Source organism: Anoplopoma fimbria, chromosome 15 (genome assembly GCF_027596085.1).
Source record: "Anoplopoma fimbria isolate UVic2021 breed Golden Eagle Sablefish chromosome 15, Afim_UVic_2022, whole genome shotgun sequence".
NCBI classification, from domain to species: Eukaryota; Metazoa; Chordata; class Actinopteri; order Perciformes; family Anoplopomatidae; genus Anoplopoma; species Anoplopoma fimbria.
The window spans coordinates 5,603,585-5,747,763 of record NC_072463.1 but is presented as its reverse complement, the minus strand read 5'-3'; the positions used below and the strand labels follow the sequence as shown (position 1 = coordinate 5,747,763).

The 144,179-nt window shown below is 41.0% G+C and overlaps 3 protein-coding genes across 12 annotated transcripts in view; all 3 read left to right on the top strand.

Moving 5' to 3' along the window:
- actn1 (actinin, alpha 1) overlaps nucleotides 1-17,096 on the top strand; it is a 58,216-nt gene extending 41,120 nt beyond the window's left edge. The window contains exons 9-22 of one of the 3 annotated variants that reach the window (XM_054613478.1): nucleotides 3,235-3,327; nucleotides 4,541-4,771; nucleotides 5,867-6,014; nucleotides 6,271-6,421; nucleotides 6,856-6,964; nucleotides 7,371-7,511; nucleotides 8,383-8,565; nucleotides 9,442-9,576; nucleotides 9,993-10,172; nucleotides 11,591-11,737; nucleotides 14,300-14,380; nucleotides 14,709-14,774; nucleotides 15,144-15,302; nucleotides 16,435-17,096. In XM_054613478.1, coding sequence (XP_054469453.1) covers nucleotides 3,235-3,327; nucleotides 4,541-4,771; nucleotides 5,867-6,014; nucleotides 6,271-6,421; nucleotides 6,856-6,964; nucleotides 7,371-7,511; nucleotides 8,383-8,565; nucleotides 9,442-9,576; nucleotides 9,993-10,172; nucleotides 11,591-11,737; nucleotides 14,300-14,380; nucleotides 14,709-14,774; nucleotides 15,144-15,302; nucleotides 16,435-16,593 — 1,983 coding nt within the window. In that variant the 3' untranslated portion in view covers nucleotides 16,594-17,096. The remainder of the gene's footprint in view (nucleotides 1-3,234; nucleotides 3,328-4,540; nucleotides 4,772-5,866; nucleotides 6,015-6,270; nucleotides 6,422-6,855; nucleotides 6,965-7,370; nucleotides 7,512-8,382; nucleotides 8,566-9,441; nucleotides 9,577-9,992; nucleotides 10,173-11,590; nucleotides 11,738-14,299; nucleotides 14,381-14,708; nucleotides 14,775-15,143; nucleotides 15,303-16,434) is intronic. The other 2 variants (XM_054613475.1, XM_054613477.1) reach the window with 2 other exon arrangements.
- Nucleotides 17,097-17,762: 666 nt separating this feature from the next.
- Nucleotides 17,763-22,676, top strand: LOC129103193 (cytochrome c oxidase assembly protein COX16 homolog, mitochondrial). 2 transcript variants are annotated; one of them, XM_054613522.1, is made up of 4 exons: nucleotides 17,763-17,863; nucleotides 19,753-19,830; nucleotides 21,558-21,626; nucleotides 22,107-22,676. In XM_054613522.1, exons 1-4 carry the CDS (start codon nucleotides 17,819-17,821, stop codon nucleotides 22,212-22,214), a joined length of 300 nt encoding a protein of 99 aa, XP_054469497.1. In that variant the 5' UTR covers nucleotides 17,763-17,818; the 3' UTR covers nucleotides 22,215-22,676. The 2 variants fall into 2 exon arrangements, with proteins under 2 accessions (XP_054469497.1, XP_054469496.1); XM_054613521.1 differs by lacking the exon at nucleotides 17,763-17,863 and adding an exon at nucleotides 18,209-18,340.
- A 17,043-nt stretch (nucleotides 22,677-39,719) lies between these two features.
- Nucleotides 39,720-137,717, top strand: slc8a3 (solute carrier family 8 member 3). Of its 7 annotated transcripts, XM_054613488.1 has the most exons (8): nucleotides 39,720-41,357; nucleotides 102,481-102,592; nucleotides 111,998-112,018; nucleotides 130,571-130,577; nucleotides 133,021-133,136; nucleotides 133,461-133,575; nucleotides 136,106-136,378; nucleotides 137,332-137,717. In XM_054613488.1, the coding sequence occupies exons 1-8, from the start codon at nucleotides 39,778-39,780 to the stop codon at nucleotides 137,706-137,708; spliced, it is 2,601 nt and encodes an 866-aa protein (XP_054469463.1). In that variant the 5' UTR covers nucleotides 39,720-39,777; the 3' UTR covers nucleotides 137,709-137,717. The 7 variants fall into 7 exon arrangements, with proteins under 7 accessions (XP_054469463.1, XP_054469466.1, XP_054469465.1 ...); XM_054613491.1 differs by lacking the exons at nucleotides 111,998-112,018; nucleotides 130,571-130,577 and adding an exon at nucleotides 123,046-123,072 and having other exon boundaries at nucleotides 102,481-102,565; nucleotides 133,029-133,136; nucleotides 133,461-133,560; XM_054613490.1 differs by lacking the exons at nucleotides 111,998-112,018; nucleotides 130,571-130,577 and adding an exon at nucleotides 121,550-121,586 and having other exon boundaries at nucleotides 102,481-102,565; nucleotides 133,461-133,560.
- The last annotated feature ends 6,462 nt before the right edge of the window (nucleotides 137,718-144,179 follow it).

Sequence of the window (144,179 nt, the reverse complement as noted above, 5' to 3'; positions counted from 1 at the left end):
GGTTACAGTTTTCAACATCTGGATCAAAAAACACAATATTACTTATAATATTATACAGATATTTAACATGTTTTCCAAGGTTTAGTTCCCTAGTTTAAAAAATAATCTCATTTGTTTTGTACGATGCAAGAAAAACATCACTGAAAATAAAAACAAATGGAATATAAAATATAGTTGAATGCAGGGTTTTATATTCCAGTGAGGTCACTGATGTCATGTCCTTGGTGATATTTCTGGGACTATGGGGCAGTTTAATGAGCTGTGGAGAGTTTATATTCTACAATTACAAACATAATCCACATGTTGGGTGTTTTTAAAGCCTATTGTGGTTATTTAACACTAAATTGCTTGATTTTTTTAGGCCAAAATAATACAAATTAATTCAAATGAAACAAAGAGATTTAATGTTTTCCACCAGATGTTTTTTTATCAGTGCTCAGTGATCTATACAATAAGTGATCTAAGAACAAACGACCTTGACAAGATTATGTGTAGGTAAAACAAATAGAAACACTGAAACACAATGAAATGAGTAACTTCACTGTAACTCAATTAGTTGTTTTAGTTGCATTACATTTTAAGCTTAAAGCTGCTCTTAAAATATCATCATGTGTCCATGTTGTCTTCACAGTTTGTTTAATCTGCCTTCGTGTGGCAAAAATTATTACCTGTTATTGCAGGTTTTTAGTGCTTAAATAAAATGTAAGATAAATTATTTTAATACTCATGACCTCAGGATTTTTAAGTCCTGGATAATTGTATCTGTTAGTATAACTTAAATTTTGTCCATCTTTGTTTGGATTAAAGAGATACAACTTGGGAAAGGAGTAAAATATCTTGATACTTTACAGTTTACAGAATTTAATGATGCTAGAAGTAATTTGAAAAGTAATGATAATACATGAGAGAATCAGACAAGAGCTACTCACGGTCCACTTCGTCTTCACAGATCAACTGTAATAGTTCTCTACTTTGATCAATCCTTCCACTCCCTCTCCTCTACGTCCGATGTCAGGACAGAGTCTTTCCTTAAAGAGGTCTCTGGCTGTCAGTAAACAGAACCGGGGTGCAAACATTTGCTCACAGAAGCACGACCTGCACATCCTGGCCTTCCTTTTAAGGCAGCTCTGCCCGTTGGTCCCGGTGGATCCCCCCCCGAAGCATGACTCCCACCGAGCCAAGTTTCCCCTGTGATCTTTTGACAACAAAAGCAGACTGGAGGCAGTCCTCTGCGGGGGGAAGCCAGTCTCTGAGCTCTGAGGACGGGGGTGGAAGGGAGACTCAAGTTGGTCTTGTGTGTCTGTTCTCTTTAGAAGGACACTGACAAGAGGTTATACCGGCTTTAAAACCAATTAATCTCCTTTGTCAAGCTTTTTTTTTTTTTCCGGGAAATCAATAATGATGCAGAAAGAAAGTTTAACATCGAGCTTAAAATCTGCCTCCAGACTTTATGCATGTTTTGCTTAAATTTCTCTCTCTATTTTTTGCCTCTGCTGCTGTTTTCAACCAGCTTTCCTGACCACGTTTACTCGTCTTGAACCCAACGGGTTAACCGACTACATGTTGTCATGGAAACTCTGCTCTCGCTCATGCATTGCCAGTCCAGTGATGCAGACTGACAGGACAATGTTAAGAAAGTGTTGTCCATGAGGATGAGTCCGTCTTTATTCCCCACGAGGAACGTTTCTTTATTCTCACGGGAGCTTTGCTCTCCTGCTCTATTCCCCCGGCTCTCTGTATGTAGGCTGAGAGGCTGAAATAACCCACTGCACTCTATAAAAAGACTCTGGTGCAGAGAGAAAAAGGTGCCCTTACACCTGACGTACAATATGAGACAGTAAGTCCTCGTCAAGACATTAGATTAAACTTAAGACATTTAGGCGACATTCACACAACCTCAGACGGTGTGACAGAAATAACATCAGAGAGTTTTTACTTGCTTGTAGCGTTGTTGCTGATCCATTGCTTCATTTCCAAAAATGACTCCTGTGGGAAATCTCTTGTGCTTGTGTAGGCAGTGTAGATGGATGGATGCAGTTATAATGGAGGAAATGAATGTAAATGTAAAAATAATGTCCTCCGTGTTCTACTTCAGTGGAAGTACAGAAGTACTAGCAGCAAAATGTACGTAAAGTATCAAAAGTTAAAGTCCTGTTACTGATATATTTTTTATATATGGCATTATTAAAATGGGTTAATTCTGATGCGTAAATAGCATTTCATTGTTGTAGCAGGTCAAAGGAGCTTCTTCTTTATATACAGTTGGTTAGTTCAATCCAGGGTCGAGTCCCTCAAAGGGTCACAAGAAAAATCAAACGAGTTGTCAGATGATCGATTCGGTAGGAAAGAAGTTTGTCATCCTTTGGAAATGTAAGCTTAAACTTACCATTAGCCATATAAATTAAATTAAATAGAAATATCTAAGAAGTTTGGAGGTGAAAACAACTCGTAGACTTCAGAAACATGACAATGGGCCCAAACTAGACACTCATTTATTAATTTTTTTGTCTTCACAAGCTAAAAAGCAGTATCATAAACCCACCCTGACAACAAGGAAGGAGACAAAGACATCTAATAGTATTGATGTGCTTTTAATGCTCAGAGCATGTTACACCAGACAAGGGTTAGTTTCTAATATGTTCACCAATGAGAAGCCGTTCTCTCTCTTCATACTGTGGCTTGGTCCTCTCCCTCTGATCAACGTTGCTTCTTTCATTTACTATCTTTCATGCCTGTTATTCCAAAGACAAAGTGCTCGTGAGCAAAAGGTCAGGATCTTCTGGTGAGATTCAATCAGTCAAAGGTTAAATAGTACAGTATATGTTGAACACAAGTAAGGAAGTTAATTACATGATATAACATAATTTCCCTATATATATATATATATATATATATATATATATATATATATTTATATAATATTTATATAACAAATTTGTTATATATTATTATATCATCAATTGTTTTTAATATAAGATATATGAAAACTAAATACAGCTGTCATTAACAACTAAAAACTACAATATTTCCATTTGAAATGTAGTGAAGTAGAAATATAAAGGAGCATAAAATGGAAATACTTACATAAAGTCCACATACAGTACCTCAACATTTTATTTAAGCTCAGCGCTTTACATTCCACCTGCTATAAATCTTTCACTTTAACTTTATAGCCCAGAACACAGAGTGCCTTCTCTCAGCTCTGCGTCTCACACCCTTTCCCTCGTCTTCCAGGCAGAGACAGCCGCCAACAGGATCTGCAAGGTGCTGGCTGTCAACCAAGAGAATGAGCAGCTGATGGAGGACTATGAGAAGCTGGCCAGTGATGTGAGCACCCCCCCGATTGTTCCTATAATTGTCCTGCACCTCCTCTGCCCCTCTATCTCCCGGTTCTCCTTTTTAAGCCGTTCCCTCTCCTCCCAGCCCTCGGGGAGAGAGTGCTCCGTACAGGTTCAGGGTTTAGGGCCGCAGACAGGGTGGATGGAGATTAAAAGGCAGCCAGGGAAATATGTTGGTTTGAGGCTAAAGCATAAACGAGAATCCTGCTAGTAATCTTCATTAGACTGTGTTTTTGCCTGTTTTATCTCACTTACTGCAAATGCTTTTTTTTTTTTTCAAATTATTTCCCAAAGCCTTTATTTTTAGATTGATTGAGGATATTATTATTTTTTACCAAAAACTGTTTGCAGAAGCAGAAACGCCAAATAGTTTATGGTATCAGCTGGATTTGCTGTTTTATGTGATTATGTACTGAATATTTGGGGGGTTTAACTCTTAGTAGAACAAAACAAGACATTTTAACACATCAGGTTATGTTTTAAGAATTTCTTATTGTGAGACATGATGGTTGTTTTTTTTACCAGTACTTCTTTACTTTTTTTTATTGACCAAACAAACCATTAACTAAGAAAATAACCTTCAATTGTATTGATTGTGAAAATAATTAATTAAATTGATCAATAACAAGAAATTCCTTTGGAGTAATGCAAAAGTTCTTAAACAGTGTTACTATTTTTAAACTGTAAAATGTCCCACTCAGGACAATTTTTTTTCATAACCAAACAAGGAATCTTCGTTAAAAATGTTTGTGTTATATGTATTAGCCGATATATTTTTATCGGAATTTTTTTTAAATACCTCAAGAGCTTCAAAAATGGGATAAAATGTGCAAAAACACAGGTATGGTCCTTTTATTCAGACATAATATGTTCTTAGAGTTACATTTGGTTGCTAGAAATGAACAACAAACCAATTAGCGAACCAATTATCTAAACCTGTATTCTATTCCCATCCTTTCACACACTAATGACATCCACTACACATCATTTATTTCCCCTTTTCCTTTTATCTGCACGGTTCTCCTTTGCATCTCCATCTTCTTTCCCTTGAATGGTACTTTTTTTCTACTCCATCCCCTCTCTCTTATTCCCATCCTTCAACATACACACACACACATACACACACACACACACACACACACACATCACACACACACACACACACACACACACACACACACACACCACCATCAACACTCCAGCTGTTGGAGTGGATCCGTCGCACCATCCCCTGGCTGGAGAACCGCTTGCCCGAGAACACCATGCAGGCCATGCAGCAGAAGCTGGAGGACTTCAGAGATTACCGCCGCCTCCACAAGCCGCCCAAAGTGCAGGAGAAGTGCCAGCTGGAGATCAACTTCAACACCCTGCAGACCAAGCTGAGGCTCAGCAACAGGCCCGCCTTCATGCCCTCGGAGGGGAAGATGGTCTCGGTAGGTCACAGAAAACACAAACACAAAAGTTTGAGATCCAAAACTCCTCCGTGCTCGACTGAGATGGGCTTCAGTGGCCAAAAAATAACTTCGGCTTACATAAAGTTTTGGAGGGACATGATGCCACCAAACATTGGATCCCATTTTAAACGGGTCTCACTTGGTTGCTGGTTAGCTTCAAAATGTCCATGTTCAATATAACTTAAATATAACCTAGAGTATCATTAAGTTAATTGGTCAATCTTGAGAAGATGTGGACATCAAAACTCTGTGAATGACTTTAATTTCCATAGTTTCTAATCAAAGATCTAATGTTTTAATTTCCATATATATAATGTGGATAATTGCAAACAAAACGTACGATTTGCAGACATTTTGGGGAATTCAATCCAATTTCAAGCTGCGCCAATCAATATTTTTATATTAACGATGGATCAAATGACTCAGCATATTGTGAAAGGGGTCACTTGTAGAGATAATCTGGCAGCAAATGATCACCTGACTCTGCAGTTCTATGTTGTGACTATATGTAGTGTTTCATTGTCTTTCACGGCCGAAAAACTTTTTCTTCAATCAGACAGCTTTCATCAGCGTTGTTTCAAGACACAACAGGCAACAGTTTTCAGTGGAAAAAAAATAAAATAAAATGTACGCTAACGACTGACAGACAAAGTTAGCGACTATCTGGTGAACATTGTGGAACATTTAGCAGTTAAAGAGGCAGATATTTATTTCAGGAGTAGTTGGAGAACTAAATCAGCTAAAACATCTTAAATTGGGGATAATATTGGACTTACATTTATCAAACTACTCTCCAAATGAATGATAATGTTGCTCCATAACAGTTTTCATGCGTAAACAAGCAATTATTTGCTGTTTCAACTTTCACATCTTGTTTTTGCTGCCCCCAAGTGGCCAACAAATCTGTTAAAGCAGGTTTAACTTCAGCTTAACTTTAGTGATCATATGACGTATTAAATGGACAGAATAAACGTGTACATAAAAAGTGAAGGAACATAAAAAAACACCAACAGGAAGGTTGTTTTTTTGGTTTCCGGTCTTGATTAATGATTGTTTCTCCTTTGCCTCGTGCAGGACATTAACAATGGGTGGGGAAATCTAGAGGGAGCAGAGAAAGGCTACGAAGAGTGGCTCCTCAATGAGATCCGCAGGCTGGAAAGACTCGACCACCTGGCGGAGAAATTCCGCCAGAAAGCAGCCATCCATGAAGCTTGGACTGAAGGTACGGAAAGGGGAAATACTTAATGTCTGGATATATAAAGATCCAGCTCCTGTGTTTTAGCCTCAAGTACATCAAGCTGGCGGCTAAAAGCTACAACAAAGTAAAATGGAAATAACAGCCTTTATGTTATCGTCCTTTTGTTTTAGTATAACTTAACATGCATTATAAACGGGCACATTTCATTGTTGATAGGAATAAGATACATCTTTTTTTTTTTTATTATCTTAGCTTCATTTTTTGATGTCTCCCCCTGCAGGTAAGGAGGAAATGCTGCAGAAGCGTGACTACGAGACGGCCTCTCTGTCGGAGATCAAGGCCCTGCTGAAGAAACACGAGGCCTTCGAGAGCGATCTGGCTGCACATCAGGACCGAGTGGAGCAGATCGCTGCCATCGCTCAGGAGTTAAAGTAAGATGTCTACCTTCTGTTGATGAATGTAAGATGCCATAGAGTAGGTCATGTTAAGGTCTGTTCTTCCATGGCTGATGGATTGTTAATTGTGGAAATGGTTTTCAGTCATTCATTATCTTCAGAATTTTCCTCGTAAACATCAAAAGTCCCTCTCTTAAGCTCTGGTTCACTTGATTTTGCAGATGTAAATGATGAAACACTAAAAAAGTGAAACACAAACCTGACAAGTGACCCAAATACATCCTTTAGGGGACTATAGAAATGTTTAACACCATAAAACAAAGACACAGCAGGATCATAAAGGCATTCAAGTGCATCTAAGACATCTGCAGAAAACAACCAAAGCTTAAGTAAATAGATGCAAATGGGAAACTGCAGCGATGCAGGTAATGATAATGAACCTCTTGTTCCCTCGTCTGTTTGTGCTCCAGTGAGCTGGACTACTACGACTCCCCCAATGTAAACGGTCGCTGCCAGCGGATTTGCGACCAGTGGGACGCCCTGGGAGCTATGACCCAGAAACGCAGCGAGGCTTTGCAGGTGAGATTAGAGAGAATTAAAAGTAAACGAGTCACTGAGTTTCTAACATCTAAAATCACTTTGTTATCCCTGTTTTTAAGTCCCTTCTTTCTCTTCTTGGTGCTGGGTAGAGCAGAAATAATTACACATTTAGAGATGAAAGTGTTCTCCTTCACAGTGAGAGGATGCAAGGAGATTTGATTTTCAGGATTTCCATTTTCGCCTTGAAAATTCTTTTTAAGTTTGGAGATTTGAGATTTTTTTATTTGTCGAAATACTCTGTGACGCTAAATCCGTCTGTTTATACTCCCCAGCTCTCTGGAAGATCATGAATGAAATTAATTTTACCCATCAACACTTTGAAGGTTCTTTTTTAAAGCCTGTGAATTTGTGTGGTAACTTTGTGTGTTTTTTTTATGCTCAACAGAGAACGGAGAAGCTGCTTGAAACCATTGACCAACTGTACCTTGAGTTTGCCAAAAGAGCGGCTCCGTTCAACAACTGGATGGAGGGCGCCATGGAGGACCTGCAGGATACCTTCATCGTCCACACCATCGAGGAAATCCAGGTAAGAACAGAGAGGACTCAAAGGGACACATAGCTATTTATTTGCTTTATCCCGCTTTGGACAGAGCCAGGCTAGCTGTTTCTCCCTGTTTCAAGTTTATGCTAAACCAAGCTAACCGTTGAAACCTTACATTTATCTGACAGATATGGAGTGATATCGATCTTTTCATTAAACTCTCGACAAAAAAAGCAAATAAATGTAATTCCCAAAATGTCAAACTTTGCTTTAAGTCAAATGTAAAGCTGGGAAACATGGGAAAGACATAGATTACTATTCTTTATTTAGTTATTACCTTGAAACCAGGTAAATTGCTTCAGGTTTAAAATATTAAATACAGTGTATATAAGTGAATAACATTAAGTAAATATAAACTATTAATACAAATGTTTAAATACATGATGTTTAAGACGTTAAATAACAGAAAAACAAAGAAAAGGTTCAGTAAATGTATGAATAGCTACATCAAATACTACATGAGCTTTGACTTACTCTCTTTCCAAAAGTTCCAGCAAATAGCTATAATTATTATCTGGGCACAATATCCAAACTGTACCGTATAATCTTTTTTTTTTTTTTTTTTTGGTGTATGTTATTATACCGAGATTTGACCATTGTGGGAAACCATACAGCTGTCCTTGTGTTTTTTAAATAAACAAACTAGTCCACTCTTTGACACCGGATGTTACAATAAGAGCAGAAACCAGACTCTCCCTGCCTCATGTTCTAGTTAATGTTTTTAAAAAGCAGTTATACGTTTAAGTTAGGAAGACAGAGGAAGCAAATTGCCCCTTTTTAGAGAAAAAAAAAGCCTTTATTGTAGTTTTTGTGGTTTCGATTTTCATTCCCTGTGTTTGTGTGCGTTGTGGTTCAGGGGTTAAGCACAGCCCACGAGCAGTTCAAAGCCACGCTGCCAGAGGCCGACAAAGAGCGCCAGGCCATCCTGGGCATCCACAACGAGATCGCCAAGATTGTGCAAACCTATCACGTGAATATGGCCGGCACCAACCCCTACACCACCATCAACCCACAGGATATTAACGCCAAATGGGAGAAGGTAATTAAAATGTCATGAGCAAGGAAATACACATGTTTTTTAATCTTCATTTATCCAAGGAAGATCTAATCCAGCAGTTTAAAGTCTGCACATTGCAGACAGCTGTTTGTTTTTTTGGTTACAGACATGACTGGTATTAATTGTCACATCTAACTCACGACAAGAAAACTAATAAGCGTATTTAGTGACTAAAGCATATTTAACTAATATGCCATAACCTCTTTAAGATGTTGCAGCCCTAAAGGAGAAATATCATGAAAAACTGAATAACATCTGAGTATCTACACTCATTGATTGAGATCCACTTTTGCAAAGTATTTTAGGCTGGGCTTTTTCTTTTTAAGGCGGGGGTCTTAAAGAGACAGGCGCTAAAACCAAGTGTTTTAGACAGAAGGTGAATACAGGTATATTCAGACAGACAGTATGAGAAAAATAATGTGTTTTTTGAATATCAAAGCATATAAACATGTTCTAATAGAAACCCAAAACACAAGTGGGAACATAAAATTTACTTAGATATGTCCCCTTTAATGTTTGTCTGAAAATTTGATATTTTTCGCCCAGCTATTGTATTGATAAAGGAGGCTTTCTCTGTCATGAGTTAAAGCCACGCTGGTCTATGTTGCTTCTTAACATAAAATGAAGCTGGCTGCTACTATCAAATCTGTTACTGCCAGCCCAGACTTTGCTTTATTAACAGCACAATAGTTTTGTTTTTTTATTTAAAACTGGAGCAAGATCCTGTATTACAAAAATCTGAAATACTGTGGAGAACATTTCAGCTAATGCATTTTCCTATTTTCAGTCTGCCTTCTTCAATATAATCACATTAATAACACATCTGGTTTTTTTCCGTGACTCTCCTGCCTGCTGTAGGTCCGGCAGCTGGTGCCTCAGCGCGACCAGGCTCTGATCGAGGAACACGCCCGGCAGCAGAACAACGAGCGTCTGCGCCGACAGTTTGCCAACCAGGCCAACGTCATCGGGCCCTGGATCCAGACCAAGATGGAGGTCAGTGTGAGCGAGTCGACAGTAAAAATGACCAGGTTAAGAGTTCACAGTGCAGCCTGTGTGTAATTTAGTTAGTGTTTGTTTCACTGCATTTTGTGCTGAATGTAGACTTAAACTTACCAGTCTAAGTTTAAAATTTAAAAGAGGGGTAAAACTTTCTGACTTTCTAGTGTTTATCTCATGTGGTCACTGATGAAAATATTATATTCATGTTAATGAAATTATTTTAAACAAATGGTAAAACAAAGCTGTTTTTTAACACTGACTGCAGCTACATGTAACATATAGCATACATGTAAAATACTTTAATTAGATATGATAAGAATGTCTGTATGACAGGTAAAGAGTTCAATCTTATCATGTCCTCCACTTTGCAATGACTCGTTTGACTAAATAATTGGTATTTGTCTGTGCAGGAAATTGGCCGCATCTCAATCGAGATGCACGGCACCCTGGAGGACCAGCTGACCCACCTACGCCAGTACGAGAAGAGCATCGTCAACTACAAGCCAAAGATCGACCAGCTGGAGGGAGACCACCAGCTCATTCAGGAAGCCCTCATCTTTGACAACAAGCACACCAACTACACCATGGAGGTAAAAAACCTGGAGCCAGGCTTTAAATAAATCACCAAACACTGGAGATTGTTGTTGGTCTGTTTGACATTCTCATCTGACCCGACTGGTTTCATGTTGTGTTGGTGTCAAATGGACGTGGTTTGCCTCAAAGAACAAAACAAAACATTGGCGGGATGTTCAGACGACCACAGAAAGTCTTTGAGAATTTAATACTGAACTTTTCCTGACGTTGCACTTTTCTATCCAGTCTCCAGTGCACAATATTAACTTCTTGGCTCAACAGCCAACTGCTGGTGAACTATAAACCCCTGCCTGTCTGCCAAGAATTATTTTTACTGGCCAATAATTCGTATGAATCTTGTTATTGAAATTCTGCACATCAACTGACCCATTTGCAGAGCTGTTATGTAGGTGTGTGTCTAGAATCAGCTTCTGTGCAAAGCATTCGGTAACAAGAGCAGATTTAAAGTGCAAATGCCAGATTTGTTAATGCATTTATGCAAAAAAAAAATTTTTGTCTGCAACCTGCCATGTGCACCCTTTCTGTTGTGATTTAACCAGTGTGACTTAATTTATACAGTTGTTTTTTTCTCTATCAAATCATAATTACATTCTTTTCCAAATTATCTGACATGCTGAGCACAATGTTTCCAGGTACATCCTTATATTTATTTTAGTACCAGGATTATTATAGTGAAAAAAAAAACAGAAAATAAGCAGTGAAAAATATTGTTAGTAAACTGCAACTAAAATAAAAACTAAACTACAAAAACCAAAACTAAATTAGATAACATTGCCCAGCATGAATTTCTGTTAACTCTCGTGACATTGAACCACACAAATTGAACGGACTTGACCTTCCAGGAGATGCCACTATATGTTTGCTGCAATACTTCATATTGGACAATAAAGTAAACGATTCAACATTAAACATTAGGTTCATTCCTACACAGTTCTCTAAAAATGATGTTGTATGTATACGTAGCGACATTCTACTGAGACATGATACCCGGCCCTAAAATAAACTAAAACTTACTCTAAACTGAAACTAGCAAACGCTAGAAAATGAAAATGAAAGGTCAAAACTGTTCAAAGCGAATTGAAAATTCAAAACTATTAAATGATAAGAACCCACGAAAAAACAAGCAGCCCCGTTTGGGAATCAATGGTTTGGATGATACTTGTTCACACAGTTCATGCTATGAAAGATCAAAGTCATTAAAGTGCACAGTGGCTTAAAATGGCTTCTGTATTTTTCTGATGCAGTAGAATCCCAGTCATCTGATCCTCCATGCAGGTTAAAACAAACATTTTATTCCCAACCTCTGTTTGACCCGATGCTGAATCCCAGACAAAACCCACCGCCTCTGAGACTCTTTCACCATGCGTCTCTTCCTTAAACTTCTTGTTCCTCTCTCTCTCTCTCTCCTCTCCAGCACATCCGCGTGGGCTGGGAGCAGCTACTCACCACCATCGCCCGCACCATCAACGAAATCGAGAACCAGATCTTGACGCGAGACGCCAAGGGCATCAGCCAGGAACAGCTGAACGAGTACCGGGCTTCCTTCAACCACTTCGACAGGGTCAGTACTCATCCTGAGTCACGGTGCAGACACAAAGCAGCAGGTGGAGGAGAGGTGATGCAGGTCCTACGCTGCTCATTGACAGCCAGCTGTGAACACAAAACATACACATGTTGTCAAGGGAGAAATAGGAAAATGTTTAGTGTTGTAAAAAGAATAGTTGGACATTTGGGAAATATGTTTATTTGCGTTCTTGCTGGGAGTTGGATCAGCAGATTGATACCATTCTCATATCTGTCAATTACATATAAGGCTAAAGCCAGCAGGTGGTTAGCTTAACTTATCTTATCTTTAAAAAAAACTCAGTAATAAACACGTTGTATCTTATTTGTTTAGTCATGCAAAAACAGAAATTTTTCATGTAACAGGTTTTTTTTGCGGACTATTTCCTGGTCGGGAGCAGTGACTTCCTGGAGTTTTATTAGTGATCTTTGTGAGTGCTTAGTGCTAAGCTAACGGTCCCCTAGGCTCTAACTTCCTATTCAGAGTACAGACATGAGAGTGGCGTTAATCTTCTCATCAAAACTCTCACAAAGTAACTGTATTTCCCAAAAGGTTGAACTTGAACAGGTTTGTCTTCTATATATTTAGACTGCGACAACAAAGCAAAGACGTAAAGGTGAGAATAAATCATTTCTGGGTTTGTCGTGTCATGCTGCCCGGCAATCCTTTTAACGACCCTTCAACCAGAAAAATCGAGTGTACAGTGTGTGCGTGCGTGTGATGCATCAGGCTGTGTATTGACCTTACTGCTTGGTTGAAAAGGGACTTTCAGTTCGGTGACACAACATTCATCTTTGAAAAGCTCGGGGGCTTTCAGGCAGATCAGGGGAAGTGGCAGCCAGAGTCAGCCTCCTGCACCAGCGCAAATCTTTTTTTATTGTGTTATACAAGAAGGCTAGCATTAAATAAATAAAATAAGATCAGAGCAGTTTAAAATAGAAATGGAGAATCTGTCCATTGAAGGCTGTTTCTATACAAAGTGCTTCCTTCGCCCCCCCCCTCCTGCCTCCAGAACACAGTGTTTACACTGAGGCTCACCGTGTCAGAAACAGCACCAATTATGGATGAGATTTTATTTAGCTCCCTCCTCCTCCTCACCCCGGCTCTCCTGCCGACTCCTTACACATATTACATCATGCATTTTTTCCAGAGCTGGCCTATTGTTAATCAATACCTGAGGTTGAGGATCGGAGCCCACAGGAACCTGAACTTGTTCTTTTGTTTCATAGTTCATTAGGATTAATGCTCGCCTCTCCAAGGCTTTCAGCTTGACATTTGATGGTTGGTTGGTGTGAGGGGAAGGTGTGTCGAGCTGCAGCACCAGATTAATCTAATGAATTGATTAGAAAAGGAATGATTTTAGACTTAAGTTTGATGGGGAAACATTTAGTTTATAGTTTGTGCCAGTATTGAAATCAAGGTATCAATTTATCAGTTAGTCCATCACTAGAAAATAAATCAATTTTGAGTTTATCAAGCAAATGTGTCAAACATTTGCTTATCTTAGCTTCTCAATTTTTAGCATTGGCTGTTTTTCACCTTAATGGAACTTGAATATTTCTGGTTTTTGCACAGACACATCGGCTTAAAGGGAACTGGGACTATTTTCTCACATTTTATTGATTAAACAATTAGTAGAATAATCAGGAAGATAATCAACAGATTCGTCCACAGTGAGAATAAGCATTAGTAGAGCTGAAAGGATTAGTATCTCAATCAATAGCTAAATTAGAAGAAGTGTTTCTCAGTGGGACCTTCTTGGCTTAATAAAGGATACATTAAAGATTATTGTTATTTTAAAAATCCAATATTCGTTTATGTAAGTTTTTAAGGAAAGATGGCAAAAATGTACTGGTTCCAGCTTCTCAAAAGTAAGTATTTTCTAGCTTTCTTAGTCTACTTGGGCATTAAACTGAGTAAGTTTTGGTTTTGGACTGCTGGTCGAACAGAATTAGACCTTTTTAACGCTTTAACTTTTACTATATGCTGACATCTTATACGCCGAACAATAAAAAATTAAACAATCTGTAGATCAATTGTTAAGGAAGATAATAGTAAGTCACAGCCAAAGTTTGTGTATTAACATTTATGTGGTGATAGGAATGACACTGTACATGTTTAATGAGGCATTTTTGCATTGATGCCGTACATGAGAAGGTAAAGAGATGTGATGTTCAGTCCCCGTGCCGTCGGCGGTATGATAACCTCACCACGGGGCCGTAGTCTGCCTGCCACGCTGCACATTAACTCCTCTGAATGCCCTTCTGCTGCCACCGTGTGTTAACCTGCCACGTCCTAACGAATATGCACTGTGTTCTCTGTTTTCTATCTCACGCATGGCCCCCTCTCCCTTCACCCCCCCTCCTCCCTCACCTCCTTTTACCCCAACGTGCATGGTGCACTCCCTCCACCCTCCTCTTCTTCCCCCAACACCACCTCACCTACCTACCCCCGCCCTACCCCCCCCCACTTCACCGTCACTGACACGGCTGTATGTGTTGCTGCATGGCCTGTGGCCCCCCCGACGCCTCGCCTGGCACTGGCCCCCCCACACACCAGGACCACTCGGGCACTCTGGGCGCGGAGGAGTTCAAGGCCTGCCTGATCAGCCTGGGCTTCGATATCGCCAACGATGCACAGGTACTTCATCGTAGCCGCGACCCCGTGAGAGGTTTAACTGGTTTCTTTCTCTCTTTTTTTCTTTTCTACTTCCCCCCCCCTTTGACTTCCTATTCTTCCTCTCTTTCCACCTTTACTCTTCATCCTTCCTGTCTAAATTTCTATTGTGATTTCCCAAACCTTGCAACGTCCCCGTTGTGGATTATTGCGGCTTTCCACCTTATTTCTTATCTTCTCTCTTCTACTTATTTGTTCATCCTACACTCTTCCAATCATTTCCCTCCACTATCCTGCCAATCTACATCTTTCTCTTCCTCCTGGTTTCCTTTGTCCATCGCTGACCTTGTAGAAGAGATCAGGAATCATGGACGCTGAAGACTTCAAAACCTGCCTTATCTCCGTTGGTTACAACCTGGTAAAGCCATGAGCGCTCTTCAAGTATGACAGTTTGTTTGTGTTTGATTAATGAGAGCTGTTAGAAATGGTAATATTTAAACATAACTGTTATTTTATTCAATTTTTTTTATTTCTCATTTAAGATTTTATAGGATGCATTTTTCCATAAAGCTCCATAATATATAGAAGAATATATTACAGAATATATTATGAATCATGAATAATTGAAATGTGTAATATGTATTTGTGTTATACACTGAAGTAGTTAAGATATCCCTAGTTATATTTCTGCATGTAGAATATGTGCCCCTTTGCTGTGTGTTTTTTGTTGCCGTGGGGACTGTCACCACGGAGACAGAGCTTGACAGTTCCTCTCTGTTGCCACCAGGGTGAGAACGAGTTCTCCCGCATCATGAGCATAGTGGATCCCAACCGGATGGGCACCGTCACCTTCCAGGCCTTCATCGACTTCATGTCCCGCGAGACGGCCGACACGGACACTGCCGACCAAGTCGTGGCCTCCTTCAAAGTCCTAGCAGGGGACAAGGTACGGCCGTGTGTGGTAGTAGAGTAACAGTGTGACAATGAAGCAGAGTGGACATATATTCAGCTCCATTTGGCCAAAATATGAACATTTAATACACTTTTAGGGTAGCAGAGAAGAGAAGAAAAAATGAAAATACAGAAAGCAGTGCATTTAAAGCCAATATAAATCAATATTTTTGTATTAGCAATGGATTGCACGACTACTTACATGTGAAACTATTGAGCTCTACAGAGCTTTTTCGCATTTTTCAACTCATTATTTGGTTTTCCACTGAACTTTCCTGTTTTATTTTACTCTCACTGCTCTCATCCGTGTCGTTTTGGAAGTAAAAAGCAGCTGTAGCAGCTAAAGACTCAGATATTCCCCTCAGGAGTTGTTGGAGAACCAAACAGAGCTAAAAGTAGAGTGAATATTAGACTTACATTCAACAAGGGTCCAGAAACACGACTCTAAATAAAAGCTAATGTTGCGCTGTGTCTGCTAGATTTGTAAAAAGGCCACTTTTTTGCTGTTTGGTGATAATATGTTCTGTTTTAGCATCTTGTTTCCACTGTCACTTGACAACCAAGGGATATAAAAGCCAGAAACCACCCAAAAAAAGGAGCTCATAAAGCCAGTAAACTCTTACATTATTCATTAAGTCACTAATATCCTACAGAAATGTATTTACGACCACTAGAGGACAGAAATAAGAACCCAATTCTACATTCTTGATGTTCCACATCCAACAGAAATGGTGCAGCATGGACGTCTTATTGGACTTTGGTTCCTTGTTACCTTGAAAAATTCTATTTATATCTCTTTGACTTGCTGGATGTTTGATTTTCTTTACATCCCACTCTTTTATTCCAGCACTCTACAATTGGCTTGACCTTAAAATGAGCTGAAAGTGTCTGAAAGCTGCATTCAACTGCAGACACATAACAGAGAGTCTTTTAAATTCAATGTCAACATATAAATATTCATATATCAAAAATACTTCTAAAATCAGACACTTGCTCTTTCTGTTAAGCTAATTTTATTTCCCCACATTCTCACCATCTACTACATCTGAATATAGAATGTATTGATAGCATACAGCTGCTATTCTAACATATAAATAATGAAATTCAATTCTTCTCATCCTTGACAGAACTACATTTTAGCCGACGAGCTGCTCCGGGAGCTGCCTCCGGACCAGGCGGAGTACTGCATGGCCCGCATGGCCCCCTACACCGGCCCCGACGGCGTGCCCGGAGCCCTCGACTACATGTCGTTCTCTACCGCTCTGTACGGAGAGAGCGACCTCTGAACACTCTGTCAGTCGTCCTGACTCGGGACCACCAGCCTACCTGCTCTGATCACCGCCACGTTCCTCCGACTGCTCCCCATCACCATAACTCCTGTCCTACTACGCTCATTTTTTGTATGTCTCTGGCCTTATCTTTTTGTCATTATCATCTGTCTCCTGCTCCTCCTGCTCCTGCTCCTCCTCCTCCTGCTCCTCCTCCTCCTCCTCCTCCCCCTCCCACCTCTCCTCCTCCTCCCACCTCTCCAGCCTCCTCGTTGCTCCTCACACTCTGTCTCCGTTGTATTTGCTTCCCACGCAATGCAGCAGCTCTCCAGGTTTACAAAGAGGGAGAGAGAAAAAAAAACATTTGTTTTCTGTTTTTATTTTTCTTGTTGTCATTGTTTTTCTTCATAAAATGAATAAAGTTAACATATTTTATTATACTGAACAAAAAAAAAAAGGTATTTTTCTTCACCTGATTGAAAATAAGAGACAAAAATTGTAATAAAGACAAAATTGCTATACTTTCTTTTCTTATTCTCTGTTTGCTACAGGGACCACTTATGATTTTAATGGATATACTTTGACAGTTTGTGCATTAAGCTGACTCTCTGAAAAGTAAATGCCTATATCATAAAACTGGAGGATGTATTTATATATCTCTTTGTCCCTGGAGAAGCAATAAAGAACAGAACCCACACTCATTAAAATGATAATGGGGGCCAAAATACTCCCACATAAAGTTAGTGATTACCTGCATAATGTGGACTTTATTATGCTGCAGGTGTGTGTGTTATGCTGAAGATGGAGGTGATGGTGTGCTGTGCCCAGGTTTATTCATTCTTCTGAGTTAAATCTGTGGGGGCATTTTCTTCGTTCATGACTTAATTCTGTTAAGGCGTTTATGATTATGGTGAGGAAGGATTATGTGTTAACCAACCAGAGTCTGTGCAAGATTTTTCATTTTCTGCAGGACAGACATGTAATATCACATTTTTTTAAACCATACCAAAGTTACTTTTTTTTTTTTAGTCTTTAGATAGTGGTTAAGAGTCTCATACACAAACTAGACTTTAGGTTTTGGCCTCTCAAAAAAAATTGTAATGATTTAAGTTACAAAAAACAATTGATTGCCACATAATGAGCCTGTGGTATGAGGCAGTTTCCTGCCTTGGTCCCACCATTAAAGGGAGCTCATGCACTCACTGCAAAGCTCTACTCGGGCCAATTAAGAGGAAACACCTGAATGGGTCAGCAGCAGTGTGGACTGAAACCAGCGGCTGCAGAGATGGTATGGAAATATTAAAAATGCTCTAATTAATCTAAAACGGCCATGAGGGGTGTGGAGGGTATTTGCTCGTTGTAACACATGCTAGGACGCCAAAGTATTAAGTTTAAGACAGTGCTAGTGTTAGAGAGACACAATTAAAGAACCGTGCGAAAATAAAATAGCACTAGGAGAAATCAGCAACAACAAGAGAAGTTTTTAAATGTATCTTTTATATTTTTTATATATTTTGCTGGTTCTTGATATATATATATAAAAAAAAACATTTCTCATCGCCATCACTGAGACACACACACAGGAACCTTTGTTCGCGTCTTCACAACTCTCCGGACATTTTAGTGCGTCGGACCGATACAGGAAGTGCATCCAGGATTTGACCTGCTCGTCTATAAAATGGATTTCTAGCTGGAGAGAAAAGTCATGTTTAACTTAAAGGCTTTGCAGAAAAACAAAACAATCAAATATGGAATCCCTATGCTCGTGAGTACCTTCTGTTTTACGTTTCAGCACATTAATATTTCATGTCACTTAATACTTTACACTCTTTACTAGCCTTTCATAAGCTGGTCAGCTAACACTTGTGCTAGCTAGTTAGCAGTTATACATAAGGCTGCTGTCAAACGTTACAGCCACTTATTCTGTCAATTTACTGTTCAAAATAATACAGTCTATAAAGGTTATTTCTCTTTTTACTGTCTGGATCCTTGTTTCAGAGTACAGTGCATCAGTAGTGCTGTTTCTGTTCCTCTCTTCATATCTAGCTTTGAGTTTTGCATATAAAGATGATCTTGTTTAATGGAAGTTTAGGAGTAAGTGCTTAAGGTTAAAGTAGAGGTTAACTATGGCACTGTAGAGACTTATGAAACTGCACTGATGAGCACCAGGATGTATTTGCTGTGGCAACCTGTGCATGTCTAATAGCTTCAAATCAATAGAACTTTATTCACACACTTAAGTTGCCAGTTTTTCTATAAACACATTCAACTAAAGCGGTTGCAGTCAAATGTTAATAACAGCCCTCCACCACGCTTAAGTTGACAATGTTGAGCAAACGATTCGAAGTCTTTTGCACAACTTTTTGTTAGGAAAGGTTTTAAGACATCCTGGGTAAAGACTTTACGTTGTTTAAAAACCACTTTCAGATTTGTGAAACCTTTTATTTATGAAAGCAATAAAATGACAAGTAGACTCCATTAAAATAATAAAGTACAGTATCTGCTTTTGTTTATGTTACTTGTGAAAACACAAAAAGGATGATATTACTATATCTTTGCATCAGAACAGATGGTTATCAAAAAACACTTCATCAGACCTTGACTAGATTAACCCAGAGACGGTAGAGATTTGAAATTGTATTTTTGTGTTTTTCAAAAACAGTAAAGTTTTCTCCAATCTGAAACTGTGTTAAAACAGTCTTTATCTTATCTGGATACATTTTCTCGACTCTGAAAGTGGTTTGTCAACAGCATTAAGGCTTTATGGAAGACGTCTAACTCCCCTTTATAACAACGTGGTGTGAAAAAAAGAATTGGTTGCTCAAACTATGTCATCCCTGCGATAAACCCTACCTTTTATGAAGGTAGAAATGTTCAGGTTTTGTTAAAAGTATTTTAGATGGGTGTTTTTTCTTCTTTAAGCTCATTTTGAAGGCTGTACAGTAAATTGAGGAGATGTTAAAATGTACTGCATCGTTTGGGCTAAAGAATCATGTTTTAGGATACTTAATGCTTTTAATTAATGCCATCTGTAACTGGGCACTAGTGTTACTGTGATGTCATGTGCACATTATTCAAAACAAACCCCTTACACACTTCATTCAGTTGCAATGCCCCAACATCACTTAACGAAATACTTTTAAATGAACTAACCATATGTACTTGATGTTTTCTCAGATGCTCGTAGTTGGAGGTTCCTTCGGCCTGCGAGAGTTTACACAAATTCGGTACGATTCCCAGAAGATCAGAAAAAGGGTTTGTAGTAAATTACCTCTTACATTACACCTTAACGATGGAGAGCAGCTTGTGACAAATGTGGCGGTAGGTTATGTTTCTCATGTTCCAACCAAGAATGCAGTGGACAATTACTTCACTGGTCAAAAGACACTGTCTCTGTCCAGGCAGTGTACAATGACTCCTCCTAGTGGTGAGACACATAATTGCACATGAGGATCAGGACTTTATCGAAGGAGGACAGTGTAAAAATAGCACTCACAGAGATGTTCGGGACTGTCAGTGAGGAATGCTGGGATTTCCAAGTGCTGTGTGGTTGATTTTTGGCTTATTTATCGTCGGACGCATTGTCTATCCATCACTGCACACACTGCAGGCACACAGCACTGACAGGCCTTTCTAATGCGTTTAACGAGTCAATACAAGAGCAATAAGTGAGAACAAGCTCTCATAATTCATTCAATGACACACGCACACAATTCATTACAATGACAGAAGACCAGCCCTTTTATTAGAAGGCATCACACTCTGATGAGCTGGCTGCAAATGTGCCATTTTTTTACTCTGACAAACGCCGATGCATGTCATGTGGCTGTGCGAGCCAGATGGCGGGGGGGCATCATCTTTTTCTTGTTACCGTCCATGTGAGGCGGCACTAGACTGCGGCTGGCGGCGGCGGAGGAGGGGGGCAGCGAGCCTGTGCAGCTGCCCCCACACACTCTCCTCTGACAGGGCGGCCCTGCGGCGGCCCCCTGTGGCCTCTCCGCTCTCAGACCCTGTGGAGCAACGATTGTGTGCGTGTGTGTGTGTGTGTGTGTGTGTGTGTGTGTGTGTGTGTGTGTGTGTGTGTGCGTGTGTGTGTGTGTGTGTGTAACTCAATGCTCTTCCTACTTGGAGCTTCGTATCAGACCATTCCATTAGTTTGTTCTCGAAGATATTCACCGGCTTAATGCATTACAAACCCCTGTGTGAGGGTTAAGTCGCTGTATGATCCAATTAGTATTTTCTCTTGAACACTCTCATTTGGCCTGGAGGAGGAGGAGATGAACCTCCAGGCCCTTTGTCCTCCCTGTCCAGGTTTTGATGCTCCCCACTTTGTTTGTTGAGGTTCAGTCTTGTGGCAGTTGAAAAAAAAAAAAAAATCTAATAACACCTCCATAGCAGGTATCAAACTAATTACCTGGGCTATTAATTCACCCCCCCGTCTGAAGGCTGCAAAATATTCTATATATATATTATTTATTTGCTGTAGTAATGTAGGTCTAATTAAAAATCAATCATGGAATTATGAAACTCATCAGTCACCCGAGTAACCGCGGCATTATTGCTGTGAAATATTAGAACTCATTAAAAGTAATGATTCAGAATGGGATTCATTTCAGTCCTATTCTCGGGCAAAATCAATTTGAATTGCAAAACCCAGATAGCTCCATCGGACTCTCTCTCCCAAAAACCCTCTGACACATCATTTTTGTCCTTTTACTAAACTAAATTCATACATTTAAAGAAATAACACACAAAGAAGAGGAGTGGTAGACGCTATACAAACCCCTCAAACTGTTTCCATTTTACTTAACTTCACACGATAACTTTGTTTGTATTTTGCTGCCATCCAAATCCATCTCTCAAACAAAGATGACTGTCTTCTCTTCATCTCTTTCCTTTTGTTTTCATTTTTTGTTGTGAATTCATGACTTTCTATCAGGGAGCTCTGTATCATGACATTTATTCTCCTTTCTCTCTCTCAGCTGGATCCTTCACTGGAGGCCAAAGTGAACGTGGAGAAGCAGTCAGTCATACTGGAGGAGGAGTACGAGGTAAGGAGTCAGAAGGCTGGGCACCCTGAGGGAGAGTAGGTGAAAGAGTCTGGTGTTTAAACAATATACGTTTAAAAAAAATAAAAATAAAGCTAGAAGTGTAAAGCCGTCCCTCATAGAGTCACCCTGGCAGTTTAAATAACTGAACACTCAGGTGGGTGTGAATGTTGGATTCTCCGATCAGAAGGTTGTGGTTCTACTAATCCAACTTCAGAAAGATTATTACATTCCCAAATCTGACAAACTCCCAACAAGCTGTTCTGAGGAAGCTTTCTGGCTGCTTAATTCTTGCCTCCTTTCACCTGTGTGTCCACGCAGATGGTATGAATTCTCTACATCTGGTGATTTCAAAGCACATCTTGTGTTCATGCAATGGAGCAAATGAGTTCAGAGTTTCATCTTATCAGGTCCAATATTGAATTATTTGCATCCTGAAGTTTTTATCCTCATCTTCTGTTTTTTTTTTTGTCCTTCCTGCAGAAGATGAAGCAGGTGAATATGGAGGAGTGGAAAAACATCCGTGGTCCTCGTCCCTGGGAGGACTCCAGGGAGTACCAGGAGCAGCAGCGCACCAGCCAGGATAAATAGGAAAAGGACTGAGGACCAGGAGAGGCCAGGTGGAGCGGACTGAACACTCACACACCTGCAGCAGGACGGAGCAGAACATAATGGACGGAGTCTTGTGGCGATGCCGCTGAGACCCAGCTTCACCCAGCTTCACCCAGCTTCACCCAGCGCTGCAGCTTCTGGGTGTGGACTGGACTTTGTGTGGTGTTGGTTTGTGTTGAACTTTGCTCATTCTTTGTAACAAGTCGGGTCTCTACTGGACACACAAGTGGATGCAATGATGATTTTGGAAGTAGTATAAAGTATAAAGTCACCTGTTGGTTATTCTCCACTCTGATCAGGAGTTTGTTATATAATCAACCAGCAGGTGGCACATCTGTGAGCTGCTGCACCTTACATTTCACACGGATACTAGGAAAGGAAATAATATGTCTGTGTATGATTTCCGTGTCTCAATAAATTATGTTCTATTGATCCAAATTGTTACTTTTATTTTATTTTTTTGAGAGAAGCTTGTCTATGTTTAAATCGCATTGATTTACCAGTTGAAAGTATAAAAGAATAAATAACACAACGGTCCAGCCTTTCCTCAGGCTTCATAGGTCTCGACAGTAATCTGTTTCTCTGACAGTTATTATTTTTGCAACGCGCTGGATTTATTACATTTAGAATGGAAATCGTATTACCTTTTTTTTTTTTCACATTTTTTGTTTTTTGTTTTTTGTTCTACAAAGCAAAATAACATGATTTTTGCTGCAAGACTTGTATGCAAGTTATGTTTGGGTGACTGACAGATAATGTATGTACTGCCTCACCCCGTTCAGATCGTGAAATAGGAGGTAATGAATATTCTTCAGGTGGAGAAGAAAATGTCCTGGGATACATTTTCTATAATCACATTTTTTATGTTCATGTTTTTTGAGTCTGTAATACCGAGTGTTTCTCTGGCTCGGGACTTTACGGGACACAAACAACAGCTCATATGTGAGGATTATGTTTAGTTTTTTTCATGCACAGGTGGTACTGATGGAAATATTCGTCGTCCTGGTTGTTAAGAGTTTCGGGCCGAGCTGTAAATGATGTAATTTGTCACAGAATCTGCAGATCAGATCTAACCTTTGTCGTTCTGTGTGTTGTTAAACCGTGCGGTGTAACCTTCTGTTTACGAGAGGCCACTCTAAATTTAGTGCGGTCACATGTTGGTCTATCTGTAATCTTAGATGTCAATCACACACTTATTCTGGAGGCTCCACAGGCCTGACCCCGGGCTGTTTCTGATTTCTGAAATATCAAAACTGCAGCGAGGATGCCGCTGTTTTTAACTGGGGAAGTAGAAATACTGAAGCTGAACTCCAAATTGCATAGTTTTTACTTTTTCCTTTTAGCAAGAACTGCAGCTGCCCTTACAAAGTACATACTGTAGCATGAAGAATGCATTCAACTGGGACATACTACTTCCTCATAACATGAACCTTGACCCTCTTACTCGTATATCTGCTGCATCCGTAGGAGAACATCCAGGTGTTTTTGCTATAATGCATTTGACGTGCTATTTATCGGTCAGACGAGTCCAACAAACTGCGAAGTCAGCGTTTGATTTATTTGTCACATACCTTGCATACTTCAGTAATGGTACTAACGTAGTTCTTTTAACCCAAACGATACATTTTCCTAAACATAACTGAATTGTTTCCTGTGAAGACAGAAGTTTATTTATGCGTATAACTGAAATTGACACGTTTTGCTGGCTTTTATAAGAAAATTCACCCCAAAAATGTGTAACTTTTTGTTAAGATGTCATACAAACTGAGAACACGTTGGTATTGGGGAAATACTAAATATTTTTCAATCATACTAAATAGTGTGGTAGTATGTGTATTGGGAACGCACAGTGAGTTTGATGTGTTGGACTTCTAGATAATACCAAAACACTCATCGGCTCTCATAGGGACTATTTCTTTGGAATAAAGTAGTTCCAAGGTATATGATGATTTGTTGGGAGGAATTAGTGCATAAATTTAGCTCACATGACTGCGCTTTAAACTACAAACCAACGTAACCCTCACTAGCTGTGCAAAGCCATACCGCCTAAACGACTTCTCCACAGAGCTCGCTTCTACTCAACCATGTGAAGGAGACTTTAGAGCGCTGGAGCAGATGATACGTTTCAGTGCACTGCGGCTCTTTTATGGAGATGGGTGTAGTCGTCGGAGGTCAAAGTGGGTCAGTCCGGTGGGCCTTGCTGTCGTAAGGGAGCTGTGGGGATGCACCATGAGCTGGAGTCCTAATTTGAGGAAGGTCTAACCCCCTTCACGCGCTGTTCAATTTTTAATTTGAAAATGGAAGAAAAAAACGTCATCAAATATTCATTGGACATGGCTAAGAAAAGAGGGGAAATCAAATTCAATATTTACTGCTGCGTTCTACGAGCGGGAAAACTAATGAGCTCTTAGAAACAGGAACCATGTAGCTGGTTCAAACATTGAATAACTATGAAAGTCTCTTGCATATCAAGGGGCCCCTTCCAGCTCCAGGGCCCCTGCATCAGTCAGATATTTTGCGGCCCTGCGAGTTGGCTTCACTGCTGCCAGATCTTCACAGATCTGATGTGGAAACACTCGGCAGAAGAACCAGTCATCTCTCAGTCTTTTTGGCCGTTGATGAATGAAATATTCTTCCTCCCAAACACACACTCTCACACACTCCAGATGAAGATTAATTACCACTGGTGCGATCTCACGGGAAGATTACAGACATGATTATTCAGTTCCATGAGGGAAACGCTCAATCTTGGATTCTGTGAATGGACTGAGGATCCCCCAGTGAATCCTCAAACCAGGTTGATAACCCAACGTTTAGGTATTTATTTCTTCTCTAATGTGATGATCTTCTTTTGTAAACCAACAAACTGTCAAAGAAAAGCAGTTTGATTTAAAAGCACAGGCAGAAAAGGTGAGATTGTCCGAAAATTAATGACTTTCAAGATGCACCCACTAATGCAGCACCGCTGAAGATGCACTCCTGTTATGGAATTGTTTTTTATCTGATCTTTAAAGTTCTAATCCCTAATATTATATACAGGAAATCAAACCCTGTTTAGACCATGTTTATGGTTTTATCAACACTCTGTTTAATGCATCTACATTGTGTAGTTTCCACTCTAGATACTACTCACTAGTACTCATTCACATCGTTGTTGGCGGAGTTGGATTCAGATAGCCATCACATGCATAGAATTTAAAGGAAACCTATGTAATCAAGAATTGTAGCATGAGTCCCCTTAAACTTGTTTTTGGCATCCCTGAACATTATATTACTTTTTAGCATCGTCGGTCAACAACAACCAATATGGTCATATCTGCCGTAAGCTGATATATCAGTCTATTTCTAAAACTCACCTCTCGGTCCAATAGTGGTGAAAACCTCCTGTTTTAGTGCTGTAGTTGGTTCTCAACTCCCACTATGAAACTGTTCACTGTTTGAAGCAGCTTTCTTGGTCCATAAACAGTGTGAGGCGCACCATGATGGAATAGTTTGTGTGTAGCAATAATGATTTCAAGAGTTTGTATGCTACAAATGTGTGTAGTCAGTTATTTAGCACTGTACACTAATCAGTTGATTCATTTAAACATCGAGTTGGATAATGGACCCAATCCGTCCAGTTTGATCATTTAAAATCATTTACTAAGTGGAATAATAATAATGATAATTTGCTGGGTCCAAATCCACAGATGTGGTGATCTGATGCTTTGTTCTGTTTTAATCATTGTAAATGGAATATCTTTGGTTTTTTTAAACTCTTAGTGAAACAAAACAAGAAAGTTGAAGACGTCACATTGGAATGTTGGGAGTTGTGATGTTCTTTTTCGACATTATCTGATGATTAATTGGTTAAACTAATTGAGATCAATAATACAGAAACAATCCTTTGGTGCAGCCCTAATGTACAGTAGCTGTGTATCTTTTTCTTTATCAATCTGCGGTCCCGGATGAAGCTGTGGTCAGTGGAGCTTTAACCTTCACTGCATCTACTGACTAACTGACTCAAACAACAAAAAATAGACTCCTTGTGCACGGAGGGAGGGAGGTGAGCGGGGAAATGGCCTCTGTGCTTTTTCTTGTCAGTCTCTCTCTCTCTCTCTCTCTCTCTCTTTCATTTCATTTCTATAAATAGACAGACGCTTGGCAGCTGAGGGGTAGTCCACGCAGAACAAATGCCCCCCCCGGCTGTTTCACTTCATTCCCCACATAATGAGCCAGACGGAAAGGCACACAGATCGCCGCCGTCACTTCCACTCTCTCCCCGGGACCCAGGCCGGGGCCACACGTTGCCATGGAGACGTGGCTCTCGGGCAGTCAGTGTGCCCCCCCCCCCCTCAGGAGCGTAGCTGACCCCTCCCCGCCTCGATCTCTGCCTCCTCCACGTCTTCCCCCTTACTTTTGATTCTCCTCCCCTCCTTCCTCTCTTTCATCTGGCAGCATAAGGCAGAGAGAGGATGAGTAGATGAGTAGATGAGTGTGGAGTCCAGTGGCCTACACTCGTCTTCTGCGTGTCTCTGATGTAATGGATGTAATGGAGTCCGTGCGGGTATCCCTCTCTCTCGCCCATCTTCCCCTCTGCAAATGTATTCCGGACCAGTGAACCTCTGAATGCTCAGCTCCAATGGCTGCAGCTGCAGAAGGGGCACTCTCCATAGACGAGCGCTGCTATATGTGTGCAAATACTGCTCTCTGTGGAGCATATTTGAGCTAAAAGTGCATGCAGGGTAAAAGCTTTGCACCTATCTGCATACCGCTCTGTATATCTGTGGCGTGTCGGGGTTTCTATTTGAGGGGAGGATTTATTAGTGCAGGGTTGTTATGGTAATGTGGCGTCACGTGAAGAGTAACCAGCTCTTCTTCTTTACATGATTATGTGTGCAGCTATCGGGCCTGTATGTCTGGATGATGAGGGATGACAGTGATGGTGATTGGCTGGATACTTAAAGTGTGCTATTGTTTTCACCTGGTGAGTGTTTTTAAATGTCTGCCTGTGGACAATGTCGTGCTATCAGGACACGTTACAGGTGTGTAGTTGGAATCAAAATTGAAGATGTGTGTGGTCGGAAGTAGCTTGGATTTGGCGTCGCTGCTGGTGTGATCCCATCTCCAGATGGCCTGTAGTTATTAATGCAGTGGCTCCTGGCCTTTTTGGCTTGTGGCCCTGTAAAGTGAAGCCACTGCTTGTGATTACAGGTTATAACCAAAGCCTGGTCTGTCTTGCTTGTTTTTAATGTTTTTATGGACTGATGAGATAAAAAGTATTCAATATTCAAGTTAGGAAAAACTAAACATTATTTTGTGTGAAATAACTTTTCTTTCCCTTAGTCATCTTGTGACCCTTCACATGATGGTGTGACGCCTCGCAAGATGGTCAGTTTGTTTTGATTTTATTTGTCCAGGTTCTGAGAGATCCGTCTTTAAGATTTGTTACCACCCCAACACTAGATATGAGTAATTTCCTCTGTAATCCATGGTTTTCAAGTACCGATGTCCTAGTTGGCACCAGTTTACATTAAAGAAATTGTCCCAAATGAAATCTGTTGGCGGCATGTCATGGGGATTACTCGGAGCATTGTTACTCCCAAACTCAAACAAGCTGTGACCAAGGGGTCTCAAATAGACATGGCTTTGTACACACAGGTTTTGAGAATTTTTTTTAATCATTTTTCAGCGTTCCCTTCACCTTCATCACAGTGTGGTGAAGGCAGATGTCTCCAAACTTGGCCAAGTAAAACCAAAACTCATCTGCATGATCAGATGGCACCAGAGCTAATTTAGTTTTTTTCGTAGATTTGGTGAACTGAACTTTTATTCAAGAACGCAGCATTTCATTTAACTTGCTGTGTCCCTACACACTCCATGCATCTTTTTAAAGTGAGTCCTCTAAGGCTGGTTGGTGCGTTGCTCCGTGTGTGACCCCCACCACCACCACCACCACCACCACACCACCTTCTAAACACACACATTCACCAGCGACAGGAAGTGGCCCTCCAGCCTGGAGGCCTTTAGATCCTGATGCGAGGTGACGCTTTACCTTTTTCTCATTTCACAGCTTCACTGTTCATTACTGACCGTCATAAGCGGACGTCTCCCCGTGTTGGTGTCAGCGTTAAGTCCCCCGATGACCCCTCCCTCCCCTCTTTCTCTCACCAGCCAGGGCCCACTGTGTCACCACCTCGCTGTTTTTTGTTTTTTTCTCCACCGAAGTTGTTGCAACTCCAGAACTACAAATTATCAGCATGTGCAGAGTGCCGAGCGCAGCACGGAGAGACAAAATACTAATCACAAAGTGCCAGAGCAGCATTATTCTCTCCCGCTGTACTGTGTCTATCTCTGCTCTAGATTCTCTGCTGCTGCTGCTGCTGCATGCCAGACGTTTTAATAAAACTGATCTAAAGAGACGCTGCCGCCGTCGAGAGAGCTGTGGCAAGAACAGGGGGAAAAAAAGAGGCAAATACAGGAAGGAGAGGTGACGTTGCTTTGCTCTCAGAGAATCGATGCAAGCAGTCGGTTTCAGGGCTTCGGCCATCAAGCAGCCGGCCTCTTTGTAAGTGCTGCTCCTCTCAGTGGGAAGCACGAGGAGGCCCGGTGTGTTGATTACGAGTATAATCCATTAATCATCACTGAACGCATGGAGGACTTTGATGAGAGAGGCAAGAGCCGGCATTGAATTCCAATCATGTGACGCACGCTGGCTGCAGGTACACTCGAAGAGCCTGCATGCATCAATTTGTCCTGTGTGTTTTCTGCCTCCACCCATTTTTGCTGCAGATAAGAAAACTTCATTAAAAACACACAACCGCATTCTCCATACTAATTACTATGGAGTGTGGAGGATGTTGGACGGGAGTTGTGGGAGGGGGGGGGTCGCCTGACCACATTGGCCCGTCTCGTTCCTCCCTCCCGTCCATTTTAGGGAAGCGTTTTGTTTTTGAACTTCATATTTTGAATTTAACAAGCATGGAAATCTGACCGAGCTAATAAGATTCTGTGCCACAGTGCCGGACTATTTAATTAAAATGGGATCCAATTGATTTATTTTTGTCCTGCTTTGCATACACGCTCCATCCCAAAAGAAAATGGAGTCCGTATGCTGCAATAAGATGACCGCTGCGAGTCTATCCATGTTGTTTCTGGGTGGATTAATGATGATTCATTATTGATTAATGCTGATTTAAATACTTGTATAAATTCTACATACAGTTTGGTTTGCCCTGTGACTTTTAGGACTTATTTCCACTATGCTTCAGGCTTTTATCATTCCGTTATCCGAGGTGGTGGCAGAGTCAACATCCTGCTTTGCTCCGGTCTCTGGGGATTGGTGTGTCTCGTCGGCAGCGGTTATGGGTGATGATGCTGCATCAAGGCCTGTGAGCCCAGTGAAGCTCATTATCTACAGGCTAGACCATTGGGTTGTGCAATGCATCTGCAAGAAGAGAGACAATAGCTGCGTACCAAATCGCATACTATTTCATTTTTACTCTTAGTATGTAATGCAGCTGCCCTTACAAAAGTCGCACTCTTCAGGCTGTCTGTGCTTTTACGGAAGCTCAGTCGAAGTGACGTGTTGTCCGCTGCGCACAGGATTGTGGGTCAGAATAGCCAGAAAAGCATGCTGGCTTGCATTCTTCAAACTGTAACCGGATGCAGTAGAACATCCTGGTATTTTTGGCATTTGACATACAATGTATTGGGAATACTTACTAATACATACTAAACAAACTAAATGGTATGGTGGAATGGGTTTTGGAACTCATCCAAAGAAAGACATGAAGTTAGTTTAGTGGGAACATAACCTGGACTCTGTTGTTGGATGTATTTAAAGGAATTTAACACTCATTAGCTTACAGTTAGCTTAGCTTAGCGCACAGACTGGAAGCAAGCCTGGCTTTGTCTGAAGCTTAAAATTCTATTTGTGTTAACTTACCAACTAATTATATAAACAAGCTGTTTAATCTGTTTCAAACGACAGACAAACGGTCGTGTTGCCAGGCAACCAGCCGCAACTTGTCAGAAACACAACACTAAAGGAATAACATGTAACTCAGTTTATTTAGAGGTGCTGGTGTGTTCTTTTTTAACACTTTGGACAGTTACCCCGTTTCCAGTCTTTGTGCTAAGCTAAGCTAACAGGCGCTTGCCACTAGCTATTTATTGGACGGACATGAGAGTGGCATCTTCTCGTAACTCTCTGCCTGAAAGTGAATAAGTATATGTCCAAACATTTTTTATTTTTAAAGGTGCAGTGTGTAGCATTAAGGGGAAACAATATTAATTTATTTAAGCGTATAATCACCCCTGTGGTTCCGAGCGGGTCGTCTTCATGGAGCAGCTCGCCATGTTTCTACTTTAGCTCAGAACAGATATAAACTGGCTCTATATGGGGACATTTGCGTTTTCTAGTCAGCCACCGTAGTTCTAACAAGCTCGGCACCGGGGAGAAGTTTCAGTTAGTTGCAACATGCAATCTCACCACTAGATGCCGCCAAATCCTACACACTGTCCCTTTTTAAAGGGCCTTTTTTTTACAGGATGAATTGCAACACTCAGCCCTTTGCCCTTTTGCACCACAGATTACCTGAAAAGAGAGCTAACCTGGTTAAAACTACCAATCAAGCTGTGCTCTATTACAGGAAAACAAACAAATGTGGATTGGCACTCCTGTTAGTATTACCTTGATGTTATACATAACAAATGTCTTAACATCTTATATGCATCACTCATATATTTGCTTTATTTTTGCAAGGGTGAGCTTGTGACCCTGCAGATGGTTACTGGTCCTGTGTGTGTGCAAACACATTTAATGCAAATTAAACTGCAAACATGTTTTATTTTTTTGTTGCTGCTGCAATTACAAAGCTGTTTTTCTCATCTATTGTGTGTGTGTGATATTTGTGGCTTGTGGCCAGAATGAATGTCAGCGACTCAGTGTTCCTCTTCCTGCTGTTACTAATTTCTGTGTCTTGTATTAGCATCATGTGACCCAACCAACTCTGCTCCCAGCAGACCACATGACAATAATAACATGACAATAAAAACCTGTGCAATACATTACACATTACACTGTGCAATAATAGTTAAAAAAGTTAAAATAGTTAAAATAGTTTTTTTTCTGTCTGTAAATATAATATTTCAGTTATTGTTGTTTTTCTACTGTTTTTTTTTTTATTGCTTATTTATAATACTTGTTTTTTTTATTATTATTTATTATCTTGTCTTCTACTATGTCTCTTGTGTGCACTTTACTCTATGCTGCTGTAAGCCTGCAAATGTCCCCACTGCGGGACTAATAAAGGATTATCTTATTTTATCTTATCTTATCTTATCTTATCTTATCTTATCTTATCTTATCTTATCTAACAGGACAGACCCACTCATTATTTTTCTTTTAGAGGTAAATAAGTGGCTGATACTTTAATAATAAGCTTTTCCTGCTCCCTCCTGCTCCCTCCTCCCTCCTGTAGTTACCCCTGGCCTCGGTGAGCTGTGGGCCTGGATGATGGTCCTGCTTTGTGGTGCAGGTTTCTCCTCTCAGCCGGTGGTGACGTAGTTGCGCGCCTGTCTGTGTGACTTTTAAAGATGGGCGGGGTGGTGGTGGAGGGTGGAGGTGGTGGTGGAGGAGGGGGCTGCTGTAGGGCGCAACCATTCCCCACCTCCACCGCGTGAGAACAGCCCCCCTATACTATTTATGAATAACCATCCGAGAGGGTGACAATGTATGGATGAAGCTCGTCTCCAGCCAGAGACGACTCAGCGGAGGAGGAGACGCTCATCCCCGCGACCAGTGCGTAAAGTGCGGATGACAGCCTGGGTAACTAAAGCGCACAGCCAGAGCGCCTTTTTCTTTCCTGTTTTGTCTCTAATGTAAGACATCAGTTGATATTAATTTGCAGCGTGCCGGTTTCTGTAGAGAAGACAGCCGAAGGAGAGAGACACCATCGCAGATTTATCCTGCGCTAGAGAGAGAGAGGAGGAGGAGGAGGAGGAGGAGGAGGAGGAGGAGAGCGCTGATTCACGGCTTGCAGGAGGAGGGAGAGCCGTGCGGACGGGCTCTGAAGATCCATCTCTGATCTTAAAATACCGACTCCCCCCCCCTCCTCCTCTCCTCCTCTCCTCCCTCCTCCTCCCTCCTCCTCTCCTCGTCATTGACAGCTCTGCGACCCGGTCAATCCGTCAGACAGGGGAGGATCTGCGGGAGGAGGGTGCCCAGTGCAGGGAGAGGACGAAAGGCGATCACCTCTGGCCGGTTTCATCCAAAACCAAAAAAAAACCCAACAACCCACCTCCCTCCTCCAATCCCTCCCAACACCGAGCGAGGCTGGCTGGGGAGACCTGGCTCTCCGTGCATGAGGACGACACAGTGGCTCCACCGGGGGAGGTTTTTTTTTTTTTTTTTTTTTTTTTTTTTTTTATTTGGTCCGAGAAGCACGTTTGACTCAAGAGATCCAAAACAGCGAGATTACACGGAGGCTGATCTGAACGGCACGGCACGGCACGCATAGAAGGGGGGTGCCTGGGGGGAGGAGGGAGGAGGGGAGGAGGAGGGCGCATAGGAGCTATTTCGCAGTTTTTCCACATTTAAAAAAACTCCCCGGAATACAAATCCAGGTATGTTATGATGAATAACGCATGATGCAAACTCAGTGATGTTTCAACCAGCAGTGTGGTAATGAGTGATGCCTCTAACCCCCCACCCACCCACCCACCCCCAAGATGGGCTCTCTAGTTTTACTATGATGACAGATTGTAGTGACCACATTAGATGCATCGCTGCAAAACCCCCCTGGATCAGTGATGTGATGTGGTCCGTCCATCCGGAGCGCCTCCTCCTGCACAGGTTCTAGCCCGCCTGCAGGCTCCCCATCCCCGCACAGAGAGGGTCCATTGCAACGGATTCGTGATACAGTCTGATGGGTGTGCCATCAAAAATAATTTGGCGTCTGTCAAAGCATGTGTTACATTTTTGGCTGAACACCTGGAGCTCCTGTGTTTTTTTTTTTTTTTTAAATATATGAATTGTGAGCTTGTGTTGTATTGTTGGATTCTCTGTTGTAATGAGCTGATTGTACCTGAGGTCAGCAAGGGGTTTTAGTCTCAGAGAGGAGGACATGTAGGCTCCTGTATTCTCTGTGCATCTTGCCACCTATACAGGCCCGTATGCACCCTTTAAGTGGCCTATGGGTGCTCCAGCAAGGGATTCCCCCCTCAGGTATACCGACATCGGTGTAGTGGGCGAGCCTGCCTTCTGATGATTAATCAGCAACAGCTGAGGCTCTCCGTGTGTCTGCTGAGTCCATGTTTACGCGCATCTCAAATAGCCTCCTTTTTTTAAAACAAGACCCTCTTCCCAAAATAGGGAAAGAGACCTGAGAGCAGAGCAGCCGCTCTCTCTCTCTCTCTCTCTCCTCCCAGCTCAGGTCTCAGCCATGCAATGCTGTCTGCATCAGTCAGGGGATTTAACAGGGTGATCACCTACAGATGCACCAAAATCAAACATTAATGTTGATTCTTCTCATTTAAAATACGTTATTGTTTAAGGTCAGGTTAGAGCTGCGACTCTCTTTCTGTGTTATTTGATCAATAGGTTCATCGTTTTATCCATAACATGTCATTAAAATCATGAGAAAAAGCACACAAAAAGAAAATAATCACTATATTCCAAAACCAGGGTTGATAAATTCAGATTGCTGGTTCTGTCTGTTCTGTCAGTCCAGTCCACAAAGATATTTAGTTTAACAAAACAACATTTTATTACTGAACATTTCATATTATAGAAAATTTAATTCATTTAGATAATAATACCCTTTAGTGTTTCCCTCTCATTGTGGTAAAAATGCCGTAAAGCTATGCTAAAGGAATTGAATCAGTGTATAATAATTTACTATTTTTACATGGCTGAAATAATGATAATATTAATAACAGCAAACTGCATGACATCTGCAATAGTCAGCACATACAATAACTTATTGTTATGCACTATAAATAATAAGATATTAAGTCAAATATTATGCGATGTTTGATTTGGAAAAATTTGCTTTCTTTATATTTTGTCAAGAAAAAAAGTGGTTATAAGTTGTGTAAATGGAGTTTAAGTGGGTTCACCCTGATATATTTGAGGTTGAAGAGGTCAGTGTTGGACTTAATTGCTATATGTCACAGTTTAACCTCATCCTTAATTTATATATTGTGTCAGCTACAATGTGCCTCTTAAGTTCATGTGCAGTTTGAACAACTTTGTCTTTTCAGTTGATTTTTAAAAATAGTTTTTGGTAGCAGCTGAGCAGTCTTGATTAAACTTCAGCGTCAGTCCTTCTCTACATTCACAATGCGAAATACAATCCTTAAAACGGTAATTAGTATGCAAATTGTTTTGTGTAGCTTCTAATTTAGGGGTCACGGCTCTAATGTTGGAACACTAAGAGAAATGGAATCGTTCCCTCTGCGTTCGCTGACAACACACTTTGTATTGTGATAGAAAATCAATATTTAAAATACAAATTCCTTGTGAGGTCCTTTACCTGAAACGTCTGAGAGCTCGAATGTAATCATTTTAATGAGTTCTCAAACTAACTAATCAAATCAAATCAATCAATCAATCAATCCATGTTGCCAGCATTTGATTTGTAATATTAAGATTTTGTTAAAGGGACACTTACAAAGTTCAGTTTACTCATCACAGAGACTGTTCATCCTGTGAAAACAGGTGATGTCTTCTGTGCTTCTGGAGATGTGTAGCAGACATTTACCAGTCAGAGAGAGTCCAATGCACCATATTATGGAGGTGCATTATGGGAATTGTAGGTACCAGCACTTTCAAAGCTTATAGGGATAAGACCCTGTTTACATTTGAAGTTAATGTTCAATCTGTATGTCCGCAGAAGGAAAAACACGTGGTAAAGCATGGTGTAAATGCACGTAGGACACATTGTGGTCAGAATTTGATCGATTGGTCACATCTGGACACCTCTGGTGTTTATGCAATTCGTACGACATGACCCCATTCTTAAGAGAAGATCCACCTAGTAGGTTAAATGTTCACCAAACTCTTGCTGCTAGCTTGAGCTACCTGGAAAAAACTACATGTAGTAGAAGTAGCTGGGAGAGGACGTTACTAAAGGAATACTTCACCCCCCAAAATGACCATATTTATATAAATTACTAATCCTGTGATACCTTCAGTTCTTGAAGAAAACTTAGTTTTTCTGGCATGCATCAACGTCAAACATAGAATCCAAAAACTAATAAAAATCTGCATTTAATAACAGGTAAACTATATAAAAACTGCTAACAACATCTCACACAATTAGCGCCGTTCAACCCAAGTCATTTATCCAGTCGGTCAGTACTACTTAAACACATTCATCTTGGCTTAAACCTTATTATTTCAAGCACTTCAGCATAAAGTTAGTAGTAGTAGTAGTAGTAGTAGTAGTAGTAGTAGTAGTGGTGGAGATGGTATTTGGTAGCAGTGTTGTAGTGTTGGTTCTCCCAGTGTAGTAATGCTTTTGGGAATACTATTAATAAAAGTAGCCGTACAGGAAGTAGTAGTAACACTAGTAGCAATATTAAGGCCTTACTGAGTTTAAAATTCAGGGATGAGGAATGAATTTCAAAATGCACAGAAACAAAAACAAAATACTACTTAGAATAGCGCAAATATCTTACAGGTCTTTTGGACGATTTGCAAAATTAGCACAACTATAGTTTACAATAATCTCTCTGCTCATGGCGTTGTTCAGCTGGTAAAGTGTGTATGTCTGATAGTACAAGGCAGGAGGTAGTTAGCAGAAGCTGTCCCCCGTCACTGTATGGTCTTTATATATCTTTAAAATTCTCTGTGTCACTCTGGTAGTTTGCTCTTGGATTTATGGGTATTTGGCTTGTTGGCCATTTTGTTGCACCTCTGTTTATCCAGAGTGGGCTGACTGAGCACATCCACTCTCCTTCATCACTTTCCTCCTTCCATATACTCCTATAACACACATTCACACATACAGCAGAGACACAGGAGTCTCCAGCCGTCTGCTCTGAAGCTAAAGTGAAGTGTTAAAAGGATTTAAAGCTGCTGCAATCAGTATTTCTATATTAACAATGGATCACGTGACTATACCTGTATGTGAAAGCGGCCATTGTTCATGATGAAACCGCAGACTATTATTATTTTAGATTTCTGGCCTGCACCTTTTGATTTTTTTTTTCTAGAAACTGACTGTACACTACAATACATTCCCAGCAACAACCCTATAGACAGACAAAGTTAGCGAGCTAGTTAGCTAGCTAGCTAGTGAACATAATGTAGCATTTAGCAGCTTAAGAGCCGAATATTTCCCTCAGGAGTTGGTCGAGAGAAGAAGTGTTAAAAATGGATTTACAGTCAATCATGTTGACAGAAAACGACTCCAAATGAATGCTTATGTTGCTTTCTGCTGGATGATTAAATATAGACAACTGTTTGCCAATACAGTATGTTTTCCATATCAATAATGGAGTAATCTTGAATCATGTTGCTTTTTTAAACGATTAGGTTTAAAATAGTGGGTTTGACCCAGGTTACAAATGATGATGTAATTGTAAGTGTAAAATATGTGAGTTGATTTTTACACGACACTCTGGATTTAGGATGCTCTTCCTCTTGTATATCACCTTAAAATTAATTTGCCAGTCGTTTAATCATTCCCGTCCCTGCGTTGTAACATACTGAGAGTCTCTCCAGCCTTTAAATTCAGGATGCTCCGTCGGTTTCTGCCTCATTGCAGTTTCTGCCCATCCAGCCCGGCGAGCCACCATGCAATAAAAAAGAGACAGCGAGAAGCTAGCAGGTCAGCAGTGCTGCTCTGATTCTAAAACAGCAAGAGGCACTTCCTTTAGCATCCTTTTTAAAAAACATCACTTTTCTAATGAAGGTAATTTATATTACAGTGGATAGAGGTTAACGGCTGTAATTTAAGCATTGCGCACATTCTCTCTACTTTTAAAAGTTCTGTCTTGTAGGTGAGTTTATGTGTTCAACTTTCAGACTGATTTCAAAACAGCTGCAAAATCCATAGTTTTCAGATTCAACTTTTCTCTCATTAAGTTATAACTTTGTCACTCAATTATTTCCCTGTTGCTTTTTTTTTGTGCTCAGCGCTGTCGGTTCTCGCAGGGATTGCATAGCTGGCTCCTGTCCATATAAATGGCTCTGCTGATTCAGTTAAATTTATAGTTCCTTGTCTCCCGCTTCTGCTGCCGTTTGCTGTCATCCCTTTTTCCATCCTCCAGATCACTGTGCTGCTCTGCAATCAACATCTTTTTTTTTTTTACATCTAGAAAATTAAATTTCAAGCTGAGATATTCTGCATTTTTAAGTTTTATCACCCCTAAAACAGCATTTCTGGAAAGCCATATCTTTCTGAATTTTATTGGGATATGATTCCTTAAAATAAATAATAATAATGATAATGAAGCACTTAATTCTATCTATGGATCATTCAATTTGAAATATTACAAATTATTTATTCCAGACTATATTCATTGTTCATGCTAAACCATGAGTTTGAAATCAAGATGTTGATCGAAACTGCCAGTTCTTTTTGCAGACATTGTGAGTTGTCACTGCTCAGGTTCCAGAGACAATATTTGGCTTTTTAAATTGGTGTGAGTGCCAGCTCCTGTTTTAGTATCCACACCTCCATTGAAAAAAAAATTGTCAGCTATCCAAACTGGCCAGTGATCCGTCTGAATGATGGATATCATTCCCAAAAGTATCACATGGGAGTTCAAGTTGGAGTTATTTTAAAAGTCTTCAGACCCAGGGTACTGCACAAGGCTTAAATCAAATAAGAAATCTGCATTTCACGGCATAATGTATGCCATTTAATGGAAGCTTTTATTCAAAGTGCCTTTAAGTGCCATGAGTTCAGACTGTACACATTTTAGTGTGGGCCGCCCCAGAGGTAATCAGCCCTTTAACCAGGAATCAGAACACAGAAATGCACTTTAAGGTAAAAACTGTAGAAACATTCAAACTACATTTAGCTCAACAAAATCAAAGGGAAACAAGTGTGACTGAAAAGCAAATTACAATTCAGACTTCACAGTCAGGGGCTTTCTCAGGGGCCCTAAAGGTGTGGTGAAGGCTGAAGAGGGGCCCCACCCAGTCTTTTCACCCACAGAATAATCACAGGTACCACTGAGAAAAGAGCCTCTATCATAAATCCCATGTGTAATCTCTTAAAGCAGCTGAAATATTCTAAGTCTGGGGTGCTCCCATTGCCTTTGGCCTCAGCCTTTAGCATCAAAATACTTGTCAAGTTCTATCTCATAAGAGCTGAGGAGGTGCATAAGATGCTTAGCCCGAGCTTTTATGAATTCGGACAATGTCTGCATTGTTATTGTAATGCTGCTCTCTCTTGCGGAAGTGTTAAGTGTGCTTTCGGAGCTCAGTATATAATGAATTTGGATGGGACATTTGTACCCTTTGTTTCAGTTTGCCTCTTGACGGTCTCCTGCCTCCCCTCTGCTGTTTTTTTTTGCCAATGCGACATTTCGGACAGTGCTTAGTTTGGCAACATTGCACGCCTGCTGAGCGAGCTGTTTGGTTCAGAGCTGTGTATTACCCCCGAGATCTCAGACAATCCCGCTCAAATCCACATTATTGGGCGCACGTATCCACATCAAAAACTGAAAATAAACTTTATGATTAGAAATGAGCCCACAGGCTATGATTTCATTAAACTAATGTTATCTACATTGTTCACATAGTGGTTTACAGACCTGAAAATCTCATGAATTTCTAAGCGTTTTTTACAGCCTGCCTCTCATAAATAAGATAAGGGTCTCATGACTGCTGTTTGTACAGAAGGGGGCAGAAACTCATTGAAGTTTTACAGAGGCATAGTGGGATCATTAGAATTCTTGCTTCAGACTGTTTCTCATTGGGAAATGCTAACACACACTCTTATAGACTTGTACTAATACTACTCCTCGAACAGGGGTTTTAAAACAATGGTAGAGTACCCTTACAGAGGTTTGATAAGCAATCCATTATGCAATAAAGTAAATACTGAATTATTATGTTTAATACGTAATGCAAAAAGAAGCTTTCATCTATCTAGTAAAAAGATGCAAACCAACATCAAGCAATTGTATTGCCACTGTTCTCCCTGTCTGAAAGCTGTGTCTATCATCTGAGAGCGAACTCTTTGTGTCTTTTAATAAGTATATATAAACAGTATTACATCCATAAGATCTGTTGTTTGTCTGTTGTGTTTTAGGTGGTGGTGGAGAAAAAGCACAGCCCAGTGCTGGATCCCAGGGGGACTGTCAGTGTGGTAAGGACCCTTGAGACGAAGGAGGGTGCATGGAGGGTTCAAGGCCTGTGAAGCCGGGGTCGTCAGCCTGCCTCTGGTTGGGGCTGGTCTCTGTGGCTGTAGCCTTCCTTTGTACAGAGGCCCGGACCACTCCGAGCCCTCTAGTAACTCCCAGCAATGCCACCTGCGGGGGAAACTCCAAGTGTCATCCGGGGATCATCCTGCCCATCTGGTATCCCGAGGATCCCTCCATGGGAGACAAGATCGCACGGGTCATTGTGTATTTTGTGGCCATGATCTACATGTTTCTCGGAGTGTCCATCATTGCCGACCGCTTCATGGCGGCCATTGAGGTCATCACCTCCCAAGAGAGGGAACTTGTCATCAAAAGGCCCAATGGGGAAACAACCACCACCACGATTCGGGTGTGGAATGAAACGGTCTCGAACCTCACCCTCATGGCCTTGGGCTCGTCCGCCCCTGAGATTCTGCTCACTTTAATTGAGGTTTGTGGACATGAATTCGAAGCTGGCAAGCTCGGGCCGGCCACAATTGTCGGCAGCGCAGCCTTCAATATGTTTGTCATCGTTGGCCTCTGTGTGTCGGTCATTCCCCAAGGAGAGGTACGCAAGATCAAACACCTCAGAGTCTTCTTTGTCACTGCCGGCTGGAGCGTCTTTGCTTACATCTGGCTCTACATGATTCTGGCTGTGTTTTCTCCCAATGTAGTCCAGGTCTGGGAGGGTCTACTCACACTGGCCTTCTTCCCCATATGCGTACTTCTTGCGTGGGTAGCGGACAGACGACTGCTCTTCTACAAGTTCATGCACAAGAGGTATCGCACCGACAAACACAGAGGTGTCATCATTGAGACGGAGGGAGAACGCTCCAAGGGAATCGAGATGGACGGCAAGATGGTCAACTCTCACTTCATGGACGGAGGAGCGACGAGCAATCTCATTGGTCTGATCGAGAGCAAAGAGGTGGACGAGTCCCGGCGCGACATGATCCGCATCTTGAAAGACCTGAAGCAGAAGCACCCGGAGAAGGAGTTGGATCAGCTGGTCGAGATGGCCAACTACTACGCTCTCTCGCACCAGCAGAAGAGCCGTGCCTTCTACCGCATCCAAGCTACACGCATGATGACGGGCGCTGGAAACATCCTGAAGAAACACGTCGCAGAGCAGGCGAAGAAGAGCGTCAGCGTGCAGGAGGTTCACGTGGAAGAGCCGGAAGAGTATGTGTCTCGAATTGCGTTTGAGCCTGCAATCTACCAGTGCCTCGAGAACTGCGGCGCCGCCATCCTGACCGTCACCAGAAAGGGCGGCGACATCAACAAGACGATCTACGTGGATTATAAGACGGAGGACGGCTCGGCTAACGCTGGGGCAGACTACGAGTTCTCAGAGGGTACGGTGGTCTTCAAACCAGGAGAGATGTTTAGGGAGATAAACATTGGCATCATAGACGACGACATCTTTGAAGAGGACGAGCACTTTTTTGTACGGCTCAGCAATCTGCGTGTCCTGGAGACGGAGGACGAGGTGCTGTCGCCCAACAGTCTCCCGTACCCGAAGGCCATGCTGGGCTTCCCCACTGTGGCCACCGTGACCATCCTGGACGACGATCATTCGGGCATCTTCACCTTCGAGAGCGGCTCACTGCACGTCAGCGAGAGCATGGGTATTATGGAAGTGAAAGTGCTGAGGACTTCTGGAGCAAGGGGGACAGTCGTTGTGCCTTATCGCAGCGTGGAAGGACTCGCCAAAGGAGGAGGTGAAGACTTTGAAGACACCTACGGAGAGCTTGAATTCAAAAACGACGAGACCTGGTAAGACAGCTACTCTTTATTTTCTCACGTTTATGTGGCAGCGGCTTTTCTATTATAGTGTTGTTGGCGATTTATTATTGCAGATTTTTTAACTAACCAAGATTATTGCAAAAGTAATAAGTGCAAGTTGTTTTCTTTGCATGCCGTTTATTTGCATCCCACTGATTTGATTGTGTTTTATTTTTGCACTTTGATGGTGATAAACCTGTCAAACAATAGCTCCAGTATATAAGACATGAACGCAAGCTTCAAAGCTATTCAGCAATCTGCCAGACTCGCGTATCATTCAGGGTTTTGCTTTTGATACAAAGAATGTCGTCTTCTTTGCCTCTTGACATCATTTAATTTGGAACATACTTTGGTAACCTATTCATGTGCTGCTTGCACTCATCACTGTGAAATTTAAACGCTTCTCTTCTTCACATGGTTAGACAGCGTACCCTCTCATCTGAGCGTGCACTCTACATCCCCTTGTTTTCCTGTCAAGAGATTTTGCTCTCATCAGAGCGCTTTGGTAGCAAATCTGTGTGCGTCGCATGCAATAGGGATTCAACTTTTGGGATTCGTCACACAACTGTGGAAACAGGAAGTCCTTAAGTAACACCTCCTCGCCTCTCTAATCCCTGCTGCTTTTGTTTTATGGAACTCTGGATTTTTGTTCTTTTTTTCTTGTTATTGTTTCTGTGTCATGTCTGCTTCAATTGAAAGAAAGCAGCATGGAAGAATAGGAACAGTTACAAAGAGAAAGAGAACATTACATCAACAGAGGTCAAAGGCCAGGCTCATTTCATAATCAGTACATGGCAGTTTTTGAGGTTAGTAGGCAGACCGTGTTTTAACAAAAGACAAGACTGGAGGTTTGATTCCTTCTGGGTGCAGTCGTGCTAACAAAGCTTTGGTAGTAAGCTTTTTTGAGAGTAATAGGGATGTTTTATGTGCATTGCGTATGTTATGTAGCCTTGTCAGCTTACCATCTGTGTACAAAAATACACTAAAAAACATAGTCTTACAACAGAGTGGGCATATTTGGCAATGTTGCAATACCAGCAATGACTGTACTGTAGCACAAAATAGTATCGGGGCCATGTATTGAATGATACTTCAGCTTTTTGTCCCGTGCATGTAAGGCAGTGCTCTGGGATACCGGCATGTGTGCCTGAGAAATATTGATTTGTTTATTTCACAGCTTGCATCCGCTTGCATCTCACACATTGGTCTGCAGGCACTGAATCAAAGTGACATGCCTCCGTGACATCCCCCTGTGACATCCCCCTTCCCCCACCAATCAGGACCCTCTCAGCCGTGCTGTGGCTCACTGGCAGGGTCCGTGCTCCGGGGTTCTGGTTCCTGAGGGCTGAGGCAGCCCAGGAGACCGGCAGCGGGGGGGAAGTAGTGTCGGGGTGATCAGCATGCTCTTGGGGCCCGCTGAGCTCTCAGGGTTTTTGCTTGATTTATGTGAGAGATGCTTTATGGGCCAGGCCTGAAGGCTGCCAGGGGAGTAGAGGGGGAGAGATGTGGAGAAAGACTATTATTATGAGACTGCGGTGGTGTTGTTGGCATTGTGAGGGAATGCTGCTCTATCGATCTGCTCATTGTGTTGCGCATCGCACTGCGAGTTAGATGTTCTTACAGTGCAGCACCGCTCACATGCTGAGAGCTGATACATGCCCGTGGTGATCCGGGAGAACCCTGACTTTATGGTCAAGTAATTATCGCCTCAGAAAGTCTCTATAAAACACCTAGAACTACTGTTAAAAGGAGCTGGGTGAAGAATCTGACTTTATGTAAGGACCAGTGTTATTCTTATTCAGTCATGTCAATTCCCTCATCATCCTCTTCATTAATTGAAAAATATTAACGATGAATTGATAACACCAGCGATCTGAAAGTAGAAACAGAATGCATGTTGAAATAATTAGTGCTTTAAAAGAAAAAACTAACAAAGTCATCAGTGGCGTCAATCTTCTCATCAAACTCTAAGCAAGAAAGCAAACGGGTGTATTTCCCAAAAAAGTGGAACAATTCCTTTAAACCAACTCAAACCAGCAGCAGACGTAGGCTAAGTATCGTCATGCAAAGAAGAGGCTGTGAGCTTACAAAAAAATAATAATATGATGACTGAATAGATTCACAGTTTGTAGAATAAATGGCAAGAAAATGGTCTTGTTGACGTACGGTATATGTGCACACTGACACACTAGCAAGATGTGGCTTTAACTGCAGAGGGACGGCACAAGACATACTGTGGATATTAAGCTAAACTCACACAGTCAGTGCTGATTAATGTACTAACTATAGAGTAATGATAGATATCTCTAAACATACAGGCCATTATTCAGCAGTAAGCAGTTAAAACAATGAAAATTGTTCATATGCATGAACACGCACGGGTATTAATATGAAAATCTTTCCATCCCCCCTCAGAGGCTTCTGGACCTTTTTTTTTTTATAGAAATGGCAGACTGCTGTTACAGAACTCCCAACAAATCTCCAGAAATTTCCATAATTACACTCTGATAGTGATGAATTTGATTCTGTGTGCATCCATAAAAAAGACAAAGAGGAGCAGTGGAAGTGACAGCTTCATCCAGAAGCATACTGGAAGATTCATGAGAACATTTCCATACACAAAACAAAGGGGCTGAATGTGTAGAATATTTGCTAAAAGGCATAATTACAATGATGTTTCCTCCGCTGCCTTCAAAGCTCTCCTCAGGGTCGTTTTCACGCTCGCGACACGAAAAAATACAGAATTTATTTGCCTCCATTGTTTTCACATTCATATTCAAACTGAATTTGACAATGGAAATGTTGTGTTTATTTCCATTTTGCATAAATGTTGAAATAACAGAAGGATTCCCTCACTGGCACACGGTTAAAGCAGTTCTCCCTACTGCTGCTAATTCAGCGATAATTGTGAGGACTAAATGAGATCAGAGGCTGCTCCCTGTCTAAAGGCCGAGGGGTTTTTCTCTGATGTCCTTTAGGACAATTAGACCCCATAATGCTCCAGCTCTCCTGCTCTTCCTTTCTCTCTCGCCATGTTTTACGAGGCATTGACTCTCAATCTCCTTTGACACACTTTGGGCCCATTGTTATCAACCAGAGTGGAAATTTATTACAGTCCTAATCTGGAGCTCTGGAATACATCACTCCAATTCTTAGCCAGACAATAGTTCTCAGCACGAAGCGTGAAGTTAAATAGTTTCTTGGTGGCAGTGCCTCTGCTCCGAGCTAACGGATATGAACCTCATCAAGCTTCTTAAATCTACACTTAGTGGTATTTAAACTATACAGGGAAAGAAGTTAAAGAGTACTTCCTTGTGTTGGTTTCAACCTGTATTTCCTGAAAAAAAAGGACAAACCATCGCGACCCAATTCACAAAAGGCCTCATCTGTAAATCTGTAAACAAAACGCTAATTTGTGCTTCCTGAGCGTCTCTACTGACATTTCCGCATCACGTTATCTTATCGTTAATAAACCAGACATGTTCGAAGTGACATACGTCTAATAAATCCCAACTTAGTTTTATGCATGCGTTATAGAAAACATAAACATGTTAAATACTCTATAACTGAGTCCAAATAAATGCACTCAGACACAGTTTACAGGCTATGTGGTTATTTTCATTTCCCCTCATCAGTAAAACAGCCTTTCATATTAGATTCAATAATCAGGCTACAATAATCAGAACAATACGACCACTCATGCTCTCTCATGTGGCTTAAAGGTGTACTTCAGATATAAATGTTAAATGAAGACTATGGAAGAAATTCTGTTCTCGGACCCATGTTTTGAATGACTGGTACAAACCATTACCCAGTTAAAACGTCCAAAATGTGTCCCAATTTTTCTTCTTGTTTCAGTGTTTGTAAAATGACATCAGCTGACAGGAAGTAAACTTTGACCCAAGCTGTTGCCTAGTAACGGAATTCTGTTGAAATGGTCTATAGAGAAGAGGTTCTTTTAAAATGAGCAATGTCTATTTGTGACCCCTTATCCCAGGTTTTACTGTAGCCTCAGAGTGGCATGGTAACAGAGCTGCAACTAACAATTATTTGATTTCTTGCTTAATGTGTTGATTATTCTTTTGAGTTATTTATTCATGGTTTTCGAACATCAAAATATCAGAAAACAGTATAAAATGCTTCTAATAATTTAGAAGCTTGTTTTGTCAGAACCCAAATATATTTAATTTACAATAAAACAGTCAAAAGCTGCAAATTCTTACATTTGAGAAAATTAATTAATTTAATATTAGATGATCAAAATTGTTGCTTTTTCTTTTTCTTTTAGGGCAACTTTTTGATTTATCGACTCTTGCTGTCAGCACAACACAAGGGATTGTGTTTATAGACAGAACGATTAATCTAGAAAATAACCGGCAGATTAATCAGGATTCAAACTTTTTTTTTTAGTCCCAGCCTGAAACATCCCTTATATATAAACATTTTTAATCCTCTTGTGACCACTTAGATTATTACAGAGACCCTTTTAAAGGGTCCCGACCCCCCACGTTGGTAACCACAGGTATGGAGCCAGTTTGCTTCTGAGAATATTAAATGGCTTGAGGTTGCCTGCTGCTGTTTCCTTTGACCCGGAGAAGATAACACAGCTGCTAGGTGGAGGAGCTCCGTCCCTGGAGACACGGGTGTTTAACTAGGCGCTGATGGATTCATAAACAAATGAGTGGTGTGCAGCGGACGGACTGGAATCAGCTAAAGTAATTGCCACTGTGATCACGCCTGTATGAACACGACTCTCCTGTGCTTGTAAACCTGCCTTGTGTTTTTATAAATAGCATCACACGGGAGGGGGGGGTTTGTTTTATGTTCATGATATGATGCACGGATTAATCCTTTACTCTGCTGTCTATACCACACCTAATAGGGCCAACCTTTTACCTTAAAGTGGCCCTATTATGCTTTTCCACTTTATCCCTCTTCTTTAGTGTGTTATATATATTTCTGTACATGTAAAAGGTCCGTAGAGTGTAAAACCTGAAGTCCACGCCTAAAAGGAGTTACCCTCCCCCTCAGAAGCTCCTGAGCTGCCTGAAACGGCTCCATTGAATTCTCTCCTTCACTTCCGTAACTTTATGAGGTCACAATGTTACAGAAGTTACGTAAAACTCCTTCCGGCTAGTTTGGCCCTCAAACAACAAAAGACAGAGACAGAGCTGAAGCACAGGAGGAAGAGTTTTTTGACCAATCACAACAGAGCGGGCTAGCTGACCAATCAGAGCAGACTTTGCTTTCTGGAGGGAGGAGCAAGCGTTACAACGGAGCGTTTCGGAGAGAGGGTGAGAAGAGGTGCTGCAGGACAGCCAGGATGAGAAAAACAAGGAGGATTATGAGCATTAACGCATGTAAACATGTTCTAACTGTAACTTGATAAAAATATGCACCCGGAAAATAGCATAATAGGGCCACTTTCATATCTCTTGAAATCATGATCATGATAGACAGGACACATGTCCACGCTGGTCCTCATCCTGCTGACTACTCAGCTTTTCCCCCCGCCAGCACTTTTACAGACCCTGCAAGGTTTCCCTGCAGTCGGCCCTCTCACACAACCGGGACCATCTCAAGCTCGGCTAATTGTATTCAACGCTGTACTTCTCTTGTTTTATTCATGCGAGCCTCATACTTTCTGTTCTCTCAATAATTGGAATGCGTCTGTGTATTTTTTAACCGTGCCTCAGGGTGCAATCATGGTTTGTTTTCTTTGTTTGTTTTGTAGTATTTTTGTATTTGCTCGATTACAGTTTAAAAGTAAACCAGGGCTTGTAAACAAAAAAGTAAAACTGACTCACACGTGGCTATTTCTTTTGGACGGTTTTGGTTTTGTGATGCAATCAGGTCTAAATACTAAATTATTTCAGTTGTTGCAACTTAAGAAAAGCACGATGTAATGATCTGGTAACTTGCCGAAGTTAAATCATGTGCAGACATCTTTGATAAAACGAGGTAAAATATGGTTTACGAGTGAACGTTTTGTAGACATCAATGTTACATATAACCACGGTACACGGGCATAGCAGTGCATTGAGCTAAATGCTAACATCAACATGCTAATATGCTCAATGACAATGCTAACATTTAGCAAGTGCAATATTTACAATGTTCACTGTCTTAGTTTGGCGTGTTAGCTAAACAAATTTGTGACATGGTGCACCATAAAGTCGGAAATGTGGAGATTGTGGAGAGTCTTTGGTGATTAAACCCCATAGTGAAGTAGTAATATTTCAGGTGGGAAATGATGGTTACCATGGTTACTACAGGAATATGAGTGGAAGGAAACTTGAGCACTGAATAGTAGTTATATAAAGTTTGACATCCACGAGATGATTGGCTTAGGAAGATTGTGGCAAAATCTGATTGGTTTAATTTAGTGAATGCATGTTTGATAGGAATTATTGGCTGTAAAATGGCATGAAATTGTTTTCTGTACTACTTACATATTTTCTTCTGCTATATAATATCAGATCAGTCTGTTATCTCACATAAAAACACAGGTCCTCACACATCCACAGACATACTGTACTGGAAGATTCATGAGGAGCAAACTCATTGTGGTTCCTCCTTACAAATATTGTACACACACACACACACACACACACACACACACACACACACACACACACACACACACACACACACACACACACACACACACACACACCTAGTCTGTGTAGCAATAAATATGCTGGCCTTGCATTTGTTCCTCCCAGTTGGGGGAATGCAATTAAGTTAAAGCTTATTTATAACACGATTCAGTGCAGGGCGTGTCGCCAGCTCTGAGCACCCCCCCCCCCCCCGAGTGTTTGTGTGTAAATCTGACTGAGGATCATATATTCAGGCTTCCCAAACTTTTGACAGTGTCTCCAGTGTAATAGAGTTAGGGTGGAGGTAAGTGCATCAGTTTGACCCACTGTCAAAGCGTTTAGCTACAAGGTTTTAACAAATAAACACTCCACTGTTTTATAATTCAGTTTTATTCTTAAAAAAAGAAGGACATGGCACCTGCTCTCATACAGTGAGTCATAGAGCAAGTTTGTAGATAGAGCAAGTTTGTAGAGGAGAGTTTATTTTAAGTTAGTAACTTAAAATGGTTATACTTTCACAGACTGGATCCTCCAGAGATTTAGGGATCTTTCCCCCAAATATATATGCACCAGCATTTAAAGCATTCAAAATAGCTACATTACATTGGACACAATACAATTAAAGAACCGGGTCAGAAAGTAAAGATAATATGATAAAGCTTAAAAATGAGTATGATTAAACCCTAAGATACGTAGTTCATTTTAGTAATATAGTAAAGTACGAGTGTTTCATTGGGCGTCAGTCTCTCGTTTACGCACATATTTTGGAAAAACAATATTGACCCAATTGTATTTGGATGTGAGCTGAAATCTTAGAAAAACATATCTTAAAATCTGCTAATTAAACCAAATCTATCTGTCTGTCTGGATATCACTGTTTGAGAAATATTTTTCTTTTTGTGAACTTACCCTTTAAACTGTATTCAGCTCCAGAGGATATATTTCTGTTAATTTTTAAAACGTTTAAACCTTATTTTCTTAATTTTGACACCCTACTTATGGATAATAACCCTTAAAACTGTTGTGCAAAACACTGAACCAGCTGCAGTGCAAAGGGAGCTGCTTACAGCCTGAAACCTGAGTGTTCTGTGGCATTCGATGTCTTTCTTTAATTAGTGTGAGCTAGTTTATGAGTAGACAGCTCAAGTACTCTGATTTCGCCTTCAGTCATATCAGAAGTGCTGTAAATAGGAACTGCCTGCTGGGAAAAACTTTTCATGTCGTCCTCCTGGTGGTGAAAAGTAGGATAATGTGGGAACTTTTTACTGGCTGCGATTTCGACTGCTTGACGTCACGGGTTGTGGAAGTGTGTCAACAAAAAGGGTAAACCAAGAAAAGGAAATCAGGGTTATGGCATTTCAAACAGGAAGCTTATATTGCAAACTGGAGGTGTAGTGTTTGAAGGACGTGGGTGTTTACCAGGCAGCATATGCTTTGAATTGCATTGTGGGAAATGTAGGATTTAGCATTGTGGGAGCTTTACCAATTCTAGGAACTAAAACTGAAAACACACCAGAGCAGCAGCAAAGTGTGGCCTGCTGGGAGCTGCTGCCATATTGATTCTGTTTTGACTCCTGTGACATGTTAGCTTATTTTACAAATAATTTCTTCCTGACTGAAACACTTGAATACACAGACACAATTATTATGGCAAGCAATGTGTTTTTGGTGCCCAAATAAGAATATCTCAACCTTTGCTGCTTCGATTTTGTCTTTAAAAAAAAGGAACTAAAAATACAGAACACTTCTTCTCTTCTCTTTTCTTCATCTTCAAGTAGCTTGTTTTATCCAAAACGTAAAGATTCGGTTTATTTTCATTTTGTTTCACTCAGTAAAGTAATTTTTTTTCAGTTTACTTTTTAAATATTGCAAAAAGTAGCAGATCATCTCATTTCAAAATATTGGAAGTTGTGATTTTTAGTTTTTTTTTCCTACTAGAAACCTTAACTATACATCGACTATCAAAATAGTTGCAGATCATTTTTCTGTCAATTGACCAACCAATTAATCGACTCATAGTCTCCGCTCTAATCACGACTATCTCTTCTTCTACCAGCGTCTCCACACAACGGCTCACTCCGTTTGTACGTAGTTTTGGTTGTAGATTTGTATTTGAAAGGGAGATGAAGAGTGGTGCGTTCAATACAGGTCGCTGCTCTCATTTCATTCCCGCCTGCCAGGGTGACGGTCTCGGGTGCCATTGAAGGTGCCCCTGCTGCCCCTGCCCCTCCATCCAGCATCTGCATACTTTGATAAAGGTCAGTGCCGCTCCACAGCACCTTCCACCGTGCACAGTGCAGCAGCATCGAGACTAGAAATCGATACGACTCACAGCAAGAGGAGCTAAGGTTGCACCAAAGTGCACAGCGAGTGGGGTTTTGCAGGAGATGAGAGAAGCTGTCTGCTTTGTCTTATTTTTCATACCTGAAACAATAATAGAAAAGCATATGAGAGTGTTTGCAAATGTTCAAATGTAGAATGTGATTAGAATGTGTGAACTCGGCTAACGGCACTTGATGTCTGACCGATATACAAAAGGCTTCACTGAGCAACCCTGAAGGCTGAGAGTCAGAAAAGCTGAATGAATGAATGAATTACAATGAGGATCTTTTTTTTATTTATTTTTATGGAAGTCTGCCTACTTTTCTATAAAATAATAATCTGCATCATTAATGTGGTGGCACTCAGCTCCTCTCTGCTGATCGCCTGTCACTCAAACAGAATGGATGTCACTGTGTCACTTCTCGGTATGATTACTGGTTGTGACACATTTCTCTTTTTCTTTGTTGACAGAAAAATTTATCTGCAACAGTTTTGATGAACGATTGTTCGTGAAGCTCATTTTATCAAGCGAGAATGGGAAATATTTGCTGGTTTCAGCTTCTCAAATGTGAGGATTTCCGGCCTTTCTTGACTATTTTATATCATTATGAATTGGATATTTTGGATTTTTGGGCTGTTGGTCAGACAAAACAAGAGTTTTGAAGTAAAGATGAGGAGCACAGGAGATTCAACGATTATTATCATTTTTTTGATAATCAATAAACCACTCAAGTCATTTTTTTTTATCAAAAATGTCCAGCAAATGTGAATATTTCCTGCTTTTCGTGAAAGAAAACACTACCTTTTAAATATATTGATTAATTAAATATATTAAATGAATTCAATTCAAAGTTATTCAAGACCATGAGAAGAAGTTAATCCTTTCATTTCAGAAGGTGGAACAATCGGCTAATTAGTTAATGAAGCTCATTCAGCTAATTTAGCTCCGGATTAATCAATAATGAACCGTTTAGTTAATATGACTGTTAGTCGAAGCCCTTACTTGTTAGCTTGACCTCTGAGAAATGTTTTATTTTTTTTATTTTTTTGGATGAACTGCAGATTCAGAAAACAATCAAGAAATTGATCAGTGAGGAAAGAATTATTAGCATGGGCTTTCATTTCAGATTACGTAATTGTATATTCCTTTATAAGACTAACACGCTTATAAAAGGAGGGATGGACGAGATGTTTTTAGAGGCAGGGGTCGACTCATAACCTTTATCTATCCTCTAGACAGAAAATACTTTGTTCTCTTTATTGTCAGTGCTGTCTTATCCATCACTGTTGACACACATTAGTGCTGTGAACTCTGAAAAGAGCTTCAGCTGACACCGTCCTCTATTTGCCCTTTGACCCCAGAAAAGTGCTGTCCTGTCATGAGTTGGTGCATCCGTGCCGGTTTTTCCAACATTTAAGGAAGCTCAACATTCACTCCTGGAAAGTGACACTGGATTTATTTTGTTGTTTAGGACTTCTGGATTTGACAAAACCGTGGGTTTCCAAATCCAGGAACAGGAGTCAGTGGCTCCTCGCTTTGTTCAGCTGTGAATCACAAGGGGGGTCTTGTGCCACTACTAAGTTTTTTTCTTTTGCTTTCTCCAGTCTTTGATTATCAGGCTTGTAGCAGCTTCCTCTCTCCATCTCTGCAGTGGGGGAGTTCTTTCTCTCCAAAAAGAGCCTGAACCGATTCTCGCTGTGATCTCACTCCAGTTTTACTCTGAAAAACTCTCCACAGTCCCAGGGCCTCTCCTCTCCTCTCCTCTCCTTCTCTCTCCTCTATTCTCCTCTATTCTCCTCTCATCTCCTCTATTCTCCTCTCCTCTCCTCTATTCTCCTCTCCTCTCCTCTCCTCTATTCTCCTCTCCTCTCCTCTCCTCTATTCTCCTGTCCTCTCCTCTCCTCTCTCTCCTCTCCTGTCCTCTCCTCTCCTCTCCTCTCCTCTCCTCCTCTCCTCTCCTTGTCTCTCCTCTCCTCTCCTCTCTCTCTCCTCTCCTCTCCTCTCCTCTCCTCTCCTCTCCTCTCCTCTCCTCTCCTCCCCGTGTCAGGCCGGACCAGCATGCTCTGCGGGCAGCTCATGGGACCTCCTTCCATGTTATTCCCAGGGTGCTGCAGCAGAAAATGCGCCAGAATGCATCAGTAGTTCCTCACTACGCTTCTCTATCCTCTTCCTGCACGTCACCCCCACCCTTCATCCCCTTTTCCCATGCCCTCCCTCCTCCTCCTCCTCCTTTGTTTCTCATCACTTTCCTGTTGGGGCAGCAGCTCTGTGGTGCAAGAGCAGGCATGGATCTTAACATTCATGTATCAGCTGTTTTTCAAAAATCGCTTGATTTGTGTTTCAGAGCTAAATGAACTGCCTCTCGCTTTGCAGGACTTTTACAGAGACAGCAGGATTTATAAGATGATCTTACTTTTATTTGCAATGTGCTATTCTATATTTAGATGGGATGTCTGGTCCCATATCATGGATTCTTTGTATTTGCTGAGCAGCATCTCTCGTCCTAGAAGCCGGTTGCTGATTAGTGGCCTTTCATGGCGCTTTTGGTGAGGTTGTGTAATTGTGTGTCCTACAGAGATAGAAGATGAATCACAGAGCAGAAAGACTTGTAATCAGTCTAGGGGCGTCTTTATTTTGCATCCCTCGACTTCGTCTTTTTTCTCAGTCCGTCTCGACTTTGCTTCCCCCGCGGAAATTTTCGATCCCCGAGGCACAAGCTAGCCAAAGTCTCGAGGACAGAGTTGAAGACAGACTGCATGCTCAACACATATTGAATGCTTATGAGTGTGTGTGTGTGTGTGTGTGTGTGTGTGTGTGTGTGTGTGTGTGTGTGTGTGTGTGTGTGTGTGTGTGTGTGTGTGTGTGTGTGTGTGTGTGTGTGTGTGTGTTATTTCTCCCTGATGCATATGTGCCGGTGGGAGAAAAGGGGTTCACCCAGGAGAGGAAATTTGTCTGATAACTTCGAGCCCGAGGATTTTGGCAGACAGCACAACACAAATAGTGGCAGGAGACATCGCGCACAGGATGACGTTCGTGGCGTATTGACAGGAAGGTGTAGGCAGAGGCCGCAGGGCGCTGTAAACAAGCTGAGGTCAAAGGTCAGGCGATTGTCTGCAGAGCAGCAGCAGGAGGAGGAGGATGCCCGAATCCAGGAAACTATTCTGGTCTTAGCCTTAACTTTTCTCAATATATTTAGTTGGATTTCTATTCTTGTCCTTGTCGAGTTTAGATGTCTCCTTTTCCTCTTGGGATGTGAGAGACTGTTTGAAATTCCCTCTGGGGTTCTTGTCTCACCTGTGGAGTTTATATTTATGCACCTCTCTTGTTTTGTGTTTTTAGCCTTTGTTCCCAAAATCTCAACCCAGAAGTTTTTATCTGCTTCACCTGCCCCAGGTATAAGACATCTCCGTTTTTATGTGTTAGGGTTTGAAGGTTTTTTTTTTCTCTCTCAATGCAGGGATCAGGTCCACAGTCAACAGCGCTTCAGTCTTCAATGTATATCTCTGGAGATAAGATTTCTCTTTGTTCCCCCGTCTGTTGTGCTTCTTGTTGACGTCTTATGGTTTTGTCGTTTTGTTTGCCATCACATCTATTCTCTTTTTTTCTTTTCTCTTTTTTCTTTTGGTTTATTTTATCACAGTATTTAAGTCTCAAGATCCGTATTTCCTTTGAACAAATGAATAGATATAAGAATGTAAGAGTTTATCAGCCTGTTTCCAATTGAACATTTTCTATAATTTTTTATATTTCTATAGAAAGAAAAAAGGCTACAGCAAAATGTATTGACTTATCTAAAGGAAATAAGGTTTTAAAGCTGCACTAATCAATATATATGGGTCAATGCAAAGTGAAAAGTGTGCAGTCATAGTTATAAACACAGTTAATTATCACCCAAATCTGCAGTTTTCATCAGCATCAAGCTACTTGGGGACAGGTATTTTTCTCAGAAGTTGGTGGAGACCAAAACAGAGATGAAAGGAGAGAGAGAAATAGGACTCATGTGTCCAGAAACACAACACCAAATGTATGATTATGTTGCTCTGTAACTGCTGGATGTGCAGCTGTTTGCCATCATGCTCACCACTTTATAAGTTGATAATAAGTCAAAGTTGTGTTTACAACTTATTTATCTGCATCTAAGTGGATGCAGACAAAATAATTTACTGCACAAACAATAATGTAATGCAGCAAAGGACTCAATAAGCCGTTAGTGCTTAAATGTCAAATTGCTAAATGAGGGTTGGTTTGTCCTCGTTTGTGACTTTAGCTGTTAACAAAATATGAAATGACAGATTCTGGTACATTTGTTGCTCATGGTCAATGCAGTGGTTTAGATCCAGACCCATGCTAGCTGTTGGCCAACCTTGGGCCCACATGGATGTGGGAAGGCCAGATATGCCAGAGGCCTGGTGATGGAGGTGGAGGGTGAGTAGTGGGGGGGCATGTAGGGTCAGTTTGGCAAACAAATGTGCCCATGCTGCCCCTCTGGGGTCCTAGAGATGGGTAGAGCTGTCATGTCGAGGGAGCTGGCGAGAGATGAAGAGGTTACGCTGCTTGGATCACAGCTCTGCCAAGGCCTCCGGGAGCTCTTTCTCTTTACAACACTCAACCTAATCTCCTCCACTATCGGCCCTTTCATTTCCCTCTCCTTTTCTTCTTTTCATGTTCTTCTGTCTCTTATCGTGTCGGGGGCCCTTGTTCCTGGCTCGCTTTTCGCTCTTTTTCCCCCTCCTTCCCTGCATTTTTTTCCTCTTGGTTTTATCTCTCCCAGCTGATTTTAAAGCAACCTTTCTTGGATTTTTAACACTCTTTCTCTTTTCTCTCCATCCTCCTCGCCTTAATCTCAGTCTAAGTGTCTTTTCATTTGAATGCTTCTAATTTCATTTCATTTCTTTTCACTCCTCCCATGTTCATATTTATTATTTAAACCCTCAGCAGTGCCTCCGTATGTGCCTTCCCCTCTTTATAGATGTTGGCCTACTTCTGTCTCAACCTGTAATTGTGATTTGGATTGAGAACTCTGAACCGACATCCCTCAGAGTGTCACAGCGGCGGCGGCTGAGGCGTCAAACCTGTTCTAACTGGTTATGTTCACATAACAGAGTGCATCATGATCAAACTAACATGCATATCCTGCTGTTTATTGTATGAATGACATGATGAATCTCAAGTATTTTGCAGTTGCAGCTGTATGGATTCTTATTCATTACTAAATAATCTGTGTTTATATTTTATTTTACAACTAATCAAGTAATTGTTTGTCTTTGAAATATCAGAAGAAAACACACAATTTCCCATAGCCAAGGTGACACCTTAAAATGAGTTTGTCAATGATATTTAACAGAGCAAGCAGCACATTTAAAATAGAATTGCTTAAATGGTTAATCAATGGTTTGACCAATTTAAGAATATTGAATTGCATTATTTCTGAAGTAAAAACAAGTCTGTGCTTGTAGTCTAGTATTAAACAAAATAAGATTCAACCAAACCTCAGTCAGAGAAAAGTTAACTTTAAAGTAAACCTGGCTAGTTTTCTGTTGATTTTTAAACTGAAAATGTAATCTGACATTTATTAGGATAACATACGTAACCTGACTCATTTTTTTATTAGAATAATTACTTTTTAAATGTCATATTTTCTGATGATGGCAGCATGGTTAGCCCATGGATGCACAAAGATAACTGAATAGAGCGCCTCGCTCATTCCTTTGAAAGATGCTCAATAATGCATGAAGCAAAAAAGTCTGACTTCAGAGTAATTGATTGATTGAATTACCTGGACCTTTTGCATTATGGGGCCCGTAGAGCAAGTTCACTAGCATTTCCTTAAGCCCCGCCTCCCAGCCCTCAGTCCAGTCTCGGGCTTGGGCTCATTATCACGAATGGAGGAAGGAAAATGACTGGATTTGGCTGCTAATACATTTTTATAACTTTTAGGATTTAAAGAAGGGCTATTCAAGTGTTTGTTCAGAGAATTTGATTTACCAAATCTCAGGAACGCCTGAAGGGAAATTTCTCTCAAAATTTGGCATACATGATTATATTTTGGTTCTCAAAGGTCAAGGTCACTGTGACCTCACAAAAACACCCTTATTTGGCTTTAAGTCATATGCTAATTATGACAATTCCACACAATTGTCTCATAGGATAGGAAGTAAAGCATGTTAGATGGACATTGTTGTAAACTTAAATTTGACAGGTTGGCGGAGACACACAACTGCGTGGCGGTAAATCTGTTTTTGTCTTGTCACGTAATTTCTTTCTGCTCATAAAACTGGGAAAAAAAGGATATAAAGCTGTTGTGTCCTGGCACATCACAACCCAAGAAGTGCAGGCTGTTCCCAACATGCATTACTTTTTAAACTGCAGTATTTATATAGAATAAAACCTCTCTACCCTTCAGACCAATGTCAAAGAAAATGAGAGGGTGTCCTCAAGATGTAAACTCCAAAAAATACATTTGCCTCCCTGCCGCAGTTGTGGAACCTGTCATGTTAGATTTCATCCAACTCCGTGTAGCAGCGCTCTTCAGCATGCCACCAACTGAGGCTGCAACAGGACGACGGGGAGGAGGAGGAGGAGGAGGAGGTGGCGAAATGAAACATGCGAGGAGCGAGAGGAGATGGAGACGGATAAAGAGGGAGGGAGGGAGGGAGACAGCTGAAGAGGGAGAGGGGGAGGGAGGGAGGGAGAGAGGGAGAGACGGCATCGGAGGGAAGAAGAAGGTGCAAAAATATAATGATGGAGACACAAATTTAGAGAAAAACAGACGGAGAGAAGAAAAAAAAATGTTGAGTGTTAAAAGAGAGGAAAAACGGCGCCTGTGACAGACGGGAGAAAATGAGAGGAAAAGAGCAAGTGAGACGGATAAAGAAAAGTAGAAACAAGTGGAAGTGAAAAGGTGAATAAAGAATGAGAGAGAAAATGAGAAGATTTCTGTGCAGCAAGTTGGCAGATTTGATGAGGCTTGAACATGTGTGGAGAAGAGGAGGAGGGAGGAAGGAAAGAAGGAAAGGGGTTTGGCTGGATGGGATTGAATTTCCTCACGACAAGCATTGATTAGAGGAGCCAATGCTGTGAAAACCTCCAGCCAGAGAGATAAGAGAAGGAAGTCAATGCCGGATCGGTGTGAGATCAGCAAGATAACGTGTTGGATTGTTTGAAACACACGGAAAAAAAAATAAAAAACAATAAACTGAACACCAGACTGATGCATATTTATTCTCTAACTTCTGTCAGCCTGTCAAACACAAAGGGAACTTTCATTCTATAAATATAATATATCCTTTCTTCATCTACTATATTATGACCATTAAAACAAATTCTAGCACTTTACACGACATCAGTATCTTAATAAAAAGCCTTTGGTAACATCAAAACACATATGTATGATGGCCCTGAGACACAAAACACAAACAAAGCAACATTAACACGTCCACAGCATTTTAAAAAAAAACCCAACTGCAAATAGAGAAAACACAACCGAATACAGAAACGCTGCAAGTAGCGGCAACAACAACGATAATTAAAAAGTAATGAATATACATCCATCCACCACCCAAACTCCACGGCTTCATTTTTCCATCACCCTAAACATGCTATCCGTGTCTCCTTCTTCTAAATATATCCTTGCTGATCACATGCGCAAACAAACAAACAAACAGCTCTTTATAAGGTTGACACCTTTCATCCACAACACATCGCTGTGCGGTGAGTGCGTTCATTTGCATCACGAGTAGCTCCGCTGTGAAATGAAAGCCGTTCTCTTCCACCATTGAACTAGGACCGTAACTAAGTGGGTGTCAGGAAGGAGCCAGGTCTTTGAAAGCAGCAACAGACAAGGCGGCATGTGTCTCCTTCTCATTGTCAGAGGAGGCAGCGAGGCTTTAGACAGGCCTAATTAAAACTTCCAATGCTATGAATTCTCTTTGATCTCTCTATACAGTCCCAGTGGAAGGGCCTCAGTGTCCCATTTCCCTTCTGTACTTCTATCCTATAACCCACTACTTCCTTTTGTTCCAGTCTCTTTTCTTTCCTTTTATTGTCATTATCGTCAGAACAATATTCATTTTATTTCACGGGTGCGTGTGAAGTCTGCTTTCTGGGGAAGAGTTTTTATAGGAATCATTTTTACATGCGTCAAAACTATTTCTATTAAGCTTTTACAGAGAACTGTTTCTACATTTTTCTAAGCCCCTCGGGAGACTTGCAACATCAAAGGGCCATTCACACTGTAGATCTGTTAACATTAGCTTATACTTTTCTTTTTTTTAATAAACTTTGTAAGATTGAGCGACTGTGACTTAAGGCATTTTTGAAAAATTGCTGATTCGCTTTCTGGCAGTCAGTTGGATGAGAACATCGGTACCACTCTCATATTTGTCTGTTTAATTATAAGGCAAAAGAAAAAGCAGACGTTAGCTTAGCTTAACTTAGCATAAAGACTGGAAACATGGTAAGGTGACATAATGCACCATGTATGGATTAAACAAACATAACAGATATAACATGTTAATAACTGAGTTTTTTGGTGCTGGTAGCTGGATTGTGTCACCTTTTGGATGGAGCCAGGCTATTTGCATCCCCTTGTTTCCAGTCTTTATGCTAAGCTAAGCTAACCAGCTGCTGGCTCTAGCTTCATATTCAATAGACAGATGTGAAAGTGTTACCCAAACATCTAATCTAACTCTGCACCAGAAAGCAAAGCAGAGTATTACCAAAAATGATGTATTGCTTTTAAAGTGAAAATCTATTTTGAAGGTATCAATGCTTTCATTCTCAGTAATGTCTTTATAGATTAACTATAATAATTACAACTTTAAGAGTTTATGAGTTGATGATCATTTACTTCCTTAACTGCAAAGTGAACTGACTCCAATCCTGCTTTTTAGTAATGATGCTAATTTTCTACTGTGCAAAATGGACATTTTAAACTCATTATGTAATAAGACTTCAAACTCTTTATACAATAAGTCTGAATACAAACATATTTTGAGATCAATCTGTGAGATATTTTGTTGGCTATTATTCAGGGATCCATTTTTTTAAAGGTTTATGCGGCATTTCTGTTTTATTTGATGAGAGAGACAGACAGGGAAGGGAGTGGGGGTGACGTGTAGCAAACGGTCGCTGGCCGGACTCAAACCTGTGACGCTGCGATGAGGACTTACTTTTTGTGATACGAGCTCTAGTGAGCCACCACGGCTCCCTGTCAGGGATCATATTTTAGAAAAACAAATTGTTATTTCACTTCGAGATCAAAACTGCAATTTCTGCTCTGACTTATAGATGTTGAAGATCAAAGCATGCAGGCATCTCTCGCTTCCAACATGTTGCCCCCCCCTCCTTCATCCTTCATCCTTCATGTTCCCTCCCGCTCTGCTTTGCGAGTGTCAATCCTCGGAGATATTTAAAACAGCTCGATTTTGAAGCCTGCGTTGTTTTTCCATCTATCCTCTTGTGAAAATCCATCCTTTGATGTTTCCACATCCGCAAAATTGCTCTAATTCCCTTTGCCACTCTTTATGAAACTGTTAATTTAGCAATTACTGCAGTGTCGATCTGTCAAAATTAGCAGTTGTAATGTTATACTGGGTTTTTTTTTTTCTACCCTAAGTTTAAAAGGGATATGGAACCTCATTTGAGCGAACAACCAAGCGGACGCTGACGAGGTAATTTGGCGTTGAGATAAAGGCAGAAGCAGACACTTTTAATCTTATAATGTTTGAAGTTTGGCCTGTTTCTGAGTCAGCCCAGATTAAAGATGGAGTGCAACTCTGTGTGTGAGTGTGCGAGTGTGAGTGTGAGTGTGTGTGTGTGTGTGTGTGTTTGTGAGAGGAGACAGCTGAAGGTGGAGGTGCTCCTCCGTTGATGGGTCCTGGTTAAACATGGTATATCTTGTCTTGTGGAAGCATTGCACTGCATGGCAGCCTCTGCTAATGGGAATCTGCTGCCTGTCATCTATGGCTGGGGCTATTTCATCAGAATGTCAATAAGGGAGGGGGGGAGTGAAAAAAAGTAGTATAGAATTTCTGTTGCCTACTGATGAATGCAGCAAAAAAAAAAAGGAGAACAGAACAAATGTGGTGCCCGAAGGCGGAGGAGGAAGGCCGGCTCCGACTTGGGGGAGATATAGATTGATGAGGGATTGTTCGCCGGGAATGAGATTTCATAAGGAGCTGTAGATTTTCTCCCTCCAGCTGCAGATATGAAACAGAGTTGTGTCACAAGAGCAGTAATACAACCCCACCACCCACACACACACACACACACACACACACACACACACACACACACACACACACACACACACACACACACACACACACACACACACACCTGATGTTTACCATGCAGCCACACACCGACAGAGCTCGGCCAAGGAGGACACTCTGTTTACTGTGTGTGTGTGTGTGTGTGTGTGTGTGTGTGTGTGTGTGTGTGTGTGTGTGTGTGTGTGTGTGTGTGTGTGTGTGTGTGTGTGTGAGAGCCGATATGGCTCTTTTGCCTATGACTAATAGATGAAAGCCTGAAAGAACTGCAGCTGAATAATTGAGGTCTTATGTAATGATAATTGCGGCCCATAAATAGGGATTCACCTTTGGCAGAGCACAAACTGCGTTTCCACGCCGCGTCCTCCCGTTTGTGAAGCCGAACAAACTGTTTCCGTCTGAGATCTTTTTGGCTAGACTCTCCGGCTCTCCTTCATCTCCTCTTTATGTCTCTCTCTGCCCGTCTTCATGTCTTTCAGAGTTTTTTTTTTCTTTTTCTTTTGGTCTGTCTCGGTCTTTGTCAGTTACAGACAGACAGACACACACACACACACACACACACACACACACACACACACACACACACACACACACACACACACACACACACACACACACACACACACACACAGTGACAGTTTCAAAGCAGCGCCTTGTGGAGGAGCCGGTATTGAACAGGAGCCTCGGTGAGATTGGTCGCTTTAATTGCTGTCAGAGGAAGGATGGGAGTGGCAGCCAGCTGGAACAGCTGAAAGGTTTAATTCCAAAAAACGCCGTTTTGTGGAGAAAGAAAAAGTCTTGCCAACCTGAAAGTCACCTGCGACGCCTAGAAGCACAGAAGGAACGGCTCCAACCTTTAGTATTAAATGGTTTATTCACCTTGGATTATAAATTACCAAATATATTATCTCACCTTATAGAGAAATCTTATATAGAGAAATCTAAAAGGCCTTTACAAACTGAGTTTTGAACTGTTGTTTGCGTCATGAACACTTTACACAATAAGTGTCATCATTTTCTTTTTGTGGTGGATTTTTCTGAGCTTTCAAACCGCAAATAAAGGCATCAACCCATCGTTGTGTGGAACAAGTGGAGTTGCTCCTATATTTATAAAACAATAACATGGACCAAACCAAAACGGCAAACTTCATCACTACTTTCAACCTTGATAAAGGCAAAGCAGAACAGATCCAACCCTTTAGTTATTACCTTTCACAATAAAAGCCCTAGAAATGTAACATGTAATGTACCTAAGACTGTCAAACTTTCCATCTCTCACACTCATATCTAGTGTCATTGATTTCATACAGAGATGGAACAAAGCAGGCATCCCATTTCTAGCTAGATTGTTTTTGTTGGCTTTTGGCTGCAGGTTTCTAATGAAGCCAGGAAGCTAGTTAGTTGTATATGCTAACACTTGCAGTTTGCATTAGAGCAGATAAACACATTGTTAAAGCCATTTATTTCTGTTGTACTTGAAAAATAATCCTTCAAATTTTTAAATGCACATTAATGGTGACAATGTTTCTATTTTTAATGTTGCATATTGATTATGCACTTTGCATATTTCACTCTATTGTATAGAAAATGTTTTTCTTACTGACAAAATGCTTTCTGTAATCATTTTGTAGCAGAAGATTTCCTTTTTGTACACTTCTCGTTTTTTGGCCTCTCTTCTGCAACAGCAGGGCCGTCCTGTGTGTGACCGGATGCCTGACGGGTCACTGGGTCTTTACCCATCATGCCCTACTTTCCGGAGCTTCTTGGCTGTGTGGCAGGGATGTTTCCTCCACATCCTCAGCGTCCCAGCACTTACTTTCTCGCCCAAAAAAAAAAAAAAAAAAAAAAAAAAAAAAAAAAAGGCTGAGACGGTTCCTTGATGAATGTCTGGTTCATAACATTGATGTGACTGAGGGACGGGGGGTGGGAGGGTAATGATTTAATCATCGTATAATGGATGGACGACATCATTCAGGTCTGGATTAGTGCAGGTGTTTTCCACCCCAAGAATACTCCGGCTGATGAATCTCATTGTCAGCGCTGAAAGTGATGCTGTGGTTTAATCTTCACTGTGAACTGCAAACACAAGCGATTTTATTTTAAGTGTCAACGATTCATTTCCAGCAGCAGATGCATGAGAATAAGCTCAAGTGTTCATTTGTGGACGCGTTTCGCTTTAGATTTTTTGGCTCGTACACTTGACTCGTGATTTTTATTTATTTGTTTCTATGGCTGCTGCAAGTAGTGATTATTTTAATTATCGATTCATCTGCCCAGTATTTTCTCATTTAGTTGATTGATTGTTTCGGAAATGTCAAGTGATAGTGGAAAAAATGCCCATCACAGTTTCAGCAAGCATAATGTGAAGTTTACAAAGGTTTTGTTTGGTCTGATCAACGGTCTAAAACCCAAATATGTTCAATGATATACAACAGAGAAAATTCAATTTTTGAGATTCTGAAACCTGAAAATACTTGACTAATTTGCTTGAAAAATGATAAACAAATCGATTATTGACACAGTTGCTGATTCATTTGCTTTTGGTTGACTTATCCAATTAATGGACACATCATTTTAGTTTTTAACTGTTTCAGTTGTGGGATGGAGTTGGTTAAATGTCAAAAGAATTGGTCCGACAAAGCAGGCAATCTAAGAATTTGGTTGGACTAACAAGCAGACTTACGGTTGTATTTGGTTATTTAACTAAAGTTCTTTTAATTGTCAGAGTTAAAAAAGAAGGCAAAGAAAGCATCCACATTAAAACAAAGATTATGGGGAATTTCAATTAATTTATTCAAGATTAAAATTAGAGATTGTATTTTTTTCCAGTAGTCCACCTGCCACCAAAACACATTAAGTAATTAGTTAATTATAAGGCCAAATATGCAAAAAGAGGAGGCTAAAACCACCATATCCCCCTTAACCGAGGACGTGACCTCATTGTCTTTAAAACAAACAACTGATAGATAATCCAGTAATGAAAATAACCGTTAGTTGCAGCCCTATTAAACACAGTAATTCAAGTGCCACTACTGTCAAATTAATGAATGCAATCTGCATTTATTTATTTGCGAGCAGGAATAATATAAACAACATAAACTCATCATTATTTTTGACATTCACACTCTTCAAAGATATTATACCATTCGCAAATTGGGATGATTTTCCTTCTCATTTGAGGCATCTGTTATAAACGCCCCTGCAAAAAAACAAAAAAAACAAAAACAGTACAGTATAACATACGCTCTTTTCTTTTCTCTGAACACCCACTCGCTCTCCATCTCACAAAAGAAATAGGAGAAAAAAAAAAAACATATGAGACTCCCAGTCAATTCTCTCGTTTTGGATAAAAACGAATGGAAAATTGGAAGTGTATAAAGTGCTCTTTGTCTGAGAGTCCGGTCTTTGAACGAGGCTATAATTGGAGAGCTCGACAAAAGGGAAGGAACGACGAAGGGAAGAGCTCGTGGGACTCTCCAGCCTCTTGATTCGGTTTTGGAGACAGGCTTGTGTGACAGGATGGGAAACACTGGGAGAGAGAGAGAGAGAGAGAGAGAGAAAGGCAAATACGTGAGTGATAGATTTACACATAGAGAAAAATACCTGCTGGTTTGGTACGAGCTTCCTCCTCAGCTCCAGGTTTCCATGCCAAGTCAGGTATTTTTAGACCGTCTGCACATAAAATCTAAGCATCTATTTTCTGTCTTCTTTTCAGCCTGTCATGACGTCAGCCAGGCCATGTCAACTTATTCATAAATACCTATCTGTGCAGTTCACAAGCTGTGAAACAGTCTAAATGAGCAGCTTTGTTCTATAGAAGGAGACGAGCTGTGTCCTATAAGTACCTATATGGCCTGTGAGTATCCATGTCTGTCCCTACTGCCTCCTCAGCATTTAACAGACCGGATAAGTCACTTTGGGACGAGTAGTAAAAGGTGTAGACGGGTGGCCGTGTGAGAACGCCTTTTCAGGACGCCGCCCAAGCCTTCGCTGGCGACAAGACATGAAGGGGATTTTTGCAAGGTGAGCTTCACGGTTTCAGTTACGTGGTCTGTTTCTGTAAGAAGAGGATACGCGTGTGAACACTTGAGCATGTTCAAACGAAGCTACAATGTGTTTGTCTGTGTACTGTATCTGTCATACTTACGTGTGCTCGAGTGAAGCCCCCGGGCCGAGTGAGCAAACTCAGCGCATTCTACAAATGTCGGGAGGCTATACTGTTACAAGACGTCCAACGCCGCCCCTCTGACCAAATGTGGACGAGTTCTCAGTGCGGTTTGTTGCCGAGGCTTAATCATGTCACCCGAGGATACATTATACACTACGAGCATCATCTGCGCTACGCAATGAGGAGCTGAGCAAAAAAAAAAAAAAAGCCGTCATATACTGCAGGCAAGGCTATATCACAATACACTGTGTTTTTATTTGTACAGTAGGGGCGGGGGGGTTCAAAAATTCTGATGTCCCCTCTGGGGGCCACGATGGAGGTCTTAAGGTCTCTGGCAACTATGACTGCGATTTGTCAGATTGTGTTTCTGAACCGAAGACGTGGCTGTCTGAGAAAATTGTTTTTGACATGGCTAATTTCTGAGCTGATTTAGCTGGAAGCTGATCATTTTGCCTCTGACACAACTGATCAGTGTTGATTTGATCAGCTCACCCCGTTAGCCTTGTTAGCTAACTACCAAACATCAACTTTTATATTTTCCTCCTTAACACCTGATTCAGTAATATAGACGGCTTCTAAAAGTTTGTAATTGGCTCTTAAACAGAAAACGTCAACTTGGAGTAACGGCATTTACAACGGATCCTAAAGGTGAACTAAATGTATTGCACAACAAAAAGTATCAAATCAAACATAGAAACCACTGCAGCATAATCCTCTTCTTTGCCATTGATGTGTATGTTCAGTTTATTCTGTAAATACATGACTTGAACAGAGAAGTGGAATATGCTGCAGAAGTGGTTTCTGTGGACGTTTGATACTTTATCTGCTGCAAAACTTGTTCTCTATCGAAATCATTTGCATCTTCTGAGAACATTAAAAGCCTACAGTTGCCAAACTCCCATATAGAGCAAGCCACAAACGTTTCAAGCCTAAAATTGGCAAATATCTGATGCACAAGAGATTGTTTAAGTCTGCTCTGAGCCCCAAGCCCAGTGGTTCCTTCTTAAGACATACACGGTTCACAACATAAAGTTGTTTTTTTTAAAATGGGCTTGGTGCTTTCTCAAAACAGCTGGGCACTGTACTTTTTAGAAACTTTTACTCAAACAGGAGTAAATTGTGCATTTTATGGGGACTATTTCCAGTGTGCTATTGAGAAAATGCTATTGAAATACAGTGCCCATATTCATGACAGTGAAGGAACATGTCAACAGAGTGGTTCATTGATATGTTTTTCTAATCATTTTTGGACAATGAATTTTGTTAATTGGATCATTTCTTTACAGTAAAAAAAAACAAGTAGAATATCACTAGACTTATTATTTAATAAATTTGAGAGCTGACAAAGCCACAAAAGGGTTAACAAAGCAGACTCAAACTACATCACGACAGTTATTTAGAGGTTTTATATATTTAGGCATTATTTTGAGCGCAGCCAGTTTTCCAGTGGACGGCAGCACAGCAGTTGTTGCTAGGGAATCTGTGATGTAACAGCAAACCCTCTATAAAGTGAGTGTGTGTAAATATAGGCTGTGTGTGAGTAAAAAAAAAAAAAAAAAAAAGAGTGTGGGAGCATCTACCGTGTACACCTTTATTTTGGGGAATGCACATGCAGAACAGCTCCTGTAGTGATGTGAATGTTGGCGTTTGTATGAAAGCACGTGTCCTCGTTTTCAGGAAAAAGATATAAAAACTACTGAACCCCGGCTACTGTTAGGGTGGCTGCTCTTTCACCACAGCTCCAAATGTCAGCGGGATGGATCACATGTTTTCAGTAACAGTGCCCTTCCCTCCACACACACACACACCTGGCGGTCCCCAGGCGGCGTCCTGATGGAAGTCGATGTGATGTGGTCCTCGGCCCGCGAGGAGTGGCTCTGCTGAAACAGATGAAACCGGCTCTAAGAGGCCCTTGTTTCCTGCCTGCCAGGCGCTTATAGAGATGGATGGAGGGGGAGCAGATCACAAGCAGCACATGAGGAGATTACTGATGAAGGTGTGGAGGGGATGAGCAGCAGCCTCAGCAACCCTCATCCTCAGCCAGAGCCAGCAAAGGCCTCTTCGGAGGGCTGATGATGGGATTTGCGAATAAGCAATTGGAAGAAAATAAGACAAAAACGAAAAACGCTGGTGAGGGCTGGGAGGAGGGAATCAGAGCAAAAAGAGGAGAGAACATGAGGAGTGAGGAGCCCATCAGGGAGGAGGAGGTGATGCATGGTGGTTGTGGGGGAGCCGTCTCTGCTCTGTCCCTCCAGGAAGTCAGACCACTTCTCCTCTCCATCTGAAGGAGGCTACGTCACCATGGCAACCGCGGAGAAACCTGTACCCGTCTCCCGGAATGCCGGGGCCGGGCTGGGCTGTACGTGTGCGTGCATGAATGTGTTCGGCTCATCCCCGTTGCATGTGTGTGCATCGGTGTGATGCGTCACTGTCATTCGGACGGTGTTTGAGTAAATGTGTGTGTGTGTGTGTGTGTTTTTTTTTTTTCTTTCTTTATGAGCATCAAGTGCAGGCATGCGAGAGTTACACACCAATGTGAGTACACACACACACACACACACACACACACACACACACACACACACAGAGCCTCACATTCACAGTTTGTACTGCAGGCTTTATTTTTAGCACGTGGCTCTTATATAATCAGGGTGACACTGGGGGGAAATAAAAGGAAGGGGAAAAAAACATCTCCTGCATTTTCTTTACACTCTATCTGCTGCTTTCGCTCTCTGTTTTTTTTTAATTTTTTTTTCCTCCTCTACATTTTCCTTCTCTTGCTTTCCATCTTTCCTCTGTTACATGTTCTTGTTTCCCAACCTGTCTCTTTATCCTCTCCGGTCTCTGTCTCTTCTCCCCGTTGCTCCCTGCCTCATTATATATTTGACTCCACATCCTCTCTTCCCTCTCGCTGCTCCTCTACCCGTGCATTTCTGTCCGTTCCCTCACCAGTCGTCTGTCTTCCCTCTTTTATATCCTCACCTCTATCTCCCTCCTCGCTGTGATGCTCTGCAGCCATGGCAGCAAAATAAAAAAGGGAAAAAGAGAGGGAGGGCAGAAACACAGAGAGGGGAAATATGGAAAGATTGTGGGGAGAAAGGGAAAAAAAGAAGCGGAGAAAAGACGGAGAGAGATGGGAGGGATAAGGGATAAGAGGTTGAAAGAGAGGAAAAGAAAGAGGGATGTGTGGAGTGCCCGACCAGAGATAGAAACCCACAGCTCCTCTCTCCTGAAGAGGACACCAGGGATCCTCTCAGACAGGCTTCCTCAACGCTTTTAAAGACCCAGATCCCCAAGTGGACTCGAGCTCCACACTCCTTGTTCAGCCCCTTGTTTTCTTCTTCTTCTTCCTCCTCTTCCTCTGTCTTGGCCCATTCATCAAGGCAATTTGAGACTAGATGACATGTCAGGATTACTTAGTGGTATCAGTGCAGAATGGGCTCCTGGAATCCCCCACTCGGCCTTTCTCCCTTTTACATTCAGCAAATCACAGCTTCACTTGTGAAAGAACCCCCCCCCGGATTAACGTCGGGCTTTCGCTTCAGGAAAACAGCCGACACTTGCTGTGCAGTGTAGACGAGGTGTGTTTGATGTGATCGAAGCTGAATGCCACATCTGAGGAGTCATCAGAAAGGAAATGGTGTCCACTGTACGTACAGCATCCTTCGTACCTCTGTACGGCTCTAATTGCTTTCGCTTGACACACAGTGGTGCCTGTACCTCGCATGAAGTAACTCAAACACTGGAGCTGGGGAAAAACTGAAAGCAGCTACTGATGTGCATCAATTTCAAATGGCTAGATTGCATATCAGTTGCATTTGGTAATAAAAAAATCTCTTCACCAGTGATGTAAAGAGAGAGGTCTGCGCTTCTTGGACGGAGTTGCTGTGGGTCTAATTTATCTGCGACCTCAAGTGTCTGCGTTTTGATCCTTCGTTAAAGGATCGAGCTGGAAATATTCTATATAGTCGTTACAGTTAGCAAATCCCATAAAAAGAACACAACCAGCCGTGCCGAAATCTATTACTAGATTCTTGTTGACTTCCCAAGCCCGTCTGTGCACAATGGTTCCCACTGAACATGTAATGAGTCACAAATATGTGATTTCATCTTTTAAAAAGGCTCAGTAATTTTCCAAAAAAAGGGCACTGTAGTTTTTCAGTAAACGTTACTCAAACAGGCGTAAAAACTGAATTTGTAGCGGACTATTTTCATCTGCGGAGGAATACTCATTTGGTTATCTTAGAGTTAAAGCAGCAGGACGGTGAACTGTATGTGGGAATGTCTTCAAATAAACAGCAGTTTTGCTAAATAGCTTTCCGCTTCTCATAAAATATGACACACTGCTTCATTCTATCTCCTCACCATAAACTCCTTCATTTGATTTTAAAGTAATGTGACTATATTGAATTAAATTTAACCTGTAATTTCAAGAAATTCTTGCAAAATGTTGTGCTCTATATGCAGCTTGCAACTACAACTCATGACCCGCTTCCTACAGGCTGAAAATGCCTGGGAAAAGCTTAATGTGTTGCATTTTCGTAATCAAATCATAATATATACAAATCAATTTTGTTAATAATACCTCCTCCTGTTGTGTAAAAACTACATCTGCTCCTCGATGTGTGCATGCGTGCATTCAGACATTAAATATCCCCCTGTGTGTGGTTGCCGGTGTGTATTGATATCAACCTGTGTGTCCACATCTGTGTACATTCATGTTCGTGCTTACGAGTGTGTGTTTGCGTGTGCTCGGTCCAGCACCTTCACAGGTCTGAGACAGAAATGTGTCGGTACCTCGGGGAGAGAGTCTCACTTCACTTCTACAACGGCTGTCGGGCTCTGGCCAAACGCTGCCAGGCGCAGAGGGAATCCTCCGCTAGATGAGCAGTATGAGCGACACTGGAAAATCTACTGAAAACAACCTTTATCCAATTCATAAATACGGTTCTAAACACAATTGCCACCACTTTTAGATGGGTTCCATTAAAGGTTATCAGCAATGCAAACAGAATACAGAATACAACTCGAGATAACACAGGAGAAAGCTGGGACTGAATAAAGAAATACATCAGCCACATAACCTTCTTATATCATAAACTCTCATAACACTTTAACATATTATTTACATTTAATACGTTTGTGTCCGTATCAAATACACCAGACACAATATGTTAATTACTAGACTTAAAGCTACAAGCTAAGCTAACCGCCTCCTGCCTTCAGTAGATTCAGTCATCTCATCCAACTTCTGGTAAGAAAGCAAATATTTCTATCATCAAGCAAAAAGATGTATAGTCTAAATTAGTAAAATTATAAAAAAAGAACATATAACTGTTGCATATAAATTACTATTTAAATTGGAAGCAAGTTAAGATAATCGGAGCGATGCTGTTGGAATAAAAACAGATTTTTCAATCACAGTCTGGTCCACATTTATCTCAGATGTCTTCTCAGATGTCTTCTTACATATCAAGTCATTTCCGTTGTGCCTCATGAAGCACAGGAACACAGTCTGTGTTCCTGTGCTTCATGTCCTGTTTTTAAGAGGTAAATAACACGTGTTCTGCTCCTCTGAACATTAATTCAGTTTTTTTTATTCATTTTGTGTTTTCAGTAAATTCAGTTAAGCTGGTTTAAAAACCCCGGCCGCTGTAGTGATTGCCAAACTTCAGCATTGTTGGCTCGGAAACCTGCCTCTTTCATCATTGCTGTCTTGACCTTATCCAATATACAAACCTCGCATGCATGTCCCGAGCTCTCAAATCTGATAATATGGAAAAAACTATCTCAGGTCAATCAGGAAATTACATCTGGCACCCGTCCAGGGATTAGCATGGCAGGCGTGGACAAAGCAGTGTGCTATTATTGTTGATCTTGGATTACAGAGCGAGGCAGCAGAGCGATGACCTATCATGCTGTTGTTGATACAGCTTTTTTGGGAACGCCGGTCCTGCTCTGGCTCCTGTTGTACACACACACAGTTATTTCATCCGGCTCAGTCATTGTGCCAAGCCGGGGTTTTGATGCTCACTGTTGAGGCGGAGTCGTGGGGGAAACCGGCAGTTAGTGAGCGTCATGGTGGGACTGCTCCGCTGCTCCACAGTGATGTTTGGTCACGGGCGGCTGCAGACCGGGGGTTGTGTTTGTTTGTATGCACAGGAGATTGAAAAACATTACTCATATGTGAGTTGAGTTTGCATTGTGGAAAGCCACGTGAGATGCATGAGTGTGTACGTTTGCATGTGTGTGTGTGTGTGTGTGTGTGTGCAGGTGTTGTGCAGCTCAGCCGTGTCTTATTTTGGGCTGGGGACTGACAAGCAGCCACAGCCAGGGTTTTCCAGTGGTTGTAGTCTTGAGCTTGACAGCTCAGTGACACATCATTACATATTGCTCAAGGCAATGCAAGCAGCAGTGACCTTTTATGCTGCTGCCAAGTTCCCTGCACATGTGCTCTTGTGTTCCTGTGTATGTGTGTGTGTGTGTGGGAATACTGCTGTATGTATGTGCTTATGTGCATTATGTGGTTGTACTATCTACTCTCTAATTGACTTTCTCGGTTCATGCCTCCTCTGACATTCACCACTGTTTTGGTGGTGTGTTATGAATGGTTTGTGCACACACAAACACACACACACACACACACACACACACACACACACACACACACACACACACACACACACTGTATATGTCCTTAGCATCTGATTCCTGAAGCCTTCTTGCCGTCATTAACATTTAGTTTCTCTTCGTACTGCAATTCAGAGATGCGCAAATGGCCTTACAAGTCGTAAAATACAGAATCACTAGAGAACTATGTTAATAATTGACAGATTCTTACCACAGTAGGTTGCCTGTTTCTCTTTTACACAAAAATACACGACTAGCTCAACTACAGATGGGTGACAAATTAAAATGTCTTGATATACCACAAGAACAGCTTCAGTAGTCTTGGGATCTCAAGCGGAGCGATGAACGCCAATCTTCCAAAAGATATTCCCTCATTTGGTGTTTTGATGGTGGTTGTGTTTGTCTAATATATGAATACAAAATCTCTATACAGTATCCCAATAATAAATGCTTTGAAAAGTAATTTACACGACATCCTTTCCTCTCGATTCCCGAATCCAGGTCAGTTTAGGCTGCTTAGCTTTTTTATACATGTCAAAGAGCATGAAATGATATAAATTGCTTAATTGTATGATGCGCTACATCTGTATGGATGCATCTGTGTTTATGTTTCAGGTCTTAACTGGCTGCAGAGCTCAGAGTTCAAAAGAGGTTAACTAACAACTCTTATGCTATAGTTAAAGTAGCTGTATTTAACATTTTGAACATTAATATATGAGCAAACAATATTGTCTATGTAAAAATATAGTGGAGTAAAGTCTAACTGAGCAGAGAGTGAAGTCACTCTCCCTCTGTGTGTTGTTATCCAAGCTTCTTGTTTGCACTATTAGCGCTGTTAGCACAGTTAGCTGTGAGCTGTTGAGAGCCATTGAGAGGCAACCAAAATGCACCCAAACTCGTATTTTGCACCTTAAATATAATTAATAAATTTAACAACAAGCAAATTCACCTCACCACTTGGTGTAATGATGTAAACATGCTCTTAGGTTGTTATTTTTTTTAAAATTGCTGATTTAAACCTCAAACAATATGTAAAAAAAAAAAGAAAATACTAGAACCCTCAGAATCTCTTACGTAACTTTACAAAAGTAGTTAGGTATTTAAGGAAATAAACTTTCTTCAGAGAGCTAGATGAGAAAATGGATACCACTCTCAAATCTGCAAGGGTAATATCATGTAGCAACTTCTGAAAAATGAAGCAAGTATGTTTGGTGGATTTTTTGGTTTTCGTCTCACATCTTTAACCCTTTTATAGTGTTTTTAAGTTCATGAAAGTTATTGTAACGTTTTGGTCCCCTATAAAACGTCTTTATAAACGTATAAAACGTTCTGTTGTATGTGACTCCACCCTCCTCATGTGACATCTGGTTGCATAAAACAAGATAGCTGCAGCAAAAAAACCAAGATGGCGACAACTAAATTTCCAAAGGCGAGGCTTCAAAACCGTAGTAGACAAACCAATGGGTGAAGTCCCGATGACTACGTCCACTCCTTCAAAATGACAGAAAGAGCTAGTCAGCTTAGCTTAGTTTAGCAAAAATAATGCAAAAAGGGGTATATAAACCCCCAGGAAAAAGACAATGTGTTGTTTTTACATTAAAGTTTTTGTACATATTAAGAAGACAAGATGTAACGTGTTAGTTGGTGAGCTTTAGAGGGGCCTTAGTGGCTGATTTTGTTGCCTCTAGTTTTTAATCCAACCCTCAGCTATCCGGCTGCTGACTGTAGCTTCATATTTATAGTAATATCCATCTCCTCATCCAACTCTCATAAAGTGACAGCAGCACTTTCCTACAGGTCTCTCTTTGCTCTCACAGGTTTTCTCTCAAGGACATTATTGTCTTTTTCTTTCCATCCATTCATTCAAAAAGGACTGTCTTAATATTTTGGACGTGAGTGGTCTGGGCAGCATTCTTTGTCAAAATTCAAAGCGCATATGTGTGTTTTTCCCCCCTGTCATCTGGCTGCGAGGCAAAGCAATATCGAGCAAAGAAAGTGTTGACTCAGGGGGAAGGAAAGTGTCAGATTAATAACTAAGACAGGCCGTGAGAAACTTGACAGGATGTTCTCATAGCCGTCTGAGGCGTGTGCCATGTATTTGCAATGTTGCAGGTTTTAATCAGGCCCTGTGTCGCTCTTGTCTTTTTTCTCACTGCGCACTGTCTAATGAGAGCAAAAAAGGCAGACAACATTTAAATTTTTAATACAAAGATGGGTCATGACAGGCAGTTGAGGAAGAAGGGAAATGAGACGACGGTGAACGAGTCCCTGGATGAGGTGAGAGGGAGGGTAAGGAGAGTGGCAGGGAGGAATTAAAGGAGAGAGGCAGGTGTGTTAGAGCTGCAAACTGTGATCATTTCCATTATTGATTTATCTGTCACCAGTGGTAGAAAGTATCCAAGTTCATTCACGACAGTAATACAGTTAAGTACAAATTCTAGGTACTTATACTTTATTAGAGTACTTCCATTTTCAGCCAAGTCGCCAGGAAAGAAACGTTTTGCATTGTACATTTCTGCAAACCACAGATACGTTGAATGTTGTGTTTTTTGCTTTCGTTCAGAGCATGTGACATAGTTTATAGAGTAACAGTTATTGAAAGTTATTTTGTATAATAACGAATATAACAACAAGAAAGTCACCTAGAGGCCGGTGTGAGGGGTGGTGGAAACAAACACAGGACTTTCACCCTGGAGACCGCTGTTTGTGTCCCGTGTGAAAACAAAAGGAAATTTTTACTTTACGTTATTACATAACATTACATGCAAAAGTCTGTTAAGGGCAGTTATTTATTTACGCTAGTAATGTTACATTATTCCGTAATTATTTTGACACAAACCATGATCTTTATCCAACCTTAACCAAGAAGGTTGTTGCCTAGACCTAACCAATCATTTCATAATGTTAACCAGGGCTCATTGTGCATTTCAGCAAGCGTGATACGAGTCTAATATGATACAAATATATGAAACATATATAAAGGATTTGTGCATTGCATGCTGTATTGATTTGTCCAACCAAACATCAAAAATCCAAAGTTAATAATTGTACAATGGTAAAAAACAGAGCAAATCTGGGGAATATTTGGCTTGGTAAATTACGTAGTTAATCAGAATTATTATTGTTAATAAGTTAAATTACTATTAATCAATTATTAAATAGTTTTCAGTTTTTCAATCAATCAATCAATGAATCGTTACAGCAAGATGGGTAGGAATAAAGTAGAGAATAGAAGGACAGAGGAAACGGAAGACATGAAAAAGATGGAGGAAGAGGAAATAAAAACTCAAAGATTGGAGGGGGAGAGATATTCTAAGACTGAAGGGATACTGGTTGTGTGTGTGTGTGTGTGTGTGTGTGTGTGTGTGTGTGTGTGTGTGTGTGTGTGTGTGTGTGTGTGTGTGTGTGTGTGTGTGTGTGTGGTTGAGGGGTTGAGGAGGGACTATGTGACACATACCATCAGACAGGATCCAGCAAAAGCAAATTAAGTACATGTCATCCCTCCTGCATCCTGCACTATGCTAACGAGCCTTCTAATGCTGCTGCTGCTCCGCTCTGACTTCATGTAGTGAACGTAGCATGAGAGCACACACACACACACACACACACACACACACACACACACACACACACACACACACACACACACAGGAGTGAAAAAGGTGTGTGAGTACATGCACGTGTATACTGGCAAAGATATGTGCACACACACACGTTGGCTGTAGCATACAGTCTTATATAATCCTGCGTGCACACTTTTTGCATGGTTGCACAGAGTTTGGTCAGAAGAACCCCCCCTCCTCACCCCTTCCTCACCCACCGCTTCAGTCAGTTTTTATTTGGAAAATGTCTCCGCATCTGATGATCAGATACGCAGTCCATTACTCATGTTTGTTAATAGAAAAGTCACTGGCAGTGACATTATCCACCTCCTCCTCCTCCTCCTCCTCCTTCCTTCTCCTCCTCTTTACTAATTTGCTGTTGGTCACATGACATTGTGTCACTCTCTGAGTCAGGATGTGTAGTCCAAAGCCAGATTTGTTGCTGGTCAGAAGCAAAAAAGAAAAAAAAAAAAAAAAAGATAACGTTGCTTAGTTTATGATGTTTGTTTTTGTGTGTGGCCCACGTACTGTGATGTGTAACTTTAGCAGCAGGGAACAGTGCAGCTCTAAAGTAAAAAAAACACACAATATATTTACACTGAAAAATATGATTAATCTATGATTTGTACATGCTTACTTTCCAATGATTTCTTACATTTTCCAGGGGGATCTTCAACAGCTGTCTGTAAAAGATGTTTTACTTTATGTGACATGTTGGTGGAGAGAGCAATAGTAATGGAAATAGCAGACGAGAGTGGAGAATTGATTCTGGCACCCATTTAGAACGTTATTAGTAGATTGATTGGGTGATATGAGTGGTTATCGCTACCATTGTTATGCCACAGATTGGGCCGTTGTTAATTGTAAGCACACAACTTGAAGATTAGGCTTCAGATTGCAGTTTGGGTTCAAATAATTAGGCTGGTTGTGTTACATAACTTAAGTATGTGGCATTACTTAAGTATGTAGGTTTTCTTACAAAACTACAGTAAAATAAGTCAATTTCCTCTTTTGGTTTCACATGAGACACGGACAGTGGTCTCCTGGGTGAATGTCCACCTGACTTCCTCCTTTGCTCCCGTCATAATTACTACAGCCACTGGAGTATGACATCGTCTGCTTGTATTTATTTCGCTGATCAACACTGTGAATCGATAACGGCCTTCTGAACTTCTAGTAGACCCCTTCTAACCCGTATCTATGAGGCCGTTCACTCAAAGCAGGTGATTGGAGGGTTGGCTGCAAATCTTGCCATTTATCCTTTTTTTTTTCATTGTCTAGCTTAAGTTGAATTATTTTTCCTCCATTGTACCTCTTCTAGAAACACGTTTTTTTTAACATGATGTCATCATTGTTTCTCCATTTATTCATTGGTAGAAAAATAGGTTTAAAGCTGTGAAGTGCATGGGCCATTTTTGTTGACTCCTAGGTGGGTGGGAGGCCAGTGAGGGATTGCATCCTTTCTTGTACTAGAACTCTTCCTGGTTGGTCGCATCGCCTCTACAGAGGATGTTTGGGTAGCATGAGCCTCTGCAGTCCGTTACATCCTCCTGGTCAAAGCTCCCCGCTGTTGCGTGATATAAAAGCAGCTGGTGCGGCTGATACACACGACTCACCTCAACCTCCTCAGGACAAAGTGGAGAGTGAGCATGGACGAGGACTGTGGGGAGGTCCAGATTGCGAGAAAAATGGGGGAAAAACAGGAGTAAAACCATAATGTTTTAAGGTTGATCTTCTTTTGAAAGTAGAGTAATTACTCCTTTACAAAGTGCATGGATAGACTTGAACAGGAGTCATAAAGTGCGTGAGCCAGATAGCAATAAAAGATGAAATATTGGACAATTTGCATCATAAACGTGTGGCATTTAGAAAGTTAAGTCAGTCACAGGGAAGTTACTAAACTGTGACTGATGATGTGTAAAGTGCACACACAAAAAATGACTTGTAAAGCGCTTTTACATACATTTACACCCTACATTTTATCCAGACTTGATGAAGGTGCTACTGTGTGTGAAGTGCAGCTCTGTTGGTGGTTTCATGGAGGCCACAGATAAGAGGGCTGCTGTGGTCATGGTGGTTTGCTCAGATCTTGGTCGTGTGGACAGCAGCGTTTGTTCAGCTGTCAGAGGGAAGCTCCCAGTGAATGTTCATTCATATCTCGTCGGTCATATTAACAATTTATGCCAGAGCATTTCTTTTTTTTCCTATTGCTTTCTCAGGCAGAAAAAGGTTAACATGAATATTGACGATAGGAAATGTGCTGTGTGTCTGTGTGCACTAGAGAGAGAAAGAATTAGCAGGCTTGTTTGAATGAATGAGCAGAGTCGTCCTACTGAAACGTGTGTGGATGTGCAGCGTTGTGTGAATGGAGCCGGCTGAACCTGCATCACAGCGGGAATTAGAGAGAGTGGAGACCAGGCAGGTCCGGGCGATCACTGTGTCTTACAGCCAAAATATGGACGCTTTGGTCGGCTCATCAAACACAACCAGGGATGTACTTAAAATTAGATATACTTAAGATACTTAGAATATATATCTAAAATACCTAGAACGATAACTATTAACTGACATAAAGAGCGATGCAAAGGATAAATCTGCCTTCACAAATGTTGTTACTGTTCCTCTATTCTATATTGAAAATGTCGCTTTTTATGTCGGCAAGATTTCACAATAAAAGTAACTTTTTTTTTTTTAAATATATATTTAGTTTTGAATATACGTTGCTCAAGACAACTAAAAATGTAAAGGTAGAAGAGAAACAGGGCATTACCCTAAGTTATCATTATGGTAAATTAAGTTAACTGAATTAACAAACTGAAGGCCCTACCATGACAAAAAAAAAAAGGATCAGTAGGCTACACTTGCAAAACTACTGTGTGAATCTCTGTCTAAGTGCTCTTGAGCAAGGCCGAGAGCGTTTACCTCCTTCAAGATGCCCTGCAACTGCCACATTAGTGTCAACAGTGCATGGGGAAAATAATACTTTCCCAGTCTTACATAAGTAATATAAAGAAGCAATGAAACTTCTCTCCATCTGATACATTTTTTTTTTACCATTGTGATACGTTTCTACTAAACTCTACAAAACAATGCTGCCATTGTCTGGGTTTGAATCCCAGGAGAGCCACAGTCATCAGCATCAGCCTGCTTGTTAAGTCCTTTTTTTTTTGGAAGAAATGTTCACTGAATAGTCTCAACATTGTTGTTCAGAATCCATAGTGCTGTTGTGTCCGAGAGGGAGACAGTATTGAAGGACAAACTCTCAGACCCGATCAGACGACACTCATTTAAAACATGTCAGCCAGCTCTTCCCTGCAGGCCATGTTATTTTATTTATTTTTTACTCCCATGTTGTTTCTTTCACGTCATCCCTGTTTGTGTTGATTTACATCAATCTATGTCTCGCAGCCTTCCTGCGCGGAGACAGACGGATAACTCTAATGGTAAAACTAACTAATGACGCCCGGCTCTGGATTTGGCTGAAATTAAATGAACGAGGGTCTGTGTGTGTGTGTGAGTGTGTGTGTGTGTGTGTGTGTGTGTGTGTGTGTGTGTGTGTGTGTGTGTGTGTGTGTGTGTGTGTGTGTGTGTGTGTGTGTGTGTGCGCGACGAGTAGAAGAAAAAATCCAAGCGGCCGTTGCGTGCCAGACAGAGATATAAAAGGCGGGCAGTCTGTGTACCTCCCCAGCAGATTGGAAGAGGAGGAGGAGGAGGTTTGGATGTGTGAACAGCTGGTGAGTGAATAAAGAGGGGCTAGGGAGGATGGTGAAGGAAACAGTGCAGAGAGGAAGAGATGGGAGGTCAGAAACACCAGGCAGTAGCCTCGAGACCAAATTATACTGGCCTGCTTTGTGTTGGACACAGGTCTAACATTCTTATGTCATCCCTTTTACGTTTGTTTTCCATTGAGGTAGTGATTAGCAGTGTTATCTCGCTGCAAACAGCACCCCTGGTACAGAAGAAAATACCTTTTTGATTAGGTTTCTAACAGAGATAATAGACCTCAAAGCATCTGAGTTGTAGTCATGAGAACCACTGGTCGAATTCAGAGAAAATAAACCTCTTCCAACAATCTTTCTCTAGGCTCTTGCATATATATTTTTTTGAAGTCCAGAGCTCGACTTCTTCCTATCCAGTTTGGGCTTCTTCGAGGCTAACATATGTCATTACAGATTCTGGAGACGGACATGCAGGTCAGGAGGGGTTGGGACTCTAAATTGCAAATGCCTGCCTGTGTTAGTCCTGTGGAACACAATCTGTCTGAGATTCCAACCTGCTTCTTAGTCTATGAAAAGGATAGAGCATGCAAAGAATGGAACTCGTCACTTCTTACATGCCATTGGCTTTTTCATATCTAATATGACAAAAAAAATTTGGTAACCAAATAGTTTTAGTTGCCTAAAGCATATGTTTTAAACATGATGCAACTGCAATATCTTAAGTATTACAGAATGATTAATTAACATCCACTGTAGCGGCTTTGTGATGCTGTACTTAGACACAGTGGTGCGTTTGATGCTCACAATGACTAAAGTAACATGTTGTTATCTTGTTTACCATGTTCACCATCTTAAGGCCTTTACACACCAAGGCTGAATTTTTCTCGTATGCATTTTTGAAATCGGTTATTAAAAAAAAGGTACTTACAGAAACTTTGCATACTGAGTCCGATGCGTTTTATTGTTCTGTTACAATCTATCGTTCTCTTCAGCGATAAGAGGTGTTTTTTTGGATCTCACTTCCCAGAGATCTTTGCTTGTGATTTTTTTTCCCGGGATTGTCGCTGCAGACACCAAGTTCATAATACTGCAAATGTGTGAGCATAGGCTCAATCACCATCTTCTTCACAGACATTTTATTTAAATGAAAACCTTCGAGATTATTACTTCAAGAATAGTTTCCTTTTCAATCTAATCCATGTTTTTTTTTACATCCTGAATAGAAAATGTAATGTGGGTGAAGGGTTTCATACATAATTGCACCTTTTAAATAGTCTGTATAAGAATTCTAGTCAAGTCTAGTTTTGTCTTACGATGTCAGTGACGCATTCAGTCAGGAACAAAACCCAAATCCACGCCTTTTGTTTCCGACTCGTGTCCTTTTTCCAGTGGCTCCGGCATTGATAGAAGTTAATCCCTCAAGTGTGCACATTGAGTCAACCGGTCTCCAGCTGAGTGGCAGGTCTCACTGTGGGGGGGCGGGGGCAGCTGGAGGACGCCGACTTGCTCTTCTCTCCTCCTCCCGACTACTTCCTTCCTTCCCTCTTTCCTTTCCCCCCCCCCCCCCCTCTCCCTTTCCCTGCTCAGCCTCTGTGTTGGGCCCAGCCGGCACACCTAGGGGTGCTGTGAACAGGTGTTATTTCCCCTGTCAGGGGCCGCACTTGAGGGAGATGACGGGGAATGAAGTTGGCATGGAAATGACTGGGAAATCAGGTCAGCATCCACAACTCACACACACACACACACACACACACACACACACACACACACACACACACACACACACACACACACACACACACAAACATAGCTGCACACCGCCAAGAGTGTCTAAATATAGCGATGTCACCGACGGGGGTGGACGGGAAAATAAAGTAAATGAAAGCAGAAGCATTTGCTGAAGTAGAGGATGTGATGAGCGCAAGGGTGGCCTGGAGAGAAACAGATATGGAGGTAGAAGATATACATAAAATGAGAGAGCGGAGGAGGAGGAGGAGGAGGAGGAGGAGGTGGTGGTGGAGGTGGGGAAAATGAGGAAAGGGGACGAGGATGGAAAAGGAGAAGCTAGCCGGACGAGGCAAACCATATCCCCCATGATTGTTCCTGCCACACCTTGTTAAGGCGTCTTGCTGCGATCCCCCCCCCCCCCTCTTTCCTCGGGTGCTGACACACTGTGTTCCCTGACAAACACAGTGTGGGGGGGGGGGGGGGAAAAAGCAGAGGAACAACGGCTGCAGGAGGCTTCGCCGCATTGTTCCGGCTGAATTACACGGTCACGCAGGGGTGGGCAAAGAAGGAACTCAGCGAACAAGAGAGGAAGGAAGACGACACATACTGTAAAGACGGATTAGCTCAAACAGTAGGGGAGGGGGATGAATATGAAACAGAGTCAGACCCGGGTCAGGCGGTATTTGCAGAAACTTCTTAGAGTTTGCTTCAACTTGCCCAATGCGTGGGAGGCCGCTGGAGTACTACGAGAATACATTCATGCAGAAAAGAGAAACATAAAGCTGGAACTGAAACAAAAAGAGGCAGATTGCACTTTTCAACCCCAGGAACTATATCTGCACTTCGCCTAAACTGAGGGTGTATTACTTCCCAACCTTGTCTCTTACAGAATAACAATCCCATTCAACTAATCTGCATTCTCAATAAGGTTTCAAGGGATTTTTTTGTTTCCCAGATCATGTTTGTGGTTTTAAGAATGAATGTACAAAAATCAGCATGTATCACCTCATGGTTTGGCATAATATGTTTGTTATGTTATTTAAGTAATGGACGTAAATTTTAAAAGCCAAAGTTGACATTTGGTTTTCACACGGACACTAACAGCGGCCTCCTGGGTGAAAGTCCTGTGTTTGGTTGACCCACACATCCACCCAGATCTCTTCCCTAAGCGGACTTTAATGTACTATGATTAAAAACATATTTGTGATACATCAAAAACGTTTCTCCTCTGAATGTAATTGAACATGCATTTTCATTGTATGGGAAAGTAGCTTTTAAGAAACCAGGCTGTCCTTATCATAGAGTTTATAAGAAGTGGACCTAGTCGTTGTGATGTCATCCATTGTGGACTACGGCTTTATGGTCTATTTTACTCTAAATGGGACCATAATTTACTAAATGAACATCATGATGTATTGAAAAAGACTTTAAACTAGCAATTGAGAGCGTAAACTCATGCTTACCTTGTAAGTGAGAAGTACGGTCATCTTCTCATCTGACACGTTTTTTTGCCTCCAAAGGAGTCGCCCCTGATTGGCCAGTGGAAGAATGTAAGTTTAAGGCACTTCAGCATTGGCTTTACTTTTCAGAACCGGATATATTTGTATTTCACCAAATCCTCAGTTTCTTCAGAAGTAGGATCGTAGAAACCGCTCTGTACTAATGTGACTGTTGGACAGAAAAAAGGGCCAAGGGAGTCAAACAGGGAGGATGCTGGGAATACTGAGACGGAGACGGGGAAACGGAGCCGAATGAAAGCAAAAGATCAGCCAGGCATCTTAATTGAATAGGCATGTACAGCTGTAGAGCCCGTCCTCCAGAGGTTTTCAACAAATGTCACAGTGAATGAGGAGAGTGATGGAGGACGGGATCGATCCTTTTAGCTCCCACTGAGCCTTCCACCTCTCCTGCCATCCGTGGCTTCCCTCTCTGCACCAGAGGACTTAAATGCTCCTGGACTGTGAGACCAAAGGGCCATCTGACTGACTGACTGACTGACTGACTGACTGACTGACTGACTGACTGACTGACTGACTGACTGACTGACTGAGTGGTCGGATGATCTCGGTCTCCCCTCTTCCCTCAGGCAGTGAAAGCAGCATCAGACCTCTACACCACCCCTCACTTCCTCCAGTCCTTGCCCTTTTACATGTTATTATTCCCCTGCACATCAGCTAGTATTTTAGTGAACTTTACATTTAGCTTAGCAGCAGCAAAAGGGAGGTTGACAAAAGGCTTAAATGGTTCAAAAGTTAGCAGTGGATCCACATTGAGGAGTGATAGAGACACATGGACCACTGGGCTTTGTGCTAGAGATCAAGGAATCCTGAAGAACCTTAAGTTAATGTGTATTTTACATATTCTGCATTTATCTGTACACTTAAAGGAACATAGTAGTTTATTACAACTTGGGTCTTATTCTGAATTGTGTGTCCCTGTTTTGTTTTTTTTTTACAATAGGGGAGGAAGAAAAAAAATAGAACGATCATTTTTCTGTTCTTATTTTAACCCAAACCATGATTTTTTTTTTCTTTTCTTTAACAGTTTGTTACAAAAACCTATAACTGAGACCGTTTCACAATGTTAACCACATGTTACGTTAACCACATGCAAAACAAAAGCAGCAAAACATGATAAGTAGATAAAAGGTCACATTACCTATTAACTACAAACTGCATAGCTACTGAGTGAAGTTATTGCCAGTCTTGAAATGAAAATAAAAATGCAGAATTTTGCTTGAGATCCATCACAAATCCATCACATTTTTCATAAAACTGCTAAATTAATCACATGTTCTGTCACTTTTATGACAGCCATATAAAGATCTATAACATATTTCATGATTAATTTTGACTTACTATCCAGGGGAAAATGTTTTCGATGAAATGAAACCACTTTAGAATAAAACAAAATACTAAATATACCTATTTGAGTGTATCAGACGCACGTTTTCTTATTTATGATGATATGGCACCCTTTGCTCGGATGAGACAAAGCTCTTGTGATTTGTTTTGTCCAGAGGCTGATGGATCTCAATGGTGAAGTGAAATATAACCTAATTTGACACGGCCTCATGATAAGCTGTGATGAAGGTTCATAATATCAGAAGCTTATCAGCCCACGCAGCTCATTCTTTTTTGAATCAGCAACGTTTTTCCGGTAACACTGATGTATGTCAACGGCTCACACCTGCTGATAATGTTAAGCCACGAGGCCCCCAGCCTTCCCCTAAAGAGGTAAAATACCACAAAATCTCCTCCTTGCGGGTCTCTGCTTAGCCGAGAGATTGTATGGCACCAGCGTCCAATCCGCTCTCCTGCGTCGTTAGCTAATGGTAATGAGGATTCAGGGGGAACGGATGATGGCAACACGCTCCATGGGATGGAATTAGCGCCGAGCATTTCAACTTTTCCCTGTGAGGCAGTGGCCCTTTTATCCCGTCATTATTGGCGGAGACAATGATGTGGTTAATCTTTTTAAGGCAACACAGCGGAGGGCCAGGAGGGAGGGAGGAGCTGTCCAATAATCTCATCAGAGACCAGAGGACATCCACTGTGATGGAGGAGAGTTCCTCCCTTGCATGTCGAATCATCCTCCTCCTTTATATGTGAGTGAGGATGTGTGAGCGAGCTGGGAATACACCGTGCAGCCATGTTTCCTCTGCTTGCGTGTGTGTGTGTGTGTGTGTGTGTGTGTGTGTGTGTGATAGCATCCTGTGTAATGTGTCGGGGGAGCTGTCAGATGTACAGGCTACATGTAAGGTGAAAGTGTGAAGGGAATTGAAGACGTGTTGGTGCACAAAGTGAAGGCTGTGATGCCCTGAAGGGAAGCCGGAGATCAGGATTCGGGCACATTTACTAAAGAAATAACCAGAAAAACATAATCTTGATTTCAGAATAGTGTTCATGTGTGTGCGGATCAATTTATCATTTTTATCTTTATTATATTACTATACACTATGAGTAGTTGGTTGGTTTTTATGCCTTCAAGCTTGCAGCAGCTGTCGCCGGTGGCATTATGTTTTCAGGTTGTCCGTCTGTCTGTCCATCCGATTCTCTTGAATGCAATATCTCAGGAACGCCAAATTTGGCACTAACATCAACTTACACTCAAGGATGAATATAGTAGATTTCACTGGTCATAAACCTCACAAAACATAATTTGGGCCATAAATCATTTTTTTATTTGCTAATTGTGAGGATTTTACACAAATGTCTAATAGGATAAATGTATGACGTGCTAAAATTTTGGACAGACATAATTCTAGTTTGTTAATGTTACCTTCAACAGTGTTTTCTGTCTAAAGATACCTATTGAAAATCTATAAAGACGTTCTGCTTCTTTTGTCACCCTGACGTTCTAATACTTTAGCTTTGCACCTCACGAGTCAAAAGCCACACAGTTTAAGAATAATGTTAAGAGGTGCAACAAACTCATACAATATATATTATATATGTGACACTAGCACACTGTGGATATTGTACGATAATGAGTAAACGTATGGAGAAAGTTTAAGAGGTTAAACTGCACACAACCTCTCATGCACTCTCCTCCTATTGGAAACTAGTCTTCGCTGCTTTTTTTTCCGCTTAGCTTCCAACATGATTTCTTTTCTTCCTGTGGGTTCATGTCTCGGCACCTACTGGGACAAGAATATATATAATATAGAGGAAGATTGATTCAGAGAAGGTTAACCTTGTTGTTAACTCCCCATTCCTCCACCCGACCCTCTTCCCCGCTGACCCAACAGTCAATCTTGAAACCTGCTCGCCACACCGGACTACAGTTTAAGGAGTGGACAGCAGGGGCGTAAATTAATGTAAAGCTGGAGTTCACAACCTTTTGATTTTGGCAAGCAGCCCGAGAGTTGAAGCCAGAACATTCCTCTGACCCCAATAACTATAGAGGGAAATGTTTAGGTTGAGCCTTTAGACTGCATACAGTGTTTTAATCCTCCACAGGGCAGAAATGAAACTGCTCTCATGAGCCGGTCAGTGGGAATTCATTGGCAAGCCGTGTGACGTTTATAGCGCTTCGATGCAGCCCAAAGGCCATCGGAAGACAGTCCACAGTCATTTCTGTATAATTAGGAATTTATCAAGGGACCCATTTTAACATCAGAAGACACTACATCGGTTGCCAGCCAGAAGGGGTTGGGCAACTGTGATGTACTGTAGAGAAGTGCAGTGTAAAGCCCAGTGTGTTTGTGTGTCGTGGAGCATTGTGCGTACCGGACCGCAGGCTAGTGATCGTAATTTCATGGCGTGTTTTCAAGTGTCTGTGTCAGTGTGCGCTAATGTGTGTGGCTGAATTATGTGTGTATATGTGGTAGCCATTAAATATGTCAGAGAAGTCGAGGTCTCTGGCTGGCACACACACACACACACACACACACACACACACACACACACACACACACACACACACACACACACACACACACACACACACACACACACACACACACACACACACACACACATTAACACACAGCCCCCTCCAGAGAAAATCCATGTCCCTGACTATTTTTAGAGCTGTATTCTCTCTTCCTTATGCCATCCACTGCTCTCCATAAGTGATATCTTTCTGTCTCTGCAGCAAATCAAGCGCACCCCCCATCGCCAACCAATCATATACAAATACACACATATTGACCCACACTTCTTGTAAGGACCCTGACTGACATAATGCATTTACCAAATGTGGTTCCCAACCTTTTTTTGCCTGTGACCATTTGATGCAAAGCAATGTTCTGTTTTATTTATGTCTAATAGTGATTTTCTCCTGCAAGATCATTTTATTTGACTCACTATTTGAGGCCTGTAGAGGTAAAACAATACAATATTTCACAAGATAAGAAAAATGTCTATATAAAAAAGCACAATGTTGTGTACCAGAATTTTATTTTCTTATCAATACCGACCAATGTGATCATATTGAGACCACGCATTTACAATCATATTCATCTCTCAACCCTTGTGATGGTCCTAAACCCTATGAGGGAAACCACTGACCTATAACCATCAGTATTGGAAGGTAATACTCAAAGTTAGTGGACCAAACGTCTATAATAATCCCTCGTTAAATCTGAAAATTGGGTCTGATTATTATGTTGCTCGGCGAATGGTAGACATATTTGATTTTTGTGCAACACAGTGTATTGTCAGATGACGTTGCACTGCGTTGCAGCAAATGTTGAGCTAGCTTCAACTATTTTGTTGGACGAGATTCTGCATCCAGACCGTTGCTGTTACCTTAATGGCATCAATGAAATAAATGAGGAGGTTGCGGTGGAGGAGCAGCGCTAATGCCCGTCTAAAGATGGCCTCACGCCATAACCTGAACCCTAAAGCCAAGTTCTGGGTTGGGATGAATGGTAGAGATGGGAAAGATTCCAGTGATCACAGTTTCAAACTACTCAAGACACAGTGTTTTGACTATATAGCGCTTTATGCTTCATGTTTGTTTTGGTTTTCAGTTATTCCTAGTCAGATTTCCTAGTCAGAATAAGTATTTGACTGTTGACATTAATGCTATTTAGTCTGCAACTGGTAAATAACGAGGACGTGTCACAGGCCTTTGAACAAGTACCAACCCAAAAAATCCTCACTCCAGAAAAAGTCCTCGCTTTGCAAATTGTTTTCAGTCTGAAGGTCTAAAACTTCAATAGTCCTCACAGAGATAGAAGTGAAACGGCTCACATGCATACAGTAACACACTCTGACCCCTCCCCCACACCTAACCGTAAAAGCGGTGACATCCACAGAATGCACAAAAAGACATAATGCCCAGGAGCATTTGCACCAAACTCACACATACTCACGCTCATGAATGTGCTCTCTGTTGCTTGATTAGAGACTCACTGAGGCGTGACACAGGCTTGTTGTTGGGTTTTTTTTCTCCATATTTTTTTTCCCTCCTCCGTTCCGGTCTGAAAATGCAGAAATAATAGAAGCATGTGTAGTAACACTAATGTGCAGAGCAGAAGAAGGGCTGCCTAATGCGTGAAACATGGTCCGTGGGTGGGTCAGCCGCCCGCGTCCACTGGAGAGAAAAAATAGCCACAGGGAGCTAAACGCTAGAGATGAGTGTAGAGATGTAGTGATGGGAGTAAGCTCTAATTTAGACGGAATAAGTACTGAATATACATGTTATTATAATGTCAGGGAGGCCAAGTAATTACAGAGAGGAATTATAATTTCATGCTTCAGGTTATGGACTCATTTGTTAAATCCAGAATTTTAGACACGCTCACGCCATAAAGGGGCACAGCGAAGTTCATCTGAGAGTCCTCACGAAAGAGGTGGTGCTAGCGGCTTTGTTCATGGCTAGTCTGTGACTCGCTGTAGCAGGTGAGCTAAGAGCTAACATGCATAGCCTTTGACCAAACACATTTTACAAATAGGTTTCAAGATAGCCCCATATCCCACTTGCAGAAATGCACAATGCCACGTGGTTAACAGAGGAAATGATTGATAAGGTTTAGGCAACAAAACTACTTGGTTAAGGTTAGAAAAAACATTGGGATTTGTGTTTAAACAATGACTTAAGAACGTTATGTATCCAGCGTAACAGCGTAACTAGCATAAATATATAACCGCCCTTAGCAGACTTTTCATAAGTTAGCGTAGCAACATTACGTAACGAGAACAGCGGACTCCTGGGTAAAAGTCCTGTCTTTGTTTGCTCCATCCATCCAACCTGATGCTACGTCACTCGTTGTATTACGTCCGTGGTTTGCAGAAACCTACATGCCAACATTTTTTTCTTGGCGACTAGGCTGTTTTTATTCATACTATGAATTGTCATCAGTGTCTCCTTGCAGCAGAAGGCATAACCTTGTGTGGACACACGATATGAGTGAACATGTAAACCTCTTTCACAAAATCTGTCTATGTTTTGTGATAAAGTCGCTATAAAGTGTTTCCCCGTAGCCGACCCTGCACTGTGGCCTCCCTGGAGAGGAGGTGAAAAGAGTATTTCTGCACAGGCATCAATAATGTATCACATATGGCCCCTCTGGACTCTAACATGACCTTTTATGTTTGCTTTGTAAATTGTGGTTTGTGTAATGGAGGTCAAACATCTTGGTCCAGTGTGGTTTTATTGGACATTTACGGTCCATTTCAATAAAGAATTGTGGTCCAGAATGAAAATTAGACAATATTTTACCTTTTATCTGGTCCGACAACTTTGATGCTAACCGCAACAGTGATGTAACGTGATTCTCAATCAAGTGGAATTGAGGCTCAATGGCCTGCAAATCTGTATTCCAACAAGACAAAACAGCAGCTCATTTAACTGATTAGGGCACCTTCAACCAGGAAAAAAAGTAATTAATTAGTGAAATCAGCCACTGTACCGTTTCGGTGTAGTGAACTTCTTCAGCCATGATGAAACATGATGTTTGAGCATTTCTGTATCTTAATCCATGAAACGAGCTGATGGGCTTCAAGGCCAATGAATAGTGAGAATATGTTGAAGTTATTACTGTTCAAATAGAGCTTGTAGGACAGCGTGACAGATATGAATATATATATATATGGGGTATGTATGATTTAGTAATCGAGCAGAAGGCTCTAGACTTTAGACCTGCAGCCACAAAGACGAAGAAATAAAGTTCTGAAGAAATAAAGTCTGAAAATAGATATGCATAGTGCAAAACTATGAATGTTTCACTATGTATTCATATATCATAATAACATATCATATGCATTGAAAATATGTGTTTTAAAATCAATCCACTGTGTTATATTATACAGTAGTTTCTTTATCAGGTGTTTAAACACTTGGATTTGTTTCCAACACTTTTGTGTAATCCATCAGGTTTGTAGGTGAAATCCCTCCTTAATTCTTTGGGACTAGCTGAGTGAGAAAAAAAATATCTGATTGGATCAAAAAATAAAGGCTGTCCTGGCTTTTAAAGTTTTATTGATATTTCTTTTTGAACTAGTTTCTGTTGACCAACCTGTATTCATTTAGTGATGCTTGAAGTTGTTTAATTCGGCGGCCACACATGCCTTTTAGTGCACGTTAGTGTGTGTGGGCTTTCCCCACTTGCTAGCTCACAACTGTTGCTCTTCACTGCATTAATACAGCGTTTACTGCTGATAACGCTATCTCAATGTACTGCGTCGCCGCGGAAACGTACTAACGGCTAAGTTTGAACTTAAGAAGAGCTGGAGCAACCGGCTCCAGATATGGATTCACAGGAGTTGTACAGATAAATATAATGATAAACGGATACACACCTACTTCATTATAGTGTATTAACTGATTAACATGTGATAAACAGCCTATAAATGCTAAATAGAAGGTTTAATAAAAGTATTAATCAAAAGTCTGACCTATACGATTTGAAATTCCCACCCAATAAGGAATTAAAATGTTATATAAACAGGACCTACAACTGGACACAACACCCAGAGCCATCTTTCTATTCCTGGAGCTTCAACAATTTTCTTGTTTCTATACATGACAAGAAGGGTTATGCTTTATTATTTCAGAGCACATCATTTCTCAGATTTACTGTTCCCGGATGCAAAGGGGAGCTTGTCGTTCTCCCCAGTCATTCATATATGATGCTGTTTGTCATTTGGCTGCAGGCAGTTTGACTTGGCCCGCTCCCGGTCTCTAAGCTGTCACAGACCCACGTCCGACACCCAGAATAGCCCTTCATGCATTTCTTGCCCTCGGCCCATCCGTAACCCCCCCCCCCACACACACACCACACCACCACCACCACCACCACCACCACCATCACCAGAGTGCTGCTCCAGCTTTCATTTCGGAGGCCTGACTGCATCCTCTATCCTCCATTACTTCCCTCTCTTCCTCCTCTCCCTCTGTTGTCGCCCCCTATCAGACACTTTCATCTCTGAGTGTTTTATTGCATTGTGTCCTTGTAGAGGAGGACCTTTGGGCCTGCTCCAGACATCCCAAAAAATATAGCTCACTTTCCTCCCCCCCTTTCTTCCTGCTCGCCTTGCTCTTGGCTCAGAAAATATGGAGCATGGCTGTGTGTCTTTTTTTTCAATAGCTCCCCCATCCTCTCCCTTACCTTTGACTGTCCTCTCCATTTTTTTTTCATCTTCTGCTTTTGTCTTTTTCACCTTCAGCACCGGCAGTCAGTGTGTTTTTATGGAGACAGCGTTGCAAGAGTGCATGACGAGTGAAACCTCCCCCCACCAAAGCCAGGCCTCCCTGTTTAGATCAGTGACAGTCTCCCGGCACATTTTATTCTCAGCCATGTCCTCTATGTCCTCGGGTTTCCTGGATTCTCTGATTCTAATTTTTTCCTGTGACCTTCTTGAATTGTATTGGAAATATTTATTATTGTGTGAATCAATGTACGTCATATCAGATGGGAGGTATTTGCTACAAAACATGAGGTTTCTTGTTTCATGATTTAAGCCTGGAATCACAAAAAAGTAAGCTATAGCTGCAACTAATGATTATGTTCATTATCAATTAATTTACAGGTTATATATTACATTACATTACATTACATTACAGTCATTTAGCAGACGCTTTTATCCAAAGCGACTTACAGGAAGTGTATTCAACATAGGTATTCAAGAGAACTACTAGTCACCAGAAGTCATAAGTGCATCTCCTTTCTTAAACAAGCATCCTAAAGCATAAGCCAGAGCAAAAGTATAGTGCAGAGGCAAATTACTACGAAAACAATAATTGCAACAGACTAATACGAATATAATAAGTGCTACAAACTACTACGAATAGGATAAGTGCAGTAAACGAATACGAATTCAATAAGTGCAGCGGACTGATACGAATACAGTAAGTGCAACAACTAATACGAATGCAATAAGTGCTACGAGGAAGGCTCAGGGTAGTACTTCTTGATATACAAATAATAGTTGCAGCTCTCAAGTGGGCATCATTTTTAAATTTGTTTACAAATAAATAGTCCAAGAACTCAAAAATAAATTATATTCCTGAAGAATTTTTGATAAATTCAGAAAATAAATCTTGCATCTCTGGTGCATATTTTATCCAAAATATTTTATCGTCACATGGATCTATTTAACATATTTTCGAAAAATGGAAATCACGGTGTTTGTCAACGTCTTTGTTATAAGGTCAGATCTAAGGCTTCATCCACACTAATACAATTTCACTTTAAAACGCATAACTTCTGCTACGTCCACGCTACGTCGCCGTTTCCTAACCCCTAAAACAGAGATTTTTGAAAACCTTGCTGACACTTACAAAGCTAATTTTGAACATTTTGAAACATGCTTAGTATAATATTACTTGCTAGAAGTCTTCTTATTCCCTGCCTTTTCCCAAATTGATGTGTTACCACCTGTTGATCAGTAAAGTAAGGGAAACCATTGGCAGGAATGTGTCAACCACATATGGGAATTAATATCTTCATGCTTAGCACAAGACAAACAAAACAGCTATTCCTCATGTAAACATTTCTAATAATGTCCAAAAGCTCCTCAGTGAACCTTTAACACTGTCATTTTTTCATCTACATTAATTGTTCAAGTGTTATTTACTCATTGTTTGATCTATAAAATCACATAAAATAGTAAAAATATATATCACAATCAAACTGCATCCTCATATTTGATAACCTCAAACGAATTAAGATTTGCTTGATAAATTACTTAAAGGATTACTTTGTAATTTAAGCATAATATAGCATGCCAATTTGGGAGGTTGTGATCACTGCTCAACATGGTTTTGCTGATCCAAATCAAGTCATCAAGACTTCCTCAACCTCCCTTTGTGGTTCAATGTGTTCTCCCCCTTTGGGGTGAAAGGGATGTCCCTGCTGTAAAAGGAGAAGCATACAGTTACAGCACAAAGCCTTCCTCTCCTGTTATTGGCGTGTTTGGACAATGGGTTTAAGGGGCTGGAGTAATGGTGTTTTATCTGAGAGGACACAGTCAGAGAGCTGCCGCTTTGTGATCTCCTGCTCAACCCTTCCTCCACCTGCATCAGCCGCTGAGGTTCATGTGTGTGCGTGGGTTTGTCAGGGGAAGCGTGCAGATGGAGTAGTAGTGTGTCAGCAAACAGAGTAAAACCTGTTAGGACTCTTTATTCCCTCCAGGGACAGTTTCATTGCACTGTGGAATAGAATTGAAATGTATGGAAATGGTTAAAGTTGTTGTGTGGTTTTTTTTTCTACGGAAAGTGGTCGCGTGTCATCATGTGTCGCATTTAGACAGGGAGCCGGGCTGGTGGAAGGGGTTTTTGTATCCATGGCAACGACTAAAAGAGCGAGAGCAGCAAATGGGAGCGGGGCCCGGATCGCATTAGATATTCGAGTCCTGAGAATGTGAGAGATGCACGGGATCAGGGAGGTGTCTTGTCACTCTGAGGGCACATTCGATCACGCTCCTCCTCCTCCTCCTCTTAAATCCAACCACGCTGTAACCCGACCAGCTGCCCACTAGGTGAACTTAACGAGAGATTTGCTGTTCCCACGGCGACGTGCGCAGGTTGTGTAGGACCCTTGAAGAAGGTGAGAGAGAGGGGAGAGGATGGACAGCTGCAGTCCTGCCTTGGAATTTGGATAATGTGCCTCCTTGACCAGCTACCCATGATTCCTCTTAGCAGCAGTATTAATAATAAACATGGCCGTGTGTGTGTGTGTGTTGTTGTTATAACCCGATGAGACATCAGCCTCCTCTGTCCTCTAACTGATATTGTATAGTCATATATATATATTGTATTGATCATTCTGTTGCCATGACCCCCTCACCCTTCCTCCAGAGTCAAATACAGCTCGGTGTCCCCTGAGCTGGCCTAGCGATTTAGGGGTCGATTGCTCCGGCAAGGTTGAGCCAAAAGCCACTGACGTAAATAATGGTGGACGAGGTGACATGTCACATTAACCAGTAGTTTCTAACTGGTTGCCTTTTTTTGGGGGGGGTTGGAAGACAGGCAGAAAGAAGCAGAGATCAGACGAGAAGTAGATGGAGTGAATCAAGAGTGGAGCTCAGTGAAAGGCTAATGATTATTTTCTTTATCAGTTGTCAGAAAAAAGTAAAAGATGGTGGTCACAATTTCCCCCAAAATTATCTTTAAACATGCCTTATTATTCTATTTTCTGGGTGCATATTTTTATCTGAAGTTACTGTTACAACATGTTTACATGCGTTAATGCTCATAATCCTCCTTGTTTTTCTCATCCTGGCTGTCCTGCAGCACCTCTTCTCACCCTCTCTCTGAAACGTTCCGTTGTAGCACTTGCTCCTCCCTCCAGAAAACAAAGTCTGCTCTGATTGGTCAGCTAGCCCGCTCTGTTGTGATTGGTCAACGTTTCACATTTCAAAAAACTCTTCCTCCGTCTTTTGTTGTTTGAGGGCCAAACTAGCTGGAAGGAGTTTTACGTCACTTCCGTAACATTGTGACCTCATAAAGTTATGGAAGTGAAGGAGAGAATTCAATGGAGCCATTTCAGGCAGTTCAGGAGCTTCTGAGGGGGAGGGTAACTCCTTTTAGGCGTGGACTTCAGGTTTTACACTCTACGGACCTTTTACATGTACAGAAATATATATAACACACTAAAGAAGAGGGAAAAAGTGGAAAAGCATAATAGGGCCTCTTTAAACAACTTGTTTTGTCCAACCAGCCTAGCATGACTTTTATGTTAAGCTTTTTGAGTTGTTGAAAAGTGCTTTAAAAATAAACTCACATCTATGCAATTACATCTATACTGGACGGTTCTGCACTTCATGATTTACGCCCAGTGCCAAAGTTTAGTGCCGATGCAGGAAGTAGTGTATGTAGAAAGGCAGTAATTAAGTGTAGCACATCCGACTTCCATCCAGAGTTTGCCTCCTCTTAAAGACCTGCTATTAACATTTGACTGTGGATACGATCTGTTCTTAACCTTGACACAGTGTTTTAGTTGCACAATTGTAATCTTACCATTAAAATATTATATTTAATGACGCAGAGAACGGTTGGCTTGGGCAAAACTTCCAAAGATTAAAGATGGGTCTTTTTTTCTTCATATTTAAGAAGCTTGAACCAGCAAATGTGTTGCATTTTTTCATTAATGATTAATATATTTCAAAATGATTGGTAATTAATTTACAACTTATTGTCAGGAAATGAATGTGTCTTTCTAAAAGTGACACATTATAATATCAGTGATTATAATGTCTAGTAGAAAATCACGTTTTGACTTCATATTTTTAGTCAAAAATAAAAGTTTGGATGGTTTGTTTTTGTAGCAGTCTTACAGAGAATGACACAAGCATAAAATACGAATATTAAAACACTAGATATCAGTAATCGTTAAAATTTTAGATGAACTCAATCTTGTTTTCAAACCACTCTCGAATCAACTCCACGCCTGCTGTTTTATTAATTTCAACTTTGCCGCCGTCAAGTGAATGTTTGCTATTTAGTTAAATTAATGTTAATGTCACAAATTAATCATCATTAACAACAACTCAAAGTCTATCTTCCATTTGTATTATTTCTCAATCACCATGACTCCCATCTGTCGCCTGCTCCGATTGGACAGCAGATATAAAACAAGAGTGATTGTGAATTGATTAATTTCTTCAAAGTCTAGGCCCTTAAACGTCATACAAATAAATCGATCGCCCTCCAAAATAATAAACCTGCTTCTAAAATTGCTTCCAATGTGATAGCACCCTTCATGAGCTGCTCAAGGACACTTCAGCAGGGAGGATGCTTGCCAAAACGAGGGCTTGGATTTGGGTCCTATGGATGAAGGATGGTCTCTTTTGGCACAAGGCCACCCGCCGCCTCATTGGATTTAACATAACAAGGGGTTCTTCCATCATATTGGTAAATTTGTGAGTGTAGTGCATGTATCTCTTATTCTCTCTTTCTGCGCTGAGTGTCCAAACTGGGACTCACTTTGGAAGACATGTATTATTCAAACAGAATCTGGCACCGCTGCACTGACTCTCATGCTTTTGCCTTAAACAACTTGCAATCACTGCTATTGCATCTGGCTCAAGCTCGGCCAGCAAATGTGCAAGTGGCAAAGTGGAGAGTTTTTTTTTGTGTTATTGCGTGACCCATTTTCTTTGTTTGGTTTATGTAATATTGATGCCTGACTTCAGCGGGCCGGTCGCCATTTGGAAGGTGGTTTTACTTCCTTGCTTATAAAAGTTTTAGCTCTTTGTCAGCTGGTCAAGTATGCTTTCATTTGTTTGCCTTCGCTGTGTGAAGAGAAATGAAGCGGACGTGGAGAGAAAGGAGATGAGGATGATGGGAGGACGGCGCATAAACGGGGGCCTTGTGGGTGTGGAATATTAAATCTGATGCGAGTTTGTCTTCAGATTGGCAAGAAATCATTGACAAATGTGTTTACTGGCTTTTTTTCTGTGATTGCTGGGGAAAAGCAATAATCAGGACTATAATGAGCGAGGCCCATAATCCCTGTGCTTGGTGACAGAAACCAGGCCTGCTTAATTAAGGCGCTGATTTCCCACGAGGCACCGGGGCCTTTTTTTCCCTCCCCTTGTCCTCTTCCCGTCTTTATTGGCTTGACTTTATTCTGGATTTTGAGTGGAGGAGTTGCCATGATCTGACTAGGCTGAAATGGTGGTTTAAAAGCCTGTTTTTTTTTGATGATTTTCACTCATGTTTCATGTCACGTTTTCGAGTCTATAATTAATTTCCTGCCCCTCTGTACAGGTCGGTTTGCTTCTTGCAAGATGCACATGAGGTTTTCTACTAAAACTTTTCAGGAACTCCTGGTAATCCTGCCGCCATCGAGGCCTCCGTACTGCAGTGAAGTGCAAAATGATGTGCGCTGTTTAAAAACCATTACGCCAGTCCCTCCACGCGTGCTTCAGTAGTGGTTAAATGCAGTCTTGCGTAAGGGTTCATAGCAACTGAAAAGCACTCAGTAGATGAAGGAAAGAGATGGCGGCAAGGTGGAAACTTTCAAGAGAATTTGGAAAAGGTTGTCTTCAGTTCAAACTATAAAGCCCTGGGCCGGGGTCGGAGGCAGCAGGTGTTTTATACAGAGGACCAGGGAGAGAGAAAAAGGTCGTATTTGATTGCAGCACTTTTAGCTGCTGCTCCTTCTATAGCCTGGATTACACAAGTCTTCCTAAAAATGTCCAGAAAACCTCCTCCAAAAAAAGAGAATCTTCAAAAAGAAGAAAGGCTTTGCAGAGGGAAAGCTGAGCGGTTTGAGGGTCAGCCTGCACCGACAGAGAACGGGAGATTGGTTATCACACATATCGCATATCACTTCCTTTTGATGTGGTACTCCAACCACAGTGGTTTCACACTTCTAGCGGTTACACAGCATTATTTAGTGTTTGTGGAATGAGAGCCAGAGCGGAGACCAGAAACAGTAAATCTGCTGTCGAAGAAAGAGGCATGGGAGAGCGGAGAGGAGGCGGGCAGCTCCAGCAAACTTCAGCCGCAGTGTGGTTTTTGGCTGCAGAACTGAGGGAGGAAGAAAACACTCTGTATCTGCCTCTCCATCTCTCTGCACCACCTCCACTTTCATGTCTCACTCCCTTCACAGTTTTCACCTCTTCTTCACCCCTCCTCCATCTGCTCTGGACTTGGGGAAGGCAGAGGCCGCTGCCTGCAGGCGACCCAGTGCAGCGGAGGTGTGAACCCTCTAATCGCCTGTCATTACTCCAGTGGCACTCCCCACACTAATACTCAACTTAAGGGGTGTTATGTCTAGCATGTTAGCATCAATGAATCATTATAACATTAGGTTTGACACATTAGTGTCATTCAATTTAACAAATGAGAACACTGGTGAGAAGATTGACATCATTCTTACTTCATTGTTTTTTTACTTTCCCGAGGCCGGTTTCTGTAGGATTTTTCTAGTATTGGAAATTGTTTACATCACAAGCGGAGATTGCTTTATGTGACAAAATATTGTAGTTTCAACCATATGTCTGCTTATTGTGTTGAATTTCAAATGAATGGGAATCAAATGTCTGGGCGTTAAGTACCAAGCAGACGCAAGGAGATGATTTGGTTAGCGTAGCTTAGCATAAAGACTGGAAGCAGGGTGAAAGAGTTAGCCTAGCTCTATCCATTTTCCCCATGTACTATAATTCCTGTGTCTATCATCTTGGTCAAGAAGAAATGCCCAGTTGTCCGCATAGAGAGGAGGTCTGGATGATCGGGTGGGTCAAACTAACACAGGACTTTCACCCAGGAGGCCGCTGTTTGTGTTCCCTGTGAAACGAAAAGTCAATGTTGACTATTTTAATTTATGTACATAATGTACATAATGTACGTAACAAATGTACTCATTTTAAGCCAAACCACAAAGTTTTTACTAAAACTAACCAAGTAGTTTTGTTGGCTAAACATAACCAAATAGTGTTCTTACATTTTTGTTATGTGCATAAAACTGACAATACAAAAAAATATGTTTCCTTCGAAACATTATTGAGAATGAAGTTTAGTCGTATGTGATCGCTATTTCTTAGTAGACATGGTTGCTCATCCATAGTTTCCTGCTTCGGCTCTCTTTACTCCAGAGCGGTCATGTTTGTCTCCTGAAAGTGTCTGTTACACCTCTGAACCAGTGTCACAGCAGCTCAGGGACAACGGTGAAATAAACAGATCACAGATCTGTAAATAAAAACAGTGGAGACGTGTAAGGATGTAAACATATACCTGTGTGTGTGTGTGTGTGTGTGTGTGTGTGTGTGTGCGTGCGTGCGTGCGTGTGTGTGTGCGTGTGTGTGCGTGTGTGTGTGTGTCATTGAGTGTACACAAGCAGCCCATCTGAAACGCACTGTCACACCCTCTGTGTCTCTTCTGCCAACACACCACAGTGAAACCATTCATATGACGCCTCTCTCCACCGGCAGCAGGACAGTCCCTGTAAACACTGCTCTGTGATTTGTGTTTGTGTGCACAGCAGGTGTTTGATTGTATCACTATCACTCACACACACACACACACACACACACACACACACACACACACACACACACTCTCCTGATTCATTCAGAGTGGCTTTTTGCAGCTTCCACAGCGACTGATACCAGATGTTGGGATAGATGGCTGAATTATTGATGACTGCCATAAACAAATGTAAATGCTGCTTAATGTTCCCCTCACGTGTGCGACAGTAATTGGGACTGTGTGTGTGTGTGTGTGTGTGTGTGTGTGTGTGTGTGTGTGTGTGTGTGTGTGTCTGTTTGTGAGCAGTTATGTTGTTGTGTGAAGGTGTTTTTATTTGTGTATGAACAGTATTTCTTTAGCAGACGAGTGAATCTGAAAAAAAGGGTCAACTTTGTAAGAAATGGATGTACTTTGTAACAAATACAAAACATAACATGCGAGTGAGGATGTGGTGGAAACTGCTCAGCCACCTTATTTTATCATGTGTCATCACATGATCAAATAGAGACGTGACATTGGGCAACAACAACAAAGAAAATAAAAATGTTCCCATTTAATCGAACAGTTTCTTTTAAAATAGTTTATTAATAGCTTTATCGTTTTTTGTAGAATAAGCATATCATTTTGTTACAGATTCTTACTTACTAATTGATCTTAAATAGCACCCTTATGAGTTGAATGTGATGAGTTCTTCTTTGATCTTGTGCCTGTTTCTATGGCGACTATGTCTTTTGCAAGAGCTTCATTCAACAGTTTGTAAGAGGTTTTTGATCTCTCCATGCCCCCCACATGTCAATATTTACAGTATCTTCCTTGTGTTTATGAATGAAATGCTGGTTACGGCTTTGTTTACGATTTATGGGAATATTTACTGGGTCATAATGGCTCAAAGCAACAACTTTAAAGTGTCATCTCAAACAAACAACCCTTGAGAACTCGACTCTCTTCTTAACACACATGGAATCAGATGTACTGAAAAAATCTAACTTTGCGGTGTCAAACAGAAACAATCTACGACTGCAATCTGTCACGATCTGTTAAAATTACAGAAACAATAATTTCCGTTTGCTTGCCGTATATCACAAGGACTGATAATTACAGGTGCTGTGGCTCCGTCTGGGTGAAGTGGAAATATAGGTGACAAGTTAATTTGTGTCGTCAAGCTCCAGAAAAATATCACGCAAAGGTGCAATGTGTTGGTGAGCTGTGCGGCTGCTCAAATGAATCCATGATGCAAACATGTCTGTTGATTATTACATGATTGTTTTTTGTTGATTTCCATAAATCAAATTAGGGTTATACCTCAAAACTGTGCTCCAGAATCAGATCTAATGGAGCTTTTAATGGCGTCAGATCTTTCAAAGGTGTTGATTATTCTCTAAGATATTGTTACTATATTAAGTTAAGTAATCATGCAGCTGCCCAAGGATCCCACAACCCTGCCTGTCAACTGGTTTGTGCTGTAGCAGCTAAAGAACTGGATGTTTACCTCAGGAGTTAGTGGAGACCTTAAACAGTGCTAAAACGACATGTGATTATTGCACAAATGCTGCTCACAATAATTATTGGTGTCTTATCTGCTGGATGTATAAAGAGATTACTGCTTGCTTGCTTCTTAGCCATATTAATAGCCATATTAAGTATACTAAATAGCATTGTTGGTTGCTGTTTGTAAACTCACAGCATTCAGAGTTGGCTCATCCAATGAGCCAGAGAGAGAGAGAGCATTGATTTTTAAGCAGCAACAGTGTGAATAATGAAAGGGAGTGGCGTGTGGCGTTATCGAACAATTTGCAGTGAATCAGAGAAATAAAACGTCATTTTCTGATTGTTTTACAGCGGTCACATTACACACCCACACCTATGCACAACCCTTTGGGAAGGTGCAGAATTTTTAAGGAATGCAGCTGAGGCGCACGTTTAATCGGTTCATATCATAGATGCTAAAGTTACACACCCACGTGGGGCCCCAAAGGCTCTTTGCTGACGCCCAAAAACGTCCCAATCACAGCAAAATAAGAAAGAACAGAGAAAATACAGGCTGCGGGCAGATTCTCTGCCGATACAGACACAACAGCACACTTCTAGCGGGTCATAAGTGACGATTGTGTTTGTATCAGTCAATACATTTCTTCTTAAGAAATAGCTGCATACAATACCTTAATTAGCATACAATAAGGTGATAATATTTCAATGTTGTTTTTATGTTTTATTGTGTCGACTGGCAAAAAAAAACTATTTATTGTTGCAGGTTTAAAGAGGGTGTGCAACAAAAAAGACCACACAGGAAGGGGAAAAGGGCAACTATTTTTTCCACTAAGGTTAATCAGCCATGTCGGTAATCGTGTGGCTGCCTTTTTTCAATATGTGCATGGTGGTGTAGTAATCCACAAGGCGACGTGTGGTGTCTCCGTGACTACATGCATGTCAGGCCTGAGAGCTCCACCCAACCCCAGCCAGGCGGCGTGTGTTTTTGCCAGATCCCTCTTGTCCATTAGACTCCAGAGCTTCCTCCTCTCTCATTTCTGGTGGGGGGAAAAAAAAAAAAAAACAAGGCGCCTCTCCAGCACTGCAGACATCTCACCCAGCAATCTGAGGAAAGCCCTGACGATGGGATATGAAGAGAGAGAGAGAGGGAGAAAGAGAGATGGATTGTTCTGCTGTCTGTAGTGTGCTAACAGGATCTTACAGTAGACCAGTAGAAGATTTAGCTATGCATTACAGCGCCAAAATAAAGACGTTTTAATTCCTCTAGAGATGCTGGGATTAGTGGTTTTATATACATGGTGTGTGCAGTATGAGTGTGTTCGTGTTTGTGCAGGAGTATGACAGTTTGTGTGTGTGTGTGTGTGTGTGTGTGTGTGTGTGTGTGTGTGTGCGTGTGTGTGTGTGTGCTTTGACTGGCACAAGCCACGCTGTATGTCACGGAGCTGGAAGTACATCAGCGGGATGTCAGAGAACGAGCTGCTTTTTGACTGGATTGGTGATACAGGAGCAGCTCTCCATTATGAATGCCGCAGCGCCGCTCATTCTATTAGCCGAACCCCCTGCTTTCCCAAATACTCTCTCTAAATAACATGCGTAGAAATTGCATTTTTTGGGCTCGGATGAAGGGGGGGGTGGGGAAACGTCCTCCCATGAGATGTCAGACACATAATAAAGTATGTCATCCCTATTTCAGGGCTAGCTGCGCCGCTGTCGACTATTGTTGACTCGTCTGCTTCTTGCAGCGGATTCTTTCTGAGGCCTCAGAGAGCGTCATGGCTTCTCTTGAGCTCTTGTTCGGTTTGTTGTCGTTTGTCGCCAATTGAATTCCACGCAGCTACTCCCCGAGGAGTTCCCGCTGTGATATGGGCGAGGCGCGTAGACATCTGGGTACCTACTGACCACTTAACTGCCTGCACTCGTCGATAACTCTTTAAAAAGATCAATTAGGCCGATCAGTGGCGAGAGCGCCGCCGGGGGGCTGAGGTGCCATATTGAGCTGTTTCTGTGTGATGATGTCACACGCAGCTCTTTCCCAGAGACAAAGAGCCTCACCCCTCCGGACATTTGACTTCATTAAAGGGTTGTTCTCCTCAAACCGGAGCAATAAACTCAGCAATAAGCCGCTTCTCTCTTATCTGCCTCGCCGGTGCCTCGAGAGGCGGAGGGAGTCCTCGCGGTGTCCAGCCAGCCGTCTCATTGAAAGCGTTCTGACCGAAACATCGAGCCGTAAAAATCGATTTAGACAGCGACAGTTTCTTTTCATTTATCCTCCGCTCACCTTTTTTGCCCTTGTGAAATGTCCGTTTACACATTTTACAACCTGATTGATGACATGCTGCTGTTTTTCACTTCATTGTGTTCTTTTATCCTCACTGCCGTCGAGTGCTTTTTAAGCCCCCTCCGTTCCACTTGTATCAGACACCGTGATGAATGCAGTTGTCATGACGCCCCGTGGCAGCCAGTGAGCTCGCCGGACGCTGTGAGTGTGTGTCGAGTCCAGGCGGTGACGGACAGGCCCCGGTCCACAGCGAGCTGACCTTTCACCTCCTAACCTTTTTCTTCCATGCTGATTATTAATCCTACTTACAGTGCACTTCCTGTGTCCCTCCATCGCAAATTAACCTTTCTCTTCTTCTCTCTCCCTCTTCCCCCCCCCTTTCTGTCCTTCTCTGTCCCTCTTCCTGTCACAACCCCTTCCTGTTTTCCCTCCTCCTGCAGCAAGCTTATTCACGTGAAAATTATTGACGATGAGGAGTATGAGAAAAACAAGAACTTCTTCCTGGAGCTGGCCGAGCCTCGCATGGTAGACATGAGTCTGCAGAAAGGTGCAGTACTGAACCTATTTCTCTTCCTCTCTTATCACTTTCTCTTGTCTCTCGCTCTCACACGTTGTCAGTGTCTTTTTTTTTTCTCTCTGGCTGTTAGTAGCCTCCGTCTCTCCCCAGGCCTCTTTGTGTCTTCGTTGTCCACTTCTTTTACCGGAAAATTCACTTTGCTGTACCCAACCCCCCTCCTCTCTATCTCACTGCCACGCTTTTCGCATTACACCTTAAAACGTAAACCACAAACCCGCTCCATCACCATCATAATGACAGGCTCCCCAGACGACGTCGTCATCTGCATAAAAAGAGAACAGGGAGTCTAGGAGCCGCGATCATTTACCGTCTCCACGGAGCAAGGACAGACATTATGTAAAAACACGTTTTACCGAAATGCAGAGTCTAGTAGCTATTTTTAAGTATGCGCCTGCTTCGGTGAAAAATACAAGCAAATTGCTGTCGGTGAAATGAGATTATTGATTTATTTTTCACCATACGACTGTGTAGCTCACAGGACTGTTTGAATTTAATAGTTTGTTTGAAAGTCTAACTTTCCGAACAAGCTCTTGTCCTGATGGTATCTCGCTCAGCTCATATTGAGGTCATGTATTGTTAAGATTGTATCCCTCTGCACACTGAGCTTGTCTTTAGGCGTCTTTTTTTTTTGCAGCAAGGTGAAGATATAGAAATAAAAGTGGGAATTCAAATCAGAGTTTGTTTACATCATAAGTTTTGTTTGTTTTCATGTTGTTGTTAATGTCTGCTGAAAGAAGCCAACAGGCTTTTTTGTGCACCGTTATCTAATGCGGTGTTATCTAACCGTGCTCAAGGCCAGAGGACAGGAGAGGCTCTCTAGCTGGTGTGGAAGGTGCAGAATGTTATCGGGTCTGGCAACGCTGTCTGGCAACGCTGTCTGAGTCGCACCGGCTCCCTGTGTTCTCCAAGAGGAGTTACTATGTTGGTCTTTATGAGTGACAGCTGCATCTCTCCAAACACTCCTCTGCTGCTCTATGATGCGTTTTTTTTTTTTTTTTTAATTCTCTTTCTGCTTCAGTACACACACACACACACACACACACACACACACACACACACACACACACACACACACACACACACACACACACACACACACACACACACACACACACACACGCTGATAAACAAACACAAACAAGTTGTCTGTCACACATCTCTTTTCGGTTGTTTGAAATATCAGTAAACTTAGAATTTAAACTTAGAACATTAGTTTTTCATTTCCCTGAACAGGAGCCAAACTAAATGTCTATAATGTAGAATTTAATGTCAACAAATGTCAATATACTCACAGACAAATGCACTAATGCATTCACAATGTCTTATTATATTGGTTGGCATCTTTATTAACTGTTCATTCCAAACTACAACATGTTAAAGCCTAGCTGTTTCCCTTGTTTTCAGTGTTTGTGCTAAAGTCAAAGACTGTATTTAACACGTGGACGAACTCACCATGATGTCAGCAATTCATTTTTAGACCTTGTCGTCTTGGTTTTTGGCCGCCGCCATCTTGTTTATTTACAGCCAGAAGTTACACATGGGGTGGAGCTGGGTACAACCGAACGCGACGCAAATGTTTTAGGCAAACAGTTTCATGAAATGAAAACATGCTGTGAAAAGATTAAAGTTGTGAGAGGATAAACCAGGACAACTCCCAGATCGGACAGCGTCGTTGTAGCAACCTGTCAATCACAAAGTAGCCACGCCCTAAAGCATACCCTGCCTTATCTATTTTACCCCTAATGGGACTATAATTTACGAAATGAACATTGTTCTGTATTGAAGAAGACTTTAGGCTAGATATTGAGACCATAAACTCATGTTTATAATGTTTACTGAGGTAATAAATCAAGTAAGAAGTAGGGTCATTTTCTGATTGACAACCAAAAGAGTCGCCCCTGCTGGCCATGAAAAATAATGCAAGTTTAACACTCTTCCAAATTGGCTTCACTTTTCAGACCTGATGGTTGCCGCCTTGCCAAACTAAGCTACATAAGCTGTCTGCTACTTGGAGCCTCATATTTAACATTCAGATATGAGAATGTGAGTGTGTTCTGAATTCTTCCAGGAGGAGATTTCCCTGCCCTTGTGAGAACATACATCCCAGGGTTACTGGTTGATTAGGCCTGCAGTCTCTCCCTAGTAACCCCCAAAATCCTCCAGAAATATTTTTTCCGTCCAAAAAAGGACCGTACAATGCAAACACACATGCCATTATTCCTCGCAGCCGTTGAGGTTTTCCGCAGCGGGATTGTTGAGTTCAGTGCACCGAACACAAGTCGGGATTGTTACAGACAGAATAGGTGTAGAGGAAGCGGAGGAAGAGAGAGGTATCTGCTCCGACGGAGGGGGAGATGAAGATAGGTAGCGACGGCTGGAGCTAAAAGGATGACATATGCCAATGGCCAGGTTTAGTCTGAAGAGAAGAAAACAAAGATGCTTTGTTGGGGTCGTACACTGACGGGGAAAAGAAAGTGAAACCTTGTAGGATTCCTGCAAATGTAGACAATGAGATGCATATGAAACACTGGAGGTTGTTTTTATCTGTCATCATGAAGCGTAACACATTGAAAACACCTTTTGCACCCGTTTCCTTGCCGTCATATTTCCGCATATTAATTGCACAAACTGATCAAAAATGTTTCTCAGTCTGATGCTAGAAAGATGACAACAGAACGGTGCCGTTAATGAAAGTGCAGACAGTGTTGACAATGAGTAATATGCAGACTTTTTTTTTATTTATTTAATTTATTTTTTTTTTAAATGCAGGAGGTAATGAATGTTTGATCAAGGGTAATAAATGTTTGATCCATATATGATGAGGAGGTAATGAAAAAGCTTTTCTGCATTATTTCCCAAGCAGGATCATCTTTTATGAATGCGCTCGTGCTGATGAAATTGCTTTGATTCCAAATTAGAGAGAGAAGTCGAGCCACTGTTTAGCAGAGGGGTTAAATATATTCTCCCGTTGCCACAGTAGGTGCTGCTGGATCGCAGTGATGTGAACGATATGATAATTTCTCACTTTTCATATATAATGTGGCGATTATATTGTTGTTCATAACCGCTGATGTGGGGCTGATTGGGTTTGTTTTTCTCCTTATTAAAGCCGGAGTGGAGGAACAGAATTGATGAATATTCTATGAGAGTCTTTGTTTTATTTGGCTTTTCTTTTCATATTCAACAGCCTTGCTCCATTTTTCCGACGCATCAACAGCGCTATGCAACAAAACACTCTTGTTTCTTTTTCTCAGATTATTCCTCTATTATAGATGACCAAAATAGAAGCACCAAAATAATTCTCAGATCTCATTTTAACTCTTTGATGTTTTTTTTTTCTTTTCTTTTCTTTATGTATTACGAGCAGTTGCATCACTTATTGTAACGCTCACAGATTTGTTCATACAGTGGGATGCTGGTAGCAGAAGCTGGCAGATGTGAGCGAGTCCTGAGCCGGCAGGTCTGACTTTGGACAGTGTGTGAGTAATGAAAGCAATCAAGCCAACAGTCACCCTGACCTGTCAGTCTGGAGTTGTTTACTGCCGGCTCCAGCTATGCCCTTCTCTAACATACTGAAGTGGTCAATACCATTAGCACCTCTGGTGAGGTGGCCTCTTAACTACTGCTGCTGCTGCAACACTGCGGAGTCAGAGTCAAAGTCACAACATGGCATTACAGGACTTCATTTTGGAGACATGTTGAGGTCCATGCCAGATGTGTTTTGGAGAGTTTTATTCAAGTGGTGAGACATTTCTTTTGTTCTTTTGTTTAATTTGGGCAGGTGACAACATTTCCACTCACACTTGGCATCAGTCAGCTTACCAAAGACCCTTTTCCAGACCAAAAAAATCAATAGACTCCTTTCACATTGGCAGTAGACGATTATGCGTTTAGTTTTTCTACTGGTGGGTCACGTTCGACCATCAGAAACGCTGTGGTGAAAACGGTGATAATGTTGCGGTGGTTACTTCTTTTTTAATATCTGTTTCTTATTCAGTTTCTCTTTCAAACTCTCAAACTAGAGTTAATGATTGTTGGAAAAGTCTAATCGATCGGTGAGTTATATTTTGTTTCTGTCGAGGTTGAATGAAGTTTGTTTTGTTAGTGATGTTAAAAAAATATATAGTTTCTGTCAATGGAGTCTTGTATCTTTGAGGGGAACCTGTAACGGCTGTTTCTTTTCATATCTAACTCTGTGAATAAAGGGTTTAGTTTAACTTAACCAGAGTTGGTGATTCTTTGAAAAGTGGAAAGGCTTTTGAAGATGAGATTTGATGAGAATTATTTCATTTCTGTTGAGTTTGAATGTGTTTCTATGTAAAATTACTGTTAGCCGACTGGAGTCTGGTAGCTTTGAGAATATTGATTGTATGTTTTGTATTTTCTAATAGTTGTCCAAATCCCTGTCGATTTTATTGATTATATTAATTTATTATATGTTCAGTTTAACATGGGTCAAATAGAATCGCGCCCAAAAAGGGGTGAAAATGAGCTGGTCCACCGGGGTGTCGTGTTTCCATCACTGCCAATTGCAGCTTGACGCTATAAATCCTTGTGATTACAGCAGAGTCTTTTGTCCTGGGAATAAATACCAATTGACCCTTCACAAAGCCGTGCCCCAAGCTGTCAAGGCTACCATGGAGCTACCGTGGAGCCCACACTGTCACTAACTGCACTCCCTGAAGAATTATGATCTAATATTTGAAAAAAAAAAAAAGATATTGCAGATATCCCAAAATATATCCCAAGAGGATTTACAAAACCAAAAGGATTTACTTTAGAATAGTGTAATATATATAGTATATTAGTAGTAAGTAAGTAAATGTTTTTCATTTCTGCTCGCTGCTGACCGACCCGTTACTTATATTTGTAGTTAGTTGTGAGTAAGGGATATTAAGTAGAATAAGATGCAGTAAATAAATGATGAGTCTTCTTCCTTAGGCTGAATGTTGTCATTGCAAGGTCTAAAGTACACACACTTAGAGTGTCAAGAATAGACGAGATTAGAAAAAAAGGAGGGAGAGAGGACAGAGTGAGCCGCTATAAAGTGTCTGAAGAAATCAGTAGATCAGCGGAGGTGTTGGTTGGGCTCTGAAGTGTAGGACCTTCAAATGACACCTCAAAAAGTGTGCTACAAAGCAGGCGATGGCAGCGTCATCACTCTTGTACGTCGGAGCGTTAACATCGTGTGTCGTGAGGCCTCGTGCACTTCACTGTGTTTCTTCAGCGTGTGCACGGAACTGAAAGAGAAGCAACACTGAAGTGAGAGTCTTGGAAGTGTTTTATTAACACGTGCGTGTGTGTCTCCACATGTGTCAGTGTGTTAGTGCATACGTGCGTGGCTGTGGGATTAATGCCCCCCCCCCTGCAGTAATCCATCTCCCACCCTGCCACTTTCCATCCAAATCATGCCTAGCGTGGGGAAATGTGCCACCCGTCAGCCTCCTCCTCGCTCAGAGTGAGCTCTCGTGGCATCTAAGGGCACTTCACATGCTGTTGTTTGAGCTTGGCTGGGTCCTCCTCGCAGTCCTCTCCATCTCACACACACACACACACACACACACACACACACACACACACACACACACACACACACACACACACACACACACACACACACACACACACACACACACACACAACACATGCATCCATTACCTCCAAATGAGCTGTGAGTCATATTGTGGAGGGATGGTGAGCCAAAGAATCTCTGAACTCGAGTACAGATGAAGTTTGCATGGATCACTTTGGACATTATTGGGCAAAAAACTCTATTTCTCTTTTTTTTGATTAATCTGCACGTCGATCATTTTTTTTTCAAATTGTAGTTTTGGTTTTTTTTCGTTATTTTGGTTAGAGGTCTGAAATAAGGTCTGTGGTTAACACAAGCTTAAGCGATTGTGATTGACACCGTGTTGCTGCTGTTGAGATTAAATTACACTGAATGTCTAAGAAGATGTCTGCATAGGTGTGGTTTTATGAAGCTTCTCTTCTTGTTTATGTTATGTTGCATGCTATATTATTTTCTGGTGTAAAAGGAGGAAGGGCTTTGCATGTAACACCATTATTAAATATTGATTACATTTTATAAGAAGCAACATCCCTCAGAGGTTTAGTTTTCAAAACCTTAAGTAACCCCTTGAGGTTTCACGTGAGCCTCCACACGAACCTCCTCCAACTATTTACGGCTGAACTTAGAGCTCATTACATTCCCGTTCACCGGGGTCACAGGCTGCATAAATCTCTAGGACTCGGCGAGTTTCGTGAACCTGCCTTTTGTGTTGCTTTTAAAAGTCAAACTTATCATCCCTTTGTTAGCAGTCAACCTGGATTCGACCTCAAATGAATCTCTACCCTTCAGCGTTGTCTCCGTGTTTAAGGGAAAGTGTTATTTCCTTCCTCAGAACAGTGAAACGGAGAGCTAGAGGCGGCGTAGGATTAGCACCATGAGAAATGAAAGGCAGCTTCCACCACTGTTAATAGTACGACTCCTGTGGTTGAAAATAAAGCGTCAGTGCTTCATTTCAATATCTAAAATGTGGTATGAAGTGTTTAAAATGAATTAATTGGTTGTGAAGATAAATTTGCTGTCTCATATTTGTTGTAGAAGTTGTAGAAAATTCCAGATTTCTTTTTCCCCTGAACAAATTGTTAGAAAATTACAGAAAAAACGTCAAATGGGTGTGTAGAGCGGGTCGTCCTTTAGTCACAAGGTTAACGGCTCAATCACCGTCTCTTCCTGTCAAAGTGTCAAAGTGTCCTTGAGTGAGATGCTGAACCTAAATGCTTAGGATGGGTTTAATGCAGAGGTTAAGACTCAGCTCACAATTTGACCTTGAAGACACTGTGCTGGATGCTAAATGTGGATAATATAAAAGGTCAAATTGGTGTGTTGTTCGTGTTTTTCCTTTTAAATGCGGACATTAATATTTACCTGTATGTATATGATGATAACAGTCATTTTTTAATTTGGGATTAAATATCTCTTGAAAATTCACGAAAGCTTATTCCATGATTTAAATATGAGAAAAATCAGCAAAATCATCATATTGATAAAAACATCCTGTAAATCCAATATGGCTGAAGTATCGCTGTTTGGTTTGGCCATATAAAACCAGACAATATGATGATTAGAGCTGCAACGATTAGTCAATAAATATATTACCTGAGTAACAAAAAAACTAATCCGAAACTATTTGATTATGAATTATCAATGATTTTAGGCAAAAACTAATATTCTCAGGTTGTGGCTTCTCTAATATGTCCAAGTTGTGATGGACATTCTTTTTACTATTTTTAGACATTTAATAGACCTAACAAGTAATAGACTTATTTGGAAATTAGTCACTGTAACTGCGTTGAAAATGATCATGATCATCATATTGTCTACACACCAATACGTTTGTTTGTTTGTTTGTTTGTTTGTTAATTTAACTCTGTCATACAGCAACAAAACTCTGTGCCAATCAATAAATTTAAGATTTTTTCTCAGATTTATCCCTGATGTAATCTTTTACCTCGTTAAGATTCTTTCCATCCAGATTATAATCTACAGGCTTTGTTGGGTCGAACACACTTTCTCACCTCTGGGGATCTCACGTCTGTTCAAAAGGCACAAGTGCTCAATCCCGGGCCTGGAGGAACTCTAAATGACTGGTATTGAATCAATTAGCTGCCTAATTGGGCTGAGATAAAGACTCCATTTCCTTATCGCCAGCCCACCAGTCATTACAGATGGCACTGGGGATCTCCCAGTGGATGTGCCAGGAGGTCAGAGTGGAGCCGGTGATGGTTTTGGCAATCTCACTAAGTAGGCGGTAGTGTGCACTATATGTGAAGTATACAGAAGTATACGCTGGAAAACATCATATAGAGATTAAGTGGAATCAATCATCTGTCACTAACTTTAATTTCTTTCTAATTTCAAGCAAATTCAATTTAAAAATTCTAATTTTTGCTGTCAGATCAATTCAGAGTTTATGAACATTAATTGATTTAAAGTAATGAGTTGAATGAACGTACATCTGAGGGTTCAATCAACTTGTCATATTAAGTTTCTAAAAGAACATGACCAGCCATTAGCAGACTTCCCAGCATGCATTGTTTGAGTGTAAAAACTCTGAAGCTACAATTCTTTATTCTTGTTTGAAGAATAAAAACAGACAAGATTGTAAATAGCATTTTTTTATTGATACTTTCATTTTAAAAGACTTCACAGAACAGGGCTGTTTTTATTTGGTTGGATCATTTTTTTTTTTTTAAATCTATCTAACTCTTGTTGGCTTCTCCAATGTTACCGACCCAAGGTTTAAGGCGGCAGGAACAAATACTGCTTTCAGCTTCAAACATTCAGAGTGCAGAAATGTGGAGGCAGTAAAGGACAACACAACAGACATTGAATTAGTTTGTTCAGCATCATTCTGACCTCAGTCAATTTGTCTGGAGGACAGGACAGTTGGTCTGGAGGACAACGTCTACTTTAGCTTTTCCCAGAAACTCTATCCCTCCTTTCTTTGTGTTTTTATGTTCTGACTCTGATTAAAAACTGAGACATCTACTGTAGCAGCCGATGTACTGTATAAGGGTGGGTGGGATGGATTACGCTGCCGTTTGCTTGATTGTACACTGGAACCTCCCACAGAAATACCAGCATGTAAGGACACATCTGTTACCCCGAGTCCCCTGGGAAGGTATGTAGAGTGAGTATTTTTACCATTTGAACAGACATGCAGGGAAAGAGCCGCTGCAATCTTCTTCAAGGACAGATAGGAAGTGATAATCTGTGGATTAAATGTCATTTGCGGATCAAATGACACATTTTTTATATGGGTCTGAATAAAATTTAATTCAGCATGGGCCTTGTTTAATGAGGGCTTATGCCATCGTAGCATCGTTCCACAATGGGACCTCCCACAAAGTAGTTCATTATTACCTAAACTAATGACACACAGGAGCCACTAATCTGCTAATACCTGCCGTTTTAACTGTCTCCTGGTGCTTGTTCCGTCGGGTTTTTCCAGAGAATCGCCGAGCTCTGCCCTCGTTTCAGCAACAGAAGCGGTGAGAGCTCGGTGAGTGAGCGATGGGGAACAGCTGTCGCTCCCCGCAGGAGACGCAACCTCGCCACCTGTTGGCAGATGATTCAGGGACGTGACCCTAAAGACCTCGCTCTGTTTTCTGTTAACACAGCTCAGTGCTCAGTTTAGGAAGAGCAGAAGAAGAGGACGGTGGATGGATGGTGACAATGGAGTGACTTTGAAAACTTTAGAAGATATCTGGGAAGTTAAGCGATATTTACGCTGCAGCCAAAAGTGTCTATATTAATTTTTCTCTCACATTACACAGATCTAACGTTTCTCTACATGCCCTCATGTTTTCAGTTTAATATATACCAAGAATATGTGCATTAAGTTTAAATCAAGACAGCTTGTATTTGTATGCTTAAAGCTGTAGTTCAACATTTTGGGAGATGCACTTACTTGCCAACAGCTAGATCAGAAGGTTGATACTCGCATTCGGATCTCTGCGTCTTTTCTTTCTCTAAATGCCCGTAGTTGTTAGGTTTTTTTGCGGCTTTTTTTGCTTTTGTTTTTTTGGGGAAGTATACTTCTTCCCTTTGTAGCTGAAAGTCAGACAAGAGGATCGATACCTCTCTCATAACTGGTAGTTAAATGTTAAGCTGTTTAATTAAAAAGGTTGAATACAACACCCCAGCCATGGCTAAACGAGGTCACCAAAGACTTAAAAAGAGACTGCAGGAGTAAGGAACGAAAATGGAAAAAAAAATGTTTTTTATGAAATTTGGAAAGATGCGATGAAGTACTATCAAGTGGCAGTTAAAGAAGCAAGAACGTCCTTCTTCTCTAATTTAATTACAGCAAACCACTCAAATCCAAGACTTTTATTCAAAATAATTGACTCAATGGTCACCCCCTCCCCCTCTCATTCCACTGATGCCTCACAAGAGCTGTGTGAGCAATTTTTAAATTTCTTTGCAAACAGAGTACAGGACCGTGTTTTACATGTTAGTAGGGATATTCTAAGTTATTTTAGCAGTTTTAATCCTGTATTGCTTTCCTCTTTAGCAGAAACCATATCCCATATGAAATCAACCACGTGCAGCCTTGATTTTATACCAACTCAATTTCAGGTTATTGACACAGTCGGGCCCAGTATTCTATTGATTGTCAATAGCTCGTTAGCAACAGGATCTATTCCATCCAGTCTTAAACATGCTGAGGTCCAACCACTTTTAAAGAAACCGAATCTTGATCCCTCGGTTCTTAACAATTTCAGGCCTATTTCTAAACTTCCGTTTTTATCAAAAGTTTTAGAGAAAGTTGTTTCAACCCAACTTCTAGCCTTTATGTGTCTTAATGATGTGTTTGAGAAGTTTCAGTCAGGTTTTAGAGCTTTACACAGTACAGAAACGGCCCTCCTCAAGGTGTCCAATGACCTCCTTTTAGCAGCTGACGGGGGGGAGAGCTCGATTTTAATCCTTTTGGACCTAAGTGCAGCCTTTGACACGGTAGACCATGCCATTTTAATCAACCGTCTTAAGAACTGGGTTGGCATCAAGGACTCTGCACTTAGTTGGTTTTATTCTTACCTCACTGACAGAACCCACTCGGTCACCATAGGTAATTACTCATCTTCTACTTCTAACATTACCTGTGGTGTTCCGCAAGGTTCTATTTTAGGTCCAATTTTATTTTCCATATACTAGGTCAAATCATCAAACGTCATAATGTCTCTTTTCATTGCTACGCAGACGACACACAGATATACCTTCCACTGAAACCCGACGACCCAAGAAGCCTAGCTGCTATTATGGACTGTCTTAAGGATATCAACTGTTGGATGGCTCAAAACTTTCTTCAACTAAATAATTCGAAATCTGAGATCATTTTATTTAGTCCCCCAAACCCCATCACTCCTATTGTAAATGCACTTGGTCCTCTGTCTTTAAATATAAAATCCACGGCAAGGAACTTAGGAGTTCTATTTGATTCCGACTTCACTTTCAGACCCCACATCACAAAAGTAGTCCAGTCCTGTTTCCTCCAAATCAGAACCATTTCCAAAATAAAACCTATCCTCACTCCCCCAAACCTGGAAAAAATCATACATGCATTTGTGTTTTCAAGACTGGACTACTGTAACTCCCTCCTCTCTGGCATTAACCACAAGTCACTCTCTCGCCTCCAACTGGTTCAGAACTCCGCAGCTAGGCTTCTTACTGGTTGTAACAGACGACATCACATCACCCCAATCCTGGCTTCTCTTCACTGGCTCCCTGTTCGTTTTAGAATTGATTTTAAGATTTTGCTGATCACTTTTAAAGCACGTCTGGGTCTGGCCCCGACATACATAGGAGAAATGTTGACCCCGTATGAGCCAGCTCGCAGCCTTAGATCCTCAGGTGGGGCCCTTCTGGTTGTTCCAAAGTCGAAACTGAAAACCAAAGGCGACCGTGCTTTTGCCATAAGGGCCCCTCGGCTTTGGAATGACCTACCGGAGGAGATAAGGCTTGCAGAATCAGTAATCTCTTTTAAATCACTTCTTAAAACACATTTTTATAGATTGGCTTTTATGTGATGTCGTCATTTTATTGGTTAATTTTCATTTGGTCTTGGTATTTTATCTTATATTTGTTTACTATATTTTACCATTATCACTTGATTTTATTTATTTCATTATTTTATTTATTTTATTTATTTATTTTATTTATTTTATTTATTTTATTTATTTTATTTATTTTATTTATTTTATTTATTTTATTTATTTTATTTTTATTTATTTTTTATTTGTTTATTTGATTGTCACTTGTTATTTCATTTTGTTTCTTATGCACTGTCTTGCTGGCTGGTCTGTCAAAGCACTTTGTAAACCTTGTTTTTAAAAGGTGCTATATAAATAAAGTTATTATTATTATTATTATTATTATTATTATTATTATTATTATTATTATTATTATTATTATTATTATAAGCTACAGCCAGCAGCTGATTAGCTTAGCTTAGCACAAAGAATGAAATCAGGTATAAACAGCTAGCCAGATCTCTGAGCTTCACAATAATCTACATTGGAGCTACATCAATTAGAAAAGATAATTAAAAATCCAACTTTCGAAGACATTTTATGACATTTAAAACTCTGAGATTTTTATTTAAGATATTTTAAGCATCCACAGTAACCCTGTTAGAAGAGACAGGAGGAGCAGGCTTGTAGACTATTGAAAGCTTGCAAAGACTTGTATCAAGCACAAATTGACTTGTAAGGTAAAAATAGATTAAAAGCCAACTGTGCTTACAGTTTACTGTGTGTTTGTTTATGGCATTAACTTTAACACTTTTCGTGTGGGAGGAAGTTTTTTTTGTTAGTTTCAGAGTACAATGTATTGCAGAACATTTGTCACTTCCTGGAGTCTCTAATGGTTGCTTCAGTCTTGTTCAGTCTTTGTGCCAAGCTAAGTTATCTGGCTGCTTTAAGCCATTATATTGCCACATACGTTAGCAGGGAGAACAAGAAAACAATATACCAAAGCGAAAGCGAGTTACCACACTTAATCAGAATTTTAGGAGGACATCTAAATTTAGTCAAAACAGAAGGACATAACATAAAATTAAGTTTAAAACAAGCTGTAGGCTGGGAAATGAACGTCTGTCTTCATTGTTGCTGTGTCTGTGTGTTTGTCTTTTGATCAATAACTTGGCTCAAATTGGTGTCAGATTTGACTTCAGATATGAATTAACATGAACAGTGCTTTGCTTTAATGATTATGAACCACGAGCTGGAGTTACATATTAACACATCTATGGCATGAAGGAAGCCTGGAGTTGGTTGCGTTTTTGAATGCAAAATATCTGCACACACAGCATCAATACAAAACACAACATACTTGGATACAGCGCGTAAATAGTACTTCAAATTGAGTCAATTAGCATTGATTGAAATACAATTCAGTGCTTTGAGTATTTGAGAACTTCTCAAAAGGTCTACTTTGTCTGACATTTGAGATGAAGCTGTGAATACCTCTGATGCACTATATTTTATCTTGTCTTAATTGCCGAGGATCTGTGTTGCACACCTGCCTCATGGACTTGCATCAGTCCTGGTGGGGGGGTTGGCAGTTTGCTCCCAGTCAAAAATCTGTTAAATCCCTTCTCATCCCTTCTCTGTTGTCAGCAAAGTGTCCAGGTTCATTCTCGGCTTATTTTACAAAGAGCACAGGGCCCTCTTTGAATACAGATGACACAATTAATACTAAAATCTGTGAGGGATTACCTTAATATGTCAAGAGACTTCTGAAATTAGAGCGGTGTGACACTGATACTGTTCCCTATGCAAGAATCGAATTTAAGTAAAGATTATTATTTAATCGTAAAATAGGCCCCGAGGACTCTGTGTCACAGGTGACCTGCAGGATTCAGTCAGTGGGTCTGAGATGTGGATGCAGGATTGTCTGTGTTTGCGAATTGCAAAAATTCAATAGGGAACATAAATATCTGCAGACAAACACATCTGACTTTCCCTGTATGCTATTCTTTTACCTCTTATCTTTCTCAGTCCAGCCAAAGCCCACGTATTGCACTGGGTTTAGAATGTGGTGGTAAGGGATACAGGCAGATGGGTGTTCACCTTCCCGCCTGCTCCGCCAGCCATGGCACAAATGTCACGACTCAGAGGGCCTTCGGTTGCCTCAGTACCACAGAGAAATCACACCGGCACGGATGAATAGATTTAATTCAAATGGGAGCCCAGCGCTATTCATGCATTCGCAGACCCCCGACTTCATTAAAGCTCCACTTTTTTCTGGGGTCAGGAGGAGGAATGTCAGAGGCAGGGTGTGACATGATAATGAAGGTTATGAAGTGTTAATGCACTTTCTACATTACCGGACTTCCTTTGATTGGAAAAAATTGTCATTTAAAAGTTGGGAAGTTGAGTTATTAAAGTTGTAATCCTTCAGATTGCAGTCTCGGTTGATTTGGCCACATCTGTGGTTACCGTGGCAACGGTAGACGAAGACACTGGCATGTGTTGTCAGTCAATAATTGGCCCTTTTTCCGTCAACTGTGTCCTGCTATCGAGTCGTTTTCCACACGATAGCAGGACACAGTTGGTTAGCTTGCTGAGGATTCGTGCAGCTTTCATTACTCCCTCCAATATTAAAAACTTATTTGCTTTCAAGAAATTATGAAAATGACCTTTGCATTAATGCTGAACCATTGCAGCTAGCGCTAACCGCGTTCACGAATACATTGCGTTTCCTATAGCTTCGTCATGATGAAGGTCACTTTGTGTTTTGCCACTTGAACGCAAGTAAGATTTTAATGTTAATACAGCTCTGTTGTGGTGTAATGAAAGTGCACTTTAAGACGGATATCTAATATAAATGAGATAAAGTTTTGCTGGAATAAATGCATTTTTAATTTCCTGTGACGGCTATTTGAATCCAGCACAGGAATGGCAGACTCTGAGAGAGGTATATAAAGAATGTATTCACATTAAATGGCTTTTGCAGAAAGAATAGCTTAAAAATAATGTACAATTATTTTGAATTATATATTTAACATGCAAAAAATGTTCAGATAACTTATAACCCCAATATATTATGTGTGTTGCTTGGGCGCCAATAGTTTTGCAAGAATAGTTGTCACTTGTTCTGCAGTATCTTTCCATACAGAGAAGATATGCAGGATGCCTTTCCCCCTTTGCTGGCGCTGAGCTTACTGTCAGAGCAGCATTGATTGTATCAACATGCAATTAAATGGTAATTCAGCAATGCAGTGTTATTGTGCGAAGCAGTGCATGAGCGGCCCCTTTAATTATCCCTGATTGTGATTATAACGTCGTCGTGCATCTTTATCTTTATGTGCATTGTTTGCCCAACTTTCCATGAATCAAGCCCGGCGGGTGGAACTGCTGCGTGCACTCACAGCACCGCCTCCTAATTGTGGAGGTCAGAGCTGACTTTTCTCTGCTGTGATTGCCGTGGCGTTGTACAGTAGTCAGTGTAAGATGTGAGACGGCGTGTTGGTGATTTACTGAGTCTGTACTCTTTCTTCAAGGACGCAGCCTTAAGGCAGGGATACTTCAGCCGTCTCTGCTGCTGCATTCTTATCCACATCCTGCTGGTGCTGTCAGCTGATGGAGGGTTACATGGGCAGCCGTGCACAAGGAATGGCATAAGAAGGATGTCGTATTGTTAGCAAATTAGATTCATCCCTCTGCTCCAAATTGCAGTGATTCTGCTTTTAAACAAATCCGTTTCATTCCTTCCGCCTCTTTCTGTCCCCAGATTGGGGTCACAGTTGAAGGACGGGCCCCCCGGTCGCTTAGCAAGTGACACAAGCGTTTACGTCAACGCCTCCAGTGCATCTCCCCGCCGCCGGTGGACTCGATGTGGCTGCGGAGTCACAGATTGTTGTCTAGTAACGGTTACCATGGATGCCACGCTCTTGTCAGGGGGCTTAAGTGTAATGGATTTAAATTGAACTGTTGAATTTTGGAGCTGGGAGAGGCAGAGAGGGGGAAAGTAGGGGAGACATAAATAGTCTGAGCATTAAAAAAAAAAAGATGGAGAGGTGGAGAGAGACAGACACAGTCAACCAAAGAGACAATGAGCCACAGATAGAGGAGAGCAGGGAGATGGGGGAGGTTGGTGGCTGGTGGCTGGTGGGGGGAGTCGCTCTAAAAAGCCCTCACCATCTGTGAGGAGGCGCTGGAAGAGCAGTAATTGTTCCTGAGAGGTGTGTGTGTGTGTGGGGGGGGGGACGGAGATGCGCTGCTACCTACCTGAACACCACACTGTCAGGAATGTCTAAACGCACGGCTGAGGGCCAGCACGGCCGCCAACCTTCTGTGGGGGCTCTCATTAATGTCGATGTCGGTAATGACCTTCTCAAATCCCTCCCCCCCTCCTGACACACCTCACTCTCTGAAGAGGGGCGAGTCAGGTGCTTTGCATTTTTCTCACAGCGGTGAGAGTCCAACGCTTTGATGCCGGACAGTTTCATTGTGATGATCTGATTTATTTTGAGCGGAATAGATTGTTGCTGGGCGGCTCAGCAGTCGCCTCGGATTTGTGATTGGAAATGTTTGTGGTTGTTTGTCCATAATGCTGTGAAAAACCGTGGATGGATAACTGAATGGGAGGCCAGAGCCTCAGTTTGACCTGACTGTTAACATTTATTGTTGGAAAGTCACAGAGCTAAGTGAAAAATATGAATGTCCTGATCACATTTGTCAAACAAGTTACACTGGATTCCATGCATGCCTCATTTCCCATAAATCCTTTGTTTGTGAAGACAATTTCAATCCAGGATAGGAGAGGACTCCGCCACTAACAATGAAACAACTGTATAGAGCGGTAATTACTGAATGTAAATACATTAAACCTAAATCCTACAAAAATGTGATTTGATATCTTAAAAACCTTGAAGGTTCCAGACAGCTGCGGAGCTGTTTTTCTATAAGTGGGTTGCCATTTTCTTTATCTGCATGCCCAATACTTGCGTAAGACCACATATTGTGCATAACTAACATTCCCATCAGCCTTAGCTGTAATTTGTGTTTAGTTCTAATAGTGCAAAGCATATATTAGCATGCTAACTGCTACAATTACAATGGTAAACGTGGTAAACATTAGACCTGCTTACATCAACACGTTAACATTGACAGTGTTAGCGTGTTAGCATACATCCTGATGTTAGCATTTAGCTCTGTTTGGGTGTGTTGCTCCGTTGTAGGAGGGGCGAAGGGCTTTTGTCTGTGCTAGGGGCCTGTTGTCTCATAATTCGTCTATTTGACAGCACTAAGTGGGTAAAAGGATGAATGAATGGATTTATTTCCTTTTTTAGAGAACAGTCACATGAAGGTCATCGTTTAATATTTCCAGAATAAACCGTAGATGGTTAAGTCTTTAACATGGTTACTATCGTGTCAACAAAAGACTTACATTGCTTAATCATTTGTTTTAATCATTTATTTGTGGTAATTCTGGAGGATGTCCCATTTAGGAACAGGATTCTTTAAATACACATGATAAAATATTCATACGCAGGCTGTCTCATACCCAGAGGGCAAGACATGAAAGTATTAACGAAAAAAAGTTACTTCCACTGCTGCTCCCTGTGGAAAACGGATAATATTGTTGGAGTTATTAATGTTGCGTATGATAAGTGGATATTGAGGGCTTCAGAAGGATCCTTGGGGCTCGGCCTCTGTGAGAAGCTGATGAGACGACTCGGAGGCGGCCCTGGCTCCGTCCGTGCGCCCTCGGCCGAGCAGGGCTGTTAATCAGGCCTCAGGGTTACAGCAGTGATGTCAGCACGGTGGACAACAACCCAGAGACGCCTTCTTCCTTTGTGAACAGTACAGCACAAGTACAGCACAGTATCTCCAGAGAAAAAACTTTTGTGTTAAACTGTGTGTTTTTTATTTACAAATAGAAGAAGATATATGAGAATACAGGACTGTAAGACAAATGTAAGAAATAGCTGCTCCAATAAGGACATTTTTACGAGTGAAGAACATTGGGGGGACAGGTTTATTTCTTTCTGTTTAACAGTTAGACATTGGATAAAAGTTAGTGGAAGTCCTCACAAGTATAGGGATGCTTATTGTCCGTGGAAGAATGTAGTATTCAGATCCTTGACTTAAAGGGAACATTTGCCAACTTTTATGTTTATGTCCAATCAGTGTTGATAGTAAATGTAGTCGTTTGAAGCAATTTATTCCTCAGTGTGTGCGCTATATTGACTCATTAAGCTGAGTTCTCCTACATGTACCAGGATGCATTGCATGCGAGCTTCTGACTATCTGACATCCTCTTGCTTATGCAGTCTCTGCCTCTCTCAGCCGTAAAGTCTGTCTCAATAAATACGTCTGAATATCTGAGTAATTCAAAACACTATAAAATATATCCTCGTCCATAACATCCTCTGCTCTCATATGTTGGGATGCCATTTTCGCTGCTTTCCTAGTATGCAGTACAAGCAAAGAGAACAAGGAAGTTCTGTTTTTAAGTGGCATCTAGAGCATGCACGCCCCAAGAGTCTAGAAATTCAAGCTGAAACAGCCCTTGTAGTTCTTCCTTACATCCAACTACGTCACTGTCAAATTGCGGCGCTGGATGCAGGAAGAACAACAGATTTTAAAGCTGCAAGCTCAGTTTTTTATAAATCATTTTAACACAGGAAATTATTGCTTCAGTCGACTACCTTTAACACTGATAAGTAAAATAATTAATACAAAAACATGCCAGTGCTGCATTTAAGTACAAATTTAAAATAACTCTCGCCCCTGTATTCGTATTTCACTCAGTTTTAAATCATTAACATTAAAAAGAGTTTGATGTGACACTGTCAAACTGTGGAAATTATGTAATTAAAATCTGTATGTAGTACATTTTAGGGGAAATCAAGAAAATTAAGATGTTAATCTAGAATATTGCCTCATATTTTATTAACTGCTCACGTGTTTTGAATGAAAAATCTCAATATACAAGTAATTGAAGCATGTATTTCAGATTAGTTCTAGGTTTCTTTCCACCACTGCTAAAAGTGTTTCTGTGTGAATACTCTAAACATGTTAGTGAGTAGGCAGTGAACTTGTGAACTGTATAAATACGTGTCTTTATTTTGTTTGTGTGTTCTGATGACATTATCAGGGTTGGTAATCTGCTTCGTAATTGCCTGCTGCTGACACGGCAGTGAGGCTGATATGGCTGCAGAATAAACAGACTGTTAACAAGTAGAGGGAGCTCGCCTCCTCTTGATCCGCACAGCACAGCGTGACATCTGGACTGGACGAATCAGAGGGAGGAGGAGAGGGATGCATAAAAACAGAAATATGGAGGCAGAGAGAAGAGGGAAGAAACGCTTGTGAAGGACAGACAGAGATGTGGGAAAAGGAGACAAGGGAAGGTGGAGAGAAATTTGTACATTTTGTATATTTACCCCAGTTTCCTTTTTACTCTGTGTCAAAATGTAATCATTCCAACAACTGCTGCTGAAAATGTATCGTTTAATTACTCTGCTTTCTACAAGCCCTGGTCAAATTGCACCCTGCAAAACCAATCACATTGAAACCAAAGCGAATACGCAATAACTGCAACCACGTATGGGCATGCATCCACACGTGCATGCATTTACACAACACACAACCTTACAAACACTTGACCTCCATGCAAAATTTCAGCCAACTAAGGCGAAAACTGTGGCCGTCAGAAGGGTGGGGACATTTTTTTTGTGGACTGACAAACCGACAGAGCGATGTCACAGCTTAAACAACAAACAAATGTAATGCATTTCTATTGGTTAATCGTGTATCTGTATGTACCGATTTCCAGAAGATACTCCAGAGTAGAAATGTATCAATACAATTTGTTTTGTAAAACATGAACAAATACATACATTACAGACAATGAATGCCATTTCATTTTTTTTTTATCATCTAGTGTGACAGATTTTCCAGTGTAAAATATTGCCAAATTGCTGACATTTATGCTAGCTCTGGCAAACGTTACACTACCGGCTAACACCAGGGATGAAAAATGTGCAAATCTCGTCTCTGTTGAGAGATGACGGTTGCACATGCCCAGTACCTATCGGGCAGGATGTATGGATCGGATAGAGAGTGACATTTGTTTTTGTTGTTGTTTTTTTGTTGTTGTTGTTGTTGTTGTTGTTGTTGTTGATCTTGTGTAGCGTGAATGAGTTGATAAATTAGTCAACCACCAAGTCAACCAAAGTTCATGAACTTACTTAAATGTCAGTAATTTATTTGGTTATATCTCGTCTGAGCCAAAGCAGATGTATGTCCTTTGTAAAGTACACAGAAGACACATTTCAGCAAAGAGGTAATTATTTTGATGGTTGATTATTTGAGTAAATTGTACAGAAGTATGAATCCTTTTTATATATTTTTTTTACTGAATATCTGTGAGTTTTGGACTGTTAATTAAACAAAAACAGAAAAAGACATCACCTAGCCTATGTGGAAAAATGTGTCTTTTTTGTTTTCTTCTGAAATTTAATTGACCAAACAACTAATCGATTACTCCAGAAAATAATCAGCAGATTAATGAAAATAATTGTTAATTGCAGTATTAGCCTACAACCAGAACATTCATCTTAGATATCTTTGAAGTAATTCTTAAAGGACAATTTGAGGAAAATAAATAGATTTAAAACAGAAGTGAACAGTACATGAAACTTTCAGGTATTTTCTTATGCTGATAATTCTGTTTCTTTACAAAACACAATCTAAAAAAAAACAAAAAAACCTTTGAGTTCAAGGACAAAAAACACTCAATTTGGCCACTTAGTATTTTGTGGCATTTTATACCTGTTATTAATAGTTTGACGGCAGATAGATGACAGAGACAGAGAAATACATTGGGGATTGAAATCGGAAACAGCGGAAAAATAGAGGAATGAGTGGAGAAGTAGAACGATATGTGAGAGATAGTCGGGTACAGAGACAGGGAGAGATAAAGGTAATGAGACAGAGGCTGGGAGAGGATAAAGGGAGAGATTCAGAGTGAAACAAAAGGCCGGGGAGGGAAAACCACCAGAGAATCAAGGCAGAAATAGCGAGAGGAACAAGACTCTGGTTAATATGAGAACTGTCCCATGTGAAATGAAGCATATGGACCGATTAGGAGCGTCTCTCGTGAGTCCAGAGGCAGCCTGTCTGGGGTTTGTAGGCTTTCCTAAACCAGCCGTCATCAGAGATACAGATCCAACCAAATATAGGACCTAATGGTGAAATGTGTTCTTTTGGTCCTTCTTAAAGTAACAGCTTATGTTGGGAAATATGCGTCATTACTTTCTTACAGAGACTTTGATGAGAAGATCAATAACACTCTCACGTCATCACTGTAAATATGGAACTACAGGCAGCATCCAAAGACCGAAATTGGGGGAAACGGCCAGCTTGGCTTCTTCCAAAGGTAATAAAATGTATACATTTCACTATATTATGTCTTGTTTGTTTAATCCGGAAATAAAAAAGTTGTGCTTTCATGAGGGGTTATGTGGGAAAAATTGGGACAGTGCAGGGTGTTTCCTTGCTAGCTGTTTCCCAGTGTTTGTGCTAAGCTAAGCTAACTGACTGTAGCCTAATATATTACGGAGAGACATAAGAGTGGTACAAATCTTTTCATCAGACTCTCAGCAAGGCAGAAAGTTAGTATATTTCCCAAAACAACAAACTATTCCTTTAACAGAGAGGCCAAATTCGACTGAGAACAGCAGCAGAAAGGTCCTGAAAGAGAGGAGATTCACCATTTGGTCATATTAGAAAAGAAAGTACTTAAAAGATCTGTCAGTATGTTATGAAACATCAAAATGTAATATTTCAAGGCACAAGCTTTATCTAAGTTTGTTCTGGAAGACACAGTGACCTAATCCTGCTTTGTGCTGTAAAGCAAATCACCAGATTTCAGGCGACACTCAACTTGCACTCACTCACAATATCTACAAATAAAGTGTTGTGACTGGTAGTAGCTGCCAATTTTCTTGGCAATGATTGTATTTGTTTACAGTAATCACCCTAATATCTCTAGATGAATGCGTCGGAGATTTATTGATGTCAAAATGCTACACGTAGCGACTTTAATTAGCCCAGCAAGATTAAAAACATGACTTTTCATCCGTGAAAGGCGTCCATCAGGATGCTCGAGTGAAATCATCCAGCATTCAGTTAAATTATCAGTTCATTCAGTCTGGCAGCGCTGCCTCAGAAGATGAAGTATGGCGCGTACTTAGCATTTTGACTCCTTCCGATTCCATGCCGTCAGAAAACATGGATAGAGCATAACAAGATGATGGACGCGTTACACAGCCTGCATATTGAAAGATAATAAAGGCAGCTGAAGCATCCGTCTTTGTCATCTCGTTTCTCTCCGACAGTGCGTGTGTGTGTGTGTTAGTGTGTGTTTTGTGCGGGTTGAGTAGCGATGCAGATCGTTATTATTTAACACATCACCCTGAGCTGCAGGAAACACTCTGATTGGAAACAGTTCGTGTGCCAATATGTCTGTAGGTGGATGTACAGTCTGGGTATAAATATCTTCATAAAGGCATTTATGTGCGTGTGTGCACATTATGGAGAGTGATGACTCATCATCAGTACAGTAGATTATGTCTTTGTAATGAAGCTCCATGATTGGATAGTTATATAAAAACAGAGACATCAATCATCCCTCCATGTTTACATGTCTGTACCTCATCCCATCCAATCAGTAGTCCATGCATGAATCAGTTCTTCTGTTTCCTCGTTTACTATATTTACAAGTCCTTTAATCCCCCTGACCATCCATCGGTCCATCCCTTCATCTCTCTGTCCTCCTGCCAAACAACTCATTCATTCCTCTACTCCTCTATGGCAACACCTTTTCTGTCATATTCCTTCAACAGTCCGTCCTTGCTTTGGTTATGGCCATTGACTGTATGTAAGAAGTGGACGTAGTTACTGTGACGTCACCCGTTGGTCTGTGGACGGCCGTTTTGAGGCCTTGAGTTCTGCATTTAGGCCTTTGCCATCTTGGCTTTTTTCATAACCAGATTTGTTGTCTATTTTACCCTAAATGGGACCATATTTTACTAAATGACCATGATGCTGTATTGAAGAAGACTTGAAACTAGACATTGAGACCATAAACTCATGTTTACAATGTTTACTGAGGGAATAAATCAAGTGAGAAGAAGGGTCGCTTTGTCATAGACTTCCATACAATCTGACTTTTTTTGCAACCAGAGGAGTCGCCCCCTGAAGGCCATTAGAGAAAATGCAGGCTTAAGGAACTTCCAAATTGGCTTCACTTTTCCGACCTGGAGGCGCTTCCTCAGATAGTAGATCATGTTTCACATTCTACTGGCAACATGTAAGTGTCCTTCAACAAGGCGCTGAACAAAAATGTCTTAGAAATAAAGGTGCTAACTAGAACCATACAGGGTTCCTGAACCTTTCTCATAAAGGGTCCACCTGGGGTTCTACCTTGTACCAAACATATAGGGTTAAATATAGAACTATCTGTGAAAGTTTCCACCCAGAACCTTCTCTGGAGGTTCTATCCAGGAACCTTCCACTTTCTAAGGGTGCTTAAAAGAACCCACCCAGGGGGTTCTGAGAAATCATATAACATATATAACCAATAACATGGTTCTTTTTCACACCCATGCTTTCAACAATCCTTGAAGAACTCTTTCTTCTAAAAATATTTGTTTGGATCAAAAGAGTTCTTAATGGAAACCTCAGTCTTACAAAAAAAAGGGTTCTTCAGAAGCAAATGGTTCCCTGGGTCCTTTTGGAACCTTTATTCCTAAGAGTGTACCCTCCATGGTAGCTCTGCTGCCAAAGATGTGTGAATGTGTGACGTTCTTGTCCAGAGCACTATATCAAACTCCATTCCTCCATCACTTCTTTTCCTTCCTTACCTCATGACATCATTCCTCCATCCCCTTCCATTCATCCTCTCCTACCTCCACCAATATCTGCATCCTCCCACCTCTCAATCAATCCTCCATCCATGTTGCTATTCTTCTTTCCCTCCGTAAATCTATTTATCATCGCTCCACTCTCCATCCCTCCACCTCCAATTCAATCTTTAATATTCCTCCTATGTTCTTGCTTCCTCCATAACTTCTTCTGCTCTCTTGTTTCTGACAATCCCCCACCATCAGTCCATTCCTCTATCAATCCATAAATCTATAAACAAAGCCCCCTCCATTCCTCTTCTCCTCCCTCCATCAATCCCTCCATCAGCCCTTCACTCCATCGCTCCATAAATCCAGTCTTCAATTTACCCATTCATCTTTCCTGCATCCACCAGATTCTCCATTCTTCTGCACCTCTCACACCCACCTCTCCATCTTTCCATCCTTTCCTCCTTTTAAATGTCATTCATCAATCACTGCATCTCTGTCTTTCCTTTCATGCTACCATTCTTTCCATCCCTCTTTCTTTTCTTTTAATCCCCACAATCTCATCCTTTCATACTCCTTCCATATTCCTCCTCTCCTTCCTCCACCAGTCCCTCCATCCCCATATATTTCTATCCCTCTATCGCTCCATAAATCCATTAACTCATCTCCTCGTTCCTTCCTCTCCTGCATCCACCAGTTTCTCCCTTCCTCTTTACCTCTTTTCCTCCCATCACGAATACATGCAGCTCCAGGCGCATCAGCCCAGATCCACCCCCGGGCCTCGGCGAAACCAGAATAGCCCTGATAAGTCAAATGATGATTCTGTCTTAATGAGCTGTGCAAAGAGAGAGAGAGAGAGAAGGCGTACATTAGCGGCTGTATTGACGCCGTGACTCAGAGCCCGGCTGTGTGTGTGTGTGTGTGTGTGTGTGTGTGTGTGTGTGTGTGTGTGTGTGTGTGTGTGTGTGTGTGTGTGTGTGTGTGTGTGTGTGTGTGTGTGTGTGTGTGTGTGAGAGAAAAAAGTTAAAAAAAAAAGAAAGAAGGACTCACTCTTTTGTAACGAGACAGATCTGATTTGGCCGAGCGAGCGGGAGAACACACTGTATGATGACAATGGTTAAACACAGACACACCCCACCTTACCCCTCCACACACACACACACACACACACACACATATATATATACACCCCTCCAATTAAATCCCTTTGGTTAATCTTCCCTATCGCAATTGTACTGCTGGCACAATGACAACCTTCTGGGTTGTGAGCGTAATCATTATTATTAGTCTGCTTTTGAAACACCTCTGTTCGTTTGTTTCTTCATCAGCATTGTATGTGTTGTTTGTGTGTATGTGCAAGTCTTTACGTCCTTATCCTACCTTGCTCTCCTTGTTTTCAGTTTTTATTTGTCTATTTCTATATATGTACGCTGAGAGCGACGGAAAAAACGAAGTCAAATTCCCTGTATGTGTAAGCATACTTGGCAAATTAGGGGTGTGTGTTAGGCTGATTCTGATTCTGATATGTTTGCATCTGTTTGTGTCTGTGTGTGTGTGTGTGTGTGTGCTGTGTGCAAGTCTGTTAATCTTCTGTTGTGCTGAAATAACTAGTTGATTAATAATCGATTAGTGATTTGAATCAAGGTCAAGATTAAAGGTTGAGTTCACTTGTACTAGCTTATGTTTACATTCAGACTTAACAAACCTGTCAGATGCGTTTTCTTCCATGATAATATTGCAAAGACTAAGTTTTGGAGGCACACTGATTAATTTCTCTTTTATCTGCTCCTGTTTGTGCGTTTTGTATGTATTTATCTTAGTATGTGTGTGTGTCTGTGTGTGTGTGTGTGTGTGTGTGTGTGTGTGTGTGTGTGTGTGTGTGTGTGTTGTGTGTGTGTGCTCCCCTTCACCGGCCTCTACCAAGTGATACGCTGTTATCACTGACCGGGGTACGGCCGTTCAGACTCCCCACAGCTGGGCTTTACACCACGCTTGGCTCTGGCTCAGCACGCCTCGGCTAGTACTAATGATAATGAAGCAAGTCGCCCACAGCAATTAATGCACTTAGCTACTTATGATGATTAACTGTGGCCTGCATTGGATTTAGGAAGCTGATAAGCGTCCTCCGAACACAAACAGGTTAATTGGTATCGTTTGTCGGTCGAAAGAGGTTTCAGGAGTCGGACCATTCGGGGAAGCTTCGTTTTGTCCTTCAAGAGTGTGAACATTTGTCCTTATTTTATGAATATAAGGAGAAATTATGATGAAGATGTCAAAAGGATGAGTTGTCAACATTAATCTGTGGAGGCTAAAACACACAGGAAGGCTTTTTTCTCCTTCTTCATTGACTTATGATGTATCCTGTCATGTAATTATCTGCCTCTCTGGTTGGACTTTTTGACTTTTTTTTTATTCTTAATCATATCATTTAGTTACTGGTTTACACTTTGCCTAAGGCATCTGAGCGCAATGTGCTGTGTCACTGATCTGCATCTGCAGCATGCAGATAAACAATCAGACAGAGTCGTAATCAGAATGCTGAGAAAAGGGGGCGTGGTAGTCCTGAGCATCTGCATAGTTTGTTTTACGTTGTGTGGATGCTGGTGGTTGGTTGTGACTGGATGATTCCCTGATGGATTCTTTGACTGACTGAGCGAGTGAATAGAAGTCTGTTTCCTCCCTGAAGTGTGTCCTATAATCACAACTTCAGACTGCTCCATTGAAAAAGTTATTTGTGTAGCTCAATATCACATGCAATGTCTTAACAGGCTTCTAATCTCTAAGATCACACGAAAATATTCTTAAAAACTCTTAGGACATGAGAAAAACTGGGAAAAAACTCACAGGGGAAATTCTAAATGAGACCCCTCCCTCCTTGGATGGCTATAAGGAGCAAAAGAAGCCATCTTCATTTTGAAAATAAAGAAACCCTAAACTTAACTGTGGGACTATAAGAAAGAAGATCATTTTAAAAGGTCCAATAATAATGTAGTAAGTCTAATCCGAAATGGGATAACACAGAAAACAATTTGAGGATGGTTATATAAACCGCATCGCGGATCTCCCCAGCTAGAAGACAAGTCTTTCCTAAATAAAAGTATATCAAAAGTTATTATTTATAGGAAAAAAGACCCTTTTTAGTTGTATTTTTCTTTGCTGTTTATTTGTTTGTCGTATTGTTCTTTAAATATTTGAAAAATTGCTTTAAAATGTTTTTTTATTACAAAGTGTGATATATTAAGTCCAAGTGAAACAAGTCACGTGTGTCTGTGTGAGTCTGTGTAAATGTGTATAACTTTTCTTCCAACTGGAAATGAGACTAAATAAATAAAATAAAATATTGTCATCCTAAACACCACCATATTGACACTGTTAACACCGGCTCACTATATATATATCCTACCAACTTTTATAGTGCAATGTTTGTAAAGAAGATGTTTGTTTCATGCATAGCAGCAATCTGGAGGACATGCAGACAAATCTTACAATTGAATTAGATGCTAAAAATATTTCATATCATCACAGCAGCATTTTAAACTATAAATGTTTGTTGAATAATTCCAGTTAGATTATTTCATCTTCAAAATCTCTACCATCTTTTCAATTATTCATTGATGAATATTAAAATTACATTAAGTCTATTAAGCTTATTAATAATAATACATGTGTATATAATTAATTTACTTGAGTAAGATGATCCACTTAAATATTTTTAAATATTCATGAACTCTTTTGAAATTTAGGGTTAAATTTATTCAAACACAAGCATTATGTCTTTTTCATTTGTATATTATGATAAGAATGCAATGCATGGTAAATAAAATGTTTATATTATTATTGATAAAAGGCCAAGTTCTCTTTACACTACACTTTTTCATTCTGTGCTTGTTAAATTAGGGTTAATAAGGGTGTCATCTGACAGCAGCTGGGAGTAATAAAGTTTTGACTTAATGTTGTGCTCATAGCTGGAGATCATGACACACAAAATATCCATTTTTTGTTTCTATTCTTTCTGACAGTTTTTTCCTTAATAAACTGCGTTTATGCCTTTGTGGTCATAAAAGAAGTAAAACAAATACCACATTCCTTCCACTGAATAATCAGTGATATATATATATATATATATATATATATATATATATATATATATATATATATATATATATATATATATATATATTACACCTCAGGGTCAATACCCAGCCATTCTGTGAGGTCATTACATTTCTCTCCTCTTCTTGTCCTTATGCAAGTTTCTTCCATTTCCGCTGCTCATCCTCTTTCTGTTTTCTCCACGCCTTCCTCCCTCCTCCTCCTCCTCCTCCTCCCCCCTCTCTTCTCTCCTCCACAGCCCTGTTGTTAGCTGACGGTAAGCTGCCCATTCCCCCCTCAGCATCTCCACTAACCACCTTCTCTCTCCGTGTGTGTGTGTGTGTGTGTGTGTGTGTGTGTGCTGTGATTTAAACATCAGCCCTGAATACGAGGTTCTCTGTTGCATGACATGAAATCTCAGAGGATGACTGTTGAGATGGTTTTATTTTGCTGCCTTTTAAGATATTGAGTCATTATTTAGAGAGGTTTGTTATAAATAAACTGCATTCCAGCGCTGTTATCCTCCTCTACTGTCACCGTAACAAACAACACGCTCTTTGGCTGCTCTCTCCCGCACTTAATGATGGATTTTCACGCTAATCAGCGGATTTAATTAATCACAAATCCATAAATCATGTTCTCCAGTCGAGAGGAAGGTACAAACACCTGATAACCGTGGAGATAAGAAAAAATCTGCAGGTCCAAAATTAGAAATTTAATTACCTTTGTAATGGGATTGTGTTATTATTATTTTTTTCTCTTTCCTTGTCAAGGAAGTAGTGTCATGTAGACGGTGCAGCACGGAGCAGGGGAATGGCTGGATAATACATTTTTTAACATGAGCAAAATAAGTCCTGTCAGGACTGGAGGGTGCACACTGTCTTTGGTGTGTAATTGATTTAGCTTAAAAGTGTGTGTGCGCAGGAAGTAATGCACTGGTATATTATGCATGCCTCTGCGTGTGTGCGTGTGTGTGTGTGTGTGTGTGTGTGTGTGTGTGTGTGTGTGTGTGTGTGTGTGTGTGTGTGTGTGTGTGTGTGTGTGTGTGTGTGTGTGTGTGTGTGTGTGTGTGTGTGCTTGCTTGCCGACACGCCCTCCTATCAAGGGGACCGGGCTGTGATCTTTAATGGCAACGTTAATATTTAATGGTAAGCGTGTTGTCAGCAAAGAGCAGCGGGATGTAACTCGGGACTCGTATAAGAGATGACAAGGTCCTCTGCACCAGGTGGCTCAGTGGGGTTGTCACACACACACACACACACACACACACACACACACACACACACACACACACACACACACACACACAAACACACACACAAACACAAACACACACACACACATAGAGCAGGATGAGAGGGCCTTTGGATGCACAGTCGCTCCGTCTTGATAGAGTTTGACAGCACAGAATTGATGTTATGGCGCTCTTTGTAGTGTGCGGTGCTCTCAGGAGCTCTGTGAAGCATTGTGGGTTCTTTCTACAGCAGAGTCACCCAGGACACGTCTGATAGGCTGATAGAGACACTGATCAGGTTGTATTTATAAATGAAAGGCCTTAAAGAGTACTGACATTGAATGGAAGGCCGTGAAAGTACCTGATATGCTATTGTTGCTTCAGCTCCGTCCTACAATCAGCACTTCCCATCTTTAATGTGAAACCTGATGATTTGTGTTGATATAGCATTTAAAGAGTCATTTCACCCAAATCACAAGAAGTAGGGGCACAAATGTTAAATCCAGACCTTTGAAATTGTCCACTTACTATTTATTTTCCTGGAGCTTTTAACCACTCAGTTGTCATGGAGATGGATCTGTTGACATCCAAGCTCAACAGCTGCTCTGATTTTCTGGAAAATTCCTATCAGTGATCCATCCTCATGACAACCGAGCAAACTCCATTCGCTGATGGAGTTACAGTAGAAGGCTCTGGGGGAATAAAACAGTAAGCAGACATTGAGTTGGGATTAGTTTGTCTGCAAAAACATATTTTCTCACTCACTTACTCAGAGTTTAGTTGGTGGGATTAGGGAAGAGTCTTCCTAGCTACCTACATTTATAAAGAGGAGTGTCAGAAAAATGTCCTGGATGAGATTTAACTAGATGTACAAGTTGTTTTAAGTAACCACACAGAAATAAAAACTCTTAAATCAGCATACCTCTTGGATTAATGTGAAACTATTAGCTATTAGTCAATTGTGAGAAACATATAACAGCTTCTGTGTCCACTGAAAATGATGTCATCGGGATGGTTAAGTCACTCACTGCTGATTGGTTGGGGCATAACAGAACAAGTCCTAAAATAAGTCAGCTAAGATGAACACAATGTCAGGAGGATTAAGGACGGCTATCTCAAAACAAATGGGAAAATTTGCATTTTTTGGATTTCAGACCTTTTAGATTTAATTATTTCTTGACAAAGTCATATTTAATACTCTTTAATAAGTGCTCTTTATATTTTTAGGACCTTGAAAGTTAATGTAAACTCCATCACTTTTGGATAAAAGTAGAGATGGAAAAAAATAAACGGAATATTTGCTTTTGCATTGTTTTTGCCAGATAGTTCAGCCATGCAGGTTTGCCTTACCTTTACATAACAAAGCTGGACGGCCACTTTCAACTGATTGTGACAGACTTGACTGCATATAACACTCCATATTAAACAAATCTTGTCTCTCCGTAAAGCTTGAACATTATAAAGGCTGAATACATTCAATCTGATAGCAGCGAGGCAACCCTCTGATGTTTTGTTTGTATGCTGCGAAGCACAACGCAACACACTAATCAGCCGAGCATCCTCTTATTTTGATTGCTGTCTTTCCTGCTGCGATTCTTTTATTTTGCTCGCTCTTGCCCTTTGTTCTCAGATGTACCAGACAGGAAGATGTCATCAGACGAAGAGGAAGCCAGGCGGATCGCAGAAATGGGAAAACCGGTGCTGGGGGAACACTCCAAGCTGGAAGTCATTATTGAGGAATCATACGAGTTTAAGGTAGGAAAGGTTACTCGATATGCCTGATTGTTTCTGCTGGAACCAGGGTTTTCCATGCAGTCATACAGATAACAACATGCATATTTTCTAATTTTAGCAGTAGCTCTTTAGAGGCCTCCCAACCCACAGTGGTGCATTTCTAACCTCCCTCCCTATTTGTTTCTGGCGTGTGTTTTTTTTTTATCATGCATCAAACAGATGGTTTCTGCTGTCTGGGACTTGATGCCACTGCCATCATGTGGCGAAGCTCATGTATTCCTTTTGTTTAAGCTGCCTCTGAGCATAAATAACGGATGGATTTTATTCTTGTATTGTTTCACGCAGAGCACAGTGGACAAGCTGATCAAGAAGACCAACCTGGCTCTGGTGGTGGGAACCAACTCCTGGAGAGAACAGTTCATGGAGGCCATTACAGTCAGTGCAGGTACTGTAAACACACGTGTGTCTTCTTCTCTGGCTCTTTAGGGCTGTACATAAATACACTGGACATCATGGTCTCTCACTGTTTATTCTTTTCATGTCTAACAACTGTATACCAGTCAAATGATTGTCTAATAGTGACACCTGGTTGGATAGTTTTATGGTACATGGTCAGACTGTAAAGTTTTTTTCATATTTTCAAATTATTTCTTTAGTGTTGTGAATATTGAGACCTGTCAACATGATGACTGGCCACTCTTACTGTGTGAAAAATGTGAAAATGATTCGTTTAAATTCTAAATGTTTTTGTAAACAGCATTTATTTATCATTGAATTTAGCATTTCACTTTTCCTGATATTGGTGCTTTTAAGAGCTGCTAATTTTGACAAATTTAACAAGAGTTTATTATCCCACAGTCTAAAAGCTCATTTGGAAACTCTTTAAAGGGAATGTGTTTTTAAGCTCACCCTTTCAGAGTTTGTGCACATACATTTTGGTATCTGGAGTACCTACTAACAGTAGTAGTAGTAGTGTCACAAGTAGGCTCATTAGAATATATATCGCCCACAGCTTGAGAACTACCTTTGCAAAGGTGCACCACATTTTTCTAGTAAACCAATCTGACAGGAGGGGGGCTTAAAGAGACAGGCGCTAAAACAGAGCATTTCAGACATAGGGTGAATACAGGTATATTCAGAAAGACACAATGGGAAAAATACTGTGTTTTTTAATCATTATAGCATGTAAACATATTCTAGTAGTTACCCAAAATACAATTATGAACATGAAAATTGGCATAATATGTCCCCTTTAAAGGAATATTTTTTTCTTTTTTGGAAATGTGCTTATTCACAGTCTTTCTTTAGGCTAAGCTAAACTAACTTTCTACTTGCGGTAGCTTCATCTTTAACAGAGAGATGTGAGTGGTATCTATCTTCTCATCTAACTCTCAGAATATTGAAAATTGCAACCGACTTCAGCCCAAAAATGATTGGTGTCAGTGGGAGCCTTCAAGAACTCATTTAACTGGAATCCACCCAGAAAGCAAATCTCTTGAAGCTCTGGAATAATCTCACGTGCGTTAAGGGAAAACTCATCCATCATGTTGGGCGTCAGCGACATCAGATCAGCCTGCAGTGCAGCCAAAGCCACCGCTGTAGTGAGCGCCGTGATGGCCTCGCCTCGTCACTTTGGAGCTGAAATATTTAATCCAGCGGTGCTCTTTATTATTTCATGATCCACCCATGGCTGAAAAATGCATGCGGCTCACATGGCCTGACACTTTGAATCAGCACAGTGTCCCTCCTGTCCGGCTGAGTGTCCTGTGAGCCGCTGGGACACAGAGGACACCATACTCCTCCACCTGAGGAGGGTGACCATTCACATTTACATATTTAGCTGTTGCAAGATGACACTTTTATGAATCGGAGTGCACAGGGAGCGCGGTTCATTTTTTTTATAGAACAAACTATAAAGTCTCCTTTTAACCTCAGCCAGAAAGCCAGATTAAAGTACGTCCCAAATCCATGCTACATGCTAATTCTATACGATAAACCATTATCAAAGACACTGTTTTAGCGTTTAGTGTATAAAAAGAAACATACTATTTTAAACTAACAGGAAATTATAGTTTACAATATGTGCAAAGTAATCAAACTGCAACTTTGTCACGGACCATCAGTGCCAATTAAACTTCAAAATGTTTCCCAAAGATTTAATACTTCTTTCACGGTGCTTAATCACACACTTTTTTCCCAGCTGTTAGCAGCTCCTCCATTTTCCTTGTGCAGTGCATTGTGGGGCTATTGTGTCCATCGACAGCGCTCTCTTATTAACCTTATTTATAATAGAATGCTGTCGGCTTTGCGTATACTTCATTGTGTCACTTCTTCAGTGTGAACACACTAAAAAAATCAAATCTGAACAATGTATCTTGGAATTTGCATGACTTCTTTTTTTACCCACAAAGTAAAGAGAGAAGTTTTGTAAATGAGGTTATGGACTGTGCGTTATTCAATTAGCTTGAAATATTATATTGTGAACTGAGGTCTGTAAACTACTAACTAAAGCAAAAGTAACTTTGTAATATATACACATCAGTGACCTCAGGCTGAAGTGACGTGATGTCTCGCACTGAAAAATAAGTCAATGTACCATTTTAAGAGATTGTTGTTCTCTCCCTCCCCCTCTCTGTCACCCCTTATCTCCTCTATCGATCCTTAATCTCCCCAACGTTTCCCAACTCTGGCTCTTTATCCTCCCCCGCTTTATGCTTCATCATCTGTCTTTCTTTTTTCTTTCCCTGTCATATTCTTTTTTTGCTTTTTCATCTTCTATCTTGTTTCTTTTATCTCCCTCTTCTCTTTAATATTTACTTACCCTCCTTCACCCCTTCTCTCTTTATCTTTGTCCAAATATTCTGCTACGTCTTCGTCCTCTCTGCTGATCTACTCTCTCCTGTCCTCCCATTATGCTTCAATCCATCCCACCTTTCACCCCCTCGACTCCCCCGCCGTCTCCCCCTTTGCTCGACCCAACTTCTCCCAAGCAGATGAGGATGAGGAGGACACAGGGGAGGAGAGGCTGCCGTCCTGTTTCGACTACGTCATGCACTTCCTCACCGTCTTCTGGAAGGTCCTGTTCGCTTGCGTCCCTCCCACGGACTACCTGAACGGATGGGCCTGCTTCTTCGTCTCCATCGCCATCATCGGCCTGCTCACGGCCGTCATCGGCGACCTGGCGTCTCACTTCGGCTGCACCATTGGCCTCAAGGACTCAGTCACTGCTGTGGTGTTTGTGGCGCTCGGTACATCTGTCCCAGGTGAGAAGAAATGACACCGTCTTTGTCAATACAGTCATGTAACGTGAAAATCTGTCCTCTGAAGTTTTGCATATGTTTTTTTTTTTTTATGTAAGTTCATGGAGTATACGTTTCTTTCATAGTTTGAGGAAACTCTGTGGCTTTATTAGCTTTTTTAGACTCTTTCAAACATGCTTAGTCATCAAGATGGCTGATATTCTTATTTCCTCCAAACTGACATTTTCACCCCGACAGGAACAATATGGCACCAAAAACTTTGACTCTGTCAGCATATTTGTTATTAAAGGTCCTGTGTGCAGCATTAATAAATCATCACCACTGCATTCATTTAGAGAGAAAAAAAGGATATATAAATATAAACATTATAAACAAACAAGACAAATACAGAGAAGATTGCCAACCTCAACTGGCCTCAATTTATATTTTGAGTGACAGGTGGATTTGGCAGGAAATTGAACATTTGCTTCCAGCATGTTTATCTTCTTCGTGAAACTGAAAGATCTCGAGGGAATGGGGTGAAGGGTAACAGGAATGTAGTCTTCATTTCTTTAAACACTGACAAAAATAACTTTATAGCAATAACAATAATAATCATCTTGATGGTCTGGAATTCAACAATGATTTCGACAAAAGTAAAGTGATGTTTAAGAGCTTTGAAATCTTATTATTTGAATCAGCTGTGATGGATGTATACGTTTCAGATATATAAAGTTTCATCAGTATTATATGATATTATTATACTGTTATTTAATTTGGGACATTTCTGTTTTTTTTGTTTTGTTTATACTTTTTGTTTCAAAGTAGGCAGGACTCTGTCTTTTCTGTGCACCAATCACATTTCTGCACATTTGAATCGAATGTAATGACTCCTCTCTCTCTCTCTCTCTCTCTCTCTCTCTCTCTCTCTCTCTCTCTCTCTCTCTCTCTCTCTCTCTCTCTGTCTCTGTGTGCAGACACCTTTGCCAGTAAGGTGTCAGCGGTCCAGGACACCTACGCAGACGCCTCCATCGGGAACGTGACGGGCAGCAACGCCGTCAACGTCTTCCTGGGAATCGGCCTGGCGTGGTCGGTGGCTGCCATCTACTGGCACATGAAAGGGAAGCCGTTTGTGGTGGAAGCCGGCTCGCTGGCCTTCTCCGTCACCCTCTTCACCATCTTCGCCTTCCTGGCCATCTCGGTGCTGCTCTACCGGCGCCGGGCCCACATCGGAGGAGAACTGGGCGGGCCCCGGGGACACAGACTGGCCACCTCGGCCTTCCTTTTCGGCCTCTGGTTCCTCTACATCCTCTTCTCCAGTCTGGAGGCCTACTGTCATATAGAGGGCTTCTAAACGGGAAAAAGACACACAGACGACAGGGGTTCAAAGTACAACTTCAGAGGTTAAAAGAGTGAATTCTCACTGTGGAATTTTGGTTAAGTCTTGAATAGTATGAAAGGAAAGGAGAGGTAGACCCAGGGTTCTCCCAGACGCCTCCCTCCCTCCCTCTCTCTCTCTCCCTCAACCCCTTCTGTAAGGATGCTTGGAGGTGAGTATCCTGCCCTCTAGTGCCGACAGCTAAAGGAGAGCCGTCCTGAGCCTGTGCGAGTGTGCTTACAGTTGGGATTGGGGTTACCACCGAGTCCAGAAGATGCCGACGCCGGCGTGGTCCTGCATTCCACTGGAAGAGACTGCAGTCTTATAGCCGGAGAGAGCTGAGTTAATCAGAGGTCTATATATTTTTTCTCAACATCTGACGAGAACGACTTTTTTTAAAAAGTATTTTGGGGATAAAAACGCTAAGAAAATGAATAAAACAACAAAAAAAATCAACACACACACATACACACGCACACAAAAAGAGGGAATAAAAGAACTATTTTCTGATCTACGTTAAGGAATAGCAAATTATGATATCGTAAATGGAAATATGTTGTTGAGTGACAGTGGGATGGAGTCATAGTATTTATTTTTTATTTGCATAGTTTCCTAAAGGAGCACTGCAGAGTTATCAGAAATCACACAAAGAAGAAGAGGAAGAAGAAGAAGAAGAAGAAGTGGAGGAGCGACGGTGTTCATACTGGCAGACAAATCATCATTCAAACAGGCAAGGAGGAAGAGGTGGACACATGTGAACACGGTCAAACTGCCCTGAACATTACTTCCGTACTCTATACGTATCTATATATAATATATTTCCATATTTTCTGTATATTTTGAATATTTGTTTAAATGTGGTCACCTTCTGCTCTAACGACAGAGGATTGCTGTGGCTAAGTGGGAGGGGAGATGGGAGGGGGGGTTCAAATATATACTGGAACGATGTCTTCACATTTCTAAGAGTTATGTATCTTGCCTAGGTAAAAAGTATGACATTGTATTTTATTTATTTACTGATATCTTGGTCTCACTCGAGTTTTCACCTTTTCAATCGAAAAAAAAAAAGAAGAACAAAAAAAACGTGTTGCTGCAGAGGTTAAATTCAGAGGTATTTTTGTACTCTTCCTTCCATGCACTTTGCTGTATAGTTCTATTTATGGAGACTTCTACTTGTACACGTGCAAAAGGCCAATATATAAAGGTGTCACTATGGACTGAACAGAGTGCCTGTGGAGGGAGAGGCGTTGGCTGCAGCCGCCCACACTGAAGAGCTCTAAAGCGCTAAACTGAACAACTCAAGAGTTTCTTCCTAAAATGGTGCAAAACCATTTTTAAAGCTGAATTTATATTTTTTTTGGCCACTTGGGGGGGCAGCGGAAATACAACATCTGCCGTATTATAGACCGGCATTACTCAAGTGTCAAGCGCCTCAACGTTTTGCAGAGTACCCGTATGTGCCGGTTGGGCCTATAGAAACCCGAAGTCCTGATGCCGCCAGCTGCTAGCTGCTAGCTGTAGTTCTGCTAGCGTCTGTATCTCAGCACAAAATTGAGGGTTTCTCTCATCTTTATTTCTGAAAAAGTTAATCAGGTTCATGGGTTCCACTTTGCAAAAACAAACGAGTATCTACAAAGTTCAAACCTTCATGATTTAAACAAATTTGAACAACAAGTAATTTGATACAGTGCCATGCAAAAGCTATTTCCCCAACAAACATTTACCAGTCTGTTAGATTTAGCGTTATCCTAACTTCCTATCATAACCATGATATACACCAAAACTGTTTTCACCTATTTAGCTTAAATTCCTGCCGTCTTAAACCGTCTGCATTGTTTGGCGTGGTTCGTGTCTAAATTGTTACCGTAGATTTGCAAAAAAAGGTGCGAGAACTGTTGCGAAACTCTCTTCCCGATGACCTATACAAACTAAACCATTCGATGTCGGTGCTCAACCTCAACCAGTTTCAACTCAGTTTCGCAGATCAAGGGTTACCATCTAGACACAACCTTTCGACGCTTTCCGACTACTATTGTTAAAGCTAGCATTTCATCTTGCCTTCGGACTTTAACCTGCAATAGTCCAAGGCTTACGGAAAATACATGTTAATTGCTGTCAATTAATATCATTATTTACCATTACTCTTTTGTTGTTATTTACACATTCAGTAGACACACATTAGCTTTAGCATTTATTTGGAGTCGCGTTTTTGAACACCTGATGAATATTAGTGCAAGTTTTAACTTTTAGCTTTGTTTTGTTGACTCTTTAGCTGTTAAATGCTCTACTTTGGTCACAAGTAAGATGCTATATTTGATTGATGTTTGGTGGTGTGAAGGTAGAATTCAGTAGAGTGAGCTAAAATTGCTAAAAATATTTTTTTCCGCAAAAGATTTTTTGGGGTTTTTCATCCATTGTTAAATATCTATTATTGCAGCTTTAACAAAGAAAAACATTTATTTTCTTGACATTATATAAAATCAAGGTGGTTCCTTTATCAGATTTGTAGGTATTTTGTGGGCAGCGCTTCAGAAAAAGGACTCAAAATAAGCCTCATGTTTTTCAATAACAACTTTTACTTTTGCTCATAATGTAGAGAGTGGGTGTCAGTGCTGCTCATTTTGGATTGAAACTCTTCAGTGAATGAGCAGGTGTGGGTGTCAGAGCAGCAGATCGCTCCAGGATGAATATGAAAGTAGCCTGACACTGAATGCTGTTAAACACACGACTGGTGCTTTGAAAAACAACAAATTACACGTTTGAAACTCCCAAGAAGCAACAGAAAAAAAAAAATGTTTATTACTTAATTTGCATAAAAGTGTATGTTAGTATATAATCAGTCAATTCTTGGCTAATTTAAAAATCACCCAAGAGATAACCAAAGAGGTGGGATGCAACATCTGTTTAAAAAAATGAAATAAATAAAAAGTAAAAAAAAAATTTAAAATTAAAGAGTGACAGTAAATGGCAGTGACACTGTATTTCCACGAGGGGGATGTCAATCTCCGGTCCCTGTGGTCGTCCCTTCTTCTACTTTCTCTACGTAGCACTCTTCCTCCTCTTCCTCCTCAGTGTTCTTCCTTTTGTGGTGGGCAGTGTTGTAAATACGTCTCGTGGCTGAATCGGATGCTCCTCTCCCGGCCCTGGACCACACCTGCTCACCTCCTGCTCCGTCTCTATCTCTCTAACACACATATATAAACACACACATTCAGAGTTTAGTGATGGGTTCCACTGCTGCACAAGAGGGAGGACACTTGGGCCGACTGTCCCATTCAGAGGCAACACAAAAACCCAACATTATGTACATAATTTTCAGTGTATGTTTACATAGACACAGTATGGGTATCCTGTGGGGGGGGGGGGGCATGTCAACACGACTCACATCTCATCTACACAACAGGATATCTGCAGTCGCCTCATCTGAGCCAGTGTCAGTGGAAGTGTGATGCGTTTTTATTATCCTTTTTTTGGGGTGGGGGGCTCACTTTTGTCGCCCTTTCTTTCCCTTGAAATATTTTAAATCTCGAGTTCAGCAGGTATTCATGATGTCAAAGAATTGCCAGTGTTCTTGGTTTTTATCTTCGGCCTTTAGCGGCTATTTGTATTGTTTCATTTGGTTTGTATTCTTGATTTTTATCTGCCGGGGATGTGTCGAGCTGAAGCGTCGGCCAGTGTGTGTTTGTGTGCAGTGCATGTTGCCAGGCTGTGCGTCCTCTTCGCACATTTGCGTGTGTGTGTGTGTGTGTGTGTGTGTGTGTGTGTGTGTGTGTGTGTGTGTGTGTGTGCACAGGAGGGGTTGTTCTTCACAGGGGCTCTAAATTGGTTCTGTCATCGTGTCTTAAAAATACATGTCTTAATTTTGTAAAAGATGAAACATATTTATCATACACATCATCTCTCATGGCACCAGTGTTTTTTTTTCTCAGCCTGTGGGATAGAAGTGACATATCACCGTATAGGATTTAGACTGATGAAGTTGTGAGACACTGAGGAAAGCTTCATTGATCAGGTGAATACTGTTCTTTTTATCTTCTTTATTTAACAGAAGAGGGGCACATTTTAATGGGTGGGTATGTTTTTGTTTTTCTGGCCTGCAATGAGATGTCAAAAATGTTACTGTGGAATAAAAGCAGCTTTCTGGTTCACAAGCAAATACTGCTTGCAGTGATTAAAATCAAGACTGGTTATCTGTATTTGAATTGGACTATTTATCGTCACTGTCCACGAATTAACTCTTCAGGAATAAAGACTTGTTTTTTCTTAGATTGTAGGTTTTAAAAGGTTTCCACAAACAAACCAAAATCCTTGAAACTCACGATAAAAGTAAAAAAAAAAAAAATCTCCAAAATATGGTGTTATTTGGGTTTTCACAAAACAATAGTAATGTGTTGCATCAGTGCATGCTGATATTTAAATATGTTGCAGTGAAAAAGCACAAGTGAGTCACATGGAGGTGTGGATTTCTTTTTGTGTTACAGGTTTACTTGCATTGATGAAATGAAATATGTTTATTTGGGAATGACACGTTTCATTATGTTTTTCCCATCCAATCAAGAAACTAAGTGAAGCAAGTATTTTGTCCGATTAAAAAAACAATTTTTTCTCATTTTGCAGAAACCAGTCCTCTGTTTAGTATATCTCATAACTTTATATCAATGCTCTCCATATCTGTTGGTTGCACTTCACTGCATATCATGCATAAATTGAATTGAATATCTGCATAAGTAATTAGCAAAGCCTCCTGGTAGCATTAAGTCAGACCACATTTGTGTGTTTTTGATAATGCTGTTAAAGTAGCCAAGAGCAGAGCTGCAGAGGAGCTGATTTGTTTACAATTTGCAAAAAATATTTTGTTATTTTTAATCCAGCATAGAGGAAATGGTCCTGTAAACTGCAGAAAAGTAACTGAGTTAAAATCTGTAGTTCATTATGGGATTTACTGGCAGATACAAGCTTAAATAATTATCAAAGGGTCCTGGCCCTCTCACTTTAATAAACTCGGTCTTTCTCTCACCATCACAAGATTATAGCCTTGAACAGGCCCTCCATTGTGCCCCATATCTAATAAAAGAGCTTGATCTTAGAAGAAAAAAAAATCAAAATGCAGAAAAAAGCTGCCACATCTGGAAGAACATCTCCGCTAGAAAGAGAAAAAAATATATATACATGAAAAATAATAATGAAACAAAAATATAAAGTACGAGATTGGTTATCATAATTTAGAGATAAAAAGTAAATACTTTGACTTATTATCTCATCATTTTCTGTTGTATTCTACTTTCGACTTACTTTTTCAAAGGTTTAACCTAATAAGCTAATTTGACTCATAACTCATAAATTTTGCTATGTCATGTTTTATCTTTGACATATATTTCATAATTCTGACTTTGTAAACTAAAACATTCCCATTTATCTCATAATTTTGACTTAGTTACCTAAATTTTTTACTTTTCATAGTTCACTATATGGTTTACTGTATCATCATCATACAGTAAGCAAATTTATTGACGGACTAGATATTTTTGTATTAAATGTTTTTTTCTTTCTCTGGCGCAATGGTCTTCCATACGTCGTTTCCTTTGTCACAATCTTCCATCTATTTACCACCTCTGTGTGACCACACTGATGATATCCCGTATCTATACATATAAATACAAACACCGAAATGGCAAAGTCTTCCTGAAATGTGTCAGAAAGTGGACTGAAGTTGAGTCTCGCTTGGATTCTTCACTCGTGCTCTTTGGCTCATTGATCATTTTGCAGACCAAACATGTGAAACACTGTTATTGCATCTCCACTGTTTGTAAAGTATCAACCTGAACTGGACGAATCTGTCCTCACAGCGACAGTGTATTCCTGATGTCACACCATATTATATTTAGGGTTTCATTTATTGTGTTGTTTCATGGACAGGATGGAAATGAATCAAGTAAAAAAAGAAAATTAAGAATCTCTGAATAATTTTTAAGAATCTGTTTCTAACAGGATAGACTTTTTGTTTGACTTTAACACACACAAATACACACACACACACACACACACACACACACACACACACACACACACACACACACTCTCTCTCATCACATCACTGAAGTAGTTGGGATTGTTCATTTGACTGTTTGTTATGTTGACTGTTTTTTACTCCTTGCTATGGATTCTGTTTTTATTTCAGGGAATTATGCATGGTATTTAACATTAGTTGAGTATTTTGTTATGTTTTTGGTTATTTTTGGTTTTTTTGATGCGGGGAGGGGGGGGGGGGGGTCAATAACTAAATAAAGGAGACTATTTGAAGAAAAGAAAAATGCCTCCTTGTGTGTTTATTTGGCGTGCAGCAGGTTTGACGCTGAGAGAAGTGGGCGGGAGCTAAACTGCTGCCGACCAATAGGAAGCCGCGGATGATACGCACGCTGGTACGATTGGCTCAGAATAAAGACGTCT

What these genes read in the sequence shown, in the direction of transcription:
- LOC129103193 (XM_054613521.1), top strand. Translation starts at nt 18,281, where the DNA reads ATGTTTAACTTAAAGGCTTTGCAGAAAAACAAAACAATCAAATATGGA. An exon ending in AATATGGAATCCCTATGCTC is followed by an intron (nt 18,341 to 19,752) that starts GTGAGTACCTTC and finishes ATGTTTTCTCAG; the next exon opens with ATGCTCGTAGTTGGAGGTTC. An exon ending in TACTGGAGGAGGAGTACGAG is followed by an intron (nt 21,627 to 22,106) that starts GTAAGGAGTCAG and finishes TCCTTCCTGCAG; the next exon opens with AAGATGAAGCAGGTGAATAT.
- slc8a3 (XM_054613488.1), top strand. Translation starts at nt 39,778, where the DNA reads ATGGGAGACAAGATCGCACGGGTCATTGTGTATTTTGTGGCCATGATC. An exon ending in TGAGTCTGCAGAAAGGTGCA is followed by an intron (nt 102,593 to 111,997) that starts GTACTGAACCTA and finishes TCATGTTTTCAG; the next exon opens with TTTAATATATACCAAGAATA. An exon ending in TGCAGGTACTGTAAACACAC is followed by an intron (nt 133,576 to 136,105) that starts GTGTGTCTTCTT and finishes ACTTCTCCCAAG; the next exon opens with CAGATGAGGATGAGGAGGAC.